Source organism: Triturus cristatus, chromosome 2_1 (assembly GCF_964204655.1).
Source record: "Triturus cristatus chromosome 2_1, aTriCri1.1, whole genome shotgun sequence".
NCBI lineage: Eukaryota > Metazoa > Chordata > Amphibia > Caudata > Salamandridae > Triturus > Triturus cristatus.
The window spans coordinates 894,528,825-894,673,003 of NC_140581.1; the positions used below are offsets into that span (position 1 = coordinate 894,528,825).

The 144,179-nt window shown below is 46.9% G+C and overlaps 1 protein-coding gene across 1 annotated transcript in view; it reads left to right on the top strand.

Annotated features, from left to right (window-relative positions):
• Positions 1-143,647: 143,647 nt before the first annotated feature.
• Positions 143,648-144,179, top strand: part of PCSK5 (proprotein convertase subtilisin/kexin type 5) — a 1,432,234-nt gene continuing 1,431,702 nt past the window's right edge. The window contains exon 1 of the mRNA XM_085633086.1: positions 143,648-144,179. This exon is cut by the window's right edge and continues 80 nt beyond it. Within this exon, the coding sequence (XP_085489212.1) occupies positions 144,074-144,179 (106 nt within the window). The 5' untranslated portion in view covers positions 143,648-144,073.

The window sequence follows — 144,179 nt, forward strand, 5'->3', positions numbered from 1 at the left end:
AATTAAAATGTTAGTTTATATTTTTTATATTTGTATAATTATATGTATGTGTGTGTAAATTTTTTAAAAGAAGTTTATTTGTTGTATTTGTTCAAATATACATTTAATTATATTTGTTTTATAAATTAAAGTTAATATTTAATTTATGTTTATTTTAATATTTTAAATTATATATATTTTAAATTCGATATTTAATACAACTACATTATTGTAAACTATATATTTTTTTATATTTTTTTTACTTGACTGTTTAAGTATAGGGAGTCGATATTTTTGCATTCTATATTTTTACCTTGATATTTTTTACATCTATATTGTTGTGGTCCATATTCTGTCAGAGAACCCACTTTTAGACAGTGCAAATTCACCATAAATTATGCTCACTAGTGCAAAGTGTTGATTTGTTATCTACTTTCCAATGCAAAACATTATTTGCACTAGAAAGTTGCCAAAAAGTAACACCAAGGTGCCAATTCCGATCCTGTAAAACCCGGGTACGAATGGTCGTACGGAGCGTATTCTCCATACGACTCGTACCCGGGAAATCCACCTTACAAAGCAGCAAGTACGATTCGTACAGGAATACCATTTCCATACGAATCGTACAAAACTACGTGCGGCGAAAAAATACCCACAATTCCGATCCGGGACATCGCGTACGTGACGTCCGGACGGAGTCAGGCAGCGTTTTACGGACCAGCAAGTACGATTCGTGCCTACGTCACTCCGCACGTAGCATTTTTTACGGGAGCCAAAAACTGCTGGGAAATTGAGGACGACGCGAACAAGGAGCACCGGTACGCGACAGACAGCCATGGACCCCATCCTACGTGTCATCCCGGCCCTCCTAGCCTACGACCTGGTGCACCAAAACTGACGCAGACGCCGCAGAAGGTCAGGACAACACCCAGGGGAAAAGGGGTGGAAACATAACCCCCCCAAGTTAAAACATATATATCCTGCACATAACTTACCCCCATGGTCTGGTCACTTTGGGGGGCGTGTCCACCAATCCCACGTACCGCCACAACGGAAGTGGACGTGGACGCGTACCCGCCACCACTACAATGGTGGTACGGGCCGTACCCACGCTCTGGGGGGTGTGAGTACGGGCCGTACCACCATTGGGGTGGTGATGGAGGGGTACGCGCCGTACCCACACCCTCACAGCGTGGGTACGGCGCGTACCCCTCCATCACCACTCCACTGGTGGTACGGGCCGTACCCACGTCCACCAGAGCATGGGTACGGCTCGTACCACCAGTGGAGTGGTGGTGGAGTTGTATGCGCCGTTACCACACTGTGGGGGAGTGGGTACGGGCCGGACCACCATTGGGGTGGTGATGGAGCTGTACGCGCCGTACCCACGCTGTGGGGGCGTGGGTACGGGCCGTACCACCATTGTTGTGGTGATGGAGGGGTACGCGCCGTACCCACGCCCTCACAGCATGGGTACGGCGAATACCCCTCCATCACCACTCCACTGGTGGTACAGCCCGTACCCACACCCCCCAGAGCATGGGTACAGCCCGTACCACCATTGTAGTGGTGATGGAGGTGTACGCGCCGTACCCACGCTGTGGGGGCGTGGGTATGTGCCGTACCACCATTGGGGTGGTGATGGAGGTGTACGTGCCGTACCCACGCTGTGGGGGCGTGGGTACAGCCCGTACCACCATTGCTGTGGTGATGGAGGGGCACGCGCCGTACCCACGCCCGCACAGCGTGGGTATGGTGCGTACCCCTCCATCACCACTCCACTGGTGGTACGGGCCGTACCCACGCCCCCCAGAGCGTGGGTACGGCCCGTACCACCAGTGGAGTGGTGATGGAGGTGTACGCACCGTACCCATGCTGTGGGGGCGTGGGTACGGGCCGTACCACCATTGGGGTGGTGATGGAGGGGTACGCGCTGTACCCACGCTGTGGGGGCGTGAGTACGACCCGTACCACCAGTGGAGTGGTGATGGATAATAAATAATATCTAAATAAAAATATTTATTTGATTGAAAATCATTTTTGTACTTTATTTATAATAATATTTGAAGGTATTTGTGATATGTATTAACATTATGATATGTTTTTATTTTTTTAAATGTTTAAATATATATATTTTTTACAACATAAAAATGTTACCCCTCTGCTATCCAACACTTTCCCTACGGTTGCCTTTACTGGAGTGGGAAAAGTACATTTTACCCCTCTGCAATCCAACAATTTCCCTACTGTTGTACTGACTGGAGTGGGGATAGTAAATTGTAATCCTCCACAACCCAACACTTTCTCTACTGTTGTACTGACTGAAGTGGGAATAGTAAATTGTACCCCTCTGCAATCCAACACTTTCCCTACTGTTTTACTGACTGGAGTATGAATAGTAAATTTTACCCCTCCGCAATCCAACGCTTTCCGTACTGTTGTACTGATTGGAATGGGAATAGCAAATTGTACCCCTCCGCAACCCAATACTTTCCCTACTGTTGTAATGACTGAAGTGGGAATAGTAAATTTTACCCCTCCGCCATCCAATGCTTTCCCTACAGTTGCACTGAATGGAGTGGGGATAGTATATTTTATCCCTCCGTAATTCAGCGCTTTCCCTACTGTTGCACTGACTGGAGTGGGAATAGTAAATTTGACCCTTCCACAATCCAACGCTTTCCCTATTGTTGCACTGACTGGAGTGGAAATACACAATTTTACGCCTACGCAACCAAGCATTTATCTACTGTTGCACTGACTGGAGTGGGAATAGTAAATTGTACCCCTCTGCATTGCAACACTTTCCCTATTTTTGTACTGACTGGAGTGGGAATAATAAATGTTATCTCTCCGCAATCCAACGGTTTCCCTACAATTGCACTGAATGGAGTGGGAATAGTAGATTTCACCCCTCCGTAATCCAGCGCTTTCCCTACAGTTGCACCGACTGGAGTGGGAATGGTAAATTTTACCCTTCTGCAATCCAACACTTTCCCTACTGTTGCACTGACTGGAGTTGGAAGAATACATTTTACCCCCCTCACCCCCCCCCCCCCCCTGCAATCCAGCACTTTCCCTACTGTTGCACTGACTGGAGTGGGAATATTAGATGTTACCCCTCCACAATCCAACACTTTCCCTATTGTTACACTGACTGGAGTGGAAATTGCATTTTTTTGTTTGTTAATTATACATTTTATTGTTGTGTTAAGTGTAGCAGGAATGGTAAATTGTAGTATTTTGTAATGTTATATTTAATTTAATTTATATTTATTCTAGTTAGAATAGTAAATCTTATTTTTGTGTGGTGTAAAATATTTTGTTACTGTTGTGTTGTTTTAGGTGGGAGTAATTATGTTTGTATTTATTTAGTAGAAACATGTTTTCTTTTTAATGTGGTGGGAAATGTATATATATTCATTTTGATTTGTAATAATTTACTTTATGTTGCAATTTATATAATTGTGTGTTTGATGTATTATGATAACAATATAATTTACAATATTTTTTGTTTGCAACTTATTTTGTTTTTAATTAAATTGTAGAATATGTGTGTTTTGTAATTTGTAATTTACATTAAATTGATTCCCTTCTTTAATATTTTATGTTTTTGGTATATATAATATTTTGGTTTTTGGTATTGATAATATTTTGCTATTTAAGATTTTTTAAATTGTATTGATAATTAAAATGTTAGTTTATATTTTTTATATTTTTATAATTATATGTATGTGTGTGTACATTTTTTAAAAAAAGTTTATTTGTTGTATTTGTTCAAATATACATTTAATTATATTTGTTTTATAAATTAAAGTTAATATTTAATTTATGTTTCTTTTAATATTTTAAATTATATATATTTTAAATTCGATATTTAATACAACTATATTATTGTAAACTATATATTTTTTGATATTTTTTTACTTGACTGTTTAAGTATAGGGAGTCGATATTTTTGCATTCTATATTTTTACCTTGATATTTTTTACATCTATATTGTTGCGGTCGATATTCTGTCAGAGAACCCACTTTTAGACAGTGCAAATTCACCATAAATTATGCTCACTAGTGCAAAGTGTTGATTTGTTATCTACTTTCCAATGCAAAACTTTATTTGCACTAGAAAGTTGCCAAAAAGTAACACCAAGGTGCCGATTCCGATCCTGTAAAACCCGGGTACGAATGGTCGTACGGAGCGTATTCTCCATACGACTCGTACCCGGGAAATCCACCTTACAAAGCAGCAAGTACGATTCGTACAGAAATACCATTTCCGTACGAATCATACAAAACTACGTGCGGTGAAAAAATACCCACAATTCCGATCCAGGACATCGCGTACGTGACGTCCGGACGGAGTCAGGCAGCGTTTTACGGACCAGCAAGTACGATTCGTGCCTACGTCACTCCGCACGTAGCATTTTTTACGGGAGCCAAAAACTGCTGGGAAATTGAGGACGACGCGAACAAGGAGCACCGGTACGCGACAGACAGCCATGGACCCCATCCTACGTGTCATCCCGGCCCTCCTAGCCTACGACCTGGTGCACCGAAACCGACGCAGACGCCGCAGAAGGTCAGAACAACACCCAGGGGCAAAGGGGTGGAAACATAACCCCCCCAAGTTAAAACATATATATCCTGCACATAACTTACCCCCATGGTCTGGTCACTTCGGGGGGCGTGTCCACCAATCCCACGTACCGCCACAACGGAAGTGGACGTGGACACGTACCCGTCACCACTACAATGGTGGTACAGGCCGTACCCACGCTCTGGGGGGTGTGGGTATGGGCCGTACCACCATTGGGGTGGTGATGGAGGGGTACGCGCCGTACCCACACCCTCACAGCGTGGGTACGGCGTGTACCCCTCCATCACCACTCCACTGGTGGTACGGGCTGTACCCACGTCCCCCAGAGCGTGGGTACGGCTCGTACCACCAGTGGAGTGGTGATGGAGGTGTACGCGCCGTACCCACACTGTGGGGGCATGGGTACGGGCCGTACCACCATTGGGGTGGTGATGGAGGTGTACGCGCCGTACCCACGCTGTGGGGGCGTGGGTACGGCCCGTACCACCATTGTTGTGGTGATGGAGGGGTACGCGCCGTACCCACACCCTCACAGCATGGGTACTGCGCGTACCCCTCCATCACCACTCCACTGGTGGTACGGGCCGTACCCACGCCCCCCAGAGCGTGGGTACAGCCTGTACACCTCCATCACCACCCCAATGGTGGTACGGCCCGTACCCACGCCCCCACAGCATGGGTACGGCACGTACACCCTATGAATGCGGGGTTAGGGTCCGTCCCACCTGTACCCCTACGGCACCAGTACAGAATGCATACAAGGCGTACACACGCCACGAATGTTGGCATAGGGCCTGTTGCAGCATATAAGCAGTATATTGGTGTGTGTGTATGCACAGGACAGCAGTGTACTGCACCAAGGGGGCGGGTGGGTGGGTGGGGGCTGCAGAGGACTCCCAGCAGTGGACAGAGACATGGGGGAGGGTGCATATCACTCCCAGCAGTGCCCAGACATATGAGGGGTGGGTGCAGAGGACTCCCAGCAGTGCCCAGACATATGAGGGGTGGGTGCATATCACTCCCAGCAGTGCCCAGACATATGAGAGGTGGGTGCATATCACTCCCAGCAGTGCCCAGACATATGAGGGGTGGGTGCAGAGGCCTCCCAGCAGTGCCCAGACATATGAGGGGTGGGTGCATATCACTCCCACTAGTGCCCAGACATATGAGGGGTGGGTGCATAGGACTCCCAGCATTGCCCAGACATATGAGGGGAGGGTGCAGAGGCCTCCCAGCAGTGCCCAGACATATGAGGGGTGGGTGAATATCACTCCCAGCAGTGCCCAGACATATGAGGGGTGGGTGCAGAGGCCTCCCAGCAGTGCCCAGACATATGAGGGGTGGGTGCATATCACTCCCAGCAGTGCCCAGACATATGAGGGGTGGGTGCAGAGGCCTCCCAGCAGTGCCCAGACATATGAGGGGTGGGTGCATATCACTCCCAGCAGTGCCTAGACATATGAGGGGTGGGTGCAGAGGCCTCCCAGCAGTGCCCAGACATATGAGGGGTGGGTACATATCACTCCCAGCAGTGCCCAGACATATGAGGGGTAGGTGCATATCACTCCCAGCAGTGCCCAGACATATGAGGGGTGGGTGCAGAGGACTCCCAGCAGTGCCCAGACATATGAGGGGTGGGTGCATATCACTCCCAACAGTGCCCAGACATATGAGGGGTGGGTGCAGAGGACTCCCAGCAGTGCCCAGACATATGAGGGGTGGGTGCAGAGGCCTCCCAGCAGTGCCCAGACATATGAGGGTGGGTGCATATCACTCCCAGCAGTGCCCAGACATAATAGGGGTGGGTGCAGAGGCCTCCCATCAGTGCCCAGACATATGAGGGGTGGGTGCATATCACTCCCAGCAGTGCCTAGACATATGAGGGGTGGGTGAAGAGGCCTCCCAGCAGTGCCCAGACATATGAGGGGTGGGTGCATATCACTCCCAGCAGTGCCCAGACATATGAGGGATGGGTGCATATCACTCCCAGCAGTGCCCAGACATATGAGGGGTGGGTGCAGAGGCCTCCCAGCAGTGCCCAGACATATGAGGTGTGGGTGCATATCACTCCCAGCAGTGCCCAGACATATGAGGGGTGGGTGCAGAGGCCTCCCAGCAGTGCCCAGACATATGAGGGGTGGGTGCATATCACTCCCAGCAGTGCCTAGACATATGAGGGGTGGGTGCAGAGGCCTCCCAGCAGTGCCCAGACATATGAGGGGTGGGTACATATCACTCCCAGCAGTGCCCAGATATATGAGGGGTAGGTGCATATCACTCCCAGCAGTGCCCAGACATATGAGGGGTGGGTGCAGAGGACTCCCAGCAGTGCCCAGACATATGAGGGGTGGGTGCATATCACTCCCAACAGTGCCCAGACATATGAGGGGTGGGTGCAGAGGACTCCCAGCAGTGCCCAGACATATGAGGGGTGGGTGCAGAGGCCTCCCAGCAGTGCCCAGACATATGAGGGTGGGTGCATATCACTCCCAGCAGTGCCCAGACATAATAGGGGTGGGTGCAGAGGCCTCCCATCAGTGCCCAGACATATGAGGGGTGGGTGCATATCACTCCCAGCAGTGCCTAGACATATGAGGGGTGGGTGAAGAGGCCTCCCAGCAGTGCCCAGACATATGAGGGGTGGGTGCGTATCACTCCCAGCAGTGCCCAGACATATGAGGGGTGGGTGCATATCACTCCCAGCAGTGCCCAGACATATGAGGGGTGTGTGCAGAGGCCTCCCAGCAGTACCCAGACATATGAGGGGTGGGTGCATATCATTCCCAGCAGTGCCCAGACATATGAGGGGTGGGTGCATAGGCCGCCCAGCAGTGCCCAGACACATGAGGGGTGGGTGCATCATCCTCAGATGACCACAACTCCATGGGTCCATGAACGCATCCCCAATGTGCGACTATGTTGAGAGTGCCATATCAACACATCACTGACAGCAGTGTCCCACTCCGATGAGGATGGATGTCATTCCCCCACTGCATGACACACCACATGTGGGTGCGATGACAAATGACACATGCATACCCACCCCTTGCGGAGGCTGCACAATACACACACTGAGATCATGTCACAAGACTGTATAGTCATGTGAAACCCACTAAACTAAGAGAGCCAAAGGGAACACACACTGTCACGCACATTCCAGGACTGATAGGAATGTACAGGTGCTGGCACAGCCACCAAGTTGTTGTCTCCCATGGAAGGAATAGGGTGGACTTCCCACAGATACAATGCCCACAATTGTCAGTCAGGTGACCAAATACCCTGCAGAACAAGTACCATATGTGTGCTAGGCTGGGAGTACACACATGCATTGTGCGGAAAAGGGACCATTTCCCCATGGAGGCATGGCAACATACTCTATACACAAGTACAGTGACTACCAAGGATGGCACAGACGATGCAGCCGGGCACATTGCTGAGCAGGCATGGACATAGTTGAAGGGATCCATCAGCCACCAAGGGAATGTAGACACAGGTCAGCACAACAATTGTGCAACTCCCTGCAGGGAAGATGGCAGGTGCCACAGAGGAAGGAACACTCCTTAGGACAATGTCTCAAAACACAAAGAGCATACACGACCAAAGAATCATTGCAGAGACCTTGTGATGCCATGCAGATACCAGGATCCACCCCATGAGCAGCAGACTACTGCATTTCCCAGATACCCAACACATGATCACCACCCCAACTCATGGAGCATCAGCACCAACATCAATACCTGAAAAGCAATTGTGTGCAAAGGAAAAACAAAATGCTTTATTCAGCATGAAAACAAAAAGTAGAAAAGGACACTATTTACAAAGGCCATAGGCCAGTCCAGACACGAAGTCCTGGGGGGAGACACATGGCCATGCGTCTTCCCTAGCTTGCCTGCACATTAGATACCTCTGGTTGATCGACTTGGGTGGGGGCATCATGTGGGGAAGGACCAGGCCCTGCACGGACAGGAGGGGGTAGGGCAGGTGTTGGGGGTGCAGGGACGGACGACTCCACCACAGGGGGTGGGGCAGCGATAAAGGTGGAGGTCAGTACTGCACTGCACACGTCCGCAAGATCTTGCAGCGTCTCCCCTGCACCCGAAGGAATCACAGGCCCCAAGGAGGGGGGGGGGGGGGTCGGAGGGATGGGTTGCAGCGCTACTGGGGGAGGTGGTGGACAGGGGGGACTCTACTCCCCTATCCGTGGAGTGCCTTGCCCGTTTGCGCGCAGGTGAAACAGTGGGGCTGAGGCCCAGCACAGCCAAGTAGGTCTCCTTCTCAGACTGTGGGGCAGGGGAGCCGAGGGGAGTGACATCGGAGGGACTGGGGAGTGAGGCATGTGGACTCCTACCGTGGCTGCGTGTCCGCCTGTGTGCCATAGACCCAGTGGGTGTGCCTTCTTCCCCCTGAGTGTGCGTGACAGGAGGTGTGCGCTTGCCCTTCCCTGTTGGTGTGCTGCCTGTGTCTGGTGTGGTGCCTGCCTGGGAAGGTGTGTGTGTGCTTGGGACAGGAATGGGAGTGGGAAGTGTGGATGGCGCAGGGGTAGGTGGGGGGACGAAGCGCTGCAGGAGACTCACTGCTGCCGTCAGTGACGAGTCCATGGACCTCAGCAACATCCGTTGGTCAGACATCGCTGATGACATGCCCTCCATGTACGACACCATCTGTGTCAGCAGTCTGGTGTGGCCATGGAGGACAGTCAGGATCGATGTCTGCCCAACCTGCAACTGCCGCTGAATGTCCACAGACTCGGCAGTGAGGGCAGCAGGGGAGACAGGGGCAGGGGGTGCGGTGCCTGGCACAAAGGAGACACGCTGTTGCCCTACACGGACAGAAGGGACCCGAGCAACTGGGAGGGAGGTGATGGGAATGGAGGGGGCGGTGACAGTTGTAGTGCTGCTGCCAGCTGTTGGAGCAACCTCCGCCCCCGCAGGGAGTTCAGCCTCGGACCCTTCTGCGTCGTAGTCGGTGGTGGTACTACCCAGGTCCTCCGCCGCACTCCCCACGCCCTCCGTGCCACTTGATGCTGCCAACTCGCCAGGTGTGGTGGCACTGGTGCTGGATCCCTCCTCCACGTCCGTGCAGGTGTCTCCCTCGGTATCCCTCGATGATGCTGTGGGCAAGGTGAAGAGACAGGAAATAATCAGTCACCTGTGTACATCTGACACATGAGTCCAAACTAAATAGGTCACAGTGCATATCATGAAAAGCATCATGAGGAACATCTAGAATACCCAGCACATATGTAAGCCCTGCACTCCCCAGTTGGTTCACCCAACATGCCCCCTGAAATAATGAAAATCAGGACACCACAGCAAATAACTGGATATCCATTTATACAGAGAAGCTAGTGTCTGTGAACAGTGGAGCACAGGCAGACCATGACGGCATGCCACCTCCTGGTCACTGTGAACGAAATAGTATTGGTGCACCCAATGCCAAATAACAGACGCCAATGCTGAAGGGGTCCCCACACTCATAGACCTGTGAGTACTGTAGAAAAGCAAATGTAATACTATCTGATCCATTGAGAAGCACAAAACTTTACACAATTGACATATTTGGAATGTGTGAATGTCCCACCTGTGGAACAGAACACACATGTGCATGAATCTCAGAAGTCACACAAGGAGGTGCACACAAAACTACATTTACACAGTCATAGTATGAGCTGCCCGCCTAATGCCAAGAAGCCAATGTTAAGAAGAAATGTGGTATCAGGAAGTACACATACATGGCACCATGGTGGTCGGGATGACTTGACACCGGTAAGTTGCCTTCAGCAACAACCAAGGACTAACCCAAATGCTAACACACTGTGGGAACATGGATATGTATAACTTTTGGCCTGAAATGTGCCCATGTTCTAATTGTGCCAGCGTGTTCCACAAAGTGTAAAAGTGGTACTTGTGCACTCCCTTGGGAGACATCTGTCATGCAGGCACATCATTGTTCTTCACAAAAATCAAAGTGAAGCATATAAACTATTGGGACATGTTGACAAGTGTAGTGAGTGCCAGGGCACATGCCTTCTTGAATAACAACTTAAAACATGCCACCTGTCACATTGCCATCCGTACCATGATGAGACAGTTGGCAACACATCTGACACACTGCCTGTCATGTGGAGTGGCACACATGTCCAGACACAGGACAATGCATTAGCAAATGGCCCTGAAATTGTGTTGGAATAAGGAGCACCTGCACTGAGGAGACACCCTGATGTGAACGAAGAATGTCCACACAGATGTCAGCACACACAGACCAAACCACATAGCATTTGGAGCACACACCCGTGCCAATAATGGATCAACAGGAAACATGTTTTTTAACTTGAGACACATGCTGCAAAGCACAAACATGACACCCTGCACAACATGCCTGGGTCACTGCACGTTGAGTGCCTATCCAGACAATCATCACACACTGGTCAGACCTGGCAAGGAGACATAAGGTATGGACATGTAGTCCTTGCCTGCAAAAACACCCCATACCTGAGACAATGTGATTGAGACAGCTCAAAAAGTGACACCTCTCAATCTGGGTTTACTAAAAAGTGCATCAGGAAATCCTAAATGTACTCCACATCACCTCGTGAGGCTGCCAAAACATATTTGTGACACAAAACCTCAACAGATTGTTGTACATAGACACACAGGCACTGGCCAGTGTGAGGATGCAGAAGCAAAATGGGATCAAACCGTACAATGGGCACATGTAGCACACTTTAGATAAATACAAATGAGGCCAGGGAACAATGCCACAGAGGGAAAACTATGCTGAACACATTGAGAATGGGCACAGTGTTGGATGACACCCAAGATACCGAGGCAAGGGTGTCTTAGGGTACTGAAGTGGGCACACTGCTCCATGGGCCTGGAATTATCTGACTGTAACATGAGCTACCGTCCTGGCACTATGCATATCTCCCACTCATGCACATCATGTCTGAGGCCACAACATCGGTCATGCATGCTGCAAGTCTGTTCATTTGAACACTCACACTCCTATGTTGAGACTCAGCACCAGTGCCAACTGATATGGACCCCAAATGACTGAACAGGACAGGGCACAGGCAAGGTAACAACACATGTCTCTGACCCCACCCCCACATGATGCAGACAGCAATGTGCACTTGGATTAACCGCCAGCCTAGACGACCATGTGCAATAGTGATTACACACAGACCAGGGAACACATGTCAAGGAGGGGAAAGGAGGAAGAACAGCAGCGGATGACCTTGGGGAACAGGAAATGCAATGCACATATTAACCCTGCCAGTGTATCGATGCGACAGGGCACTTCCCAAAGCTGGTGACACACAACAAACACACATGTACCTACCCCCCTGCTGCTGCTGCATCGCCTGTAACCGCCTATCCATGTCAGGGAAGACAACCGCCAGGACACGCTTCATTTGGTGGGTCAGGCACCGGCGCCCGCGGTTCTTGCCTTCTGGTGAGTCCCCCAGCAGGACCTGGGCGATCATCCTGGTCCAGCACCGGATGTCCTGCCAGCATTTCCTCACATGTGCCAGGTGCCGACTGCAACCCTCCACAGATCTCACGGCCCTGACGGCCCGCTTCCATATCTCCCTCTTGGCGTAGGCGGTTACCTGTGAGGATGACAAAGTGAGACAACATCACTACACCTGCTCCATGTCACAGAGACACACATTTGAACATCTTTGATATGTTGAACAGGGCATAGTATGCTGCCAACGAATAGCACCTTTGTCATAGGGAAATTAGGCTCTGTGGAAGCCCCAATGCACTACATGGCATTGAAAGTACACAGGTGGCATGAGGGGTGCGACACACTCCCTGATCATGGCACACACTGGACATCACAAGCAACACAAAGCTGATGGCCAGCACCTCCAAGCAGTAACATGCCCCAGGCCACTGACCCACCAACAACAGCAGACTACATAGACACACACAGGCACAGATCATTCACCTGCCAGTGGCAACAGCCGATACAAACCTCACTCTGCACATGTTCCACTTGCCTGGGGGGTGTCACAGGAGTGGGGCTAGCCCAGCATGTCAGACACACAGCACGGATCACTTCTCACATCAGATGGGTCAAGCTGTTGCCTCCTCCATGCAGCTGTGGTGCAACACTCCACATAGACACTCACCCACATGACAAGGAACATTCACACACATCAATGTCGAGATCATTTGGACACTCTCACCACAGCTCCACTCAACTCACACACATCTGTGGGTACAGTCACCTGTCACACGGGGGGAACACTGAATCATCTCAGGACTATAGAACAAGAAGGGCCAAGAGGATTAGCTATGCTGAATGTGCCATGCGGCATGCAGTGAATGTCACAGTAAGCACAATGCAAGTGAGGAGTGCACACATGAACCACATCATGCTCTGCATGACAGACATGAGTCATTCCCCCCCCCCGGGACCCACTCTAAACAACATTTCATGTCTGTTACACCTGGACACAATGCCAGAAGTGCCAGTCACAAAAAGAAGGGGCACAGTCAAAGGTAGCGGAGTCAGCACTCACCTGCTCCCCTGGTCTACCATACAGGCTGGGGAACTGTGGGAGGATGACGTCCAGCAACGCCTCATTCTCTTCCTGTGTGAATGGCTGGGCCCTCTCCACAGACCGCGACATGGTGCCAGAGGAATCACAAGCAGCAGCAGTGGTGTTGAATCAAAGGTTGTGCAGGCAAGTGCCCTCTCATGGGTTTAGCCTGACTTATATCTGCCTTGCTGGCCTATTTCAGTAACAGGAGTGGAGAGTGATTGGTCAGACTCCTTTGCATCCTACGTTTCCTCCAATCCCTTTAAACATACACCAGTGACAGCAATAGCATTTTTTCAAATTTCCAGCATCATGTCAAGTCAACAACCACTTTGCAACAATGTATAATGTGGCCAGCTGCTTTTTCCAGGCCACATGATGGAAAAATTTGAACTTCAAACTGGGTATCCATGACAACCAGCATGCATGTAGGTCCTAATACTTGTCCCTTATGTGTACCCATTGTAAATTTCAAATCCCCACACAGGTATGGTGCGTTTCACGTGTACCCCTAGGGCACCACTACTCTAGTGCTACGGGCCGTACACGCGTGTGTATGGCCCGTAGCACTATGGTAGTGTTGCCGTAGGCGTACGCCATAGTGCTACGGGCCGTACCCGCGTGTGTACGGCCCGTAGCACTATGGTAGTGTTGCCGTAGGCATACGCCATAGTGCTACGGGCCGTACATGCGTGTGTACGGCCCGTAGCACTATCGTAGTGTCGCCGTAGGCGTACGCCATAGTGCTACGGGCTGTACCCGCGTGTGTACGGCCCGTAGCACTATGGTAGTGTCGCCGTAGGCATACGCCATAGTGCTACGGGCCGTAAACGCGTGTGTACGGCCCGTAGCACTATGGTAGTGTCGCCGTAGGCGTACGCCATAGTGCTACAGGCCATACACGCGTGTGTAGGGCCCATAGCACTATGGTAGGTAGTGTTGCCGTAGGCGTACGCCATAGTGCTACGGGCCATACGCACACGGGTACGGCCCGTAGCACTATAGCGTACGTCTACGCCAACACTACCATAGTGCTACGGGCCCTACACACGCGTGTACGAGCCGTATCTCTATGGCGTACGCCTACGGCGACACTCCCATAGGGATAGGACCAGTGTGTACACGTACGTGTGTACGGTCCGTACACACATGCGTACTCCTACCCAAACCCCATATAGTGATACGACCGTACACACGCCCTCAGATCGTGTGTACGGTGCGTTTCACAGCTTTCACTGGTGATAGGAGGCGCACAGGAAAGGAATGGAGTTGTCTGACTCGCACAAGGATGGACATCAAGTCATTGTCAGTGCAGTGCTTCATGTGTAGGGCCTAGGTGTGTCAGGCAGTGAGCTGCCAAATGTCTCCTCATGTTTTAACCCAATAGTTGTGTGATGACCTGTGTACACATGTCATGTGTGATGGGGCACAATGTGGCGCACTTCCCCTTCACACCTTTTACATGTGTGCATGTAGTTCAAACTTGTCAAGCACTGCGTCACTGGCATGGCACAGTCACCAACACCCGCACCTGTCCCCTGATGCCAGGTACACGGATGATGACACCTGACATCTCACTACCAGCGTGCCCCGATGTGACTATGTCATGTGTGTGTCATGTGTTCCCATGATCTTGCTGTTGGTGTTCCGTCAAACGGCATCTGCTGTAGCTGCATCCAACATGTGTCTGTGTGTAGATGCCCATGTCACACTATTACGCACACCAGGACACATGTGGAATAACACGTAACGTGTGTCTGTATGCATCGAACAGGGACTTGCGAGCTTAGGACATATCTGCGTAGTCTCAATGTCTGTGTGATCATTTTTGACATGTACCCCTTCATGGCAAGTTGTGTGGTCAGTCCTTTTTCCATGACATGTGACCTGTGCGTCTAGCTTGCCGGCAGCTGCCTGTATGAGATGAGATCCTTCAAATGCACATATGTGGATGTATGCCACTCCTGTAATGTGTCTGGCTGTTCACTCACACTGGCCCACAGCTACTTTCATGGCATGTCATGTAGACCTTGACAATCCACGTTTGTAGCTGGCTCTTGGTAGGAGTATCACCTGGCTGGCATACATGTGCAGGATGTATTGCACAGACCAGACTCTGTATGTTGCATATGTGTATTAGCTGTTGAACATGTGCTCAGTTCATTGCCATTGGTGTAGTAATGTACTCAATCTTCGTTATTACTTCCACATTTCTGCAGGGCACCACCTCTCCTCCGACCAATGCCAGACTTGGCTGCCATGAGGGAACGTGACTGCATACGCCGCTACAGATTCCCCCAACGGTTAATTGTGAACCTGACAAACAGGCTGGCACCACATCTCCAACCGCGACACAGTTATCCGACTGCGCTGACCCCCAAGATGAAGGTGATGTCAGCCCTACATTTCTTTGCCACCGGTACGTTTCAATTGACCATAGCTGATGTGGGTGGCATGTCCCAGACCATGTTCAGCCGTGTCCTGCATGATGTTTTAGAAGCCATGTTGGAGCACCTGGATGAATTCATCCATTTTCCAACTCCTGAGCAGTTGACAGGTATCAAGGGTGAGTTCTATGCCCTGGGAGGGATGCCCCATGTAATTGGGTCCATTGATGGGACACATGTGGCTTTGGTACCACCACAGGCACAGGAGGTAGCCTTTCGTAACCATAAACATTACCACTCCATTAATGCCCTTGTGGTGTGTCTTGCTAACATGCTGATTTCCCATGTCTGTGCACGTTTTCCAGGGTCAGCACACAATGCCTACATCATGAGGCGTAGCAGGGTGCCAGAAATGATGCTGCAGCTGCACAACGAACGAGCATGTCTTGTTGGTGGGTAGACTCTGTTTGTCCAGTATTCAGCGGTATCTTAGTATGTGACGGCATCTCCTGACCCACTTCTTTACATGATGTTTCCATTCTGGCTATCCCAACATGCCATGGCTGGTGACGCCTCTCCGCAACCCGAGAACAGCTGCAGATCACCGTTACAACAACGCCCATGGGCAGACCAGACGAGTGATTGAGAGGACGTTTGGCCTCCTGAAGAGCCGATTCCGTTGCCTCCACAAGACCGGCGGGTCCCTCCCATATGCACCGGTGAAGGTCTGCAAAATCTTCCTTGTGTGCTGCATGCTGCACAACACGGCAGTGGAGAAAGCTGTGCCACTCATCCTGGATCCCGATGAGCAGGAACATCCACCCGTGGAGGATGACAGCCTTGGTCACGAGGCAAGTGAGGAGGAGGAGGAGGAGGAGGAGGAGGAGGAGGAGGACATCCGGAGTCAGCTCATACGCAACTTCTTCTCATAATGATGAGTCCCTGGGTCTGAGTGTGCACGCTTGGAGCCTTGTGTGGCATGTGTTGCAATGTGTGTGTCCAGCTGACTGTATGCTAAGTGACTTTGAGGTGTGTGCTGATGTGTCACTCGAGTGCTGATGTCATTCCACACATTTTAGCTGACACACTCAATTGACAACTAGCATGGTGTCAACCTTATTCATGTAGAGTCCATGACCATGCATGCGGATGACTATGTTTTTCCTGACTTCTTGTGTGTCTCTCACCCCCAGTTAGTTGCACATGCTGTCTGCTCGTGGCATCGTTGTGCTCCTGCTATTCCTCATGAGTAATGCAACGGGTGCTGAATCAGCGTTACATGCACGGACATGGTGAAAAGTCTCCTTTGGGTAAGGATTGCAGCAAGGCTTTTTGGGTATGGTAGTTGTTTGTAATGTGTGGGCACTGCTCCTGTGCAGGTTTTGTTACTATGCATACATGTCGACTTACCATGGGGCACATGACATGTAGCATGACTCACATGAATTGATAGTCACACTTCGTGACAGTCATCTGTTATGGGATTGTGGTTTGTGATGAAGGCATCAATGTGTGTACAACTTCCCTTGGAAACATACGGGAGGCTACGGGTGGACATATTGCGGGACATCCCCATAAGATGCTCAATGGGGAATTGCAGCCTCTCCGTGTGCAGCAGGGGATGTTTGGCTCATCCCCTTCACTTGTGTGCCACTCCCATGGATTTACAGCATCTGTGGTGCGAAGGGGGTGTCCAGTGTAGGTCCCACATGTTAATCCAAAAGACCTGTGAGTCTGTTAATATTGATGCATTTCCATAGGTGTGAGCCTGAGTAATAAAGGTGTTCTTCAGCCTCTTGCCACTGTGCATGCGCCATCTCTGGCATGGTTGTCAAGGATTGTGCATATGAGTCTATGTGTAGATTAGCAACCTGCATGCTGTTCTACATGTGTTTGATTCTCTATCGTGCATAAAGTCCATGGCTGTGTATGTGTTTTGGTATGTTGGTCCCCACAACGGGCTGTCAACACCTTCTGGGGTGTGTTTCCTGTGCGCAGCTTGGCCTTCAGTTTCATGATCCGGTGTCAGTCATATTTGGGGATTGTGCATCCTTTGTCTCTGGGTGTGCCATTGAAAACCGGTCACTCCTTCCTTGACATACACCTGTTGCAGTAGTCCTTTCTGACATCCTAGTCTTTGTGTGGAAATTGTGGCATAGTTCCCAGGACATGCCGCCTGCTGTTACAGCCACTGCAGCAAGGGCACACGAAGTTTCCTGATTTGGCAACACACACACATCAAAGATGCTCCTCCCTTCCTCCATCAACCCATTCATTTGGCTGTCATCAGCTTGTCTGTGCCACAGTTGCGGCCACGCGGTGCCAAATGCTGGACCGTCTGCACATGCAACGTGCACATTGCACGAGCCTCATGTCCTTGCATGACCCACATCACACTACAATCTGATGTTGCAGCCACCCTCCAAGCAATGTCCAGCCACACATCTGCCGCCAGCTCTCAGGCATACACTAAGCGCACACACAACACCTTTGCATGATGAGTGTGCAACTCCGACTGCCTACACAGCGCTTCCACGCCTTCCAGGCCCTGTCACACCCACCAGGTCATGTCCCTCCTACTCCCCACTGGCTCTGTACCCCGGCAAGGCCATGGGAGTGGGACTCAAGGCTTCTGCATGTAGTATGCTGTCGTTGTGAGGCACATGGCACAGGTATCATCTGTCAGCGTGTCAAACTACAGTGTGTCCAGGACCCCCCTCTCCACCATCACATGCGCACACAACCTCATCATCAACTCATATGCCATTGACAGCCAGGTGCTCCTCACCCTCACCAAGGACGCAGACATTGCCAGTTCCAATATTCTAGATTGCATGAGATCCATTAATGAATGGCAGAAAAGCAGCCACCTGAGGCTGGACTTGTACAGGACTGAGGTCAACATCTGAGGATTGTCCCCTTACAGCTGAGTCAACTGCTTGTGTCCCACCCGCAGAAGCCCCGCACAAGCACCCAGTGTCCATGCACACAAGATGGTGTGCATCATGGATTGCTTGCTCACATTTGCCATGGTAATCACCAGCATCTGTGCCTCAGACTGCAACACCCTCTGCATTATGCACATGATCTCCAGATAGATCCACTCCAAGGAAAGACGGACCATCCCCCAGGTCCACGACAACATCCGTGTCAAATACTTCCCTGCCCTCTACGGGGCAGCCACATCCAAACTCCCAGGACACTTGTCCACGTCCAGGCTGCATCTGCACACCTCAGCTGCAACATCCCGCGCCCCAGCCACATCACCGTCCAGCAGAGATGGCTGCAATAGATCACTGTGTGCTGCAGGATGACCTTCAGACTCCCCACCCACACTCAGGAGGCAGGCCATAACCCCGACCCAACACCAACCTTGTACCACTGTCATCCGAGAACCCGTAGTGCCATCTCCGTGCATCCAACCTTGACCTGGACACCATTCTTCAGATCCACCGTACTCCAGCATGCAGGTCATAGTTCTCCCACCTGGGAACACATACCTGGGACTCCCTCCCCGGGAACCTCCAAATGAGGCATGACCTCTACGCCTTAATGATACTCTTCCAAATAGATCTGTCCGCACAGTATTGCAAGCAACCCCTCAGCAGCTTGAGGCCATCACAGGTGAGTATTGTGCTCCATGTCTGCATTGACTGATAAATTGTGACCCATGTGTGTCCTGTACCAGACTCAGATCCCAGGGTATGGATGGCTGGAGTTAGTTCAACACTCAGGCATAGTTTAACATTTACACACACATATGTTGTGGACTAATGCCAAATGACAGCAACATCTCATGAAAATTTTTATTTTTTATTTTTGGTGGGGTAAGTCTTTTGGTAGATGTACTAAGGTGCTCTACCGGGTGCATAGAATCCAAAGTTCAGAGGGGGAGATGGCATCCTTGTCAGTTGGAGTCATCAGAGTCCAGACCACAGTGTTGGTCATCATTGGTCAGACTGTGACCAGCAAGTTCATGTGGCAGAGAATGTCATTGGGTGAGGTGCTGCTGTTGCGCCAGAGGGCCAGGTGCCAGGCCAGGTGACCTGGGAGATGTTGATGGTCCGCTGACTCTCACGGTCTTTTCCGTGGACGACCCGCCTTCCTGGGGGGACCCTCAGATGCAGGCCGTGACGATGCTTGTGATGCTCCGTCGGACGAATCCTCCTCCTCCTCCCTCCCTGTGGCTGGTGGTGGTCTTCGCCTGGTGGCACAGGGAGGGTTGCCCATGTTGTCGGCGATCCGACGGAGTGAACGGCTCATGTCCGTTTGCACCGCCAGGAGCTCAGCCAGTCTTGCCTCCATCCGTCCTTGGTGTTGTTGTTGACTGGCATGTTGCTCGGCCTGCAGTTTCTTCATCTTGTCGAAGGTCCCCTTCATCTCTGTGAGGCTCGACACTACCTGGCTGATGCCCCTGGTGTCACGCCGGTATGTGTCCAGGATGTGGCGTATGTGTGACATACCGGTTCCCTCAGCTGGCTGGTCAGGTTCGCGCCTCCACCTGCCTCCACTCCCACCACCCCTGCCCACACGAGCCTGGCCTGCCGTTGTGGGCACATCGGGTCTACGGGACCCCTGAGGGATGGCATTTGCGGGGTTGTCTGCCTCCTCCTGGGTGCCCGGAGAACCTTGTCCCTCCTGGTCAGACTGGCTGTGTTGTTCAGTGCGAGCAGGGCTCCTGGGTGTCTCCTGGGATGTGGCAGGAATGGGGGTAGGGGTTGGCACAGATGTACCTGACGCAGGTGCTGCAGGGGCTTGGGCACCAGAGGGGCCAGGTTGGTCGGGGTCATCCACGGAGTGGTGAGAGTCGTCGCTGCTGGTGGGATCATCTTCACTCTGAGCCTGGGACTGTGATTGTTCCCCCCATTGTTGGGGGGAGGTCGATGACGTTGCCCTGTGTGTGAGAGAGACACAATGTTAATGCTGTTTCATGCCACATCCATGTTTCATACATATTCAAGTTGTCACAGATCCGCCAGGTAGTTGGATGTGCCTAGCATTCCTCTCAATGTCCACTTGGGGATGGGTATGTTGAGGGGGACAGATTGGTATGTTCTCCTGAGTGTTTGACCAGTAGAATTTTGGCTCGGATGCTTATTTGGCGATGAATTGGTCTTGTTGTATCACATGTCCATTGTGAGAGTGGGTAAATCCGTTGACTGCCCCGGGGGTGTGTGCTTGTGTGAGGGGGGTGTGTGACCGGGCCTGCTGTTGGGTGTAGTGTGATTTGTCATTGGGTCTCCCAGGTGATGTGTCTGTCCCCTCATGGTACATGCTGGCATGACAGTGAGTTTGAGTGCCTGTGCTAGATATCCGAGCTTGTGTAGTTGGTGTTTGATTGTACAGTGGTCACAGAAGGGCCTTGTGCTGCATACAGCAGGGCCAAGTGTCAGCTACCTTGTCAGTACTTTGCCAGTCCCTGTGCATTGGGCATGGTGCATGGGTATGTACCTAGGCCATATGGGCTCAGGGCATTGGTGTCTGATTCGGAGTTGCACAATGTGTTGTGTGAGCCCCACCCTCCCAGCATCCCGGACATCCAGTCTTGGGTTTGTGGTTGGTGTGGCCCGGGACATGGCATTGCCTTTATTTGTGAATGGGGCATGGAGATGTTAGTGGCATGAGCGTGGTTTTTGAGTGTGGTTGTGTGAGGTGAGGACTTTGGGGAAGTTGTGTGCATTTTGTGTATTTGTCGCGTGGATGGCATTCCCCCATGTTACGTGAGTTGTTTGTGTACTCACCAGGCTCTGCGACTCCTTCGACTCCGTGTACTCCCACCGGCGGAAGCATGGCCATCACCTTCTCCTCCCAGGGATGGTAATGTACGGGTCTGCGGGGCAGCCCGCCTCCAGTGATGTTACTCTGGGCGTATTCCTCGTTCATTTTCCTCTTGACTGCCCTGAGCAGATCGTACCACCTGGCTTGGCATTCATGCCTGGTCCTTCGGATGGGCGCAACAGCATTCACCTTATCGACAATCCTCTGCCACAGGCTTGTTTTTTGGGCTATGCTGGTCTGTCTGACCAATGTTCCAAACAGCTGTGGCTCGACTCTGATGACTTCGTTGACGAAGAGGTCCAGCTCCGCCCTTGTGAACTTTGGATTCTTGTCTGTGGGCATGGTGTGGGGTGTGGGTGTGGATGGTTGTGGGTGTGTGAGTGTGAATGTGACAGTGTGTGTGTGAATGTGAAGAGGGGGTGTTTGTGAATGAGGTTGTGTGAAGGTGTGTAAGTTGAGGTGTAGTTAAGGTGTAAGTAAGGTGCAGTTGTTTGTCTGTGGGGTCTGTCAGCAGTGGGTCTGTTGCAAAGGCTAATGGGTTGTGTGTGTGGGCCCTTTTTATTGGTCCATTTGTGGGTGTGGCTGGGTTTGAATTTGTGGTGGGTGTGTTATAAGAGGTGGTTGTGATTTAGGGCCTCTGTTTGCCTGTTTGGATGTGCCAGGTCAGTCATAGAGATGTATTTTGTCATGTTGACGTGTTTTGTGGTGTTGTGCAAGTCGAATTGACCCTCCTTGTGCTGTTTTACAGTGTCGTGGTTCTGTACGAGTCTTTTTCGCGTAGGTAAGGTCCGTACATACGCGATGCTGGGTGAGGGTGCTGGGGTACGGTGTTGGGGTACGGTGCGTACAGGTACGGGGCTGGGGTACGAGCCTGGGGTGCGTCGCGTACAGGTGGGGGGCTGTGCTACGGTGTTGGGGTACGGTGCGTACAGGTGCGGGGCTGTGCTACGGTGTTGGGGTACGGTGCGTACTGGTGCGGGGCTGTGCTACGGTGTTGGGGTACGGTGCGTACAGGTGCAGGGCTGTGCTACGGTGTTGGGGTACGGTGCGTACTGGTGCAGGGCTGTGCTACGGTGTTGGGGTACGGTGCGTACAGGTACGGGGCTGTGCTATGGTGTTGGGGTACGGTGCGTACAGGTACGGGGCTGGGAGACGGGCCTGGGGTGCGGCGCATACAGGTGCGGGGCTGTGCTACGGTGTTGGGGTACGGTGCGTACAGGTGCGGGCTGTGCTACGGTTTTGGGGTACAGTGCGTACAGGTGCAGGGCTGTACTACGGTGTTGGGGTACGGTGCGTACAGGTGTGGGGATGTGCTAGGGTGTTGGGGTACGGTGCGTACAGGTGCAGGGCTGTGCTATGGTGTTGGGGTACGGTGCGTACAGGTACAGGGCTGGGCTACGGTGTTGGGGTACAGTGCGTACAGGTACGGGGCTGGGCTACGGTGTTGGGGTACGGTGCGTACAGGTACGGGGCTGGGAGACGGGCCTGGGGTGCGGCGCATACAGGTGCGGGGCTGTGATACGGTGTTGGGGTACGGTGCGGAGGGGGTGTACGGTGCTGACATACGGTGGTACTGTGCTGACATGTGCGGGGTGAGGGGGGGCTGTACGACTCGTATCTGGGCACAAGTTTACCCATGTACATGTGTGCTACAGCGTTCGCTCCGTACGGGGCCTTTTACATGCGGTTGTGTATTCGGACGGGCAGTACAGATCGTACTTGCGCGCTCGGACTTCTGTTTTACGATTTGCACGTAAAAATGTCCGGCTCCCTATCGGACACTTTTCCCGACGTTATTCGGACGTAAAAATTTACGGCTCCCTCTCGGACCATTTTCCCGACGCAATTCGTATGTATTTTTCACGTACGAATCGTACTTCGCAGTTTGTACGGTACTTGTGCGATTCGTACGTGAAAATATACGGATACGAGTCGTATGCAAATTTTTTTACCCGGATCGGAATCGGCACCAAAGTAGCATTGTGAATTACTTTGCATTACTTTGGTTTAAGGGGGCTTTCCACGAGTGGCATATGCGTATTCCCACTCCAATACCCATGGGTTTTGAAGCAAAGCTCCATCTATTTAAATTTGTAGACAGGGCTTTACCCCAAAATATATGCCTCCTTGAAGAAGGTGCAATCTATGAGAAATGTTTTTATCTTCAAACTTTTCATACTTTGCATATAAAATGCACCATATAACACACATACAAAGTGGGACAGTTGTACGTTTGCTTGGCATAGGCATTTGTACTGGAATGGTACCCTTCCCGTGCAAAATCTATGCTAGACATCACACATACAACTTTGCACTAAAGTGCAAAGGTATGTGCATGGTGCAAGGCAGCTCAATTGTGCCACATCGCATCAGAAGAGACCAGCGGCACCATATCTTAGTAGACATAGCGCTGTTCTACTATCTCCCAATCGCGAAATGTAGTACAGCAACTTTGGTTCCAGTGCGGCATCAAATATTACTAAATCTGCCCCCACATTCAGTTGTGGGCAGATAAAAAGTGTCTCCTTCGTATCAAAATGTCACATGTGTCTTCCTCTTTGAGTGGTCAATGAACAACACTAGCAAAATAAGAGAAGGACAAAATGAGTGAAAAGTGCCCAAAAGTGGCAACAAAAGTCCAATCATTTGCTCAAGTGGAGCAATTTGTGGCAGATCATGCACCAACAACACGCACCACCAACTTCTCAGACTTAGATTAATGAGTTAGGCAATATGCAATATCGATTTTCCATTCTAGGTAGAAAACCATCACAAGATCAATATGTGGAAAGAATAATGCCTATCTCAATCTCGGAGCTTGCAAGGATTGGGTCAACAGGCCTCTCTGCATAGTGAATGTGTGTGTATTTTTTAGCTGATATCGGTTCATTTCTAGCGTTTGTGTAACTACTTTCTGTGAAATTCATTTTAAGTGAATGGAAATTTGGGCGTCTTCCTGTGGCTAATAAGCTTTCTAGTTTTAGAAGCCTGAAATTATTTGCCCACTCTATAAGAGACCAATGAAACAATGGTAGAAATTGGAGAATCGAGAAAGAACTGAACTTCCCACACACAGTTGAGGGTTGGCTAAAGCTGTTCATGATTGCCCTTTCAGTGATTTGTAAGCTATCTGAGGAGACAATCAAGCAATACAGTTACGAGGTGGAGATGACAAAGAGCCATTTGCTACACTTGCCGAACAGAGGATACAGTTGAAATGCCTTCATCAATGTAATCACACACATGCTACATTCTCATATTCTGTCTCAAAGAAAACCAAAATATTGCCTATATAGACAAAAATCTGTCCACTTAGTCCCATTAAACAGTTTGAAGGAGAATAAGTTGTAGTGTATTTGCCCTGTTCATGTGTGGTCGTGGTTGGTAAAAGGTTCTCAATATCGAACTTGGAGGAAGCAGTAAACCAAGTCTGGTGATTTTGTGATGGAAATGTGATGAGGGTAGACTCTCACAGGTGGTGGGACCATTTCTAAATGAGGATCGTTTGAATGGGCAAGGTGACCACAAAGGTTTTTTTTCTAGGGGATGGTGATGGGTTATAAGTCACTAATGACTTATTGCTGATGTGTCATGTGATACTATAAGATGAATGGGTGGTGGTGGTGTTGGTGATGTACTGAGACGTTATGTCTCTTCTTACACTTCGAAAAGGACCACTTTCTCAGAGCCACTGAGAGCAAGGGGTTTCTGTCAGTAATGCCAATAGTGAACTAAGAGGCAAGTCAGTTGTCACGTGGACCTCTCTCAGTAGCATTTGGTCATTGTTATACATGGACAAAATCCTAGTTTGTTAAATAAAACACAAGGTAAAGTTTTGTACAGTGCACATCCAAAACTCATGTATTTCAAGGTGTTCTTATATTTGATAATAAAGAAAGAGGAGGCAAAGTGAAATAAAACAATTGCCCAGAATCACACAATTTGGTCAAGTGGGGAAGCAGGGATTGATCCCAGGTCTTCTGATTTCACATTGTGCAATTCTGTTTCATTAAAATGCAATAGACTAGTTAATTCCTTTTAAACTTGACTCCCCCAAGGAAGCGATAGGAAGCAGAGCGGACACACCCCAATGTGCTTTAGAAGAATGGCAATTCATGAACACCATAACACAGATTTGCCAAATCTATGACTCTTCTAGAGAGTAGGGGCTTCATTTAGAGGGCAGTATGGAATGAAACCCTCAAAATAACTGCATGACTGTCTGCCCACACCATGTAAATGCTTCACTTCCCATGCGCCCACCTTACAACTTTCCCCTTCCAAAGCCCCAATCTCACTCTGCTGGCATCAATGCGACCCTCTGGCACACCACAGACCATACGTTTTGAACCCTGGGAAAATGTTTGCATGTACCCATGCTCTATAAGATGCTTTGGGTTCAGGGGCTGTTAGACTTGAACCTCTGTCTTCAGATTTTTGGTGTCATGGTTTGAGACAGTTGATTAGAAGTGCATGTGCGCTTTGATGTGTCAGGTGCAGTATGTTCACTAAAATTCAGTGGGGATCAGTGCAAGACATTAGGGGGATTCAGCCGGATCTAGGACCTGGCAGCTATTATTAGGCTGAATCCTAGATCTCAGTGCACTATGGTGAAATTGTAACAGGATAGTTTACTGACACCAGGACACATTTAGCAGCCCCACATGTTGTCTGCTTTCCGTGCGGAACAGCAACTTGCAAGTAAGGAGGGAGCTTTCTTATTTTCACTTGGCCTAAAACAAAGGCATCATTTAAAAGGCCCTCGGCTGTTATTTTGGTTGAGTATAATTCTACACTGGAGGGAAAACAAGCACACAGCTAGTTATCACTTCGTAAGCAATTTAGAGAAACTATGATTTAGACTATGATTTGGAGGCAGGTGTTTGAGTTTGCTCAACTCCTGCATGCACCATAAGAATGTCACTAATAAATATATATGTCTGTATGAGAAAATATATGTTAAGAGTACATTATTGGGGAAAACACAAAGTAAGTATTTAAAATGTAACATAGTGGTTGGGGTTGGCCTTACTAATAAGACTCTATTATTACCCAAAGGAACCCTATTTAGCAACGTTAGAAATGATGGCAGATTGAGAAAATAAGCACTGGCGTATCCAATAGGTCTCGCTTTTGGGACCTAATAAGTGTTTAGCCTGAGCTATTGGCTTTGCCAATGTCTTTAAGCTATGTTGTAGAGCATTACGGCTGCTGTGCAGCATGTTGAAAAGTTATAATAAAAAGTGCTAGAAGCATTTTTGTTACCTTATATATAACAAAGAAGATATTATGTACAACTGAACAACCCTAATAAAAAATATTTACATAAAAAATGTCTTCTAGTTTTTTTGTCCTTCCAATGCTAGCAATTTCTTCTTTCCTGTTCTAATGCATATTTGTAATTGCTTTTTTTTGTTTTAAGGGAAGACATAAACAACAGGAGGGTGGGAGGTGGGAAATAGTACCTGAATTACAACATGAGCAGTGGACAAACACTAGGAGAGAATCAACAGATGCCAGATTCTGAGGACAGACTGAAGTGGTGCTGAGTAATGCTAAGGTGGTGGTGTGCTTGTGCAGAGCTGGTGTTCAGGTGATGCTGAATGATACTCAGGTGGTGGTGACTGATGCTGAGGTTGTAATGTGCTGGTGCAGAGGTGATACTGAGTGATACTGAGGCGGTGCTGAGTGATGCTGATGTGGTGCTGAGTGATGCTGAGTTGGTGTTGAGGTGGTGGTATTGCACTAATTGTGAAGTGGTGCTGTGTTGGTGCTGAGTGGCTGCTGAGTTGGTGATGCAATGGTACTGAGGTGATGCTGTGCTGATGCTGTTATGGGTCTGCGCTGTTGCTGAGTTAGTTCTGCACTGGTGGTGCTGCACTGATGCGGAGGTGGTGCCGTGCTGATGCTTACGGGGTGCAGTGGTGGTGTTGAGTGATGCGCAGGAGATGCTGCGCTGGTGCTGAGATGGTGCTGAAAGATGCTGTGGTGTTTCTGAGTAATGCTGTGCTGTTGCTGAGTGATGCTGTGGTGGTGCTGAGTGATGGTGTGCTGAGTTGGTGATGCTGTACTGATGCAGAGGTAGTGCTGCACTGGCAGTGAGGTGGCACTGCACTGGTGCAGAGGTGGTGCTGTGTTGGTGCTGAGGTGATGCGGTGGTGCTGCATATGTGCGGAAGTGGTGCTGCACTGGGGCTGAGTGATGCTCAGGTGGTCCTGTGCTGGTGTTGTGGTGGTGCTTATGTGCTGTTGAGTGATGCTCATGTGGTGCTGTGGTGGTGCTGCTGAAGTGGCGCTGACTGGTGCTGAAGTGGTTCTGCGCTGAAGCTGAAGTGGGGCTGAGGTGGTGTTGCACTGTCTACTTGCAGGATATATTGTTAAGTTACCTCACATTACATACCGCATTTGGAGGGCACAGGGAAGCATCCCTTGATGTTGGTTGTATCTCACCAATGACTGAAACCTAAAATACAGCTTCAAAAGTTGAGAGTGTGCAACTTAAAACTGCTTCCATTTTCATAAAATGGAACAATAAGAGCATGTTTACCTCTTTAATCAAATCCAAATAATCATGCTGTCAAAAGCACAATGTAAATAGGTTGATCCTACTCTCGGCTGTCTTCTTTAACTATACTTTCATTGCAGGTGAAAAAGCGCTCATGAAACCAAAGACAGGGGAAAGCAAGATAATGACATGAGTTGCTGACCTCGGCTGAGCACGTTCGCAAAGCCAAAACAAGCCCATGCAAAGGAAAAAATAGTGCGCCGACACTAAGATATGGCCGATAGCGAAATGATCCATGCAACAGGGCCTGTTTCCAGGGCGTGACCAAAATAGCTCAAGAAGGGACAAATGTACACTATTCACCAAGGAAAACAAAGGAATTTTGAAAGGCACATGAAGGAACGAATCAAAACTGAATCCTATATAGCAGATACAGCATGTCTCGAGAGACAGCGCATGTGTTGCCTAGGCGAGACCTAAAAAAGGCTCTAAAACAAAGTCTGCAGTTTGCATGCAGCTCCTTGATGCCAGTTTATAGCTCACTGTGATTGAAACTTATGAACTGCAAGCAAAAAAAGGATCTCGGTGTCAAAAGCACTAAGGGCCATATGTCGGTAACGGCCGATATTCGGTAAAAATCCCGTTACCGACCGGTATTCAGGCTTTTGGTATGTAGGGGGCACATTTCAGGATTCGGTAATTTACCGAATCGGTAAAATTACCTAATCGGTAATTTTACCGATTCGGTAAATACTGAATCCTGAAATGAGATGTAGGGGGAGTGTGTGGGTGTTGTGTGGATTCGTTATTTACCACCAACTAAAAGTTGGTGGTAAATGACGAATGGCTTTGAAAATCATTTTTTGGCACTTAGAAGTGTGCAATGTGGCAGACATACATGCCCTTAGGGCATGTATGTGTGCCACATGTGCACACATGCAGGAATCAGGGGTGCAACAGGGTGTCACTGTGACACCCTGCCACCCTTGATTGTGCTCCCCCCATTACCGAATCGGTATTTACCGATTCGGTAATGGTAACTGGCTTCCCATTGATTCCTATGGGCCTCCTGGCCCATAGGAATCAATGGGAAGCCAGTTACCATTACCGAATCGGTAAATACCGATTCTAAAATACCGACCCATTCCGAATCGGTAAATATTACCGATGGATTACCTACATAGCATTTACCACTTCATAAATACCGAATCGGTAAAATTCGGTATTTATGAAGTGGTAAATGTTAGGCCACCTACATATGGCCCTAAGCAACTTACCTATCTACTTGAAATTCAAATCTATGATCTGCATGTAACAAGATGTGCTGCTTTGCAGCAGACAAATAAAAAAAAACATTCATTGACATTTTGAAATTTATGAACAATTGAACTGAACAATTGAGCAACACACCATTCAAGTGGGTGCTGCATATCCATAAATATCTATACACATCCATTTTCATTCCACATCTCACTTGTTATCATGCACAATCGATTCTAATTCTAAGTCCATTTCTCTCAGGGTCACCACCCTTTCCATGAAGCAGGGACACATTAAACCTCTATGCTACTTTATGAGTCAAAACTGTAACTAGACAAAGCGCAGCCATCTCCAGCAAGTGCATGAACAAGCAGAGTTATCTTACCATTAATATTTTCAGCTGAAAATTGCTCTGCACACAAAGATGTCACAAACAGGGGTCCTAACCCTGTAAGATATTTTAAAATGTAACCTGTTTGGGACCAAATTAGTAAACCACAACAGATTGTCTTTCTTTGTTGTTTTTTTTTTAAGTCCTCATTTATCCACAATATGCTTGAAATTCAAAGAAAAAGTGCACAAACCAATCCAAATAGCAAGATATTGTTTATCCCTATTACTCCACAAGAGAGAGAGAGAGAACATTTATATCCGGGTCGACAAATTTAGCCTCTTGGTTGGAGAATGACACCTAATCTTGATTTTTCCTTTAAATAGGTGCTTTCTCTTTTTTGAGTTAACGGCGGCCCTGCCGCCAAGCAGCCTCTTTAGCAATTTCTTAATCATTGGACCAGGTAACACATATAAAAAAGAATATATCCTAAAAAGAGTGAAGAAAGAAGGAAAAGAAAAAGCAAAAAAAGAGCAAAATATGCAGTTTGTGTACGTAATACTCAGTGAGATACGTTTGGAACAGAATTCTCAACCCAGTTATCCCAAATTCCCTAATATTTGGTTTTATTGATCTGTTTACTAGATAGATCTAATGAGGATACCCTCTGAATTGAATAAATCCATTATTTTTCCATAGGGGAGCAGGGTAAAATCCACTTAATGCAGAGTTCTCTCCAAGCAAGCAGGATCAGTGTAAAGAAAAGAGCTTTATGATTTTTTGTTAGGGTTCGATAATCTAGGTCCCCCGGTGGTACCCCAAACATTATAGATGGTATAGTTAGTTTTATCTCTTGGTTCATAATACCTGATATGGTCTTACCCACTTTCTGCCAGAAGGAATGTATTGTGGGGCAGCACCAAAACATATGCATCTCATTTGCACTATCTTCTCCACATTTCGGGCATTTCTTGATCTACCGACTCCCCATTCTTGATAGTTTCTGTGGTGTCCAGTATGCTTTATGTACTATGAAGAGATGGTTATTTTTTAAAGGTGCAGAATACACGCAAGACCATAAAAGAGACATAGATACGTGCCCTAAGTTTCCAAGATCTTCATTCGGCAGGTCTTTCTTCCATAGCTCTGTAAATAAGGCTTGCGTATCTTCTCCGCTTTGAACTAACAGCCAATACCACTCTGCCACTTCTTTCAGCGTTGTTTGTCGTGTGCAGATCTTTGACGCCAAGTCCGTTTTCCCTTCTAACTCACTTCCTAAGGATTTTACCCAGCTTGACAATTGGTAATACTTAAATTTTTTCGAGACCAAATTCTCGCAGATCGCAGAGAAGTGTAGCCATGAGATTAATTTGGCGTCCACAATGAGTGCCCCCATGTACAAATACCACAAGATCGAAGGGGGACAGTGAGGACATCCTCCAAACAAGTGGGGGTGCCTGGAGAGTCCCAAATCGGTGCTGCATCATTGTAATACGGAATGTTTAGGAGTCGTCTCACCTGAGACCAGAGCTTAATTGCTGCCACCAGGATCTTCAATCTCACCTTCTTAAAACATTTTAGATGGCCAAATTTTTAAGAGGAAAAACCCTGCCTGCTGAGAGAAGCTAATTGTAAAGGCCTTGTATAACGGAGAGAAAGTTGAACTTTCCATCAACAATTGTTGAAAATTCTTTAAATGGAAGGCACAATAATATAAATATAGGTCAGGGGTAGCAATACCTCCATGGGCTTTTTTCCTTCTAAATTTCTTTAGGGCTATTCTTGGACTGTTGTTTCCCCAAATAAAACTGGAAAAGGCCTCTTGCACCTTCTTGAACCAGGTCTTTGGGAATTCTAACGGGATAGTATTGAACAGAAAGGTGTATTTGGGGAGAATTGACATTTTTAGGAGGTTCGACTTACCCAAAAAAGAGAATGAAATTGCATTTGTGATTTAACCAACTTTGTGACTTTTTCAAAGTTGACCTGAGCTATCTTGTCAATGTTATGGACTATTTGAACGCCAAGATATCTGATTTCCTTCTTTGTAAGATCACTCCTAAAATGGGTATTCCATTTAATCAAGTCTGTTTTTTGTTGGTTAATCAAATATCCAGACGCCCTCCCAAAGCTCTCTAATTCATCCCATATCACAGGAACTGATTGCTCTTGGTTGCCAGTGAGGATTATAAGATCATCGGCGTATAGTCCGATTTTCTTTTCCCATTCATTACATTTGAAAGAAATGATGTTCTGACGAGGTGACAGCCCTGTCTGGTCCTCCTACATATTTTTATTGATGATATGAGATTACCATTCATGAGGATTTTAGCAGATGGGTTTTTATATATGGCTTTGATTGCTGTTAAGAAGGTTCCCCCTAAATTGAGGCGTTGAATCAATAAGAAAGACCAGCTGACTCGATCAAATGCTTTAGCTGCGTCAAAAGTCATTACTGCAAGTGGGATCTTATAAGTTTGCGCCAATTAGGTCCCGATTAGGTTGTGCGTTAATTCACAGAGCTGCCTCCCTTTCATAAAACCTTTCTGGTCTGGATGTATTAGTGGTCCTATTACCTTATCCAGGCGTTTAGTTATAATCTGGGAATATAATTTATGATCGCAATTTAAAAGCGAAATAGGCCTGTAAGATTCACAGGATCTCGGGTTCTTCTTTGGTTTCAGTAAAATAGTTATGGTAGCTTCTTCCCATGACACAGGGAGGTCTTGACCCTCTATAAAAGCCGAATTAAACAATTGGAAAAAAAAGGGGCAAGTTCTTCCTTTAGAATAACATAAATCTCATTTAGAATAGAGTCTGGGCAGGCAGCTTTCCCATTTTTTAAAGAGCTGATAGTTTGAATGACCTCCTCCAAAGTTATGAGGCGGTTTAGTTGATTTTTTTCATTGCTTGGAAGAAGGGGGAGATCTAACTCTGAGAGGAAATCATCCATATAATCTTCGACTAATACCGTCTCTTCTGTATAAAGATTCTGAAAAAATTAAACAAAGGCCTCCTCGATCCCAGAATCATCCCTAATGATGTTACCAGTGTTTGAGCATCGGAGATCCTTTATCCAATTTCTAGACTGATCAGCTTTGGTTTTCCACGCAAGGAGCTTGCCGCCTCCCCTCCCCATATTCGTGGTGAGATAGCCTGCTGACTTCCTGTTTTCTTTTAATTATTACTTCTAGATAGCCTGCGAGCTTGTGTTTTGCAGCTGCTAAATTTCTTATAGTATTCTGATTCCCCAAAGCTTTTTCTAATTCCTCTTGATAGGTATGTACATCTGCTTCTAACTTTCTAATTTCCTCCCTTACTCTCTTGGTTTGGGCAATGGAAAGAGTTGTTAAAATACCTCTTAGAAATGCCTTATACGAGTCCCATACCACATGAAAGGAAGCTGAGTTGAGGTTGAATTAAAAAGATTCTTTGGTTGCTGTTTTTAATTTTTCGATTACTGTAGTTTCTAAAAGTAGTGCACGATTTATAGTCCACCTACGAGAGGGCAGACCCTTGGCCGTAGCAATTTCTAGGACCACTGCAGAGTGGTCTGAAATATGTTCCGGGACATGGCTAACCTTAATGGTATTTTTACATGCAGCAACATCGACCAGAAAGAAATCAATTCTGGAACGGTGACCGCACTTCTTGTTGTGGAAGGTAACATTTCCTCCAGTTGTCCTTGTCTTGTAACTCATCTCTCTCCAAATATCTAAAAGCCCTATATCTGACACAACTGCCTCAAGGCAACTCTCATATTTAGTATTTTTACCACTGCTCTGCTTGAGGTTGAGTCTTGGCTGGGATCCAAAACCAAGTTAAAATCACCCCCAAATATAATAGAGTCATTTATATTAGTTAATTGAAGGAGTAGAGTATATATTGAAGCCGGGTCATCTAAGTTTGGTCCATAACACCCTACAAAAGTCAGCCAAGAACCATTGATTTTGGCCCTGGCGATTGCCCGCCTGCCTAGGGGGTCAACCGTGCAATCCCCAAGCATAGCTTGGGTAGTTTTTTTAAACAGAAGAGCAACCCCTTTTATTGTACACGTTTGAGTTGTAAAAATACAGTGTTCTATCCATTTTTGATTTTTTTAAATTGATCTCCATTCCTCTTTAAGCAAATGTGATTTTGAATGAAGAACATATTGCTATCAGACAGTCTTAAGTATTCTAGGATTTTCTTTCTTCTAGAGGGAACCCTAAGACCGTTTACGTTCCATGACATAATTTTCATACTTTTTGCTTTTTCTATCCTATCTGTGTCTATCCTAGGAGACAAAATTATTAAAAGAGTACATTTTAAGTATGCTGCTTATATTTAAAGAGGAAATCACTGGTGTATCCGTACCGATTTGAAATACTTGGCTGTTGTTTATAAATGAGGACAATGTTTTTCTTTTTTCCCACATGCTCCCCCACCCCATGTAAGAACAAAAAATCTTAATTTTTTGCATTTTATTTGTGACCCTACCACCCCATCTTTCCTAACCCCCCTCCCTGGGGGACCCTCTCTTGATGCTAGAGGTATACCCGGAGTACCTCTAAATTCAGGCTCTGTCTCTAACCAGGCAGGGTTTTAACATTTCTCATTTGAATGTGCTTTTAATCTGGGCAATCAGGGCATTAACCTCTACGGGATCCTTAAACTTCAACATTTTGTTTTTCCACATCACCTTTGGAGAAGCCGGAAATCGTAGCTTTGCTGTAGCACCCAAACTTCTTAATTCTTGCATGGATTTCCCTAACTCCCACTGTTTGTCCTGTGTGGTACACGAAATGTCTGATCTGACACCAGTCCCCTTTGTTATACACTCCTACTATTAGACCCCACAGCGAGGATCTTTTCCTTTAATGCATAAGTTTTAAAGTTAATTAGGATCCTTCTCTGATTTTTTTTCCCAGGTCTTTCGGAGAATGGGTCCCGGTGAACTCTTTGTATGTCATCCTCTAGGGTCTGTCTGTCTATGTCAGAATGCAGCTCTTTAAGAAGATTAATAATTAAGGACCTCATATCACCTCCCTCCGCCTCTTCTGGTATATTCAGGAACCTGATGTTATTTCTTCGTGCGTTTTTTTCTAAACTTTCTAGTTTCTCCCTCAGATCTTTGTCGCTATCCTTTAATCTCGAAATTTCCGATGCGTTTTTTTCTACTTGTTTTGTGAGATCTCCCACTGCTGGTTCCATAACCCCTACTCTTTCCGTTATATCATTCATTTTTGTTCCTAACGTTTCACAAACTGCTTGAATTTTTGTTTGGTTACTTTCTGAAACTGCACATTTTTCTTTGATTTCCGCAAGTAGGGTAACTAGTAGTCCCTCTGTAGAGGACTGGGCCTCTGGATTGTGGTCTATAGAAGATGTCTTTAGCTCCTCCCTTAGCTCACTTCTCTGTTGACTAAACTGACTCCCTTGGGTCTCAGAGCTAGGAATTTGGCTAACACTTACAGTATTGTCTCTTTCAACCGAGGTTGCCAGGGGAGCAAATCCATTTTCAAGAAGCACTGGATCCCTGTCTATTACTGTTCTCCTGGTATTTGTTATCTTAGGTAGTTCTGAAGTAATCAGTTGTACCAAATCACTGCCGTTATTTGAGATTAACCCAGGAGTATATTCGGAACTTTGCTGGTTATCCTGAGGGAGTTGGGTAGATTGCGTAAATAGAGAGGATTGGGCTTGGACCTTAAAATACGATAGCAGTGATGGGGTAACTCGAATATTGGCTGATTTTGTTTTAGGTGGCTTTTTGAGGGGAAAATGGCGGCCGCTAGCTAGAAGCGGTCGCGGGCTCTCGCTCTACCTCGGCAGAATACTTGCAAATGTACGATGATTGGATGTGAAAACTAAGCGGAATTAAGTAGCGGCGTCAGGACAGTCTTTAGCGGTTTGTTTGCTTACTTTTCCCGGACGTCTCCTTTATTTTTTCCAGAGGTATTTCTCTCCGTGTTTGTTGTGAAGACTCAGAGAGTGACGGTGGCGGCCGGATGGGAGGAGTCGCCACAGACGAGCCGCTGGACCGAAGCGGCAGCACAGATTGCGCGTGGCAGGCACACCGCTGCTAGTGTCAGCCTCCGGGGCAGCGGGAGTCGAGTGGCTGACTTCGTGGCTCCCTGTCTACAAGCTCTGTCGACCCCTGGGGTTCCACAGTGGATTTTCCCGAAAACGGGAGTCGAGGCACAGTCGGGTCGAAGAACTGGCTGGCATCAAGGTAGGGAATCGGTGTATTTGGAGAATGCTGGATTTTGTTCATGGCACTCACCAATGACTCCGGTAAGGGGGAGAAGGGGGGACTGGGGGCCTAAATTAAACGTGGAACGGGGCACTATAAGTGAGGAACAGCAAACCTGTGGGGGTTCTGGTGAAACATACACAGGGACAAATAGATTAAACAGATAGACCCTTAGAATCAGGGATATCTGGGGCAAAAATCGGTCCCCCTCTGAGGCTCTTAACAAAGAAAGTGCCCTATCCACAGTGCAAATTAACCCTAAAAAAACCTCCAGAGCCCCACACAATAAAAGGACGCTGATAGAGAAGACCCCCTTCAACCAAGGAGAAAAAAAAGCAAACTAAAACAAAATCAGCCAATATTCGAGGCTAACTGTCTTTTTTGGCAATTTCTTTGTGGCACAGTTTTTAAACAATAAATGTATATGGTTGACTGTCAGACTCTGTTTTTCATGACTCCGCCCCTCATGACTCCACCTGTTTTCCGCTGCTGCACTTTGATACCCAATTTATGGATTTCTGGACAATTTGTTTCCACTTCCAGCACTGGTGTTGCCACATTAACATAAGACATCAACACATTAGCCTCAGAGATCTCAGCACTAATAAAATCTGAATTACCTTGAAGACTGTTTTTGAACAGATTTTTCTATGTAAGTGTCTTTGCTGTCTTTTTTATTATCATTATTTAGCAATTTGTTGCTTGCCTTGACTTCACATTCCTACTGATCTCCACATCCTTGCAAATGCTGGATAGGAAAGTTCAAAGGTTCAAAGCCATCCTTGCATGCCGCTAGATTTAATAAAATATGAATATTGTTCCATGACCTCCCTCTATTATAACCTACTTTACCTACGTGTGAACAAAGATTTGAATGGGATTGAAATGCGATGAACAATCACACAAAACAATACCTTTCAGCTTTTCATTGGAAGAACAGCTTTTCGCCTCTAAACGTGGTGGTTATAAACCTGAATCACCGCTTTGGTAGATAAAGAAATGCAGCAATGTTTGTGGATAAAGCAGTGCATTGCCACAGGGCGCTATTCGGTTTACAGAAGGCAACAATACAGGCATTGTACCCGAAAGTGGTTCAATAAAACAGACAAGAATGGTTCAACTCCGGATTTCAACAATGACGATACACACTTGTAAGAGTTGCAATTTTCTAATGATTTTATTGACAGGCGCATAATCATTTGGATTGAAGAGTTTTTTTGTTGTTTATCTTGGTCTTCTTTCATTTTAATTTCACCGCTCTGCGAAATCAATTATATTTGTTCGGGCCTTTGCTTGGGGTGCAGGCCACTTGTAGCACAACTTGATTGTGGCTCAATTGTCAGATGATCCAGCAGACACAAGAATTTCAGTTTACCAAGGTTAAGCATCTATCATCTCTCGGTATATGTAGCAGACTCAGCAGCCACTGCCAAGACCTGTGCACTCTTTTATGGTGCACAGGCACTGACTTTATAGTCCACATCTAACCAGGCGTTTTTCTAAAAACAAAATCTCCGGAAACATTTCAAAAGAAAGTAAAACGTTTGTAATCAAAACGAGTGCAACGTATGGCATAAATGAATGAACCTGTTAGGGGCTGGTTCAGAATTGCTCAGTTCAGGGAACAGTAATACCAGGCACATAATTAGCATTTCAAATGGTATTCACGCCCCGGTTACAGAATTTTTTGGTTTTCCTGAATTACAGACCTTTTTCTGCTGACAAATCACATCTGACTTAAGTAAGTGGACTATTTGACGGAAACAAAGGAGTGCTTACCGGGTGCAAGTCGTTGCTCTGCTGCATGGGCTGCCTGGTTAAGGGTTTCTACTGGTGAGCCAAGCTCCACCACAGAAACTCTGGTTGACCCACAATTACAAAAGGTGTGATGGAACAGAGACTTTGAAGTGGCAGGTGAACTGGCAATTCATGGTGTCTTAGCCAACTTGCTAAACTCTAAATGAGACCTTTATCTATTTATGGCCATTTTCGTTGATTTTGTTAAACCCCCATTAGAGGTTGCCCCGTATAACAAGGGTGACAGTTTCTTGCAACATGTCTTACAGATCCGAATACGAATTTGGAGGTCTTCCAATGGGTCAGCCACCGCGGCAGTCCTAGGAAGACCGCTAAGCCCTTGATGAGCCGCCCACCGCTTTAAGACTTGAATCCAGGGAAGATGGGTAGTGCAGCGGCGGTGGCACAGCGGCAGTCTGTTAGGCTCATAGATGAGCCTAACAAGCTGTCCACCACCGTGAGTGTGCCTACTGCACATTCTTGCATGGTGTGGCATGCACCACGTTGTGCATGCTACCCCGTGCAGGAACGAGAGTGCAATTCCAGGGGGGCACAACATGTGGCCCTCACACACAACCCCATGGCCAGATTTGGCTGGGGGCCCTGTTAGGGCCCCTTTGCCTGCATGTACGCCACCCTTTTCATAGCGGGGAACCCAGCATGAAAAGGGCGTTGGATATGCAGGGCGTAATATGCTCGGTGGTGCCGGCATCAGCAGCACCGAGCATATTCAGGCCATTTGCAGACTGCCATTGCAGTGGGATGCTTGATCCCACTAGAGGCAGTGGTTTTGTGGTGGTCATACCACCACACTCAGAATACGGTGGGCGGACCGCTGTGGTGGTCGGACCGCCACAGCGAGAACGTTGGTCCTAGAACCCCAATACTCAAAATAAGCCCCTTGGTCTCTTCTGAGGTTTGCCAGTTGACTTTAAATGTAGGACTGGGCAGTTTATGTCTTTTCAGCTTTCAATGTGTTTGTCCTCACAAATAGCTTCTATGTCTATAGGTTTGGGTGTTGTTTCTAGGTAAGTGGTCCCTCAGGACACTTACTTCTCCTGTTGACTTATCAAGATTTCCTTGAGGAGCCAGGTTTGAGTTATATCTTTGAAAAACCCGAAAGAGTGTGGTAAATTGTACTAGTTGGATTGGCTGAGGTGATGCATCGTGAGTAACTAGTGGTTACACTTCATTTCTACCGTGTCACAGTCTCTTGCATTGGAGTTTCATCAATCTATAATTACATACATCTTGCAGAGCTGATGGTTCGATGCCACCCAAACTCCCGTCTGATTTTGCCATTACTGCATTCTCCATGGTGGTTTTTCGGGCAGCTGTGCTTCACATTTGGTTTACGAGAGGAGGCCCCAGTAATTCGATATCCTTTGGGAGAATGGTCGGAGAGTTTTTGCCATGGAACCCATTGGATTCAAATGAAATGACAGCCAGAAAAGCCGGGTATCTAAGGAAGGGTTTCAGGGCCGACTGAGAACTTAAAACAGCTCTGGCATAAATGATAAAATCAGCCCCCGTTTGCAGACGTGCTAATGCCGGTTAGAACCAGAGCAACTCTTTCAAGTTGTCACCTGGATCGTGTAATGTTCCCCGCCAATCCTGGAGGGCGAAACCGGCCTCAAAGTATCGAAACTGGCCTTCTGGGACACCAGACTCCCAGGGGATGGCCTGCTTGCCTGTCTGGTCAGTCTGGCCTTGAAGGGTTTGTCTTCAAAATAGCTCTCGCTATGCACAACCAAGGCTGTTACTAATATTGGTTTCTGTGAGTTATCTTCCTTATTTGTAGTATTTTCTCGTTTCAGTTTTACTAGCTCAGCGAGTAAACTTGTGATTTTGTGTTTTGGTGAAAATAAACAGGTGCCAGGTTCATGTCTGGTAATATTATATGGAGATGTACTAGCTGTTTTGAACTGTTTGTGTTGCTTGTTGGCGAACAAAGTCTTCAAATTACACTTTAACTCTGTTATTAAGGATTGCAAAATGCTCGGCAATAAACTTAACTTGTCTACAAGGGGAGCATATGAACAGTCCGTGGAATCAACGTTGGCAGACCTCATAGACGAGAAAGGAATGTGCAGTAAGGTTTCTAGCTTAGCGTTGATTTCCATAACATATAGTGCCAACATGTTTAATAAATTTAACTAAATCGCTAGTTCCCAGAGTGGAATTTTAGGACCTCCACTGTGACTTGACTAGGATGGATAACCAAAGGTCCTCCTTTGCATCCTCATCGGCGTTGGTATTAAGAGTACTAATTAGTGTGACGTCCGAATCTATTTTTTGCCAGTGTGCTCCATCTTGCACCCGATTACACAGATCATCATTCATGAGCCTGGGTGTGTTTTAACAGGGATCTCACTTGCACTGTCCCACAGGGAAAAGCATAGTTTACGCTGATTTCCCCAAACCCATGCCGTAAAGTCCTTCCTGGTGATTCTGCATTTGCTAGGGCCCAGCTTTCCTTTTGTGGGCTGTCTGTGTTTTTAGCCCACAGATGGTAGGTTGTGTCGAAGTACTTTGCCTGTGCTCCCACTTTTCCACCGATGCTGGGAAGTTCCTCTGCCTTAGATTGTATGAATATTTGAAATCTAACTTTCTCCCTTTGAGTTCCTCCATTACCTTCGTCTGAGTTTTGAGGACTTGAGGGCTCGGAGTTACTAAAGGCCTAGAGGGTGATCGATGAGTGGTATGTTCCAAATTCTTGCTTGTTGTGGTTTTACATTAAATCAGCTGAGAGCACATGGGTGGGGAGTCTGATGGATCAATGCATGCGGGAGAAACCTTAGATGACTTTTCGTGCCTTTCATAATTAGTGAGATGCTGGGAAGATGTGTAATCTGACTTATCAATGTTTGCAGAGCTGAGTCTCCAGATGTGCCTGATGGCATGAGGAAACAGGACTCCTGAGATTCATTACTTAGCAAATCAACTTGGATTGGCTTGAGCCCCCTTTGGAATTTTTTTTAAATAAAATCTCTTGAATTTTGGTTTGGTTTACTTCACATTTACATTATCTATTGGTTGCAGTTTGGGACCTTGCCTTAGTTACCTTGGTTGCCTTATTTGTTTTGTCATGCATCATCAATAAATTCATACATACAATTGCGCCTGTCCACCTTTGTAGCCTCCAATATTTTTGTACTCTGAGAGGCATGTAGAACTCCCATAAACGTCTTGAAATTATTACAATTAATACTTTATGCGTTGTTCTTTTTGCAATGTACGCTGTATAATGTCTGATATGAAGGCTGTTAGCTTGACTTGGTCTCTCCACACTCGCTCACACTCTCACCTGCTGGCCTGGTAGCTCACCAGACTGACACAGTTTGATTCATCAGCAGATTCATCCGGGTGCAGTCCGTAACTCGGATGGAATCAGGTGAGGAGAAGGATTGGTGAAACTATCAGCTAACCAGATGTTAGGGCTACAAGGCAGGGTCAGAGCTGGGGAGTGAGGGTGGCAAAAACTGCGCCCACTACTAAGCAAACTGCTCACTCACTGCCCTACACTCCACTCATCCCACAAGTGTCTAATAACCCCAGCTCACCTGCGCCCATGCCTCGGGCTGTCAACATACAGCCACGACTCTGCTGCACAATAATACTGCATAATTTTCCTTAGGAGAGTCTAGCGCACCTCTAAAGGTTACTGGGCATCTTCAGTTGAGGAAACTGGTATGCTATGGAGGTCATTTAGATCCCGGCAGTTGGCAACCCTGTCTGTGAGGTCAGCAGAAGCCATGACCTTGGCTCTCCAGGTAGATTACTGCCTTCCCTTTTGCGACATCCCCACCTGCCTGGTGAGGGTCTTATTCCTTCAAAGCAGCAGTGATTGCACTGAAGGTAGTCAATTTGCCAAGTGGTTGCCAAGTTCTTTTAGTGGCTGTCGACAAATGTTCTAGTTTTTGTCATAAACTAAAGTTAATTTTTGAAAAACAATGGCAAAGAGTTTCCTCCCTGCATGTTGGGAGTCATTGTTTGATATCTTGCACATTGCGGTCCCAGGCAGGAAATTCTACTGATTTATCTGCTATCCAGGGTGGGGTTACCATCATCACGACCTGATGGTCCTGCAGTGGATGGACTGTCTGGTCGAGGGTTTCCACTGGTGGAGGCAAGCTCCACTAACAGAAACTCTGTGGTTCGCCCCACCTTTAAATGGTGTGATGGAATAGAGAATTCGGGGTTGCAGGTGAACTGCCTCTTGTATAGTCAATTCCTCTAAAATTGAGCACAGCGATCCATGAAGTCATACTTGGTGGCTCAGAGAACAGCTTATATGCAAAAACATGGAAAGCTGTGGACAATCCAACTGGCACTCATATGTAAAGTTGCACGTAAACCTCAGGGGGCTTCAATCACTGTCAAGTGCATGTTGTTGTAGGTGTTGCTTTGCTCCTATAGGGAAGTGTTGAAGTTCGTAGGGCTTAGATTTACTATTTCCACTCCCGTCTAAGCAACACTAGGGAAAGTGCTTGACTTCAGAAGGGTTCGATTCACTATTCCCACTCCAGTCTAAGCAACAGAATGGACGTTATAAATGCGACCCCTGACAGTGACCATGTGACCCCTGGCACTGCCTTTGCAACTCCTGGCCTCAGAGGTTGAAAAGGCATCAGCACCGGAAACAGAGCAACAGACAGTTTGCTGTTCTAAATGCTCTGCAGTTGCAGAAAACAGCCGCTGCTAGTGGCAGCACCATTTGAGATTGTTACAGTTACCAGATTGTAACAGTGACAGCTTGAAACTGTTACCACTCAGTCCGATCACCCAAGGTGTCCCCTAGCAACACAGTAACTATTAGGGCTCCCAGACCCTGGGCAGCTTAAAGAAAACATTAACTTGCCTTAACCTGAAGGCTTTCAGTATTGGTATGGGTATTCCTCTCTGGACTGCACAGGAGAAAGAGTTGTGGCATGAAGTGTTCCACTCCTGCCCAAACACTTGTTTCTCTTATGGGAAACCTGCTGCAATGCACGCATTCCTGCCCACAGTCACAGTATTTGTAGCACTTATAAAGTGCATTAGACCAGTCAGGCATTAAAGTGCTAAGTGAATTATTATTTGTGGTATATTTACTAATCTTTGTGCCATCTTTGCATTTCAAAAGTGACACAAATCAATGAAAAACGTTTATTTGAAATGTACTTTCCTGGCAAAATGCGTTTTGTGCAGGAGTGCTGTGCTTGAAAGTTGCTTGAAATTAATGCAAAGCAGTGCCTAGCGCTGCTTTGCTGTACTTTGTGCCGAGGGGATGTACCATGAGTGGTACGAGGGCATTCCCATGCAACCATACTTGTTTTATAATGCAAAACCCTATCTACTAAATATTTCAAGAATCTTTTCGTACTTTGAATAAGTGTTCCACTGTGCAGCACACAAATAATGTCAGAAAAGTTTGTCTAGGCATGGTATGTTGTCCTGGAAGGGCACCCTTCCAGTACAAAACCTATGCTAGACCTGAAACAGACACCAGTGTAAGTGTTGCTAGGCAGGCTGATTGTGCACCAGCTCAGGGGGAGAGCAGGACAGTGCCATATCTTAGTAGACATGGCACTTTCCTTCTCTTTGTCTTTCACACAACACGGAACTTTGCTTGCTGCACTGTGTTGCGAGAAATTTTAGTAACCATACCCCTATGTTCTTAACTTACCATATTTCAGATATTTTGTTGTCACTTTACTTTCATTCAAGGTGGTTCTCATTCTTGACATATAAGCCACAAAGAAAAAAAAGTTAGCCTTTTTTTCAAGTTTGAGTGAAAGGGAGAAGTGGAATTGTTAGAGACCCACAACATTGTTTAGGGGCCGTAGGTCAGCTTGGTGTGTGTGTATGGATTGCACACTCTGCTATAGGTTTTGATGAGGTGTCTGGCAGAGTTGCTTGTAGATTTTACTGATACTGTTAGTTGCTGCATGTTATGATTGAGCTACATAATAGAACTACATGTGGGTCCCATTAATGCAAGAACAGATGTTAATGGCTGCATGTCAGGATTGAAGTGTATGACATAGCTGCGTGTAGGTCCCAACATAGGAAGATCAATAGGTGAAAGCTGCTTGTCAGGACTGAGGTGTGTTGCAGCACTGCTGATGCAATCCAGTACCGGTTGCAGATTAGTAATGAAGAGTATGCGTGAGCTCACGTGTCTCCCAGTACTGGGACACCAATGTGTGGGTGTGCATGTCAGACTTAAGGTGTATGGAATATCTGCAGGTGTGTACCTGTACTGGAAAAGCAGTAGGTGGGGGATTCTACAGGTGATGATCTAGATGTTTGGCAGAGGCACATGCGGTTCTGGTACTCAGACATCAGTGCATGGGTGCTGTAGGTCAGTTCTGTAGTATATGGCAGAGCTGCATGTGGGCCCTAGTACATGTGTACAGTGGTGAGTGCTGAAGGTCAGGATTTAAGTGTGTGACAGAGCAGCATGTTGTTCCTAGTTTTGGAGTAGCAATACGGGTCCGTGTTGGAAATATCTTGCTCCGCCAAATGGGTCAGCTTTAAAGGGCCAATGTGTGGGCTGATTTTGTTTGGTCCTGTCACAGGGCAAAACACTGCCCACACACTAGCCCTTCTAAGCTGGCCTAACTGCCAGTGCCAGATAGCCTGAAAAGCTGTTCCAACTCTTGGAGTGTGGTGTATTACAAAAGCATTGGTAAGGTGCTACAGGTCAGGGTTGCAAAATATGTGTTTTTGGGTCCAAAAGGTGATGGCATAGGGTGGAGTACTGCAGGCCAGGATTGAGCGTGAGGGACACTATACACTTTCTAGTGCCCTCAAGCATTGGTGGAACAGTGAGTGGTTGTTGCATGACAATAATCTGGAGTATGGTAGAGCTATGTTTGTGTCTTAGTACTGAAAGAACAGTGAGAAGGTACTGCCATGGACATTATGTGGGGGTTGCCAGGGGTAGCACGGTGCCACCCTTGGCTTTCCCTTTGCAGCACGGCCCCTGGCCTCAAAGGTAACCACTGAGATAGCGAAATTTGGTAACCAAAGGCCCTAGCATGCTGCCCGGAGTTTAGCCTGTAACATATGTTTAAACTAAGGAATAGCTGTGTTGTCTGAAGTCTCCAAAATCTGCTTGCCTTTATTGATACACCAGCTTTTCAAAGTCTGCAAGATCTGAACTCTCTTCTCTTGCTGGAACACTCTGAGGTAGGCCTGGGCCTTAGTATTTGAAACTATGGGGCCGATTAGGATGGTGGAAGGCCTGCCACCGCCGGGCCAGAAGTGGCGGTCCTTCCGCCATCACACCGCAAATTACCCACCACCCAATTAGGATGGCGGGGGGTACCGCGGCGGACGCAAAGTCTGTCCGCCGCTTCACCGCCTAAGGCAATCATACCAATTGCCTGGCAGATGGTGCAGGGTGCCTAAAATGGTGGTGTTGCCTAGCAGGCACTGTCCACCAAATTGGGATGTGGGTAAAAGAAGGCCTTTCCATGGCAGCGATGCCGCCATGGAAAGTCTGGTGGGGATTGGGTTTGGGGGCCGGTTGCAGTCCCCCCTTGTTTGGGGGGGTGTTGCTGCACTGGGGGTGTACCCATGGTACCCCCCTGCATTTCCCTGCACTGTGTGGCAGACACCGCATGGTGCCTGCCACGTAGTGCAGGGAAATGCACAGCATCACATTTTAACATTGCGTTCAGTGCTGCAGCCCGCAAACTATGGGGCCGATTGGGATGGTGGAGGGCCCTCCTCCACCGGCCCGGTGGTGGCGGTCCTTCCGCCATCACACAGCGAATTGCCCGCCACCCAATTAGGATGGCGGTGGGTATCACGGCGGACGCAAAGTCCGTCCGCCGCTTCACCGCCAAAGGCAATCGTACTGATTGCCTGGCGGACGGTGCATGGTGCCTAAAATGGTGGCGGTGCGTAGCAGGCACCATCCACCAAATTAGGATGTGGGTAAAAAAAGGCTGGTGGGTATTGGGTTTGGGGGCCCGTTGCGGGCCCCCCTTGATTGGGGGGGTGTTGCTGCACTGGGGGGTACCCATGGCACCCCCCTGCATTTCCCTGCACTGCGTGGCAGACACCGCATGGTGCCTGCCACGTAGTGCAGGAAAATGCACAGCATCACATTTTAACATTGCGTTCGGTGCTGCTGCCAGCAGCACTGTCAGCAATGTTAAATGCCCTGGATAGCGGGCGCATCCGAATTGTAGTGGTGGGACCGCAGCATGTCTGGCGGGTGGTCTCAAACACCGCAACGATGGCGGGCAGACTCAGGTCCGCCCGCCATCGTAATGAGCCCCTAAGTTTGAACATTTAAACCAATGCATGAATATATGATGATTGTGCCTAGGCATTAGAGGCTACAATTCATTATATGTTGTTGTACTTATGCATGCAATTGCTGTACTGGTGTATATGATGGCTCACCCGGGCATAGTCTGGCATCCTATTAATTGATATGTGGTTGCAAACTAAAATACACTTTTACGAGCTTTCATAACATTCTAGTGATTTTATTGACATTGCACTTGTAATTTACTTTACTTGGGTGTCCGCAAGGGTAAGGTTATTTGACATAATTCCCTGTGGTAACAAGTGCGAAGTGAGACTTGTGATGTCACTTCCTGCGAAGTCATCGGGTGAAAGAGCATGTGATTTCACTTCCTCTACTCCTGGCAATCAACGCCCATGAGTAACAGTAGGGAAAGTGGGGAGAGGAGTTGGCCTAACGGCTAGGGCGCTCGACCTCGGACTTGGGGGAACTGGGTCCGAGTCTCGGTAACGACGCTAAAAAACATCCTGTGATTCTGGGTAAATCACTTAATCTCCCCGTGCCTAACAAAAACAAAAAAAAAAATGTGTGTCCTCATGTAACGTAACTGGTGCTATGTAAAGCGCTCAGGTACCTGATTGGATTCGGGTCAAGTTCGCGCTATATAAAGCTCTGCAAAAAAAGAAAGTGCTGGACTTTGGAGGAGCTACATTTACTATTCCCCCTCCAATGTATTCAACAGTAGAGAAAGTGTTGAACTTGGTACGAATTATATATACCATATCGAACTGACACTTATTTTGTAGAAAACCCTGAAATACCTAACAATACATTTCTAAATCATATTATATATATAAAATTGCATACAATATAAATTTAACAAAATAAAAAATTCTGAATTTAATATAAAATAATTCAATGAAAATATTACTTAAAGCATACAAATGAAATGAAAGATATAATACAGAAAAAAATACATTATTTAAATGAAAAACATGGAAAATTTCTAATCAAATAAAACAAATCATTTATATAATACACATTTAAATATACATAAATAAATAATAAATAAAAAAGAATTAGGAATAACAAATCATTTGAAAAGAATTATTGTCATTAGCTTCCCACTCTCTTCACCTACAAACCTAACACCCGCTACTAAAATATAAGTTAGAAACAAAGTTATAGAAATTAAAATATACATTAATATTTACAAATTAAAATTAAATAAATGAAATATTAAGGAAATATTTAAACTATTAAAAATAATCGATTAAATATTCGACTTACAATGAAAAATATTGAAATATAAATTGTATTTATCATACATTAATTAACATACGACTCCGCTTGCCCTAGAAACCCAACAACTCACTACTAAATTATAAATTAGTAACATATATTAAAAAATGTAAAATCAAAAAATTAACAAATTGGGGGAGGAGCCAAGATGGCGACCGGAGCAGACGCTTGAGCGCCCGGCTCCGTCGGTCCGTGGCCTCGGACTACTATCCTGATGCCCATCCTCGCCGATTCTCGAGGTGCACCGTGTGCGAAGACGCGCTGACCGCGCTGCTGCTTTCCCGGAGTCTCAACCCGCCCGGATGCCCGAGTTCTGGGTGCTTTTGTCCTCGGCACTGAAACCCTGCGCCCTTACGGCCTTTGCCGGCCTCCTGGAAGCTCCGCAGTTACCGGATCAGCTAGCGCTAACCTGAGCCCCGCGGTCCCGATCTCGCCTCGCACCATGGATCGTTGCCGGATGAGCCCGGGGAGAGACGGCCGGACACCTTCTGCACCCTGTGCCTGACGGGCTGGAGCGGTGGGGTGGGCCCCGGTGCGGTGAGTCTCCTGCCCCGCTCTGAGGACCGAGCAGTGGGGGGCTGCTGCCCCCTTTGCCTATTGCCTAGCCAGCGGCGAGGGGGACCGGCGAGAAGATAAGCGACTGTCGGCCTTTCCTGTTGCGGCGTAGACCTGAGGGGAATTGACCACTTGCCACGACCCCCCCCCCCTGGCCATTGCACCGTATAGCGGCAAAACATGGCGTTGAGTGCCTGCTCGCGGCTGGGGGGTGATACTCCGGTCTCGCCCGCTGCCCACTTCGCCCTCCCTCTTCCGGACACCAGCTCCACAGTGCCGTCCCGGATTGCTGCCGATGTTGGGGCCCAGCTTCCGCTGACATGCGGCTCCGTTCTGGCTGTCCTGCGGGACTTTCAACTACAGATGTGCGCTGGCCTGCAGGCGCTGAGTGAGAGGTTTGACCCCATACTGTCGGCTGCGGGCCGTGAGCGCACTGTTTGTCATCCACAGGGCGTGGGTCCTCCGGTGCTCTTGTCCTCTTGCGGGGACGCAGCGGCGGTGTATGATTGTGCTACACTGGTGCCTTCATCTAGCGCTCCCGGCGCCCAGGGTCCACCGCTCTCCACCTCAACTGCGGATACTTTGTCCCCCTGGTCATGGCTGCCTGCTTCATTGTTCCCTGCCTCATCGCGTCCGCGAGGCTATCCTGCTGAGCGATACTTAACGGCTTCGAGGGACCGTCCGCGGTGGCCCACTGCTGCCTTTTTGTGGAACTCCTGTACCTTACTTGCCAGGTTTGGATTTTATGTGGTGCAACAAGGGACCTCAATCGATGGTCGGCTGCCATTTCGTGATCCTACTTCCCCATCCTCTCACAAGCGGCCATCTTGTCTTTGTCTGCTCGGGACACGGGGCCTTCACGCAGGAGCTGGTTTAATCCCAAGCCCGCGATCGGGCCAGGGCTAGTCTGACTTCTATCGCTATGGTTTATGGACGGGCTGGCCTGGGACTGGGACTGTATGTATGTTTTGCGCGCACTTGTCGCGACTTGTATCCCTTGCTTAAACTGTGGTGCCATGGTATCTTTGCATGCCGTTTTTGGCGTAGAGGGCTCTCAGTGTGTGGGGGCCATAACTGGCTGATGGTTCGGGGCGCTCTGGTGTCTAGTGGGCTCCTCCCCACCTTCTTTTCTGTTTTCTTCCCTTCTTTACTCTGTTCCTACTTTCTCTCTTCTCTATATTTCGGGTTCCTTGGGCGACAGGCACTATGCTGGGGGGGGGGGGTAGGCCGTAGCCTCCGCATTGGTGTAGGGTGGGGGGGTAATACTCTGTTCTCAATTAGTTCTATGGGCCTTTCTTCTTTTATGTCTCTGTGCTCTACTTTCTTCGATTCGGGGTCCGGGTGTGGGGTGGATCGAGTGGGGGCGGCTCTGGAGGGGCGCGTACTTGCTCATGTGACTATCCTGATATATCTCTGCACCGCCTCACTGATTGAGATTTTACTCCCATTGTTGTTCTTACTGATGTTGCTGCTCGCCCGTGTGGTGAAGCTATCTTGCGGACTCGAATCTACTTTGCTCTTATCCTTCATTGACTTTTTTCTCTGATAAAATTATCAAAAAACTTAAAATTAACCTTCACTTCTCCTTCCCCGGGTTTCAAAGATATCTCCAGTATGTGACTCATAACCTGTTGTTAATCCTGACCGTTGATGCACGGGGGCTGTAATGTGGGTATCAGTGCTTTACTGTATCGTGGCCGGCCTGACGGTTGTAGGCCCGTATTTGTTCTTTTAAGATGCACGAATAAAGGTTTTTAAAAAAAAAAAAAAAAAAAAAATTAACAAATTAAACTTAAACAAATAGAATAACAATTAAGCTTTTTACATAATTAATATTGACGTAAACATTTAATTAAGTTTAAAAAAGAATTAACATTCAAATTAAATTAAGTATAATTACCTTTACACCCTATTCTCCTACAAACAATCCACAACTACATTAGAAAATTACTAAATACTGCTTAATTTTTTTTTTTTAAATTACAAACTATATTAAAAAAAATTAATAACAACTATGCTAATAATACTAGCACTATAAATCAATATACTAACTGATATGTAGAAAATGAATAAGAAAAACAATATTTATTACTCCTTTTTAACTGTAAATGATATTAAGTACAACAATATTCTTAAAAATGATATTATATTCCCCAAAAATATATTCTTACCATAGATATTCTGTTCCACCATATTTTGGTAGTCACAATATTTTTCACATGCTATTCATGTCACACATAATTTTCAATCTGATATTTAGGTCATTAATCGCGGACGTTTTCACTGTTCCCCCTGTGCTCTAGGAGGTGCTTAGGTGGGGGCCCACTGCCAGGGCTGGGATGTGCTTGGATACCAGTCATCCAGTTGTAATTGGGCAGGGGAGCTTCCCAGCCGGGGATAAAACTCCTCGCAACCCAAAATGTAAGCCATAATAGGCTACAAAGGCATTTTATAAAATAAATTCAGAGCAGCTTTAATATCTAAAGAACTCCAACTTTTTATAGATGTTCTTGTTTGAGGATGGTAAACTTGATCTCTGACAAGTAAAAAATTGTATGTGCTTCAATATCGCCTTCTGCGGTTTCTTAGTCCCCTGATATCCTCCTGTGAAGTGTATCTGGACTAGTTAAATCACCCAAGAAAAAAGGACTTACAGCCCTAAGAGTTGTTTTACATATTTCCCAGTTTCATTTAGTGCTGTCCTGTAAACCAGACCTCATTCCAAATGAAAATAGGAGCCCAATGATGTATTGTGCTCTTCATTTTGTTCCTTTGTTCTGGAAAGGGAAATTTTAAGGGTATAACTCTGAGCTTGTTTATGATCGAATAAGACATGGTTCCATGTTTTTCCTGAATTCCAACGTAGTGTAACTTGTTCCCTCTGAGCAATAAGGAGAACCATGGATGTTATCTCCATGCTTTCCTTCGAGTCTCTCTTTTCTTGAGATATGCTGGGGATATGGGTTCCTTATTGAAGGGAACTGAGAAATGTAGTTATTAGATGTAAATGATGCGAGTCCTTGGCAAATAATAACCACAACTTCTTCTTTACTGGGAACCAAGTACTCCATTCTTATCCTTGACTCTCTCAGGGTAGTGAAGCAGGGCAGTCCAAGGTTTGCTCAGGGTAGCTGGTGTGGGCTAGTACCCCAGTTCGCTGTTACACAACAGCAACATTCAAGAAATCATGGTCCAGTCAGTGACTTTTTTATAACCAGGAAAAGTTGTTTTATAACACACACATTACTAAATACTACACATTAATTTACAAACAAGAGGATGGAAATATCTTTGGTGGCACCCTCATAACGATTTGCACCCCCAGAAAGCCCTGAACCCATAATCACAATCCTCCCAACCTATACTAGATACAATATCACAATAGGAAGAGATGTCAGCATCAATACAGCAGACCTACTGGCTTTGTCAGAGTGCCACCACATCAGCAACAGCTGCCACAAGTTATATTTTACCATTTCATTACAATTTTCAATAACTCATCACAGTGAATAACGTGTCCCAGAGTTTAATTTCTACCTTTTTCATGTGTAACTGCCTGGTGCCTCTCACTAGCTGTGCAGCATCGGACTTATCTTAAAAGGCAGCCACCGGCAGTTAGCACTCTTATTCTATTTCTACAGAATTAACTGTGAGTGAGACTCATGTAGTGAGACTCACTCACAGAAAAAGCCCAAAAACCTGGTAGTGAGAAAGTAAAAAATCTAAGGGAATTAAATTGCTGGGATCTATTTGCTACAGGAACTACTTTCATCCAAACATGAAAGTTGCTTATTTGTTTTGTGAAAACTAGCTAGGAAGTTAAGCAAATCTGTGCCTAATACTACAGTTTATAGGGATCTGCTGGTTTTCAACCTGCAGAACTAGTTGGCAACTGAGTACGTGTTTGTGTTCCCATAGACACAAGTTATGGGTTCACATTTACTACTTTCTAGCGAAGGCTGCAGGGAGGGGCTGATGACAGTCTGTAAGCACCGACTATCGATTAGACTTGCTGTCTTCTGCTCATTGGCACTTACAGAGCATATATGAAGATTGCCCCCCTTCTTGTCATAGTTGATGCCCACCAGACTGGCTTCCGTGGTCTCAGGCTTTCCTTTTAGTGGACAATTCCTGGCCTATATGTCTCTATTCAAGTCAATCATAGAATTGAGGCTGAATAGAGGAAATCATTCCCCTTCCTGCTTTTTCAAGGGGTAACTCTCTCCCTCAAACATGCCCCTTGTATTCTGAGTCCTCTATACCATGCATTCGAGAAGTAAATCCTGGTACTAGGTGTTAGTTGGTATTCATCAAAGAAACATTTGTTTTATTTGTTGTCGCCAGCTCTTGGGTTGGTGCTAAGTCAGCGACTCTCTTCTCTATGAGATTGGGGTGCTGATTTGCCCATTTCTGCATGAGAGGAGGGATGACCTCTAGGAAGTGCTCCAATACAATTTCATAACAAATATCTTCTTTGGAGGTTGGAGCGATGCAGAGCCATTTGTATTTGGGACATTAAACAGCTTTCTCTGTGTATTGCCTCCCTTAAAATGATGAGCTCTAAATTGTAATCTGTTAGCTTCTTCATCAATGTCTATCCTCTCCAGTGTAGCCTGCTTGCTAACCACACTCACAGTGTTACTATCAGGCATAGTCACTTGGTAGGTTATTTGCATCTTACCCCAACTTTCTTAGGGCCAGGGAGCATTCTCTTAAATACTGTGACGAAAAATAATTCTGATAATCTCCTGGGCTACTTTGTTGTAATACGACGGATGGTATGTCGGGGTGTACTCTCGCTTAGGTGAAAGCATATGTTAGTTGGATGAGGACTTCTTACTGTATTTCATATGCAACCACCTCATTGGCTGCCTGTAAGTATGTCACCAGTTGGAAGTCTCAGTGTGCTTCTGCCTCTGTTCGAGGTGGCTTTGATTTGTGGAAATACATTTTCCACTGCATGTAGGCCTTGTAATCCTACTTCTAACACCACTGTAAATTATTCTTATGTTTCTAGAAGCTGTACGGACCGTAAACGAGCCCTTATTTGGCAACTCGGGTGTTACAGATAATCCCCAGGTTACTCACTCATAACCAATTGCACATACATGGATGTAAAGATGTCCCTTGTACTTCCTAGTAGTGCCCTGTTTTCATCATCTATTCTGGATTATGGTAAATAGGGCTGGATCTTTCATCTAGGGAAAAGGAGACCTCTGTCAATATTCTGTACTTACCCCTTCCATCTAGAATATGCCCTTCATAGAGTCCTGACTCAGGATGTATTGACACCCAACCCCGCCTTCCAGGTCCTCATCTGTTCCTTGCCTGCAATCCACTGATGGTAGAGATGTTCCTGGATCTCCAGACCCCACTACCTTTGAAGGGCACCCACTCCCCACTGTTGGCAATGTTAATGTCACAGCATCTCCAACTCTAACCTATGGGAAGACCTGCTCCTGCATTCAGGAACTGTTGGAAAAGGGCACCCTGTCGTTTAGTGGTTAACTCACAAAACCACCCATACATGCTACTGTCCCATCCTCGGGAGCTAATCAGTCCTGCAGCATTCCTCCTCTGGAAGTACTGGAGGTATGCCAATGATAAGTAGAATTTGGTGCGGTGTCACATCTGCCTTTTATAAAGGACTCTGTAGTATACCCCAGATTTAGGGAAGCATATGATTAATGGGCACATCCCTTTACTTGGTAGATATAAAGAAGGGGCACTGAAGAACTACAGGGTCCCGTCCACTTCAGATGAAATCTATGACAGTCAGACATTATGCCGAAGACATCTTTCTAATCTTATAAGAAAGTAATTCGACTAATATTGTCTTTATGGTAAAGAAATAGGGTTCTTTGAAAATTATATTTTCAGTTGCTTGCCTTCTCCAAAATTTAAGAGATTCTTCAAGAAGGATTTTGTGATCTTTGTATAAGATACTTAATACATATAATGAATGTGAGTCTTTCCAACCTAATATCTGTATGTGGATTTTTTGTAGTATTCTTCCTTTTCTAGTTGATTAAGGCAGTAATTTGTACGTAAAAACATCTCTAATTCGAAGATATTTAAACAGTGTTACTCGAGGTTGATTAAATTGTATTGCTTCTGTGAATATCCTTTCAGCTGGGACCAGCAAGATGGACATAAACCTGCCTTATAGAGCTAGTTTGCTATATTCAGCAACTCAATATCGTGAAAGATGTCAAGTGTTTCAGAGTGTCTATTGAGGAAAGTTGTATCACATGGAACACTCAATATTTCTTAACCCTAGCCCAATGAAGCGGGAAGTTTTGTATTTAATTTCCTTTAAAAGGCGTGCATTTCCAAATCAAAATAACAGGTCATCTCTCTCTCTCTCTGCCTCATAACAATAGAAAAAAGAGGATTGCTCACAGGATCACTTGAGAATAAGAGCATCAAGTTTTTGCTCCTGGCTGCTCCGTAGCATAACTGCCACTCAGGCAAACTCAATCTGCTCCTATGAAGAGCCCATTTTAGAACGTGACCCCAGTAAATTCTAAACTACTCAATCAATATGTTTTAATTAAAGAAAGGATTGTGTGTAAGTAAGGCCAATGCACTTAAAAAAGATTATTTTAAAACACTTTGGCAGAATTATCCTTCCAGTGATGTTAGCACATCCTAACAGAGAAACTATGAGATTTTCTCTAAAACTGACTGTAAAAAGCAACAACATTTCACATGCAGCAAGGTGTATAGCAGTTATAATCTGTCAGCACAGTTAGAACAGTCAGAGCCTGGATACCCTCACGGGTGACTATAGCCGCACTCAAATTCACATAACATAACATAACATGATAATATAAATATTACGAATAAACTGAGTGAAAGCAGGCCCCCTTGTCTTATGTCATGGCTAATGAATAGAGACTGAGAAATTCTACCATAAAAGAATGTTGGTCAGGGCGTGGTTTGGCGCCAGCCAAGATGGCGGCGTAACCTTTTCGCTCCGTCCAGGCCCCCGTTCCAGCCCGCATTATCCGCTCTTCATCCGGCAGCCGGACAGTGGAGACGGCAAGTGCTAAGCACCTGGTGGCGTGCTGAGGCAGCAGAGGTGTCTCTGACCCCAGACTAAGCTGTGCCCGGTGCGCTGCGACGGAGGGCCTGCCCTCAGCCTTATCGGAGATCCAGACGGCGAGTGGGCGGTGTCGCGTCTGGAGCACTGACTGCTCCTGACGTGCGAGGTCCGGGATATTGGCTATGCAAGGTTCGTTGCTTTGGGGCCTGTGGCACTGAGAAAGTGCGTGCTGGTGTGGGGCACCCCGGGGGCTGCATTGCCTGTGGGCTGCCAGCGTTGAGCTCCCCAGGGCCAGACATCGATCCGGGTGAGCCGCTGGTGGTCTCTTCATCGCACCGGTGTACACGAGGCAAAGAGAAATAGAGCTGAGGTGGCTTGGGGTGCGACCCTTCTTATATGCGAAGTGGAAGTTGTGGTCGTCTATGCGGGCCCCCCTTCCGCCCTGTCCAATGAAGATGCTGGCTTCAGGACTCCTGACCCCCTGTGAAGTGAGGTTTGGACTGGTGCATTGCTTGCCTTTTGCGTGGGACCTACAAACGTTGTTGCACTCAGGGGTGTGCCAGGCAGTGCCATCCGGATCACGCCAACCAATATACTGAGGTGAGGAGGGGCTGAGGGGGCGATTCAAGGGAACATTCCTCGGCTGCATGGTGGGTCCTGCTGAACTTTTTGCTCGACGGTGACACGGCGAGCTCGGCGGCTGGGTGGAGCGGCTGAGCTGCAGGGACTGTTGGGCGGCCCAGTCCAGCGTGTGGACGGACTTTAAGGCGTAGAGAGCGGCATCTCCCCATGCGTGCCACTTGGCCTAGTCCCATTTTTGATTGCATCGAAGGGATCCATGTCTGCTGCATGATTGAGGTGCGGAGCATACCGAAGCAGGTGACAAATGGTGAGTTTGTGCCTGGAGTGTTCGCCCACGGCCCTGGTATCCGGAGATTGGTCCAGGGGCGGCCCGCGGTTGGCCTTTGCAAGGGTGAGGAGGCCTTGTGCCCCCCACACAGTGAGGACTTGGTCATGACGAAACCGAAGGGTGCCCCGGCTGCAGTGCAGATGAAGAAACTGGACAAGTATGCAGTGCTGTGCCAACAAGAGCCCGAGGAAGGGGTGACTGGGGAGAAATCGGCCGGAGAGGAGCCGTCCCTGGGCTCTATTATGTCGGCGATCCAAGCCTTGGGAACTACTCTGGAGACCAAAATCGATAATGTCACAATTGAAATTAACCTGATGAGCGCCGATATGAAGAAAACCTCAGAGAGGGTCACGGAAACTGAGGAGAATGTGGGGGAGCTCCAATCTGCGACGCGCAAGCTAGAGGAGTGCGTGCAGAAACTTGCACATCAACACAAAGTGATGGCATTGCAGCTGGACGATTAGGAAGGGAGATCTCGCCGCAACAATCTTAGGGTGTTGGGGGTGCCTGAGGGGGCGGAAGGCCCCAGTATGGATCTCTTTATCGAGGACCTCATTCTGAACCACCTTAAGCCTGCCTTCTTTACTGTGGAGAGGGAACATAGGGCCCCGATTCCGAAGCCGAAGCCTGGGGCTCCTCCTCGGACAAATATTGTGCGTATTCTCAACTTCAGAGATCGGGATGCCATCTTGCAAGCAGCTAGGATGAGGGGAGACCTCCCCTTCGAGAACTTGAGTGCGGTTCTTCACAGACTTCACGCTGCTAGTATAGCAGGAGAGGCGCACGTTCGACGGGGTGAAAAGTGCCCTGTGAGAGAAGGGGGTAAAGTACATGTTGCTCTTTCTGGCCAAGCTCAAGGTCTTGGACAATAATAAGACCCTGTTCTTCACATCGCCTGCAGAGGTTTAACAGTGGCTGGATGGGGTTCCCATCGGCCGCCTCACCGTCACACTGAGGAGGATTGGCGCGGGAGCCGCTTCCGTGCTCTCGAGTCCCTGTCTCGACGCAGAGGAGGGGGTAGGTCGGCATCCAGATCTAGGAGCTCCTGGTCTGGAAGCCCTGGGAGTGCAGCACAGTCTCCCGTGAAGTGAGGGCTCCTTGCTGTGTATTGCTGTTGAACCTTTTTGGACCTTAAGGTATTGTCCTGGTGGCCTGATATCACTGCTCCTATTCCAGCGCAGTAAACGTTTGGGGCTCGTCCGGAGGAGACACTGTCTTGTATTTTCTGGCTTTCTGATGTGCTGAGGGGTGGTCTCTGGGGACACCGGGGGGGGGGGGCGTGAGTGTGTTGTGGTGCAAGACAGTCCTATCCAAGTTTCTTGTTCATGGGGGCCACAGGCGCTCTGCTCTTTGGGATGTGGGTAGTTTTAGACCTACGAGGCAGGGTTGCAGGGTGGGAGGTTGTTGTTATGAGTTTGTGCATTTTTAGTATGGTTCTTTGTTGGGTTCTCGCTTCAGATATCATGCATCACTTTTGGGGGTCAGATGGCATCCCTAGATGAGCTTTGTCTTGACGCATGTAAGGGGGGGTCTCTATTGAGTGGGGGGGAGGGGAGGGGGTGTGAGCTCATCCCATGGCCGCACAACCTAACAAAAAACTGACATTCCTTTCCTGGAATGAGAACGGTCTGGGGGACAGAATCAAGTGCACTATGGCCCTACAGTATCTGCACCGACACTCCCCAGACTTTGTCCTATTCCAGGAAACGCACCTTATGGGGAACAATTACTTGGCCCTCAATAGGTATGGATACACACTACAAGTTCATGCAGGTTTCACATCCGGATCCAGGGGCACGGCCATACTCGTTCAAAATGCGATACCTCTGGTGATACAGCGCACATGGTGCGACCAATTGGGGCGCTATGTGGCCTTGTCAGGTATTTGGGAGGGGCAGGCGGTAAATATATGCTCAGTATACATCCCCTCGCGGCTGCATGAGGTGACGTTTCCGGACCTTAGTCAGCTTCTATTGGACTTCCCGCCTGGTCTGTTGCTTCTGGTTGGTGACATGAACGACGCACTCGCGCCAGACATAGATAGGGAAACTCCCCCTTCGGGAGCCAAGGGACCTCGTCCCCTGTTCTCATACGCAAGGGCTCGGGGTCCGTCTGACTTCTGGCGATGCCATAATCCCAGGTCCAGACAATTTACTCATATCTCTGCGGCGCATGGCTGCGGGACTCGGATTGTCTACATTTTTACATTCACTGCATTGGTGGGCCTCTATCAGGGCGGGTGCCATAAGGCGCGAAGGGATATCTGCTCATTCGCCGGTGGAGGTACAGCTCCATGGGCCAGTTTGCGACTGGTCTCTCCCTCGGAGAGTGGATCCCTTTCTGTTTCGGGACCTGGACTTCCGGGAACGTTTTAAGGACCGCACAGAACTTTACTTTGCTGAAAATGTCGACTGCGCTAGGATCATCTGGGACGCATATAAGGTGGTAGCAAGGGATTTTGTTTAGGCGGCGGGTGGTGTTAAACGTAAAGAAACCCGACTCCGGTGTGAGGAGCTCAAGCAGGAGATACTCGCTCTGGAATGCACAGTGGCAGCGAACGCGGAGAAGGCTGAGAGAGCCCTCCGAGACCTCACCAACAATGCAGCTCGGGCCCACGCGCTTGCCAAGCAACGGAGAGTCTATGATCTGGGTGACAAAGCCAATATGCTAATCGTGTGGCAGGAACGAAGGGACAGAGTTCGCACCTGGGTGTCTGAGATTCGGTCCATAGAAGAGATACAGGGTGGTACAGGGGCGGACCTACCCGAGATCTTTGCCAAATACTACGAAAACATTTATCAGTCTCAATCCACAAGGGGGGAACTAGATTGCACTGACTTTCTGCGCAGCATTTCTCTGCCAACGCTTGAGTCGGAGGACAAGGAAATGCTCTAGTCTACTTTTCAGGTGGAAGAAGTAGAGAACGTCATGAGGGATTTACAGTCCGGGAAAGCGACGGGCCCGAATGGGCTACCCACTGAGTTGTTTAAATGTGTAGCGAGCAAGCTTGCTCCCTACGTGCTGGATATGTTTGAGGAAGCATTCGAGGTGGGGCAACTTCCAGAGGACACAAGAATGGCAACCATCGTTATACTCCTTAAAAAAGGGAAGCCGCACGATCAATGCAGGTCTTACAGGCCCATTTCCCTCCTTAATTTCTAGCCTATGGTTCTAGCTAAAATTATCGCGCATCGACTGGGCCCGGTCCTGCAGTCTCTGATTCACCCGGAAAAAATCGGTCTTTATGCCTCACAGGAGCACGAGGCTCAATTTGTGATGTTTATATGGAGTCATGTACATAAGTCGGGGCCAGCCCGACGTTCCAGCCGTTCTGCTCTCGTTAGACGCAAGGATGGCATTCAACAGTACCTCTATGCAGTTTTGGGAAAAGTGGGCATTGGTCCACAGCTGCAACGGTGAATCCGGTTACTATACACTGCTCTGATGGCCCGCGTTCGGGTCAAGGGGGTCGTCTCTTGAGCCTCCGCACTGTATAGGGGGACTTGTCAGGGGTGTCCTCTGTCTCCGATGCTATTTGCACTGGCCCTGGAGCCCTTGGCGGTGTGGATCAGGAGGGATCCGGTGGTGAGGGGGATTGACTTTGGCGGGGGCTGGGAAGAGCGCATCTCGTTGTATGCAGACGATATCCATCTTCACGTGCACCGGCCTAGACAAACGTTCTATCGCCTCATTCATATAATAAGGTCCTTCGGCTCCTATTCCGGATGCCGCATCAATTGGGACAAGTCCTTGTCTTTTCTCTAGCTGGGGACCTGCCGGCTCTAACATCAGCATGTTCAGAGTTGGTATTACAGGATAAATGTAAGTACTTGGGTATATGGATAACCAAGACAGAGGCTGAGTTTACGTGATTGAATTTGCAGGTGCAGCTCTCTAGGTTGCGGGAGGATGCACTACATTGGCGGGGCTCCCAATCTCTCTAATGGGGCAGGCAGTCCTCTTCACGATGATGGCCCTACCGCGCTTACTGTACGCTCTACAAAACACGCCTTATCACATTCCAGACTCTTTCTTCCGGACCATTGATTCCGAACAATGCCAATTACTGTTGGGGGGCAGCCCCAGTATTACACTCAAGAAATTGCAGAAGGGGATGTATGAGGGGGGCTGGCAGTCCCGGACCTCAAGAAATATTATTGGGCTGCCCATCTCATAAATGTTAATGGGTGGGCCTTCTCCCAAAAGACGAACCGGCCTACAGGGTGGACAGGATGGTTTTCGGTGAGCGCAGCTACTTGGGGGAGTGGTACCGCAGGGGTAGGGGCTAAGGTCATTTGCCACCACACACTAAAATCGTCATAGATATCTGGCATGCAGCGACTAGACTGACGGGGTGGGAGTTGAGGCTCACGAAACAAACCCCACTGTGGGAGGGTAATTTCCTGAAGGAGGTACAGAGACTGCAGGGCTTTTGGAAGTGGAGCCTCATAGGTATTAACGTGCTCGGGGACGTCTGGAAAAGTGGCAAAATTGTGACATTTGATAGTTTGATGGAGGGCTTTCAAATGGGGATTGGTGAATTTCTTCGGTACAGACAGTTGCAGTCGGCACTTCACTCCCAACTGCCAGAAGGGAGTGTGATTCCAGAATATTCACCTTAAGGGGACAGGCTTCTTTTGGACCCTATGATTCAGAAGGCAATGTGATTGATGTACAAAAAACTGGTGAACAATACACCGGACTGAGTGGGTCCCCTGCCGGAGGCTTAGTAATCGGACGTTGATTAGTTGGAAGATGATGATTGGTTGGAAGCCCTCCGGTGTCCCCGGGATATTGCTATCAGGGCACTCTTTTGACTTGTCCAGCTGCGTATCCTCCATAGGTCATATACTTCGAGACTGGTGCTGGCCTATATTAGGGGCGGTGGCTCCAAGTTATGTGCCATGGGGTGTGGCGAGAGGGGATCATTCTTTCATATTCTGTGGTCCTGCCCTAGGATTCAGCAGTATTGGAAGGGCATAACCCGTGTGATGGAGGCTGTGGTGGGGGCACAAGTACCGCTTGAACGTCGGTGGCATATTCTTGGTGTCACAGGAGAGATCACGTGGCCGAAGTGGGCTACGTTATAGTTGGCCCTGGCGGGGGTCGCAAAAAGGAATATTGCACATGCCTGTGGGGCGGCGGAATCTCTGACTGTGGCCGCTTGGTTCTGTGATTTGGACTGGTGCTGTGGGGCAGAGCAGGTGGTGAACCAAAGCCGCAGACTTTGTGCAGGGGTCTGTGATGGGTCCCGCGAGGGGTTGGGTATGGGTTTCCTGGGAGGGTTTAGAGACATACTCCAGTGGGTTGCGGGCGGTATTGCCTTCAATAAAAGTGTATTCTGTGATTTATAATGCGTGGCTTGGCCAGGATTGGCCATTGCTCTGTATGTATATCCTTGCACTGCTTGTATCTGAAGCTCATTTTGATTTACTAAAAAAATTATTCTTTAAAAAAGAAAAAAGAATGTTGGTGCTTGCGGTGTGAGTGGCAAAAACTTGTATAAGAGTAAAAAAGTGGGTGTTAAATTGCATAAATCTCATTACCTCCTATAAGAACCACCATGAGACTTGATCAAAGGATTTTTCTGTGTCAAGATGTAATATGACAAACAAAAGTTTGAAGGTTTGCGGGCAATCGATCAATTTCGCCACAAGCCCGGTATAAGAGTTAGTGCCCTCCCCTTGAATGTAACCAGACGCCATTTAAACATATTTATTTATTTATTTACTTTGGGCATTTTTAAAGCGCACTGTTACCCGGAGGTGTCCTTGCGCTGAATGATCACTAGGAGGCGTGGGAAAGAGAGTTAGTGTGAGAAAAGCCAGGTTTTAAGGGTCCTTCTGAATGTGAGCAAGTCGGGGATCTATCTAAGGTTAGAAGGCAGCGAGTTCCATGCCTTAGCGGCTCCCAGGGAGAGACTTCTGCCTCCCCAACAAGCTTTCCTAACTCTGGGGACTACTGCCAGGCCCTGTTCGGCAGATCTTAGAGCTCGGGCAGGTTTGTACCATTGGAAAAGAGGGGTCATACACTGGGGGCCTAGGCCGTGCAGAGCCTTAAAAATCACGCAGAGTGACTTAAAGGCGATTCTTTTCCTAACAGGCAGCCAGTGTAATTTTACAAGGTCCTGGGCTACTGAGGAGAACTTGGGGGTGCCTGTAATCAGGCGTGCCGCTGCATTCTGCAGGATTTGAAGTTTATTCAAGAGTCCCTGCTGAGCATTCAGCAGCAGACCATTACAATAATCCAGCCGGGACAGCACCAGACTGGTCACTACTGTCTTCTTGTGTTCTACTGGGAGAAAGGGCAGGACTTTCCGTATGGTTGTGAGAGCATAATGGGTAGTCGAGGCCAGTGCCTTGATATGTGGCCTGAAGGAGAGAGAGTCATCCATCAGGACCCCTAAATTTTTTACCTTCGAGACCGGAGCAGGGGGGGGGGCCCATTTCTTCTGGCCACCAGCGAGGGGACCAGAAGTTCTCACATGAACCAAACAGTAGCACCTCTGTTTTAGCCGAATTAAGCTTCAGGCAGTTTCCTGACATCCATTTGCTCACCTCCCGCATGCAGCATCTGAACCTGTCTGCTGTGCTATCCAATTCTCCCTGACGCAGTGACACCACAATCTGAGTGTCGTCCGCGTAGGATGTGAGATTAAATCCGAAGGATCTGATCACTGGTGCCAATGTCGAGACGTAGGCATTAAAAAGAGTCGGGCTCAGGGAAGACCCCTGGGGGACTCCGCAGGGGAGCACAAAAGGCTCGGATTCGAAGTCCCCCAAGGCCACCAACTGCGTCCTGCCGGATAAAAAGGCCTGCAAGATGTCAAGGGCCTTTCCCCGAATCCCACTGGCCCTCAGACGGTCCACCAAGATGTTATGGTGGACCGTATCGAAGGCCGCGGATAGGTCCAGCAGGATCAGGGCGGCTCTACCCCCCATGTCCAGCACCCTTCTGATATCTTCAGCTGATTTGATCAAGGCCGATTCAGTGCTGTGTCCAGCCCTGAATCCATGCTGTGAAGAGTCCAGTCTCTCTCCTGATCTCAGGAAGGAACTGAGCTGTCTATTTAGTAAGCCCTCCATGATTTTGGCTGGGAGGGGTCTTTTTTTAGGAGGGGTAGGATAGAGGCCTGTTTCCAGCGTAGGGGAAATTCTCCCCTGTCCAGCATGTTATTGAACAGGGGGGTTAGACCCGAGGCGATGGTGGAGGGAGCTAGTTTGGCAATTGCGGTTGGGCAGGGGTCATGTGGGGAGCCTGATTTTATTCTCATAAGTCCTTTGAATACCTCTTCCTCGCTAATGGGTGAGAAGTTCTCTAATATGTCCAATTTACTATTGGGCTCCTGATACATATCTGGAGTGAGTGAGTCTGAGGCATTAATCCTATTTTCATTGTTCAAAGGATGGAAAATCTTCTCTACTTTATTTAGGAAGAATTTGGCTAGATCTTCGCATAGTTGGCGACTAGGTGGTATTTCTACTGATTTGGGGGCTGCCAGGGAGGAGATTGTGGAGAATAATTTCTTAGGGGAGTTTTTCGCTTCCTTGATCCGTTTGGAAAAGAACTCACATTTAGCCATGCGAATTGTCTCCTTGTATGCTCTCAACTCTGCGTTAAGCCGTTTTTTATCCTCTACCTTGTAATTTTTTCACCATAGTCTTTCTAGTTTTTTGCAGCGGGTTTTATGGTCTCTGACTTGTGACATAGACTTAAGATTTAATGATTCCGGTAATAAAGGTTTCAATCATTTTACAGTATATCTCTGGTTCTGTAGTAAAGAAATTGGCCTATATGAACCACATTCAAACAGGTTTTATTATTCTTAAGGAACATCACAATTCATGACTGTAGCCATGTAGTAGGAATTTTACCAATTTTGTTGGCCTCACCGATGACCTCGGAAAATGGTGAATGACATAATGCTTTTATTAATTTTATCTGAGGAAATAGTGTTGTGATATGGAAAAATACATTCACAAATGTATTTGTGTAAGCTGATTGGATCAAGATCTTGGGGTATTTTCCCAGATATTCCTGATATTTTCCCTGGTCCTCACTGGAATCAAGTTTAGTATAGTATGAAAACAATTAGTTAAAACCTTCTGAGATATCTTTGAACACCCGTCCATCACTTTCCTGATAGTCATTTATAGCAGTAGCTTTTTTTTCTTTAGCCATTAGAGCCAAACAATTACCAGATGCCTGGCAGGTAAGTATGTAGTATGTATGTGGAATTTGTATAGTGTAAACCTCTTTGAACAGCAGCGATGTGAAGTACAATGTCAATGGCTGGGTTTTGAGAGTGCAAGCGGACTATTACTGCATAATGGTATTGCATTCTTTAAAGAGGTATACATGGGAACGGATTAAGGGGGGGTGGGGCACACAGGGCTAATGGTGCACTAATTGTGTGAATTGGGGCCTATTAATGCTGTTTTCCTAAGGCCTGCACTACTGATGGGCCCAAAACGAAATGCCAAGTACACCCCAGCTGATCCTCAGGATAGCAAAGTGGATTGATCCAAGGTTTACTCAGTGAGGGGTTGTGGGCTTATGGACTTAAAACATGATATAGCACAAACAGAATGCAATAAATCAATGTCAAACCTGTGGTTTATCTTTTTTTTTTAAGTTTTATATAGCGCAAACTTGACCTGAAGGTATCAGAGCGCTTTACATGAGCATCAGTTGCATTACAGAGGGACACATTCATTTTGTTAGGCAGGGTGAGATTAAATGATTTGCCCAGGACCACAGGAGGTTGAACGTCCCTGCCAAGGCTCGAACCCAGTTCCCCAGCTTCGAGGTCAACAGCTCTAGCCGGTAGGTCAGATCTTAAAAATAGAAATTACTTTATTCTACTAACAACACAATATCCTGCGTTGTGTGACAGATTTAGGCAGCTTCACATTTTTACAAGGTAATAAGAAGTTTGATTGATAGTGATTGAATCCCAATTCTGCACTAGGGCCCCTTATTGTGTAACAAGCCCACTCCCACAGTCTCAACTACCTCGTCTATGGAGATACTTCTGCATTCAGAACCCTACAGTACCTTTGGCCTACTCAGGTTACATTACTCAAGCACCCTTCCAGTACTTGAGTACCAGAGTTCCGATGGTTAGCAGTCTTTTGAATGTTTTGTTCATCCTGTTATCCAGTGCATGTCGCAGCACTCTCATACAGAAACTTGAGCTGCTATCTCTCTATCTCTTTGTGGTGCACATATGAGCAGACTGCAAACGTTTGCCCTGGTGGTCCACTCTGGAGAGCAGAAGCTGTAGTAGCATTGTTGCACTTGGTAAGGATGAAAGTCAGTTGCAGTTTGATGAGTCCTTGTAGGTTCCTGGCATTGGTATCAGTCCCCTTGGAATCAAGCAGGCCCAATATAAAACTGTAGAACCTATCCACTGTAGGTTGGAAGCCAGAGTATGTTCTACAGGAGCCACATGGGAGACTAATGATCATACTGGTGCTTGTACACCAGGGTCTCAGAGCAGGTGAGTTTCTAGACCATGCCTCAGTCTAAACACAGGTTCACGTGGAGTTGTTGACATTCCCTTTCAGACCCCAAAGCTACAACGATAGGCATGCCTCAGCCCATAGGAGTCAGCAGAATCTCCTTCTAACCTCGTTTGAAGGGGGCTCGCTCCTCAATGCAGGGAGGAGACATCGTAGCCTCACATAGGCATGGTCACTGCCCTGAGGATATACCTAGCAAAAGACACACAATTGCCACTGGATTCAAGCTAGCCTGGCTGTAGAAGGGTGACATAACCTGAAACAGGTCCCAGGATGCTTGTTTCCGGTCCAGAGAGGACCTGGCCTGGTAGTTGGTCTGAACTGTTCCCATGGGGCACAGGGTCAAGACTGATTTGCATATGGCTGGGTCCAAACTGGGGTGGCATAGTGGGCAAAAAAAACGATTGATTTAACCCAGATCTTTTGACAGGGGGAGAATGTTTGCATTGTCAGCATTCCGTCCATCATTTGTTTGCTGTAACACTTTTCGCCCTAAGTGGGATGGGTATGCCCTGACGTGGCTTCCATGCTCACTGTGCCACAGGATTCAAGATAGCCTGGCTGAAGAAGGGTGAGATACCCTAAAACCGGTCCCAGGATGCTTGTTTCCGGTCCAGGGAGAACCTGGCCTGGCAGTTCGGTCTGGAATGTTCCCATGTGGCACAGGGTCAAGACTGATTTGCTTATGGCTGGGTCCAAACTGGGGTGGCGTAGTGGGCAAAAAAAACGATTGATTTAACCCAGATCTTTTGACAGGGGGAGAATGTTTGCATTGTCAGCATTCCGTCCATCATTTGTTTGCTGTAACACTTTTCGCCCTAAGTGGGATGGGTATGCCCTGACGTGGCTTCCATGCTCACTGTGCCACAGGATTCAAGATAGCCTGGCTGAAGAAGGGTGAGATACCCTAAAACCGGTCCCAGGATGCTTGTTTCCGGTCCAGGGAGAACCTGGCCTGGCAGTTCGGTCTGGAATGTTCCCATGTGGCACAGGGTCAAGACTGATTTGCTTATGGCTGGGTCCAAACTGGGGTGGCGTAGTGGGCAAAAGAATGATGGATTTAACCCCGATCTTTTGACTGGGGGAGAATGTTTGCACTGTCAGCATTCCGTCCATCATTTGTTTTCTGTAACACTTTTCGCCCTAAGCGGGATGGGTATGCCCTGACGTGGGTCCCTTGCTCTCTGTGCCACAGGATTCAAGCTAGCCTGGCTGAAGAATGGTGACATACCTTGAAACCGGTCCCAGGATGCTTGTTTCCAGTCCAGGGAGGACCTGGCCTGGCAGCTCGGTCTGGACTGTTCCCATGGGGCACAGGGTCAAGACTGATTTGCATATGGCTAGGTCCAAACTGGGGTGGCGTAGTGGGACAAAAAGATGGATTTAACCCAGATCTTTTGACTGGGGGAGAATGTTTGCATTGTCAGCATTCTGTCCATCATTTGTTTGCTGTAACACTTTTCACCCTAAGCGGGATGGGTATGCCCAGATGTGGGTCCCTTGCTCTCTGTGCCACAGCATTCCGTCCATCATTTGTTTGTTGTAACACTGGGGATATACCTAACACACTGCTGCGGCCTGGGCAACCGACCGCGCACCCAGCAAATGGTGGCCCTATGAATACCAGGACAGTCGAGTGCACTGCCTTGCTTGCTTCAGCGGTGTTGCTGTCTCTATGGTCGGCATGTGATGTCGGGCTCCTCCGGGGACCAGACTGAAGCACGTCCTAGAGCCCTGGGGTGACTGACTGCCTCCACACTGCATGTGGACAAAGGGTCTATGTCTGGTGAGACAGTGCTGCTTTCGCGCTTAGGTCTGGATAGATCCGCGGGCCCATGCTGCAGATGAAAGAAGCTAATGTGGCAAGCTGAGGCAATGAGGAGGTGGTGTCCCCCGCCACCGCCTATAGATCATACATTGAGTCCCGAGGGGGATCCTCGGGTCTTTGTGGAGCTGAGTGAGACCTGGAGTGCTTCCTTGAGACTGCTGATCCTTGGGCTGATCACATTGGCAGAAAGCCGGGCCTGAGATCTGGTGACCAGTGGTCTGGGTGAGACCAGGCATGGCTGACATTACTTGTGGCTATATTAGGAGTGGATCCCTCACCTCTGCTCATAGAGGGGTCCCTCGCAGTGCCGGCGGTGGAGTTTGGTGGAGTCTGCTTCTCCCCCACTGTGTAGAAAAGCTGCGCAATGCAGAAGTACAATGCCTGGGGGTCCGGGTGATGTGCCTTGAAGTGTGACATTATGGGGGTGGGGCGGACAGCCCCGCTGAGCTCACTTTGCACCTTGTTGCTCCCCTGCTTCAGGTCTGGTTGCTTAGTGGACTAATGTGTCCACTGTAGGGGCCTGTATTCGACTTCATAGTCACAGGTGGGTCCACTCAGCCTTTCATCCTTCTGAGATTGATAAAACGAGTACCATTGAGTTAGGGAACAATAAACATCTGTTATTCAGCGCTAAGATACCTTTGGGGGAACGTGTGCTTTGCAAATACACATGTTATGTATGTACCCCCACCAGTGCCTTGCCCCTTAGGTGGCTCCTTCTGTCTGAGGTGATCATGGCCCCTTCTCCCTGGGGCACTCAAATCGCCCAAGGAATGACTGGGAGGCAGCCATGCCAACGGAGCATCACCTTTTGACATTCACCACACAAGACACTGTAACAAGACTTCGAGAGACTGCTGGTTCATACCTGACCTCCTAAACCATGGCAGCAGCTAAGGGTAGGCTTGACCAGTCAGTGCGGGATATGCTCACTTGCTCTACACTGGTTGCTTCCAGGGATATGGCCGCCGGCTTCACAGTGGCTTCAACAGCTGGAAGTGGAGGAGACTTCCGACTCAGAACAACAGCTGGTGACCCAGGCCTTCCTGGCTTCCCTGTTTGATTCCCATACAGCTGACATTCAAGACCTCAAAAGAGACCTTTTTAAAGATCTACGAGTAGTGCTGCAAGACCTCTCTGCCATGGGTGACCTCCTTGGAAGATAACAAACTGGCAAGAGGTTTCTGCCGTCCTAAACAACACGATAAACTCCAGGCCCAGGCAGAAGACCTTGAGAACCGATCCCAACATAACAAAGTCCACCTCAGGGGGATCCCCATAGGCTCTGAGGGATCCGACATCTCAAGATACATACAGGCCCTGTTCCACTCGATCGTAGTATGGGAGGAGGTCTCTGATCTAAGACTGGATAGCGTGCAGTCACCCGGGGCGACCCCAATCCAGACCTCTGGACATCCTGGTGTGTTTACAAGACTTTCAAATCAAGGAAGACATCTTGAATCCAGCCGCCTGTCTACTTTTGAGGGAATCAAGTCAGTCCCTTTGAAGACATCTCCCTGATGACTCTCCAAAGACACCAGGTCTTCAAGCCGATCACCATGTTCCTGCACGCCAAGCATGTGTCCTATTGCTGGGGGCACCCCTTTTAACTAGTCTTCCGATGGGAGGGTCGACTCTATCAGCACAAGACACTTAAGGAAGTCTGCTGTATACTCAGCCTATCTGGTGACTCATCCCCTCTCCCCAGGGCTCAGCCACACGACCACCACGAAGGGATTAATCTAGCAGGTGCATGAAATACTCACACCCCTGTCCTAAGAAGCTCCGCCAAGAACGCCAAGCATTTTTGGACAGCCTAGCCTTCAGTATGGGCAAGCCCACTGCATGACTGTTGACTGCCACCGCTTGCTGTACCTATATCAATAGATCCAGGCCTTTGACGACTTTCCTACCTATGACCTGTGGTGGTGGCGGGCTCATTGAATAACGACCTCCACTGAAGAATGGTACCGTTCGTCTGACTGGCACATGTCCACCTCACAATCTACTATTATTATTGGGCTTGTTACTGTTATTGTTCTGATAACTATGTTGTTGGAGAATTGTTTTTCCTTGTTTTCACTCCTTCACATCACTCAACTGTTTGGCACCTTTAAGCAGGCCCAAGGAAAAGGCTGCGTACGTTCAGCCCTGCCTTTCCCTTCTCTCACTGCAGGGAAAACCCTGGGTGACGGATTCCAGATCCCTATTCCCCAGACATTTATGGAATTTAAAGTGCTGAGCCTCAATGTAAGAGGCCTCAACAATCCGACTAAACAAGCTGCTATCGTGTCCCTCCTGGAGCATTTTGACAGTGACATATGCCTCTTCGAAGAGACTCGCCTCTTCTCAAAAAATTAGCACCGGATGAAAACCCAGAGGATTCCCTGCTAAAACTGGTCCTCTGCCTCAGCAAAGAAAGGGGGGTGGAAATTCTGCTCTCTAGGGGCTTCAGAGAAGAGGTCCTTACCAGGGTGGAAGACATCAAGGGGTGTCTTATTGCCTGCCAGTTATAAATAGGCAATCTATACTTTACACTTGCCTCCATCTATACACCCAACAAGCACCAGGAAATGTTCCTTATGGAAAACCTCTCATCTGTGCTACAATCCCCTGATGCAGTTGTACTGGTGGGAGGTGATCTGAATCTGGTTATGAACAGTGACCTGTACCGCCCCAGCCGATGCTACGGCAAATCGGGTGCCTTTTCAACACAGGGCCTTTTTTGGCTTGACAACTGTGGGCTATGAGACGTCTGGTGCCTTCTCCACACTAATAGATGAAACTTCACAAACTACTCAGCAGCTCACAAAACCTACGCCTGCATTGACCACTTCTTGGCATCCCCTCTGATGCAGGCCTTAGTCCATGAGGCCATATTGACCCCATGTCCCTATCAGATTTTGCCCCCTTCTCCCTAGTACTGCTGGTTGACCATTAGCAAGCAGGCTCTGAGATATGCTTCTCCAGTCCACGTCCACAGTCAGAGAGCTGCTTAAAGTGATCGCTGACTTCCTCCGCTGCAACGACAATGGAGAAACGTCATTGGCCTCATTGTGTGAGACCCTGAAGCTAGTGTTCAGAGGTGAAATAATTGCCATCTCAGCAGCTGACAATCGACATCGGAAGGAAAAGAGAATAAGTCTAGAGCAGAAAATGCTTACGTTCGAGGCCACATATAAATGTACCAGAACTCCATGAGTGTGGAGAGAGTTAGACAAGGCATGCCTTCTCCTCAAGCGATTGGACCTTGATAGGGAAGAATATGCGAAGGCACGACTAAAATATAAATTCTATTTAGGGAGCAATCGCTGAGGCTGTATGCTAGCACACTGATCTTCAAACCTTGTACAGTACCATGTAAAAAGTTACCGATTCTCCCACTACCGATCTTCCAAGATATCATGGGGTTGCCATGTTTACCCCTCTCCCATCTAGCGAATCCAAGAGCCTGGATCCGCCCATCTGGATCGAGGAGGTAATCTCGGCCATTGCACCCCTGAAACTGATTATGTCACCTGGTCCTGATGGCTACTCACCATAGTTTTATAAAGTCTTATGCCAAGACCTGACCCTTCAGCTCACCCACCTAGTTGCCTCCATCACTGACACTATACTGGAAATCTCAATCTCAGTCATTCCAAAACCAGGCAAGGACCCTACCCTCTGTGGGTCTTACAAACCTATATTGCTCCAGAATATTGATGCCAAACTCTTTAATGGCATTCTGGCCCATCGCCTCTACCCCCTAATGCCTGGCCTGGTTGACCATGATCAGTTTGGCTTAATACCCAACCGTCAGTGTGAGGAGAATACCAAATGTATAATCCACTTGATGGACATGATCCATCGCTCCCAGAAAGGGCCTTCTTCTTTCCATCAATGCTGGAAAGGCGTTCAATAGGATTCATTGGCCATGACAAAATTTGGTCTCGGGGACAGATTTAGACAATGAATCCACAGTGTCTAAAGTGCCCCACGGGCGTCAGTATGAGTAAATGTCATACTATTTCAACCCTTCCCCATCTCGAGAGGATCTCAAAAAGGGTGTCCCCTGTCCCAACTTCGCTCCTTGTTCCCCTTCATCTGGGCAGAAGAGCACATATCCTATCTTGGCGTTAAGCTGGCCTGATCTGTGGCTAAACAACAATGCCCAACTATTCAGCCCTCATCTCTGAAGTCTTATCAAACCTAACCAATTGGTGTCACCTGCAACTGTCATGGCTAGGCAGAATAGCGGCCAGCAAAATGACTGTCCTCCCTCAGATCTTCTACATCTTCGAGGCCCTTCCATTGACACCACCCAAAAATACACTACCAGGCCTTCCTGGTTGAGTGGAGCCATCTAGCCTCCGAGAAAAGTTTATGGACCAGTCGGTGGAGGGTTCCCATATTTGAAATAAGACATTGCTCCCCCGTAAGCACTGTACGTGGGGACTCTACTCCTCTCCAGTGACTGGGTCTGCATTCTGGGTTTGGGACACAGTAGTGACTAGAGCCAGTCTAATCTCCTTCCCTTCCCTTATGACTTCACTCCAGGGATGCATTGTGAGGAATTTTAGTGCTGGCAGGGGGGAGGCTGTAAGCGAACAGGCTGCCTGCGTGACACACAATGGATAATAATGTTTGACAAACTAAAGGCTGACTACACCCTGGAAGAGTACAGTTTTCAATACGTACAGAGAGACACTGGGTGCTGGAAACCTCAATTAGACCTCATGCGGAACGCCCAACTACTCCATTTGAAAAATGGGTCTTCCTTAAAAAGAACAATAGACATCTTCTTATTGAGATATATGCCTTATTGGGCGGGTGACACCCCCATCTAAGGTAGCAGGACAAAAGAGATGGGAGACAGAACTAGGCAGGGACCTATTCACCAAGGAGTTGGTGGACGTTTACTATCGGGCCCACCACACCGCCCATAATATGGCTTGTACGGAGACAACATACAACATTGTCTCCTACTGGTATTACACCCCTGCTTGGCTTCACAAATGGGACTCAAAGCGCTCAGAGGACTGTTGGAGGGGTAGTGGAGGACCGGGCCCCCGAGTCCACCTCATCTGGCCTTGTTCTAAGCTGGTCAGGCACTGGGAATGCATAGTAGATGATAATGATAAGGCCTGCGACACTACAATACCGAGGTTCCCGGCCTACGCTATTTTGGGGCTCCCTAATCCCCTAACGTACCCACAATGCTCACTGAGGGGAAGGCAGATGGCTTTGGCCCTGGGGGCAGCTCACCAAGTCATTCTCGCCACATGGGGCACTGACAGAGTTCCCGATTACACCACATGGCTCCACAAATTGTGGTTCGTTTTGAGTATGGAGAAACTCTGAAAATTGACTCCTATCCTATCCTGTGGGCTCTATTAATTTCCATTCTGTTGCACTTGATTCCCTCATCGGAGACCCCTGAAAGTGCGCCTTCGCACTAGATGTTTGACACCGCCATGTTCCCACTGAGACCTGCATTAGACGCCACCACACCACAGTCAAAGGTCACTACAATTTTCTTTCTTAAAGGAGTCAGGGGGGCACTTATATGGGATGATATTATTGTTATCATTTGACTTATGCCTCAACGTCGCTGCCAGTCCCAGGGTTGTAGGCGGACAGCTGTGTAAAGTTCTTGCTCTAGCTAAACCATATTGATGCTACTGGCCTCTGGTTTGTAGCTGTGTACGTGATTGTTCCTCTTTGCCAATAACATAAATAGAATTGATCCATAAAGAAACACACTCAGGTTACATATTAGGTGAGATGAGGGACAACTCCGCTTACTACAGCTACGTCAAACACTGCTCCTTTCCCAGTGCCTTGCTCAATGCCTGTGCTTTTGGTTTCTGTTCTTCTCCTCAGTTATAGCTCCTTCTGTCAAGCCTCACTCTAAAGTGTTTCTACTGAGACTGAAATAAGACAGCTGGTCTGGCCCTGGCCCGAGAGGAGGCTGGTTGCCCTGCGACACAAGCTCTAAAACTCAGAGATCTTCTTCAGCGCGCTACTGTGGCCTGCCTGGACAATGGTCAGTGAGAAATCCTGGCACACTGATCTGGGGAATACCAGACTATTTTTATACCAGACTAGTAGACAAAAAATGTATATTGCCTACTGTGATCTGTTGTAGGTTTTCTGGTTTCAGGAAAGTAGGTTTTACCTCGCACCCAGCTACCCAGCCACCAGTCATTGTTCTGTAAATGCAGGAAACAGGAAGGTCAGGCTGGGCCTCTATCAGGGGTCAGGCTAAGGCGCGAAACAGCAGATTACACACACCTCCACGACCCTGAAAGCATCACAAGATCCGTTACTCTCCCTACGCCCTCCACTCAACATTGCATTCAACTCATATAACCACTTAGACTAACAGGGCAAGGGCAGAAGCATGGAGACCGTGGAGAATAGGCCTGTTGCAGCTGGCCCACCAGAGGCCATAGGGTCGGACCTGTAGGGTCGCATGTTTCACTTCCTCCCCAAACTGGTCAGAGTCAGCATGAAAGTAAAGTTCATGCAGTATACCTTTGCCTGCCAAAGCCTCAGGATTTGCACTCTGCATTTCTCCCCTGCATAGTTAGGCATTCGGCCCTGCATTCCTTCACTTTTATTGCTTTCTTCCCTCCTAGTCACCCTCAGTGGTAGTTAGTAATTTTGTCTTTACCATTTTACCTTCTTTTGGTGTTCTCAGCTTCCCCTTGCATTACACTTTCATCCGGCTCTGAGGATTCCCGGGCTCCAAACCTATATTCTGGTCAGCAGTGACAATCTTGTAACAACATACCACCCCCCACCCCAGAGGCTGGTGAGTCAATCTGCTATAAATGTTACTTTACTTTACAAAGCAAGACAGTTCATTCGTACCACTTACTATGCATATTGTTTTCGTGGGTCTAAAAGTTCAGTGTGCCCAGTGCCCTGGATACCATGCAATCGAAGAGGCGGAGGAGCACCGTCGAATTGCAAGATGCAACAGTCCCTCTCTCGTTTTCTCCAAATTCCAGACTGGAGTGTTCCTTCATCATTCTAGATGGGGTAAAGGGATAGCCAGGGCTAATGATGGGTCAACACTTTAGTTATGGTGGTCCGACAACCTCCCACCTTTGGCTGATATAGAAATTCTGTCTGTGCATGCCCCTGAGGACGAATGAAGCAGGAGTAGGTAGGAGACTTTCAAATTGGCTCCTATCTCATTCCTTCCACTATAAAGGCCTTCATGCATGTTCCAACAATTGCTTGCAATATACAGCCTCTGTCTAGCAAGCTCAAGATGGGCGCTAGTGTACATGCAGTAACACACACTATGTTCATTCTGCCACACAACACAGCAAGAGCATACATGCACCCTTCATGCCATATAAGGATGGAACTAAGAACATGGCTAAAGAGACTGGCAGAGCCCTTATTTTTGCAGGATTTGCCAGTAATCCAATTTCAGTATGGATGTAATAGGAAAAGGCCTGTTCCCACTACTAGAATGATCTACTGTCCCCATTGTCAATATTTCCAAATCCCTAAAGAGGACAGTAGTAGTGGAAGGATGAACTTGGTGGGTCACTCCTAGATGACAGAGTCCCGCTCTAGGTCTCAAATAATATCAAAGGCTTTCAACATGCACACACAAAAAAAAAGGTTTAAAAAAGCTCTATGACACAGCCACAGCTTGTCGCATCATAATGTGTTTTAGCGTTATGGCGAGTGGGGGGAGAATAGACAAAGCAAGCAAAGCGAGGGTTCAGGTGGGAGGGATGAAGCAACATGGACATTAAAGTTTTGTACCAAAAAATAATATTGGAAAAAGAAAAGACGAAAATAAAGAAAAAGAAATTGCATTTCACCCTTTTGGATGTCTTCTTTCCTTCTTGCTGTCATTTGGACAATAAGGGCGTCTTGGCATTTATGTCCACATTTAGTGTACACTTTAGCACATTCAGAGCAGCATGTTCATTCATTTAGAACATGGTCTTCCCACCCAGGGCTGGACTGGTGATCCAAAATCTTCCCTTACTAAAAGTGCTCAAACCAATCCTGTTCCCTTCTGCTCCTTACTCTATCTCCTTCTTTCCATCAATCCATTCTCTTTCTCTCCCCTCACTGTCTGATCTATTAACCTCCACTTTCCTTCCTTCCACTCTCAGTTTCTATTTCTTCGAAGCACACCTGTGCAAGCTGCAGTTAGTCCCAGGGAGCTGTGTTAGAATTGAATATGTTATTGCTCCATTGCTCATGCTTTACACTGTATTATGTTAGCATTCATGTAGCTATTTTTGTAATGGCCGCTACTGCATATGTTGTGGCCGGTCCCTTCTAGCATTGTGCAAGTTAAGAGAGCATTTGCAACGCCATTTCTGTTGTCAGCCGCCATATTGCTCTATGATCGCAACTAAACTTCTGTTACCCTTCCTGCTTGCCTCAGCAGAAAGCTGCTGTTCAGTTACTTCTACAGATCATATTCAAGGCTGAAACCCTAATGTACCAATGAATAGCTTATTCTGCTTTCACATGCCTATCCCCGATCGCAGCTCTGCTCCCACACTAGAGAGAGTTGAGCCTGAACTAGACGTGCTTGGGAGTCCGATAACGTGTACCCATTCTGCAGGTGGTAGCTCATTCTTCTGTGCCTCCTTTGTTCAGCCACTGCCCAAGCTGTAGTTTTCCACCAGGAGCGGGACTTGGGAGGTGTTGGAAAAGCTTATTATGTGTTACCAATTGTTGGGGAGTCAGTTCCTTCGGCAGTCATCTCAAGAGACTGGTCAGACTAGCCACCGCTGCAGCTCAACATTAATAAATTCTTTGGTTTGTATTCTCTACTGTCTGATCGACTCTTCATTTCTTGGAAGGCAGAGGGACCCAGGCGGCCCGATTCTGGTCACTTCCTTCAGCTGGAGAAAGTGACTCGGGAACCAGTCCAGCCCTGTTCCTACAAAAGACTATCTTTAGTCTTGCTGGTTCCTGGAGCTTCATCTCAGTACCAACTTCCTTGAATTTGTCCTTCAGATATCTTCCTCTCTAGCTTTCTCCCATTGTTATTTTAGAAAGGTCATAATGGAAGAAAAGCGTGTCACCTTTGATGGATTTTAGACTTGTGAGTCCTGTTCCCCAAGCCAATCTGTCTCGTAAGGTGAAATTTAAGACACTGATCCGAAATTAAGTAGTCGGCTGGAAGATTTTATGGGTTGCACAGACAATCATTAAGCAAAATAAATTTCTTCAGCAAATTAGTTTAGGGAAGGCTATAGTCAGTAGTGCAGAAATAAATTCCAAAGCATTGCCAGAAAATTAAACTACCCTCCACTTCGACCCAAAGCTCTTATTGCACCTAGCAAATGAAGCAAGTCATCACGACTCTCATCTATTCCACCAAAGCATCTATCCAGTCATCATTCCATCTACTTGCTGATACCCATAATTTCTCCTTTATGTATGGTCATCCATCATTCTTTCATCTATCATTCATTCTTTCACCATTTCGTCCATCCACCCATCCATATCCAACCCTATGCATCCATCTCCATCCATCTAGCTATCCATGCGTCCATCCATTCTTTGACTCATCCATCTCTCCATCCACCCTTTCACTCATCTGGCCAACCTTTCAGTAATTCATCCATCCATCCACCCTTTCACTTCATCCATCCATCCATCCTCCCTTTCATTTATTCATTTATCCATCCATCCTTTCACTATCCTTCCACCCAACCAATCATCCAACCATCCACTCACTCATCCAGCCATGCTTTCACTCATCTGTCCATCCATCTGCCCTCCTTGTCACTCCTCGTTTTCACTCCTCCATCTATTCTTTTACTCATCCATCCATCCACCCTTTCATCCACCCACCCTCCTTTCACTCATCCATTCTTTCACTCATCCATCCACCCTCCCTTTCACTCATTCATCCAGTCTTTCATTAATCATCCGTTCTCTCATCCATCTCATCCATCCATCCATTTGCTCATTGATCCACACTTCCATGCCAACATACACCCTTTCACTCCACCCATCTGTCCATCTGTTTATCCTCCCTTTCACTCATTCCATCCATCAATCCACCCACCCACCCATCCTTTAACTCAGCCATCCATCCTTTCAGTCACTCATCCATCCATCCTTTCTCTCATCATCCACCCACCCTTTCACTCATCCCTCTATCTATCCGCCTTCTCTTTCACTCATCCATCCATTCATTCACTCAGTAATCCATCCTTTCATTCATCCATCCACCCTTTCACTCACCCCTCCATTCTTTTACTCACACATACTTACATCCATCTTTCAAGCCATCCATCCATCCAGCTACCCATCCATCCATACAGCCACCCTTTTGCTCACACATCCATCCACTCAGCCTTTCACTCTCTCACTCGTCTTTGTCTGCCAACTTCCTGAGATAGGAGGCTCATTAGGAATTCCACCCCATTGTAGCTTCTAAAACTGGTGGTTCAAGACGTCCCAGCATCCATCTTTTTACTTATCCATCCTTTCGCTCATCCATCTACCCACCCTTTTATTCCATCCATCTACCACCCTTTCTTTCGGCCCATTCATTCATCCACACTTTCAGTAATTCATCCATCCTTTCTCATCATCCATTCACCCTTTCACTCATCCTTCCATTCACCCTTTCATCCGTCCATCCAATTTCCCTTCCATTCATCCATCCATTTTTTCACTTATCCACGCATCATACTCTTATCCATCCACACTCCCTTTCACTCATCCATTCATTCTTTCACTCAACCAACCTTACATCCATCTTTTCACTCATTCTTTCATCCATCCACCCATCCACTCTTTCACCCACCCATCTATCTTTTCACCTACACCCCTACCCATCAGACTTTTTACTCAACCAACCTTTCTCCTTGTTTATGAGCCTTTTTCTGCCGTGTTGCAGATCGAAGAGGCCCATCAAGGACTCCATCCTCACTTTAGCTACTAAAGCGGGGAGTTCTCCTTCGTGTATATTGAGAATTGAGGTTGTTCCTTTGCTGACTGATTTCCATATCTTGCATTTTAACCTCAACTGTCACCTCCTAACTCTAGATTTCACCTGTGCACTTTGCAGTAAGTGAAGACAATTCTTCGATTTCTGCAAGGCATTTGTCAAGTTTGTTTATCCTCTTACTGACTGGGGCTTCATCGACTAGAGTAGCAAAACAGCACTGTCCAAATTCAAGGTGAAGGGCTTCAGTACCTACCATGCACGGCATTCAAATATGTTAAAATCACCTGGTGAACTTTGACGTAACCCAACCTTTGATTTCTCATAATAGTATTCAAGCAAACATCTTAGACAAGGTGTCAAGTAATGAAAAAAGCAGTATGCTGAGTGGTCTTTTGTGTTCCCTTTTGAAATATCTGGGTTATTAAGGAGTCATGCCAAGAGCTTTGAATCTTACCCGTTTTCTTCATGCAATTATGATATGTGCAGAAAAAATGCACAGGAGCTTTTTTATAAACCACATTTGGAGGCTGTCAGGGCTTAGGGCCTTACTTACCTTGTTCCTTTGAATTACCTTTCTAATTTCATCAGTGGTGATTGCAACCTATTCTGAAACACCAATGTGCATATTCACCATGTTGATACATTGGTCCAACACCACTGATGGCACATATAGTTTACCTAGGTATATTCCCCATTGAGTGTTTATTAACTGTGAGGAGTTACTATCTCCTTGTGTGTTAATGCCATCAACTAATCGGGCCCGATTCACAGAACTAACTAAAAACAAAATCCTAAACTTACTACCATTTTGGTATTCACAGAAGGCACTTACTCATTTTGGTATTCACAGAAGGCACTTACTCATTTCGGTATTCACAGAAGTTAGGAGTCCTAACTTTAGGACTCCTAAATGCCTTCTGTGAATACCGAAAGCCTTAAAATTAGGATTTTTCTCAGTTTAGTAGTAGTATAGTTAGGACTCCTAACTTTAGGACTCCTAAATGCCTTCTGTGAATACCGAAAGTCTTAAAATAAGGATTTTTCTCAATTTAGTAGTCCTAAAGTTAGGACTCCTAACTTTAGGACTCCTAAATGCCTTCTGTGACTCCCGAAAGCCTTAAAATTTGGATTTTTCTCAATTTAGTAGTAGTAAAGTTAGGAGTCCTAACTTTAGGACTCCTAAACTGAGAAAAATCCTAATTTTAAGACTTTCGGTATTCACAGAAGGCATTTAGGAGTCCTAAAGTTAGGACTCCTAACTTCTGTGAATACCGAAGTGAGTAAGTGTCTTCTGTGAATACCAAAATGAGTAAGTGCCTTCTGTGAATACGAAAATGGTAGTATGTTTACGATTTTGTCTTAAGTTAGTTCTGTGAATCGGGTCCCTAGTTTCCAGTATAGTTTTGATTGTTACTTTCATGAGATCGTTAATCTTTTGCTAGTTAACATGTATTGTGGCTTTCTTTTTTTCTTTTAAGCAGCTGCTTGTCTCTTCGTTTAGCAACCTGTATGCCTTTTTGAAAAACGTTTGGTCTTCCTCAGTTCTAACTTTACCACTGTCTTGAAAGTTACATATGAGCCTTGTTAATTCTTGGCATTTCTCTACATTCCTTATCGAACCAATAGTAAGTATTTTTAGTTTGATGCTCCCTGCATACTCCGGTCAGCGTTTAAACCATATCTTTGGTTAAGATTAATTTCTTGTTCGAAATTCAAGTTTTGTCCCTCTGCTTTTAGGGTGTGCAGACAGAATATCGAGTTTAAAATATCGAGTTGATGAAATATTGAGTCAAAAATATCGTGGTTGAGAAATATCGACAGCAAGAATATCATGGTCAAGAATATCGAATTAAGGTAAATTATATCGTTGTTAAAAATATTGAAGTGTTTAATATCATTTGCAAAAATATAGTTGTTAAAAAGATTTTTTATTAGTGTTATGTATATCAGTATATGTTTTAAATGTATGTGATGTATGTTTTTTGTATAAGATTTTTTTATATTTTTAATATATGTGTTACATTTTTAGTAGTTATTATTTATTTTTTAGAATTTTTGCGTTTTTAGTTCCGTAGCGGGTTGGTGGTTAATAGGGTAATGGGGGGGAAGTAATTTAATTATATTAAATTAATTGATTATTTTTTATTTATTAATATTTGTCTAATTGAGATGCTATAGTGTTAAATGAGTAAAGTAATTTACTATTAATTAATTTATTAATTAATAATTTGTTGTTAATTAATAATAATTATTTAATTTGTTATTGATTATGGTAATTCATTTTAGGTGTGTGTTTTGGTGTTTATAGGTGTAAAGGGTGGGAAGTAATTTATTTTCAATTGGTGAATTAATAATTGGTTGTTCATTAATTTTAATTAATTAATTGGTAATTAATTATGGCGATTGTGTAATTAATTTTAGGTGGGTGTTTTGGTGTTTATAGGTGTAAGGGTGGGAAGTAATTAAGGGGGTCATTATGATGGCGGAAGGACCGCCACCGCCGGGCCGGAGGTGGCGGCCCTTCCGCCATCACCAAGCTCATTACCCACTGCCAAATTAGGATGGCGGTGGGTATCACGGCAGACGCAAAGTCTGTCTGCCGCTTTTCCGCCGGAGGCAATTACACTGATTGCCTGGTGGATGGTGCAGGGCCCCTGAAATGGTGGCGGGGCCTAGCAGGTACAGTCCACCACATCAGGATGTGGGTTTAGGAAGGCCTTTCCATGGTGGCAATGCAGCCATGGAAAGGCTGGCGGGGATTGGGTTTGGGGGCCCGTTGCGGGTCCCCCTTGTGTGGGGGGTGTCGCTGCACTGGGGGTACCCATGGTACCCCCCTCATTTCTATGCACCAAGTGATAGGCACCGCGTGGTGCCTACCACGTAGTGCAGGGAAATGCTGTGCATTCACTTTTCACATTGTGTGCGGTGCTGCAGCCAGCAGCACCGCTCACAATGTGAAAAGCCCAGGATGCGCCCGCCAGTATGGCGGGACCCCGTACATCTGGCGGGCAGTGCCAGCACCGCTATGATGCCGCCCTCCATCGTAATGAGCCCCTGATGTTTAATTAATTAATTTATAATTGGTTGTTAATTAATTATAATTAATTGATTGGTAATTAATTATGGTAATTGTGTAATTAATTTTATGTGTCATTTTGGGGTTTATAGCGGTAAAAGGATGTTAAGTAGTTTATTTTTTATTAATTATTTGTTAATTGATATTAATTAAATTAATTAAATATTCATTATGGCATGTAATTAGTTTTAGGTGTGTGTTGTGGTGTTTATAGGTTTCATGGATGTGAAGTAATTTGTGTTTAATCAATTAATATATAGTTGTTAATTAATGTTAATTATTTGATATTTAATTTGGGTAATTGTTTATTTTGTGTGTGTTGTTTTTACTTTTAAAGGGGTAAAGGGTGAGTATTAAATAGATTTGTTGTGGACATTATCTTGTTAAAGTGTGTGTAGTTAATTAATGTTTATTAGTTTTTTTAATAATATTTTTTTAATTGATTATTAATTATGCTAATTATGGTAGTACATTTAATTTAAAATGTCGACATGTGTTGTTATTGGTGTGGTGTTGTAGGGTAAGAAATAAAATAAATACATTTATGTTTTAATACATTTGTTTGTTTGTAAATATTTTTTCGTTTAAAAGAAAACATTTTTTGAATGTATTTATTATTTAATTTTGTATAATATTTGTAGGTATTTGATATATGTAATTAATGTTATAATATGTTTTAATATGTTATATTTTTTTGTATTTTTAAAATATTTTATTTGTATATGTTTTCATTTATTTTTATAATATAAATATTTTATTTTTTACTGTTGGAGTGTGAATAGTAAATTTTGCCTTTCTGCTATCTAACACTTTCCCTACTGGGAATAGTATTTTTTTTTACCCCTCCACTATCCAACACTTTCCCTACTGTTGCACTCACTGGAGTGGGAATAGTAAATTTTACTCCTCTGCTCTCCAACACTTTCCCTACTGTTGCACTCACTGGAGTGCGAATAATTATTTTTACCCCTCCTCTATCCAGCACTTTCCCTACTGTTGCACTGACTGGAGTGGGAATAGTAATTTTCACCCCTCTGCTATCGAGCACTTTCCCTACTGTTGCACTCACTGGAGTGGGAATAATTATTTTTACCCCTCCTCTATCCAACACTTTCCCTACTGTTGCACTGACTGTAATGTGAAATTTAAATTCAAATATTTTTAATAGTTTAATTTATTAAAGATTTGTGTTTTTTAAAATATTTTAAATCATTGATATATATAAACATTTTTTATAGAATGTTAAACTTTTAACATAAATTAAAATTAATAGTTTATTAATTGTGGTAAAGTAAATATATAATTTTTGTGTGTTTATCTTTTTTTTATTAACTTTATTTGTTATATTTCATTAAAATGTATTTTACATTTATTTTACTGTGTTAAAATTACATTAAGGGGCTGATTCCATTACCGCCCGTAAAACGTACCGACCGACATGGACCAGGAACGGAGACTGACCGACACGGACCGGCACCGTACGACCCGTGCAGTACGATGCAACGTGTGTGAATTACAACCAACACTTACGGAATACAAGCCGTACGACGAGCCGTAGGGAAACCAGTGATTCGCCCGGAAACCGGACGCGATTCGCACCGACCGTCACGCACCACGAATGAACCCGACCGACATGTACCCGCGATGTCCGATCCGCGCAGTACGATGCAATGCGTGTAAAACGAGACCGACTCGCACGGAGCCCAAGCCGCATGACCGACACGCACAGAAAACGGGGACCTGAAGCAATAGAGATCTCCGTGACCGACGCGTATGAAACACAGAAGAAAGTCAGCGTGAAAGACCCGGAGAAGCCCGCACGAGCCAACATCAGCGTTCGTCTCGGACAGAAGAACGTCTCCTTCATGCCTAGAAAACCCAAAGGAAAGATATTCAAAAAAAGGACCAAACAAGCAATGACAAAGTCAATAAATATCAAAGAAAAAAAGTTGTAACAAAGACACACCCACAACTCCACCTATATAAAGGACACCAATCACTGCCATGATCCTTTGCACATTTAAGAGAACAGCCAGCAGAGAACACCATCAGACAGCAACCACAGACACACTCACAACTCACCCATCACACAACTTTCACACCATTAGCACCTCACCAAAATCACTCACACATACACCTAGCAAAACTGACAATCACCCACCCTCACTTGCACCCTCACACACACATCACTCACCACCACCACCCATCACCATGCCCCCAAAGAAGAATCCAAAGTTCATAAATAGTGAGTTAGAAGTGCTGGTAGATGAAATCATCGGAGTAGAGCCACATTTGTTTGGTACATTGGTCCAAAGGACCCCCATGTCACAGAAAACAAAGATGTGGGCGAGGATTGTGGACAAGGTGAACGCACAAGCACCAATGTTGTGCACAAAGGATGATATCCAGAACAGGTGGTATGACGTGCGCAGGAGGGTCAAGAAACTCATCGAGAAGGATCACGCCTTGAGTCAGGTCCTGGGAGGAGAAGGTGAAGGACATCCTACCACCAGAGAGCGTCCATGGTCTATCAGACATACCAGAGCCTGGTGAGTACACAACCAATATACTCAATATTGTGTGGCAAGGGGACAGTGAAACCATGCACCGTTAGCAAAGCCACAGTAACCAATAGATAATCATCCCAAGATGTGTATGCTAGTCAGACACACACAATACCTGCCATCTCATAGTGACTTGTAACTGTTTCATGACATGTACAAACCTACCAACAAATAGAGCAAGGCAGTGGCATAAATCTAAATAAACACTGTCAGACAGTTTGCCACCACAAACTCACTACCTCACAGTGCAGCAGACTGACAGGAAGGAATAGTGGGTATGCAGGTGAAGTGAGTGTATCCAAAAGCGTGATGGGGTTTGTAGTCACAGATAATGCTCCCCCTCCCAATTGTCCCATCAAGACCTCTATGAACCATGCCCACATCACAGGGAGTGGAAAATAACTGACAAGATGGCTGACACTGGGTCCTGCTGTGGGGAGCACAAGGCCATGGTAGGGGTTGTGCGCACATCAGAAGCAGGACACCCCTGCCTGACATCCTGAAAGCCAACTTGCACGCCCTCCAATGGAAGCACGTTTCATGGTGGGATGTCTGGCTGGGTGGGAAGGAGGACTGACAGCTCTGACCATACTTACCAGCATGTGTAGACACACACACCTCTCAACACAAACTCCACACGACTCACCGGGTATAATGCATTGACTCACACTGTAGTGAAATATCACCCAAAGAAACACTGCACTGGGTTCTGCCGTGTGAAGCACAGGGGCTCTCTTTGGACTTGTAGCCAAACAAACACCAGGACTGCACAGTCAGCCATCTTGCCATTGCTGTCACACTCGCTCACAGGGAAGCAGAGTGAAAAGGAAGGAAGTATGGACATGCTGGGAAGGGGGGTGTAGCCAAAAGAATGATGGGAATTGCAGTCACAGACAATCCCCACCCACCCACATGGCCTAGCAAGCTCACACTGAACCATGCTCACCTCACAGGGAGTGGAAATGGACTGACAAGATGTCTGACACTGGGCTCTGTTGTGGGGAGCACAAGGCCCTGCTGGGAACTGGGCACCAACAAACACCAGGACTGCACTGACTGACATCCTGAAAGTTAACCTGCACCCACTGCAATAGTTTCACGCTTCATGATGGGATAACTGGCCAGGGGGAGAAGGAGGTCCTGACTTGAAAACAAATAACACCGATGCTGGCCATACACACACCTTCTATGCTAAAACACATTGCACACGTGGTACCAGTCACTCACAAAGATAATACCCGGGCAAGATGTCTGACACGTGGGCCTGATAAATGATGTGGCTGAAAATCACACATAACCACTGGCCAACCCAAACATGGTCGCACACACAGCCATTGCAACCGTATGTTCAAACTCACTGTCTGGGGATGCAGTGTCCAGGGGTGCCCCCTGGCCTGGCTGTGGAGGTGTGTCTTGCAGATGACAAGTGTGGAGATCCATATGTAGTACATTGCACAAAAAACACACAGGAACTCACATATACATCATTGACAGGGGACATCTGACAGTGAATGGAATAGACACACCAATATAGCCGACACCGTAGCATGGTCTCATTCACACTCGGTGCTGTTGTGAGCTGCATTCCACTCCTACATCATTCTGCAACATATGCATCCTTCACACAACACACCACTCACTGTCATAGACACTGTAGACACAAGGTCTAACCTGGACTGCATTGGAGGAGACATGCTATTCACAGCAGCCAAACTGCAACACACACAACACCGGCTCTCACTGTCATGAGCATTGAAAAGCCAGAGAGCTGCCTTGCTCAATCCATGTCACCATGGTGAACATTGACAAGTCAAATCACATATGCACGTATAAAACTCAGCACCAGACTCATTAACAATGGTGACATCATCACTTGTATGAATGAGATGGGAACTAGGAACACAGGAAAAAAACACTTTCTCCCAAGAGATCACAGGCATATCGAACTGTGACCATGTCGTACCAATACACCAATGTGACACACAAAGACTAGCAAAATCTGCTACCACACATGCCCCAATCTTACAACATATCCTCAGTGGAATTGCACGTATGTCCTTGTTAAAGGTCAAATGTGTACAGGGATGTGTCAGCAACGTGATGGGCCTTGAGTAGTAATGGCCATGTACAGTAAAATCTATACATGAGCTGGTCATACACACACTTCGACATGCACATTGAAATGCTTCATGTTGGCTGGACAATGTGCTACAACAATATCAATCTCTGTCCGTGGCTGCTTTGAACAAAGCAGTGTACAGGCATGCATCCTGACTTAGAGTAGCAAATTTCATGTATGTGAACCATTGATGCCTGTAGAAACATAGCTTACATTGTGTGTCTCTTCCAAACACAGGTGGTGCTGGGGACACAGCAGCAAATGAAGAGGAGTCCCTGTCCCAGACTCCGGTGGACCCTCAGCTCTCTGGTGTGGATCAGTCTCGGTCCTCTTAGGATGACGAAGAACAACCTGGCACCTTCATGTGAGTCATCATGCAGCTCCAGCAGTACAAACATGTGCACCCCCTGCACCCACGCCTCCAACATCTGGCAACAGACAGGGCACCCCCGCCAACACGGACAGAACAAGGACACAGAATACCGAGAGCACAGGGACACAGGCCCCCTAGGAAGCTACGGACAACACCACCAATAACAACACCCAAGGGGGCCCAGTGTCACCTGTGCGTGCTGCCGCAGGTCCTGCACGTGTGGCTAGGGGTGGTGGGAGGGGTGATAGGCAGAGGTCGCGGCTTGCAGAGGGGTCTGGACTGCATGATGACCCCCAACTGGCACGCATCATAGATGCGTACCAGGATAGCACCGGAGGATTCGGCCAGGTAGTGGGGATCCTCAAGGACATTCAACAGGAGCAGGCTGCCGATCAAACTCGCGTGGAGTCCAAGTGGGATGCACTTAATGCGGTGCATAGGGACATACTCATATGCCTCTGCCAGATAAGCACCAACATGTCCACCCCTCCCTGTGTGGCCACAACATCTGTTGCCGCAAGATCTGCCAGTGCCACAGGGAGGGAGGATGACTCTGGCGGAGAGTCTTCTGCAACGCAGACACCTGCACCTGAGGATCTCCCCCCAAAGAAGAAGAGGGGTTGTCCGAAGAAGGACAAGTGAGACGCAGATGGCCATGCACATCCCCCAGGGCCTCAAAACCTGTTCTGGAAAATGTTCTTTGTGTGCAAACCGTTCACCTTGTCGTATCTAACCCAACTCGCCTACATGACATGGAGGGTTCATGTTGGTCTAATGTAGCAGATGGCTGTGGACTTTACTCTGGACATTTCAGCTACCAACACTTCCAACTCTTCTGTGAACTTTGGATTCAAAACCCAATGTACAGCACCCACCATCCTGTGCACTATCCTCACACATGTTTGTAAATAAACTCACCAGTACACTATACTTGCCTCTGTTGTGATTCCAACTTACTTGCTATGTGTCATGGAGATGGTGATCTGCTAAAGAACACAGTGCATGCCAAATACTACAGCAATGTGATCACCGTTATGTGACACATGTAAGGGAGACACACCACTATGGCACCACAACACATACTCACCATGGCCATGTTACTCATCCCATACAATGCTGTTGACCTGAAATACAGTGGAATGCACAGACACCACACCTATCCACAGTCAGTGGTAACAAGCCCACAGGTGAGGTAAGCAAATGGCAGTCAGATGTGGGAAGACAAACAATGCACCTAACAAAGCATAGCACAGGTTCATTACACATCAGCAACATGTTTATTCCACAATAGTTGTAAGGTAATTGTACGTTACAGTGGACACATGGTCACAAAGTGTCGGAGAATTGAAGTCCAGGGGTGTGAGGTACATCACTTGATGGGAATTGACAACTCCCACACTGGTGCTGGATTCTGGGTGGTGGGGGTCAGTGTTGACCAAACAACAGGCAAAGTACCCTGGGAAGGACAGACACAAGACACAGTCAAAAGCACAGCAGAACAGGAGAGGAATGCAATACACATGAACAAAACATGTCACAAGAAACCTACACAGAAACAAGTTAGCAGTTCTACACTATTGTGGAGTACAGACCACCTGAATGGACACATCACTGCACGCATCCAGTCAAGTGGTACACAGGCACACTCAAACAGCAACAGAGCAGCCACAACACATTTCAGGCTAACTCCATACATTGACATAACAACCCTGTAAACTCACATTCAGGTGAAGAAGTTGTTGATGAGCTGTGTGCGGACGTCACCCTCATCATCATCCTCACTGGCATCGTGTCCCAGGCCTGGATCCTCCACAGGTGGCGGAGGTAGGACATCGTCATCCTGGATGAGAGGCAACTTCTTCCGCACTGCCATGTTTTGTAGCATGCAGCATACAAGGATAATTTTAAACACCTTTGCAGGCTCATATGGGAGGGCCCCTCCGGTCTTGTCCAGGCAGCGGAAGCGGCTTTTCAGGAGACCAAATGTCCGCTCAATCACCCTCCTGCTCCGGCCATGTGTCTCATTGTAGCGCATCTCGGCTGGTGTCACAGGGTTCCTGAGGGGTGTCAGCAACCACGGCATGTTGGGGTATCCGGAGTCACCTACACACAAACAATTGAACAATTAGCAGAGTTTTGAAAGAGGGTGGAATACAATATTGCCAAACGCACACAATGGTAAACAGTCAGTACACACCGACAAGCCAGGCACGCTCATCTGGCGTCTGTGACATCAGCGTTGCAATGCGACAACTCATGATGTAGGCATCGTGCGCAGAACCGGGGAAACGTGCACACACATGTGTGATACACATGTCAGCAAGACATACCACCAGAGCATTGATGGAGTGGAAATGTTTCCTGTTACGGTATGTCTGCTCATGTGCCTGTGGTGGTATCAGGGCCACATGTGTACCATAAATAGATCCGATGACGTTCTGCATCCTCCCCAGTGTATAAAAGGCATTCTTTATTTCAGTGAGTTGACCTGGGCTAGGAAACTTGATGTACAGGTCAAGGAAATGCAACATCCCCTCCAAGACATCGCTTAGCACACGACTAAACATAGTTTGCGACATACCAACAGCAGTAGCCACAGTGTACTGGAAGGTACCAGTGGCAAAGAAGTGCAGGGTTGCCATGACCTTCACCTGACCAAGCAAAATATCACATGATACATCATGACAATACACAATGTACTGAGGTGTGTGCTGTTGCGCATGGACACATATGTCACCTACATGCCCATCACCTCACATCTCAAGTCGACATGTCCACATAAGTCCCATGTAGTGCAATGGCCAATCATTGGGCTGTGTCACCCTACCTATGTACTGCTGTGACGTTACAAACACACACCACAGTGACAAGTGAGGCCTGATGTCTCCCAGGCATCACAGATCTTTGCCATGCAGATACCCAGGGTCCCTGTATTGCCACATGGACACTGGCATGACATGGCGTATCATGTACATGCTACAAGGCAACCGTGAGTTCCACAGGTAGTGGCCACTGTTGTCTCTGCAGGCCCTACATGTACATCTCTTAGACACACACACAACATCAATGTTCATGCACAAACCACCTGGATGTGGAGACTGTCTCCCATTGGGCACATTTGATCAGCCAAATCTGAGACACAACATGCGCACAGACTGTGGGTGTACATCAAAATTGTGGCTACAGGTCACACTGTGACGTACATGCCATCACCCCCAGGACTCAGGGTGTATGTGACATGTCCTAAACATATCCAACATGAAACTGTGTCCATGATCATGCCCATAACTATACAGTTGCACATCACAGTGGTAATGTGCACAGCACACAAAGGATTCTGTCCCCATGAACACGTGCACAGCCTGGGAGTGGCTGCACAAAAGTGCGACACAACAAACCAAATGTTGCCCCCCCAAACACACAGGAAATGCAGCCTTACATGCCATGGGACACTGTGTGGCCAATGCTGTAGTGTGGTAGGTGTGCACCTGACTCCCTGGCAAGTAATTGTGTGTTGAAGCCGTCAAATAGTCACACCAATGAGGCCCAACGCAGATGACAATGCGTATGTATTGCACAGTTCAGGACCGAGCCGTGCGTACGCTTAGCCATTGACTGCAATGAGGTCCAACGCAGGTGACAATGCGTACGCATTGCACAGTTCAGGACCGAGCCGTGCGTACGCTTAGCCATTGACTGCAATGAGGTCCGACGCGGTGACTATGCGTACGCATTGCACAGTTCAGGACCGAGCCGTATGTATGCTTAGCCATTGACTACAATGAGTTCCGACGCGGGTGACTATGCGTACGCATTGCACAGTTCAGGACCGAGCCGTGCGAACGCTTAGCCATTGACTGCAATGAGGTCCGACGCAGGCGACAATGCGTACGCAGTGCACAGTTCAGGACCGAGCCGTGCGTACGGTTAGCCATTGACTGCAATGAGGTCTGACGCGGGTGACTATGCGCACGCATTGCACAGTTTAGGACCGAGTCGTGCATACGCTTAGCCATTGACTGCAATGAGGTCCGACGCAGGTGACAATGCGTACGCATTGCACAGTTCAGGACCGAGTCATGTGTACGCTTAGCCATTGACTGCAATGAGGTCCGACGCGGGTGACAATGCGTACGCATTGCACAGTTCAGGACCGAGCCGTGCGTACGCTTAGCCATTGACTGCAATGAGGTCCGACGCGGATGACTATCATGCACACGCATCAGGCAGGCATGGTCGGAGACCGGCGTACGCCTTGGCCATTGAATCGTATGGAGACGGGTGCATGTGTATTTTCAAACTACGCGTTGTACAGTCAGTTGACCGAGCCGGGTGCACCCATTGGCTCTGGACTGTCATGGAGACGGATGCAGATTCAAAACTTGTACGAGTCGTGCGCTGGAAATTCAGTTCGATGCCTACAACAATGTTTCAATTCCTAGGGTTTTATGAAGGTGAAGATTTGAACAATGCGGAAGACGTGTACGAGTCGTACATTTCCATGGATTGGCCAGATTCATAGAATGCAACCGTGTTGGACCTATCACTTGGGAAACATGGCACAGATTCTGCCTCTGCAGCACAGATATAAGGCTGGCTGGCCCCCAGGGAGCTCACTTGCCTGCACTACATGCGGCTGGACCACATCCCTGCTACCACTGCTACTATCTCTGCATCCTCTGGCTACTGCTATGTCACATACTCTGGAGAGGGCCCCAGCCTTTACTGAGGAGGAGAACCAGGCTCTGCTGGACGGGCTCCTTCCACAGTACAGCAAGCTGTATGGGAAACCAGGGGAGCAGGTGAGTGTGCAGTCCACTGCCTTCCTAATTGTGCATGTTGTCTGACTAGCAGTACTGGCAGTGTGTACACCAGTGTCAAGCATACTCACTGAGTACTTTCATCCCCCAAAGTGTGTAGGTACATGTAATGAACAGGTGTTCTGCAGCTAAAGTGCATTTGTGCAAGCTTCAATTTCCCAGGCATTGTTAACATGTCAGACACACAGGGCATTTGTCCTTTTCCATGGGTGCACTACCTGTGTAACTCATTTTCCTTTGTGATGACGACATGTATATCCAACTGTGTGCAGCACAAATATGGGCCATGTGTGTAAATGGATTTTTAACTTTGTCATCCTCACAGGTTGATGCCCACCCGAAGCAGGAGATATGGCTGACCATCGCTCGGGCAGTTCGATCGGTGGGGGTCTACAAGCGCCAGATCCGCAACTGCCAGAGGAGTTGGCAGGACCTTCAGGGCTGGACCCGGATGATCGCAAGGGTCCAGCTGAAGCTGTCGCCTCCTCGCAGGAGGGGCAGACACTGGACCCTGACCCCCCACATGCACAGGATCCTGGCGGTGGTCTTCCCGGACCTGGGTGGGCAGTCGAAGGCCAGACAGCAGCAAGGAGGGGGTAAATCCATGCCTAATCTGTGTACTATGTCTGACATGCTAATTGCAGTCTTTTGGCCTGGTCACACTTCCACATTACATAGGTCTTGTAGTCCAATACTCATGTCCCTCGATTGTGTGATGCACCCTCCTCATCTGACCCACAGGTGTGGACCCTACAGTCTGTTGCTTGTGTCACTAGGGCACTGTGTCCCTGCAGTCAGCTATGCTTCAGCTTCCGGACAGCATCTGTTACTGTGACTCTGTTGTGTGTTTTATGGGTGGGTCAATTGTTTACACAATGCCTGAGATCTGACATGTGATCCTGTGTGTGCCCTTGATATGAGTTACAACTGCTGGTCTGACTCACCACATGTGGCTGGGGTATTTCAAACAAACACATGCAGCTGGGGACTCCAATTATTGTGCCTCAGGAGTATGTATATCAAGTGTGTCACACTTGCTTAGCCACCTGACTACTGTCCGGGGCTAAACACTGTTTCAAGTAGACCTGGGCAGTCATGCCTACTCAAGGGCATTTAGAAACACTCTGTAATCCCACTCCTATGCGTCAACTTACAGGTTGTGCTTAGTGACAGATCACTCGCAAAGACCGTACCAGCCACACAGGAGGAGGAATCGCTATCGTCCATAAGAAATCAATCCGCATCTCAACCAGCTCTGACGCCAACCTCGCCAACTCCGAACACCTTCACTTCCAGATCCACATCGACCCCAAGACCACACTCAGAGGCACCCTCCTCTACAGACCACCAGGACCCCGCGCAAAATTCAGTGAAGACATCACGGACTTCATCACTCCACACGCGATCCCCTCCAAAGAATACATCCTTCTGGGAGACCTCAACTTTCACCTTGAAAAGATCAACGACCGCAACACCACCACCCTCCTGGACAACCTCGCCAACCTCGGACTTAAACAACTGGTCACTTCCCCCACCCACATCGCAGGTCACACACTCGACCCCATCTTCTCCTCCAGCAATCATGTCTCCTTCAGCCACACTACGGATCTCCTCTGGACTGACCACAGCTGCGTTCACTTCACCTACAACAAGCCCAAACCCACCAACCACCTCCAACCGACTCTGCAAAGAAACTGGAACAAAATCACCACCGACCAGATCTCCTCATCGCTCCTTCTAAACACCCCAGCCCACTCCTCGGACCCAAACCTAGCCGCCGCCAACTTCACCCTATGGCTATCCAACACCGCCGACACCTTAGCACCACTGAAAAAACGTCAAAGCAAACCTGGCAACAAGAAGGCCTCATGGTTCAACGATGATCTTAAGAAGTCCAAGAAACTCTGCCGCACCCTTGAAAAAGCGTGGAAAAAAGACCCAACCACCAGCACCAAGGACGCCTTCAAAAACGCCACCCGCACTCACCACCAACTAATCCGAAAGGCCAAGAAAACAGCATTCAAGGATCGACTTGACAACAACGCCCACAACAGCAAGGAACTTTTCAACATCGTCAAGGAGTTTTCCAATCCCTCGGCCAACTCCAACGACATCACCCCCTCTCAAGCCCTCTGCGACTCCCTAGCCTCATTCTTCCATAACAAGATTGCAGACATCCACAACAGCTTCGACAACCAACCCGGAGCCCAACCCACCCAACCACATGCTGAACACTCTCCCCCCGCGAACACCCTTAACGACTGGAACCCAATCTCCACTGAGGACACCATCCGCCTAATGAACTCCATCCACTCAGGATCCCCCACAGACCCATGCCCTCACCACATCTTCAACAAAGCAGACTCCGTCATAGCACCGCACCTCCGAGACGTCATCAACTGCTCCTTCAACTCCGCCACCTTTCCGGAAACCTGGAAACATGCTGAACTCACCGCCCTTCTGAAAAAACCCACAGCGGACCCCACCGAACTCAAAAATTACCGCCCCATCTCGCTCCTTCCATTCCCGGCCAAAGTAATCGAGAAAGCTGTCAACAACCAGCTCGCCGCTTTCCTCGAAGCCAACAAATCCCTCGACTCCTCACAATCTGGCTTCCGAGCAAAACACAGCACTGAGACCGCCCTCATCGCAGCAACAGACGACATTCGAACTCTACTGGACAATGGAGACACAGTCGCCCTCATCCTCCTCGACCTCTCTGCTGCATTCGACACAGTCTGCCACAGCACCCTTTTACAACGCCTCACCAACATCGGAATACATGGAAAAACACTTGAATGGATCACTTTGTTCCTCACCGGAAGAACCCAGAGAGTCCGCCTTCCACCATTCAAGTCCGAGGCCACCGAAGTCATCTGTGGCGTACCACAAGGATCCTCTCTCAGCCCCACCCTCTTCAACGTATACATGAGCCCCCTCGCGACCATCGCCCGCCAACACAACCTCAACATCATCTCTTACGCGGACGACACTCAACTGATCCTTTCTCTCACCAAGGACCCCAGCACCGCCAAAACTAACCTACACGAAGGAATGAAAGAAGTTGCTGAATGGATGAAACACAGCCGTCTGAAACTGAACTCAGATAAAACAGAAGTCCTCATCCTAGGTACATCCCCCTCTGCATGGGACGACTCTTGGTGGCCGGAAGCCCTTGGAAAAGCACCCATCCCGACAGACCACGCACGGAACCTAGGCGTTATCCTGGATTCTTCACTTTCAATGAACAGACAAGTCAGCGCCGTATCCTCATCTTGCTTCAACATTCTTCGCATGCTCAAAAAAACATTTCGATGGATCCCCACCGAAACCAGGAAAACAGTCACCCATGCTCTAGTCACGAGCCGACTGGACTACGGAAACACCCTCTACGCAGGCACTACCGCTAAACTCCAAAAGAAACTCCAACGAATCCAAAACGCCTCAGCCAGAATCATATTAGACATCCCACGCAACGAACACATCTCTGGTCACCTGAAAGACCTCCACTGGCTACCCGTCAATAAGAGAATCACTTTCCGACTGCTAACCCACGCACACAAATCACTCTACGACATCGGACCAGAATGCCTCAACTCAAGACTGTCCTTCTACACCCCCTCCCGCCAACTACGTTCCTCCAGCCAAGCCCTCGCCACCGTACCTCGCATCAACAAGACCACCATGGGAGGCAGATCCTTCTCTTACCTGGCTGCTAAAACATGGAACTCACTCCCCACTCACCTTCGCCTTACCCAGAACCACCTAGCTTTCAGAAAGCAACTTAAAACGTGGATATTTGACAAGTAATCCTCCCCCCCCTCCTTAGCGCCTTGAGACCCTCTGGGTATGTAGTGCGCTATATAAATTCTCTGACTTGACTTGACTTGACTTGACATGTGCCTTCAGGTGTCTGCCTCTGTGTCGTTGTGGTGTGGCTTCCTTGTCCGTACAACTGTGGTGTTCATGAGTTTGAGGGTCAGCAGGACATCTGAGATGTGACTATGAGAGACAAGACCAGCGTGACATATAGGTGTGTGATCACTTGACAGTGCACAATGGTGTATGCAACTGTGCACTTCAGGCAGCTGTGTTACATGCGCAGCAGACTGTGATGTGCTAATGTACAGGGAGTTGTGTTCGCAGAGACTCATATGTCTGTTTTGTATGATGTGGGGTCTTCTGGGTCCGGGATATGTTGTTTGCAGGGGATGGGCAAGTGCACTTGTCAGCTGCAGAGTTTGCTTTACCCATGAGCTATGATTGTGACACAGTGCATACTGTTGTTGTCTGGAGGCCCTGCCCCTGTGACAGGAGACAGTGTTGACTGACTTTCCAGGCATGCCAGTGCCATGGCATTTAACTTGCTATGAGTGATCCTGCACTGTGTTCAAATGCGCTCCATGCCCCCCATTGTGGCATTGACTATCAGGACATGAGAACATCATAGTGTGTGTTGCTGGCATGCATCACAAGCATGTGAAATGAGACTCTGCCCCTCCCTTCATCCTGACACCTGTACTGAGTCAGTGGCAAGAGATGTGATGTAGTGACATACTCCTACATGTTCACTTGCATGTCCAACAAATGTGTAGGTGGTGCATGTCGGCACATTGGGGTATTAGCATCCAACATGCAACAGACATATGGGTGCAAGTCCAGGAGGGATATGAGTGCCATGGTTGATGGTGAGACTGACAATTGGCTTATTCTAAACAGTGTGAGCACTTTGAGCAGTGTTCAGCTGATGATGCCAGGGCTTGCCCTGTGATGTGATGTACTCACTGTGGTGTGTGCAGTCAGTGCAGGTGACTGATGTTGTTCTCTTTTTTCCTAATTCTATCCAGATACATCCACGGCCACAAGAGGGAACAGCTCCACGGTCCAGGAGGAGCCACAGAGCCTGACTGGGAGAGAAGGCGAGGAGTCGGAGGGACCCAGTGGCACGGAGGGCGAGTGGAGCCACACCGAGGAGTCCTCAGCACCATCCACCCCAGCTGAGGGCCACAGCAGCTCAAAGGATGACTCCCTTGTGGAGGCGGGTGTCAGCAGCCACCAAACCCCAGCTAGTAAGGCTGTCCGCGCCACTGCCCCACCACCACCATCACCACCCTCCCATCGGCTCCCATCCCAGAGGTCCGTGGAGGCTCCCATGTTCTGGAGCATGTCTCCTTTGTGCCAGGCAGCGCACCCCCTGCCCCTGTGACCCCTGCTGCCCTGAGTGAGGAGTCTGTGGACTTGCTTTGACAGATCCATGTAGGGCAGACTTCAATGCTGAGTGTCCTCCATGCACACACCAGTCTGTTGACACAACTGGTGTCGTTCATGGAGGGCATTTCATCGGGCATGTCTGCAATTACAGAGGACCAATCAGTTTGTGGCCTCCTCCCTGACGGCAGCAGTGTCCCTCCTCCAACAGTGCCGCACCCCTCCTACCCCTGCACCACCCACGATTCCTAGCACCCTACCTGTCCCAAGCACACACACACCTGCACATACTCACAAACCCACAGACACGGGCAGCACACAAACACCCAAACCAAGGGCTAGACATGCACACAAGCAAGCGCAGGGGACTGATACCACACTCACAGGGGATGGTTTGCAGACACAAACACAGTCATCCACAACCACTCTGCAGTCCTACGATACTTCTCCCTCCCAGTCCCCTTCCCTTGCCTCACCTGCAACCCCATCTCCCCAGAAGCTCTTCCTCTGTGACCTTGGCCTCTTCCCCACCGACCCAGCAGATCCATCTTACAAGGGGAAGAGGAAGTCCCCACACACAGAGGGAAGTGCCCCTCATACCCGGAAACCCTCCCCCTGGTGCAGTCAGACTGAGGCCCCACCCGCAAGTCCCCACGGAGCCGGAAGAGCAAGACCCCACCCCCGCCCCACAGCACCGCGACAAAGTCTCCATCCTCCATCCCACAGGCAACCACTCCAGAGGTTACCCCACCACACCCTGCCCCAGGTTCCCCCACCCACAGATACACCATCCCCAAAATGCTGAGAACCTCCCCCCACCACTTACTCTTCCACCCCCAGTCTGACAGTTTGTGCCACTGATGTGGGAACCGTGTCCCCCCCTCTGTCCTGCCGACCTCACCTGAATCCCATTCCGCTCCCATTGAGTTAGGCACTGCAGTGGAGTCCACGACCACCCTGTCTGACTTGGGCACTGCAGTGGGGACCCAGTCCACTCCATCTGACCTGCCCACTGCAGTTGTGCCGGCACACACCCCATCTGACTTGTGCCTCACAGTTGTGACTGCACCCACTACTTCAGTCAGCTCCACTGCAGTTGCCAGTGACTCTCCTGCATCCACCACCCCTTCACTGCCTCCTTCTGCTGCGCCCTGATCCTGTCCCTGCGGTGCCTTGCCTGCCCCCATGTATGCCCCTCCGAGGGGATGTCCCCTGTCCTTACCAGTGCAGGCAAGCAACGTGTGACAGTTGTCACTCAAGTTAACTTTTTGTCATTTGGATATGGACTGGCCCTTGGCCTTTGTTTTGAAAGGACTTTGCATTTTAAAATTGCTGAATAAAGCTTTTTTCTTTCTCCTTGTGAATTTGATTTAGCTGTACATTATGTTGATGATGTTTAGCATGACCTTGCAGTTGTAATGCTGGATTTCAAATGTTGAATACTGAGGTGTTGATGTGAGGTACTCCATGTAGTCCATGAGCTATGTATCCTATTCTGGTCGTTATCCATATCATCCTTTGCAGCTAAATGGGTGTGTCATGATTCACAATTTGTGGGCATCTCTGTAAACATTTCATTTGCATGGTCAGATCTGTGGCTTGCACACATGCACATATGATGTGCTTCCCATTGTCCAATTTGTCTATTTCCCGGACTGTGGGTGCATTTCCACTGGACATGTAAGTGTGGGCATCATTGGTGTAGGAGCAACTGGGTCCTCTGTGCAACTTGATGGACATATGTATTGAGTATGGGCAGATGACTTAAGGGAGACTCCCGTACCCAGGCGGGTTGTGACCAGATCCTTAATTGTGTGGTAACTGATGGCTGACTGACCAAGTGTTCTGCTGACATGACTGAGACCTGCTGTGACTATGATTGGCATAGCTGAGCTTCCACAGGGGTTGAGTCCCCTCAAGTAAGTGTGTTGTTCCGTGACATTGCCTGGGCCCACATTGTGTGTTGTGTGGGCATGTGTGTCCACATCCATTTTCATACACAGGCAGTGTTCCCTTGATATGTTCCTGTTGTTGTTGCTTGCTGAGTGGTACTGTGTTCATCCCACAACTTTGCCGTGGGCTACCAGATGTGTGGGTGCATGACATACTACTGTTAATTGGTGTTTCATCATTGGGATTTGTCTGTTCTGAGTGGTGATGATGTGGTCAGACGCAGATGGGACACAGTCAGGGGTCCCCAAGGCACTTGTTTGTTCGCAATATCATGTAGTTGTCCCTAGGTGGTACCTTTCAGTGATTGAGACATGTGTATGTGTGTGTGAGTGATCCCACTTGTTCGGTTCAGGGCTGCAATGTTTGCAGGTGTCAGCATGTGTGACTTGTGGTTCTCCTTGGCTTCTGCAGTGTCCTGGGACTGTGGCAGGTATTCAGAAGGTTACGTGAGCTTTGGCGTCATGGCCATGTACCGCATTCTGTGCAGTATGTCTGTCATTCACCAGGGTTGTAAACTGTCCTTGTGTGATGAGTCTGTGCACCTTAGTTCCTCCCAACATTACTGTGTTTGTCATGGGTGCATGTGCAATGTCGCCTGTCCATGTGGGCTTCACAAATGCACATTGGTGCAGTTCAGGGTGTGTGGTGTTGAGGGTGGACTGATGTAAATGTTTGCATGGATGGGCCCCTAGCTCCCGCTTGTCCATGGATGACGGGCCATGCTGAGTGATTTGTGTTTGTGTAGGTGTGATGTACGTTTGTGGCACAGGACACATGTCTGGGTTTCACAGTTTGTACGACTTCTACCTTTGTCAGCACAGTGGACGTGTCATGCATGCTTGTATCACCCCAATGTCTGGTCCTTGGAGATATTGCTGTTGTGTGTCAGTCTCTTGCTGTGTTAGTTGCTGTTCATTCCAGCTTGTGTCACATGTGTCTGTTGTGCTCCCTCTCATCTCACAATGCCTGATTGCCCACTAAGGGGGGCCCATTGATGGTTTACTTTTGTATGGCACTGTGTCCACATCTGTCTCACTGTGGTTCAGCCCCCCTCATGTGTTGTGTAGTTGCCTGGGGATACTGAGACACACACACACATGTTGTGTCAGATTTGCAGTGTGAGGTTGCCTGTTTGTGTTTGTGCATCTGCACCAGTGCATTGGTATTGCTTTTGTGGGCCATTGTCTGGATGTTGTTTTTGTGATTTACCCTGCTGTCCCTGTGAGTCATATCACATCATTCTGCACATTCATCCTGGTTGTTAGGTCCCATTGCTGGCATGGAATGGGAGTTTGTGACCTGACACCTACAGTCTACACAGGTTGTTTTGATTTGTGTGTCTATTTTCGAGATGTGTGTATGCTTTGTGATGGTCACTTCTGCTTTTGTGTCATTGTACACTGTATGCATTGTCAGCCCCCATGGGTGGTGCTTGTCTGCACATGGCCGAGAGTATGTTAGGTTTTCACAGCACTGTTAGCCTCACCACATCTCTGTGGGTATGGGACACAACCACTACTTTGCCCCAAAAGTGTTTCATGTGTTGGGACCAGAAATCATACATGCTGTTTGGCATTTGCAGCTTTGACCATGATGACACTTACCTTTTGGTCACTGTGATGAGGGGGGTTTTTGACCCCATCACCACAATGCTCAACATTTGCTGCAGTTTGGAACCACACACTTAACTTTTGTTCTACACAGTGAGGGAGTGTTATTTTTACATTGACACAGTGCTAGTGATGCTTGCCTTGTTTAGGCCACACTCAGTTTTTGGTCACACATGTGATGGTAGTTACATTGTATGCTCGAAGTAATAATCACTGTTGTGGACATTTGTCATGATGTTAGGGGGGATGTATTTTGCTGACATACCTAATGTTGGTGTATGATGGATGTGTGGCGCATCACCCATCCTATGAGTGGGGCTGGCAGTAGTGATGGCCAACAGGTCCCCTATGGGTGGGGGTGACAGTAGTGATGGGCAACATAAGCCCTATGGGTGGGGGTGGCAGGAGTGCTGGGCAACAGGTCCCCTATGGGTGGGGGTGGCAGTGGTGATGGGCAACATAAGCCCTATGGGTGGGGGAGGGGGTGGCAGTAGTGATGGGCAACAGGTCCCCTATGGGTGGGGGTGGCAGTAGTGATGGGCAACAGGTCCCCTATGGGTGGGGATGGCAGTAGTGATTGGCAACATGAGCCCTATGGGTGGGGGTGGCAGTAGTGATGGGCAACAGGTCCCCTGTGGGTGGGGGTGGCAGGAGTGATGGGCAACAGGTCCCCTATGGGTGGGGGTGGCAGTAGTGATGGGCAACATAAGCCCTATGGGTGGGGTGGCAGGAGTGCTGGGAAACAAAGGGCTTATGAGTGGGGGTGGTAGTGGTGCTGGTCATGCAACCCCTATGGTGGCCTGTTGCTAGTGGCCAGGATATGAATCCCCTGTGTGTGTGTGTGACATTTGGCGGGTACGTGTTGTTTGTTTGTGTGGTGGGTGTCTGACTTACCGTCTGCGCCGTCCGCGCCGGTTCCTGATCCGGGCATAGATGTACAGTACTGGTATGACCTGCGCGATTGGATTCATGATGTGTTCGTCTCATACACGCTGCTTGTTGCTCCGTCTCGTACCCATTGCAAGCTGATCCGTCTCGTAACCGTGGATTGAGTTCTGGGGCGAATCGTACCTGATATGCTTCTTTTCAGGATGCTGTGATATGTCGTACGTGGCGACCCGTCCGGCGCGTATGATGTGCGCATGGTACTTGTCCGGCCGGCAACTGCTATGGATACTGCTTCCGGGCGACTTGGTTCAGCATTGGGAGTTACGGCTCGGACGGAGAATGAAGATTGAATCACAGCCTACGTGTCGGTCGGATTTTTGTCAGTTATTCGCATCGAACTTCATCACCAGGACGGACCGGCTCAGGGTATGAGTCGATCGCAAGGTAAGGCTACGAACAGCTCTCGGATAGCTGTCCGACCTGGATCGGAATCGACCCCTTAATGTTGCACATTAAGGCAGAACCTGAAGTGGTATAAAATCTCAAACTGCTTTTCGGCACTCATTTAGTGACTTTCCCCACTTCTCTTGAACCTCATTTTCTCATGTGGGCTAGCCGTAGTATTGATGCAACCCAACTACTGGTGTGACCACTCGCTGATGACTGTGGTTTTGGGCGTGTGTACGATTCCACAACGTCCTATAAAGTTTAGGACCCTATATGCTCTGTACAGTAAATTTTCTTTCCATCACCATCAGAGACATTCTCTGAAGCTATCCTAGAGACACTGCACCAGACTCGCGACAAGGATGCCCTGCGCCAGCAGCTGAGGAAACTGAGACCAAGCAACTGTCAACAAGAGGTTCAGCCTACACCTCCCTGTGCCTAACAAAAACAAGCATTGGCATTTCCAATAGGTCTCGCCTTTGGGACCTTATAAGTGTTTAGCCATGCAACAGTTTGCTGTTGCACCAAGGATATTATGCTACATAACTAAATACTTATAAGGTCCCAAAAGCGAGACCTATTGGCTATGCCAATGCTTGTTTCTTGTTACTTTTAGCCTTGAAGCACGCCATTGAGCGTCTCTTTCTATATTCTGTGGATCGTTGCGGTCATGATCGGATGCAAGTTAAGAACTTTTAGGGGCCTAGTACGATGTCAAGTGGACTTGCGTCCACCCGACACCATCTCGGAAACAGGAACGACGACCTCCTGTCGGCAGTCCCGACCGCCTGATTCGGGTGCAACCGAACACTGTTCGGTCGCATTCCGACATTTCCCTATGGGAGCATATGTTACGGCAGTAAACTCGGAGCATGTGTTATGGCCGGCTGTAGTACATGCTCCCATCGGGAAATGGGAGGTGCTGTTAATCCCTGCACCCCATGACAGGCACCTAAAGGTGCCTGTAACAGGGTGCCGGGATAAACAGGGGGCCCCCTCAGCCACCAATTGGAGGCTGCCAAGGAAAGGGGGCCCTGCTAGGGGCCCCCACACTCACTCTCTGACAGCCTTTCCATGTCGGAAAGCCCGGTATGGAAAGCTTCCCGTAGACCGAGTATCATTATCCCAAGGGCTGAAAGGCCACCCTTTGGGATTACGGGGCAGCCTCCGACTGGCCGACAGGCTCCTTGAGCCCGTCGGAAGCCAGCCGGAATGATTGGTGGTTCAAAAGCCTCCGATGAAGGCTTTCCGACCGCCATCATAATAAGCCCCTTAACATTTTAAATTTAGAGTTGTAGGTGACCAACTTTTTTTGTAAGGAGAGAGGAGTGAGGTAGTTGCAAGGTAGTTAGTGTAAAAATCGATGGACCCGATTCACAAAACTAACTTAAGACAAAATCCTAAATTTACTACCATTTTCGTATTCACAGAAGGCACTTACTCATTTTGGTATTCACAGAAGACACTTACTCACTTCGGTATTCACAGAAGTTAGGAGTCCTAACTTTAGGACTCCTAAATGCCTTCTGTGAATACCGAAAGTCTTAAAATTAGGATTTTTCTCAGTTTAGGAGTCCTAAAGTTAGGACTCCTAACTTTACTACTACTACACTGAGAAAAATCCAAATTTTAAGGCTTTCGGGAGTCACAGAAGGCATTTAGGAGTCCTAAAGTTAGGAGTCCTAACTTTAGGACTACTAAATTGAGAAAAATCCTTATTTTAAGACTTTCGGTATTCACAGAAGGCATTTAGGAGTCTTAAAGTTAGGAGTCCTAACTATACTACTACTAAACTGAGAAAAATCCTAATTTTAAGGCTTTCGGTATTCACAGAAGGCATTTAGGAGTCGTAAAGTTAGGACTCCTAACTTCTGTGAATACCGAAATGAGTAAGTGCCTTCTGTGAATACCAAAATGAGTAAGTGCCTTCTGTGAATACCAAAATGGTAGTAAGTTTAGGATTTTGTTTTTAGTTAGTTCTGTGAATCGGGCCCGATGTTATGTATATTTTAACCCATTTTTCATCCTACACAGGTAGCTGTTGTAGGTTACGTTGCGACGATTGCGGTTATTGCAAGGTTTAAAAAGTATTTCTAAGTAGCAGTAGAATACTTTTCTAACTTATTTTTAATAATAGCAATATTTTCTATACTGATATTTTGTGATGTGTGTTTTTTTGCACTATTCTGTGTTTTCTCACGATACATGTCACATGTTTAAAAGAAAGAAAAGGATTAGTGGGATCGGATGCAGGTCTTTCAAATGGGCGAAGATTTTTTGGGGGAACAGATTTTTGTAAGGATTACTGCATATTGGAACTGGGAGAACAAGGAGGGTGCAGACAATATTTTTCCAACCTGGAACGTAGATCAGAATTATGGATTAGTTTTGCATTTTTTTAGGGATGATTGTATGCTATTCGTTTTTGTTTTATTTGGTTTGAGTTTCCATTTTTTACTTAGAACACAGATTTTTTAACCAACTAATATGTTGTTGGTACTGGTGTTTACGCCACTCTGTGTTTCAATTTTTTGATCACGAAATTTGGAAATTCATGGATTTATGGTGAAACCCTGTGGATTATTGGAGTGCATAAGACTTTTGGTGACAGGATGATTTGAAGCATCACCAAAAGTTGTAGAAAGAAGACATCTGCAAGTAGGATTTCTGACATTCCTAAACATTTGTAAAAAATAATTTCAAAAATGCCAATTTAATTGTAAAAAAAACAATCAAGTAAGTTAGGAGAAAGGGCTAGTTTGTATTAGAAATGTAGTATGCTTGCAATATTTTCCAAGTAGTCTGAAGCCACTGACAACATAAACTGTTCCATTTGTGCCAATAGTTGTTCTGACATTTCTTTACTTTTTTGGGAGATACATGGATTCAGACTAGCTGTTAAAGATTGCACTATTCTCATTTCTTGGTAACTTTGCTCTTTGAGACGTGGCCTGCCAAGATGGCTGAGTAGACATTCCTGATGGCACTCCCACCGACATAGCTGGAATCCGGCAGTATCCTGAGTGTTTTCGCAGCATAACCCCTGCAATTTCAGCTGCAGGCACTGCTGCTTTTTCTCCAAACTTGTGGAAAGCAAGAGGGAGCCATTTGGAGCAGAGTGCAAGGCACGATGATGTTGCAAAAGAGGGGTGTCATCTTTCCTTTCCCCTGGGAAGACTGGAAAGAGAGGCCTCCGGGATCTGCCTACCAGGAGGTGCCCGAAAGCTGAGTGACTGCCAGTCTGCTAGACTCTGCCACAGAAGGAGACCAGCTGCCTGATTACCTGCTTGCACCTTTTGAGGGATGTAGACAAGGCGGCAGCACCGAAGGGAGGTTGCCCTCGACGAGCCGATCCAGATTAGCCTGTAACCGCAGGGAGCCACGTTCCTGCAGATGGAGGAGGATCGGCGCTGACGGCCTTCCCTGTATGTGCTGCGGTGGCGAGACCTGGAACCTGGGGGTGAAGTGAGGTGTGGGCATACCTAGGATGGAGGGCTCTTTCATGGCCGATGCTGAATGCTAGGGCAGCAGGTCCACGTTGCTCCATATAACGGCACCCTGCAGAGCGAGGAGGTGAATGTGGCCTCCCAGGACTGTGGAGGCTCCTATGTAGATGTGACGGGTTGAGGTGGTGCGAGAAGAGCTTGCAGCTGGGGCCCACTAAGAGGCCTAGACAGAAACTGCACCGGGCAGAGGCAGGGCAGGTTGGGTCCCTGGAGCGGACACATAGATCGGGCTGTGGTAGTAAGAGATCGGCTGTGCAACCCTGATTGGCGATGGAACCGGGACAACGTGGGGACTAGGCGGGGGCCTGAACCTTTAGTGGTCTGAGAAAGAAACGGCCAAGTTCTGGGAGATTGTAGTGAGGGACTGTTTGAAGGCCCGAGGAACCTGGGATGGCCCCCGGCCCATGAACCTCTCGCGCCTCGACCGGAGAGGCATACGGAAGAGGGAGGGCCCAACCCTGGAGGTGGTGGCCCCCAACTGTTGCGGGCCTATTTTTAAAAATGCAGACTGCTTTCTCGGGCCAGGCACTGTATTAATAAAGGTGCATTGAGCAGCCTCCCTGGAAAATTATTGTGAGGCTTGGATCACGCCCGATAATATCGAAGGAACTCCAGTATAAACCGTGAGGTGCAGGGGAGTCCGTGGGTGACTGACTGTCTGTGGCTGTGGAGGGTGCTGCCCTTGGGAGGCTGACTGATACGCTCGCACTCTTTTCCCCCAGGTGTCTCCGGTGGGACTTTGAACTGTCCAATCTCCAACAGGGAGCCATGATGGTGAAGGCCAAAGGAAACAGATTGGCACAGACCAATAAAATATTAAATTACGCGCAGCCTATGCCTGTGGTGCCTGGGCCACAGGAGGCAGGTATCGCTGACTGTGACAAGGAGACACCGAGGGTGGCAGAGATGACCTCTTCATTGATAGATGTGCTGGCGGCGATCAGGACCACCCGGAACAAAATGGTACATAAAATTTACTCTGTTGCTATTGAGATAAATTTATTGTGCTGTAACCTGTGTAAAGTGTCAGATCGGGTGACCACCACAGAACATAACATGGACACGTTGCAGACAGAGGTCCGCTCTCTCAAGGACATGGTCCTTTATCTCCAAAAGCGTGTGGTGAGACTAGACGACCGGGCGGAGGACTCTGAATGAAGATCACGCAGGAATAACCAGCGCTTTGTAGGTTTCTCTGAGAAGGCAGAGGGACCGTCAGTTGAGTTGTTTTTGGAGGATTGGATTGTCGCCACCCTGGCCCTAAGAGACTCTCAAAATTCTTTAACATCGAGAGAGCGCATAGGGCATTTGTACCCCCGCCTAAACCTGGACAGCCGCCAAGAGCGATTATAGCCCGGCTCTTCAATTATATGGATTTGGATGCTATCCTGCCGGCCACCCGCACTAGGGGAGCCTTGATTCACCCTATTTTCATCTAACTAGACTACACACAACATGTGCAAGACCAGCAAAAAACGTTCCTGGAGGTCAAACAACAGTTACGAGACCTTAACCTCAAATACAGCCTCCTCTCCCTAGCCAAACTGCGGGTTGAATGAAAAGGAAGAGCTTTCTTTTTTTTCAGCTGCGGAGGTGAGCGATTGGCTGGACTCTCGTGGACATCCGAGTGCCTGTTTGGTGCCCTCAGACACACAATTGATTGACGGAATGCAGAACAAATTAAAACATTCACCCCAGTCAAGAGATCTGGGTTAAATCCATCATTCTTTTGCTCACCATGCCACCCCAGTTTAGACCGGGCCATGTGAAAATCAGTCTTGACCCTGTGCCTCATGGGAACGGTCCAGCCCGAACTGCCAAGCCAGTTGTTCCCTGGACTGGAAATATGCATCCTAGGACCGCTTTCGGGGTTTCACCCCTCATCAGCCAGGATAGCTTGATTCCTTATACAGAACCTCCTGACATCTGTGACATTGCTCAGACTGAAGCCAGAAATGGCGGCGGTGCTGGATCCTCCAATCACAAAAGAAGAACTCTTGGAGTTCATTCAGTGTCTTAAGCCAGTGAAAGAGCCTCAGGACTGCCGACCTTCCGGCAGAGTTCTGTCAGAGGTATGCCCCTCTGCTAGCCGATCGTCTCTTAGAGGTGTACAGAGAGGCACTGGAGGATGGGTCCCTTCTGGTATCCATGTGGGAGGCAGTGGTGGTGATGATACTGAAGCCTGACAGGGACCCCTCATTTGCCAGCTCCTACAGACCGATCTAGCTTTTGAATTTGGATGTGAAAATCATTAGCAGGATCCTGGCGACCCGTCTTCTCCTACATATACCTCACTTGATACACACAGACCAGTCCAGGTCTGTCCCGAGGCGTAGCACAAGTCATAATTTGCAACGCCTAGCGCATGTTTGGCATGCTCCATGCATTATGGAGGAGGATTACTCCCTGGCATTGCTCGACATAGAGCAAGCCTTTGGCTCAATGGATTGGTCATATATTTGGCAGGTTTTACGGCATGTCGGGCTGGGCCCCAGCCTCCTTCGGTGGGTTCAATTGCTTTATACTGGCCCTGAGGGCTGAATATGGCAGGGGGACTGGTATCTCACTTATTTGTATTGGGCCGGGGAACCCGACAGGGCTGTCCTTTATCGCCGCTCAGTTTTGCGATTGTGATGGAGCCTCTAGTGGCAGCCCAGCAGGGAGAGATGGATGGCTTGGGAATATCACTTGGGGAGACAAAACTTGTGCTGTTGATACGTTGGTTTATCTGCACCTGCTGACACATTCAGTGTCAATTCTATTTGCAGTTCTGCAGAGGTTTGGGAACATTTCGGGTCTTCGAATAAGCCAGGGGAAGTCCAAACTGGTACCACTGGGAGATTGGCAGTGTGGGTGGTAGATCAGTTAACCGCAATAGAGCTCCTGTGGGTCACAGAAGGCACTATGGGCCCGATTCACAGAACTAACTTAAGACAAAATCCTAAACTTACTACCATTTTCATATTCACAGAAGGCACTTACTCATTTTGGTATTCACAGAAGACACTTACTCACTTCGGTATTCACAGAAGTTAGGAGTCCTAAGTTTAGGACTCCTAAATGCCTTCTGTGAATACCGAAAGTCTTAAAATTAGGATTTTTCTCAGTTTAGGAGTCCTAAAGTTAGGACTCCTAACTTTACTACTACTAAACTGAGAAAAATCCAAATTTTAAGGCTTTCGGGAGTCACTGAAGGCATTTAGGAGTCCTAAAGTTAGGAGTCCTAACTTTAGGACTACTAAATTGAGAAAAATCCTTATTTAAAGACTTTCGGTATTCACAGAAGGCATTTAGGAGTCCTAAAGTTAGGAGTCCTAACTATACTACTACTAAACTGAGAAAAATCCTAATTTTAAGGCTTTCGGTATTCACAGAAGGCATTTAGGAGTCCTAAAGTTAGGACTCCTAACTTCTGTGAATACCGAAATGAGTAAGTGCCTTCTGTGAATACCAAAATGAGTAAGTGCCTTCTGTGAATACCAAAATGGTAGTAAGTTTAGGATTTTGTTTTTAGTTAGTTCTGTGAATCGGGCCCGATGTTATGTATATTTTAACCCATTTTTCATCCTACACAGGTAGCTGTTGTAGGTTACGTTGCGACGATTGCGGTTATTGCAAGGTTTAAAAAGTATTTCTAAGTAGCAGTAGAATACTTTTCTAACTTATTTTTAATAATAGCAATATTTTCTATACTGATATTTTGTGATGTGTGTTTTTTTGCACTATTCTGTGTTTTCTCACGATACATGTCACATGTTTAAAAGAAAGAAAAGGATTAGTGGGATCGGATGCATGTCTTTCAAATGGGCGAAGATTTTTTGGGGGGTACAGATTTTTGTAAGGATTACTGCATATTGGAACTGGGAGAACAAGGAGGGTGCAGACAATATTTTTTCAACCTGGAACGTAGATCAGAATTATGGATTAGTTTTGCATTTTTTTAGGGATGATTGTATGCTATTCGTTTTTGTTTTATTTGGTTTGAGTTTCCATTTTTTACTTAGAACACAGATTTTTTAACCCACTAATATGTTGTTGGTACTGGTGTTTACGCCACTCTGTGTTTCAATTTTTTGATCACGAAATTTGGAAATTCATGGATTTATGGTGAAACCCTGTGGATTATTGGAGTGCATAAGACTTTTGGTGACAGGATGATTTGAAGCATCACCAAAAGTTGTAGAAAGAAGACATCTGCAAGTAGGATTTCTGACATTCCTAAACATTTGTAAAAAATAATTTCAAAAATGCCAATTTAATTGTAAAAAAAACAATCAAGTAAGTTAGGAGAAAGGGCTAGTTTGTATTAGAAATGTAGTATGCTTGCAATATTTTCGAAGTAGTCTGAAGCCACTGACAACATAAACTGTTCCATTTGTGCCAATAGTTGTTCTGACGTTTCTTTACTTTTTTGGGAGATACATGGATTCAGACTAGCTGTTAAAGATTGCACTATTCTCATTTCTTGGTAACTTTGCTCTTTGAGACGTGGCCTGCCAAGATGGCTGAGTAGACATTCCTGATGGCACTCCCACCGACATAGCTGGAATCCGGCAGTATCCTGAGTGTTTTCGCAGCATAACCCCTGCAATTTCAGCTGCAGGCACTGCTGCTTTTTCTCCAAACTTGTGGAAAGCAAGAGGGAGCCATTTGGAGCAGAGTGCAAGGCACGATGATGTTGCAAAAGAGGGGTGTCATCTTTCCTTTCCCCTGGGAAGACTGGAAAGAGAGGCCTCCGGGATCTGCCTACCAGGAGGTGCCCGAAAGCTGAGTGACTGCCAGTCTGCTGGACTCTGCCACAGAAGGGGACCAGCTGCCTGATTACCTGCTTGCACCTTTTGAGGGATGTAGACAAGGCGGCAGCGCCGAAGGGAGGTTGCCCTCGACGAGCCGATCCAGATTAGCCTGTAACCGCAGGGAGCCACGTTCCTGCAGATGGAGGAGGATCGGCGCTGACGGCCTCCCCTGTATGTGCTGCGGTGGCGAGACCTGGAACCTGGGGGTGAAGTGAGGTGTGGGCATACCTAGGATGGAGGGCTCTTTCATGGCCGATGCTGAATGCTAGGGCAGCAGGTCCACGTTGCTCCGTATAACGGCACCCTGCAGAGCGAGGAGGTGAATGTGGCCTCCCAGGACTGTGGAGGCTCCTATGTAGATGTGACGGGTTGAGGTGGTGCGAGAAGAGCTTGCAGCTGGGGCCCACTAAGAGGCCTAGACAGAAACTGCACCGGGCAGAGGCAGGGCAGGTTGGGTCCCTGGAGCGGACACATAGATCGGGCTGTGGTAGTAAGAGATCGGCTGTGCAACCCTGATTGGCGATGGAACCGGGACAACGTGGGGACTAGGCGGGGGCCTGAACCTTTAGTGGTCTGAGAAAGAAACGGCCAAGTTCTGGGAGATTGTAGTGAGGGACTGTTTGAAGGCCCGAGGAACCTGGGATGGCCCCTGGCCCATAAACCTCTCGCGCCTCGACCAGAGAGGCATACGGAAGAGGAAGGGCCCAACCCTGGAGGTGGTGGCCCCCAACTGTTGCGGGCCTATTTTTAAAAATGCAGACTGCTTTCTCGGGCCAGACACTGTATTAATAAAGGTGCATTGAGCAGCCTCCCTGGAAAATTATTGTGAGGCTTGGATCACGCCCGATAATATCGAAGGAACTCCAGTATAAACCGTGAGGTGCAGGGGAGTCCGTGGGTGAATGACTGTCTGTGGCTGTGGAGGGTGCTGCCCTTGGGAGGCTGACTGATACGCTCGCACTCTTTTCCCCCAGGTGTCTCCGGTGGGACTTTGAACTGTCCAAACTCCAACAGGGAGCCATGATGGTGAAGGCCAAAGGAAACAGATTGGCACAGACCAATAAAATATTAAATTTCGCGCAGCCTATGCCTGTGGTGCCTGGGCCACAGGAGGCAGGTATCGCTGACTGTGACAAGGAGACACCGAGGGTGGCAGAGATGACCTCTTCATTGATAGATGTGCTGGCGGCGATCAGGACCACCCGGAACAAAATGGTACATAAAATTTACTCTGTTGCTATTGAGATAAATTTATTGTGCTGTAACCTGTGTAAAGTGTCAGATCGGGTGACCACCACAGAACATAACATGGACACGTTGCAGACAGAGGTCCGCTCTCTCAAGGACATGGTCCTTTATCTCCAAAAGCGTGTGGTGAGACTAGACGACCGGGCGGAGGACTCTGAATGAAGATCACGCAGGAATAACCAGCGCTTTGTAGGTTTCTCTGAGAAGGCAGAGGGACCGTCAGTTGAGTTGTTTTTGGAGGATTGGATTGTCGCCACCCTAGCCCTAAGAGACTCTCAAAATTCTTTAACATCGAGAGAGCGCATAGGGATTTTGTACCCTGCCTAAACCTGGACAGCCGCCAAGAGCAGTTATAGCCCGGCTCTTCAATTATATGGATTTGGATGCTATCCTGCCGGCCACCCGCACTAGGGGAGCCTTGATTCACCCTATTTTCATCTAACTAGACTACACACAACATGTGCAAGACCAGCAAAAAACGTTCCTGGAGGTCAAACAACAGTTACGAGACCTTAACCTCAAATACAGCCTCCTCTCCCTAGCCAAACTGCGGGTTGAATGAAAAGGAAGAGCTTTCTTTTTTTTCAGCTGCGGAGGTGAGCGATTGGCTGGACTCTCGTGGACATCCGAGTGCCTGTTTGGTGCCCTCAGACACACAATTGATTGACGGAATGCAGAACAAATTAAAACATTCACCCCAGTCAAGAGATCTGGGTTAAATCCATCATTCTTTTGCTCACCATGCCACCCCAGTTTAGACCGGGCCATGTGAAAATCAGTCTTGACCCTGTGCCTCATGGGAACGGTCCAGCCCGAACTGCCAAGCCAGTTGTTCCCTGGATTGGAAATATGCATCCTAGGACCGCTTTCGGGGTTTCACCCCTCATCAGCCAGGATAGCTTGATTCCTTATACAGAACCTCCTGACATCTGTGACATTGCTCAGACTGAAGCCAGAAATGGCGGCGGTGCTGGATCCTCCAATCACAAAAGAAGAACTCTTGGAGTTCATTCAGTGTCTTAAGCCAGCGAAAGTGCCTCAGGACTGCCGGCCTGCCGGCAGAGTTCTGTCAGAGGTATGCCCCTCTGCTAGCCAATCGTCTCTTAGAGGTGTACAGAGAGGCACTGGAGGATGGGTCCCTTCTGGTATCCATGTGGGAGGCAGTGGTGGTGATGATACTGAAGCCTGACAGGGACCCCTCATTTGCCAGCTCCTACAGACCGATCTAGCTTTTGAATTTGGATGTGAAAATCATTAGCAGGATCCTGGTGACCCGTCTTCTCCTACATATACCTCACTTGATACACACAGACCAGTCCAGGTCTGTCCCGAGGCGTAGCACAAGTCATAATTTGCAACGCCTAGCGCATGTTTGGCATGCTCCATGCATTATGGAGGAGGATTACTCCCTGGCATTGCTCGACATAGAGCAAGCCTTTGGCTCAGTGGATTGGTCACATATTTGGCAGGTTTTACGGCATGTCGGGCTGGGCCCCAGCCTCCTTCGGTGGGTTCAATTGCTTTATACTGGCCCTGAGGGCTGAATATGGCAGGGGGACTGGTATCTCACTTATTTGTATTGGGCCGGGGCACCCGACAGGGCTGTCCTTTATCGCCGCTCAGTTTTGCGATTGTGATGGAGCCTCTAGTGGCTGCCCAGCAGGGAGAGATGGATGGCTTGGGAATATCACTTGGGGAGACAAAACTTGTGCTGTTGATACGTTGGTTTATCTGCACCTGCTGACACATTCAGTGTCAATTCTATTTGCAGTTCTGCAGAGGTTTGGGAACATTTCGGGTCTTCGAATAAGCCAGGGGAAGTCCAAACTGGTACCACTGGGAGATTGGCAGTGTGGGTGGTAGATCAGTTAACCGCAATAGAGCTCCTGTTGGTCACAGAAGGCACTATGGGCCCGATTCACAGAACTAACTTAAGACAAAATCCTAAACTTACTACCATTTTCATATTCACAGAAGGCACTTACTCATTTTGGTATTCACAGAAGACAGTTACTCACTTCGGTATTCACAGAAGTTAGGAGTCCTAAGTTTAGGACTCCTAAATGCCTTCTGTGAATACCGAAAGTCTTAAAATTAGGATTTTTCTCAGTTTAGGAGTCCTAAAGTTAGGACTCCTAACTTTACTACTACTAAACTGAGAAAAATCCTAATTTTAAGGTTTTCGGTATTCACAGAAGGCATTTAGGAGTCCTAAAGTTAGGGGTCCTAACTTTACTATTACTAAATTGAGAAAAATCCTTTTTTTAAGACTTTCGGTATTCACAGAAGGCATTTAGGAGTCCTAAAATTAGGAGTCCTAACTATACTACTACTAAACTGAGAAAAATCCAAATTTTAAGGCTTTCGGTATTCACAGAAGGCATTTAGGAGTCCTAAAGTTAGGAGTCCTAACTTTACTACTATTAAATTGAGAAAAATCCTAATTTTAAGACTTTTGGTATTCACTGAAGGCATTTAGGAGTCCTAAAGTTAGGAGTCCTAACTATACTACTACTAAACTGAGAAAAATCGTAATTTTAAGACTTTCGGTATTCACAGAAGGCATTTAGGAGTCCTAAAGTTAGGACTCCTAACTTCTGTGAATACCGAAATGAGTAAGTGCCTTCTGTGAATACCAAAATCAGTAAGTGCCTTCTGTGAATACCAAAATGGTAGTAAGTTTAGGATTTTGTCTTAAGTTAGTTCTGTGAATCGGGCCCTAGATATCTAGGGATCTGCCTGCCGAATACGGCCTTCCTAGATTTAGATCTCAACATGGGCAGAGTTGTGGAAGGTCCACGTGGATCTATACCATTGTGGAGAGATCTGCCTTTATCCCTTATGCGTCGAGTAACTATTGTAAAAATTATTATTTTACCCCAGTGTCTCTATTTATTACAACATTCCTTGTATACAGTCCCCAGGCATTACTTAGAGGTGTTGGATAGGTTGCTGGTGGATCTCTTGTGGGGTACAGGACACACACAGGTGAGTTTGAAGATGTAACAGAGAACATGGGACTGGGGGGTCTTGAGGTTCCCTGCCTGAAATTCTAATACATGGCCTCTCACCTTCAACATGTAGTCCACTGGTTGGATGAGGATGACAATTGGGAAAAGCAACTCGTAGCTGGTACATATGGAGCCCACACATTGCCAGAATTACTGATTCTTGGATCGGGAGATCATACCCACCTCCCATACTTCATACGTTCAGTGGCTGCCGTGTGGGAATCCACGGTCCGGAGAGTGGTGGGACATTTGCCCTATGCCCCGGACATGCCATTGAGGGTGATGAGGCCCTCCGTCTGCATTGCTGAATCAATGTTGGTGAAAAGATGGAGGGAGGGTGAATGCCTGCTGATGGGGGCTTATACAGAAATGGGCGCGACCCCCTTTTCTTTTGGAACAGGGCAGTTCTTGCAATATGAAAAGATTTCAAGAGTGGCCCTGGAGGTGTGGCTGTCCTTCTCTGAGAACCCCCCCTGCACGAATGTCCTGACAGTAATGCTTTATATGGCCTAGGGAAGGCGACTAGTCTCACATCTATACCGTGTACTTTGAGACGATTAACCAGGTGGCACTATGCGGGTGCAGAGGAAGTAGGATGCTATGATAGGGGACCCATTAACAGATCGGGATTGGCTGGGTGTGCATAATGGTGTGCGAGTGGTGAGCTCAAATGCACGCTTAAAACTTACCAATTACAATCTTATACCGCAAATACTTCTTACCCCATGGACGTTTCATATGATTTACCCGGGCCTCTCTGGAGCATGCCCCCGGTGTGGAACAATGGAAGCAGAATTCTTACAAGTGATATGGACTTGTCTGCCCCTGGCCCTGTATTGGGACACTATAATGGCCCACATGAAAAGAGCTATGGGATGGGCGGTTCCCATAGAAATTCAGGAGGTGGTTCTGGGCCTTCTCCCTGATCTCAAAAACAAGAAATTAAGCAGAAGGTTCATCCTTCTGGGACTAGTACTAGCCAAAAGACATCTTGCGATAGCGTGGTTGGGCCCTAAACCCCTATTACCTGACACCTGGTTGAAAGATATGTGTGAATGGATGACATTAATATATGGGAAACTATGCTAGCTGATCTCCACAAAGTTCTGGGACCGGGTGATCTGGAAAAAGAGAATGGGGGGGAGACACTGATACAACACAGCACTGATTGAGGGCTAGAGGTTGACAGAAACTAATCAGGGACATCTTGGACCATCCCGGATGTTCATAGATAACCTGTCTTGCTTAGAATGTGAGATGATTGATACAGAGACAGGGGATGGAGTGGGAGAATGGGGAGGGTTAATACATTCAATGTTGGCATGAGATATTGTAAGAAATCAAAAACAATGGTTCACTGTTATGTGGCAATCTGGAGACAGGGATCAGGGAGGGGGGGTGGACTTATCCTTGATTATTTCCTGTACTGAAATGGCCTGTTTATGATCTCAAATGCGAATAAAGTTATTTCGTAAAAAAGCTTTGCTCCTTCTTTAAGGTTTCCAAAAAATGATAGACGCTGGGTTGAGTTTGCCGATGCTAACACAATTGGGAACCTTGGCTTCCTCCTGCATCCCAATCTGATTAAATTGCCAATCCATGTGTCTTCAAAATAATTTAGTAAGAGGCCCAATTTCTCATTGTTTCATGTAAAGTGGTCAGATTCAGTAATTGATGTGTAGTATTCATCTACACTGTTAGGTGACATGAAGCACAAGGCTGTTAGTTTCTTCAATTGATATTACATTTCACTGTCTGATGTGTAGTCTTCAACTAAGGATGTTTTTGTATTTTTGGCTAATGTGCTTGTGAAAGTGGAAAAACATCCTTGAATTTGGGTTTATGGGTATAATTTAGTAATGGTATTAATCGTATATAATTCAAAATCAATAATCACTTTTCTCGGACTTTTATTTAGAGTTTTAGGTTTTATCACTGACAAAATTTTCATGTAGGTTTAGGCTTGCTTATCAGGCAGTAGACTGTGCACTAAAGGAAGAGTGGTGTTGGCATAAATAGTGTATATTTGGCTGATGGGATGGGGGTGGACTTAAAGGTCCAATCCATTATCCAAATTTCACTATTCTCCAGTTCAGCAAGGTTATGGGGGGTGCTAAAACTTAGGGTTCCATTAGGATGGCGGGCGGACTTCAGTCCGCCTGCCACACTAACAGTGCTGGGACCGACCGCCAGTAGTGCAGTGGTCCCGCACCGCCAATTAGGTTGCAACCGCCACTGTGGTATACACAAGGTGGCAGGCACCTTGTGTGCAAGGTGCCTGCCACCTTGTGTATACCAATGTTGGGGGTACCATGGGTACCCCCAAGTGCAGACCCCAACCCCACACCCCTGTGGCCCACAACAGGCCCCCAAAGTGATTCCTGCATGCCTTTCCAAAGGCATGACACCGCCCACATCATAATATGGATATTATAGGCCTTTTCCGGCCAGTAGGCAATCATGACGATTGCCTACCGGCAGAAAAGCAGCGGACGGTCTTTCCGTCTGCTGCGGTACCCCCCACCATGCTAATGTGACGGGGGATTAAAGGCCGTCCGGTGGGGTATTTTGGCGGGCAGATCGCCACCGCCGGTTGGGTGGTGGCAATCCGCCCTCCATGCTAATAGGCCCCTTAGTATTTGATTTAGATGGTTTTTGTTGTCATGCATAAGGAAAGATTTGTTAGTAAAAGTTACTGTCGATTCTTTAGGGATGCTGATATCTGAGTAGATTTGAGGTGTTACACGCTGAGGGTTACTTGCCGTTTTTTTGACTCTGTGTAATACGACGTAGATTATAGATAGCAGGCATAGAACTAGCTACATGCATAGGTATATTTTGGGAAACCTCCTTCAAAACTGAGCCACAAGGGTAATTGGAGGTGGATGCAAGGGTTTTAATTTGTTCAATATTTTGTTGAACTTCAATCTCCATTGTAGAGGCAGAGTGATTATGATCGGATGTTTTTTCAACAGTGTCATCAAGAGTAACGGCTCTGCCTGTGCAATAGGATGCATTTATTGCACATACCTCCAATGACTCCTGGGCTCAGTTAATCTCTCTGTACAATAGCAGTAGCCACCGTAAAACAGTAGTCTATTTCCCCTGCTTGATTTGATATAGTTTGCTTGATTTCTTGTTGCTCTTCCTTATCTGCAGGTAGAAAGAAAAAAAAAGAGACACATTTTTTTAGTGATTTGGTATATGAATATATTTTATTAAATTTAACCTGCAAGGGAAAAATGTTTTTAGATTACTTATTTCACAGGCTACATTTCTTTTTGATAACAATGGTTACATTTCTTACGCTTTGCTATATTTGCTTCGAATTGTTTTTTTGGTTGCTACCTGTGAAAAGAAAGTTATTTTTGGAGACAAATGGTTTTTTGTCATATGTTAGCTTAAATGTTTTTTTCTGTTGTGTGAATAGTAACTTTCGAAGGTGGTGTTGTGGGTTTTCTGATTTGTTGAGATTGCGTTCATCCAGATAGGTGGTGTGCTATGACTTGATCTCTACAGAAAGGAAACACAGAAAAATGTGTTCATGATTTGGTTTACAAATGTGCTTTTAAAATTATCCTGCAAGGGAAAATGTTTAGAAATTATTTATTTGACTTTCTACATTTTTTATTGATTATAAAGGTTATATTCGTTAGGCAATTGTATGTTTGCATTCAGATGTTTTTTTTGTTGTTTTTTTTCAACTGTGAAAACAAAGTTATTATTGTTGTTTTCCTCCAGACTGGTGGTGTGATATGGGTTGATCTGTAGATCAATGTAAAGAAGACATGGCTGTATATTATTTTTTTATTTTTTTCTACGGATGGATGGTTTGCATTACACTTGTAAAAGACACTATGGGGGTCATTAGGATGGCGGGCGGATCGCCACCGCCGCCAACTAGATTTACCCCCTGCCATAATATTATGGCGGGGGGTATCGTGGCGGACGGGCGGAGCTGGGGCATAATATGGTGGAGGTGCCTAGAAGGCATCGCCATCCATATTATGACGGTGGGTTTCACAGGCCTTTCCATGGCGGATTCTCTGCCATGGAACGGCTGGCGGGCATTGCTTTGGGGGCCCGTTGCTGGACCCCGTGGGGGTGAGGGAATGGGGGGCTGCACTTGGGGGGTACCTATGGTACCCCCCTTCATTGCCATGCACAAGGTGGCAGGCACCGCTTGGTGCCAGCCACGTAGCGCATGGTAATGCACAACATCCCTCTTTGGCACTGTAGTGGGTGCTGCTTACAGCAGCACCCGCCACAATGTCAAAGATACGGAATGCGACCGCCAGGATGGCGGTCGCATCCTAATTGGCGGTGCGGGATCACCGCACTGCTGGTGGCCGGTCCCAACACCGCTAGGGTGGCGGGCGGAATAAAGTCCGCCCGCCATCCTAATGGCCCCTATGTCTTTTTCTGTGGTTAGTTTTTACATACACATTTTACTCAGATATATGTTTTTATTTTGTTTAGTGAGATTGGTTTAGGAGTGTTTTTACAATTACCTTCAAATACTGATGCAGATTTTAATATTTTATGGAATTAAACAGTTTCTTTTATACATTTTTTACCTGTTGAGCTATTTCAATATTCATAAACTCTTTGGATCATTTTTTTTCTGATGTGCTGTGGTGTTAGAGCCTTTTATTTCAAAGGTAAAAATTCACAGTTCTGGTAAAGAAAGGATGATGTGAGTATTATTTACTGTTCATGCTTTCTTTTTTTAATATTTAAATATAGTCGCACATTTTCTTTCAGGACAGCACCCATAGGGTTCCTTGTACTTCCCTTTGGCAAACACCTGACAGAGTAGGATTGGAAATTTACCTCGCCCCCTCCACCACCATCTAGTGCCTTCCCTGAGGCAAGCAACTGTCGGAGGAGGAATAGTAATTTTGCCCTCTATCACCATCCAGCCCCTTCCCTGAGGCAAACACCTGTTGGAGTAGGAATAATAATTTTTCACCCACCACCATCCAGCACTTTCCCTGAGGCAAACACCTGTCGGAGTAGAAATAGTAATTTTACCCCCGACCACAATCCAGCACCTTCCCTGAGGCAAACACATGTTGGAGTAGGAATACTAATATTACCCCCCTCAAACACCATCCAGCACCTTCCCTGAGGCAAACACCTGTCAGAGTAGGAATAGTAATTTTGCCCCCCACCACCATCCAGCCCTTTCCCTCAGGCAAACACCTGTTGGAGTAGGAATATTAATTTTCCCTCCACCACCATCCAGTACTTTCCCTGAGGCAAACACCTGTCGGAGTAGAAATAGTAATTTTACCCCCCACCACCATCCAGCACCTTCCCTGAAGCAAACACATGTCGGAGTAGGAATAGTAATGTTACCCCCCTCAAACACCATCCAGCACCTTCCCTGAGGTAAACACCTGTCAGAGTAGGAATAGTAATTTTTCCCCGCACCACCATCCAGCACCTTCCCTGAGGCAAACACGTGTCAGAGTAGAAATATTAATTTTGCCCTCCGCCACCATTGAGCAGCTTCCTGAGGCAAACACCTGTTAGAGTAGGAATAGTAATTATGGCCCCCTCCACCATCCAGCACATTCCCTGAAGCAAAAACCTGTTGGAGTAGGAATAGTATTTTTATCCCTCCCCGCCACCACTATCCTACACCATCCCTGAGGTAAACACTTGTCAAAGTTAGATTAGTAATGTTGTCCCTCTTCACTTTCCAGTATTTGCCTTGAGGTTAATCCTGAGCACTAACTTTCTAAATGACAGTCCCCTGATATACTCCTATTAGTAATTTTAAATATCACCTCAGTAATTTAGTTTATGTATTTTTTAAATAAATGAAAATGTTTTTTTAATACCAATCGATTTAACATAGCCTTACTTTTGTGAGTGTTCTGTAGACAGTCAGGAAAAAATCTGTGGATAAAATAAAATATTATTACCAAATGTTTATGGGTTTTAGTGCATTATCTGTGTGCATGTTTCTTGTTTTACTTACTGGATCTGTAGGTGGCAGTGTTGAAAAGCAAACTGTCTTTTTCTTTTCCTCCGTGCTCTAATGCGTGTGTACACCAGGGAAGTCAATGTTCCACTGAGCGCAAAATGGTGGACGGCCCAATATATACAATGTTGTGTAGTGAATGGTAATTAAAATAAAATATGATTTGATTGTATTTTTAATTGTAATCCTAATTCTGACAGAAACTATATTAAATACAAAATGTTTAAAAACAAGTTTTTTTCTTTCATGTTTAGAATGGCAGCCATTTTGGTAGGTCACTGAATACAGAGATTTAATCAAAATAGAGAAAGGTCACCTGATTTTTTGTAATGCATCTGCTTCTTTTTCTATCAGTGTTATATTGTTTATGTTTTTTGAACGTTGTTAAATACAGGAAATGTCCATTCTCAAATTCGTTTTCTTACTGCTATCTCATAATGAAGTGTTACAGTTTTTTACAAACATTTATGGGGGCTAAAAAACACTATTTTTTATGTTCACTATAGTTGCATTGTAATGGTATGGTTTGTAATGGTATGCGTTGTAATGGTATGCGTTGTAATGGTATGCGTTGTAATGGAAGGTATAATGTTGCTCTATGGGACTGCGGTGTAATTGTATTCGTTGTAAAATCGTACGTATTTACGTTGTAATACCCACATTGTAAAAGCATGCGCTGTAACAGTATGTGTTGTAACATCATACAACCATCCTCAGTAAAAGACATTTTGGTGGTTCTGCTCAAGAGGAACTTTCTCTTCTTGGACGTATTATTCTGACAAGATGCACTGGAGTTCCTCTGGAGTAGTACCTCCAAAAGGCCCACCTTCCGGCAGCACCAACTCCACTACTTAAAGATTGAGAGTTTTGGAGAGGCCAGACTAGGATAAAGGAACCAGGGAGGGGCCTGAGGGGAAGGAGATCTGGAATGAGACATTGATAGCTGGTTAAAATCATCTGCTGCTTCTCCAGTTGAAAGCACCACCACTCTCTACTATTAATTAAACTTTATGAGAGCATGGGTTTTTACCTATAAGGAAAAATACTGTTGTCACATCACGTCCATACTTCCTGGGAAGGATTCGTACTTTTAGGATTTGAGTGCTTCTTTACAATCTCTTGGACTTTTCAACTCAACAGTTTTTGGTAACACCACAGATTAATCTGAAGTTGACTTTGTTATTCCTCATAATTGATAGCAGGTGCTCTTAATCAGTGGTGGCCCCTCCATTAGGGCGTAGGAGCGCTGCCCCCCCAACCATTACCCGCAAAGAAAACCATAATAAAACAGGTTTTAAACCTGTTTCATTAATGTTTTATTTTAATCCTCCGGGACCCGCCCCCTGGTATCTGACGAGTCTTGGTTGTCGGTCCATGGAGATGCCGCTGTGATGAGGGAGAGGTGGGCACTCCATTCACTGCACATGAGGGTTTGGCCTGCAGCTCAGGCCGGCCAAACCCTCATGTGCAGTGAAGATTTTTCCAGCCCCAGCTGCATTGCTGGAGAAAGCAGGCGCAGTCTGCCTGGGAACGCAAAGTCCTAGTGCTCAGGCCAATCCTGAAGCTGCTTCCATGCAACGTCATGATTGGCTGCAGTGCAGTCTGGGAGCCTGCCCCAGAAGCAGGAAAAGCGGGATGGAGAGGCCAGCAGAGGCGGTGGCGATCAGGTAAGTTATTTTATTTTTATTCTTATTTTGTCTCCCGAACCCCACCACCCCCCAGCTCCCTCCTTTGGCCTGTCCCACCATGTTGGCAGGGGACGGGATGCTGCTGCTCTTAATACACTTAGCTTCAGAGTATTGTTCCCCATATAGAGTTCAAGCTTTATACAAAGACAATCATTTTAGTCAGTTTCAAACAATGTCCCAAACTATGAGTGCTTATTTTGATTAATCCTTTGCCAGCAATAAACACTAAATTGCGCAAAGAAAAGACCCAAAAACTGACACAATAACTCAATCGATTCTCCAAGAACCTTTTCTTAAAGATGCAATGCTGCACAAAGGTGCTAGATCCTCCAAAAATGCAACATACTCTACTCACCAAACTAATAGCTAATGTTTGGAAGAAAGGCAACTATGTTCCTTCAGGGCCACTGGCATAACAAGCAACATAATCAAGGTAGGCCCCTTTATGCAGAGTCGAAAATCCAAGATGGCCAACTTTCTTTTTTTTGGAGATATTACTGTAGTCTTGCAAGATCTCACTACTAAGAGTGCATCAAAATGCAAAAGTAAGACTTTGTGTGGCAGAGTTTTTTCTCATGTGTGGCTCGCCAACATTAAGTTGCCAAGTGCGAGTGAGAATCTGCATGCCCGAGCGCTACTGTCAAAAGCTAGAATGCCTCCTGCGTAATTTCTTAATGTGGGCGGTAGCGTCAGGTCGTGACCATTCGCGTTGAGAAAGCTGCCACTCAAGTAGACAATATACTTGAGTGGCAGAAAGAAGCAGTGCCCTCTAATGCACCGTGTGGTGCCCTTCGCACTGATTTTACAGCTTGCAACAAGGTCTCTGTGCTAAAAATTAGCACAAGCAGTGCAATTTGCCAAATTCTGCATGCTCACCGAACTCCACGGAACCTCGCTGAGTTTTCATGCAACTCTGTCGCCTTCCACAGAGTGAAACTCTTTGAGTTCTGCCCACCCTTAGTCACAATACATTTTCACCCTTATAACTAATAGTCAAATATATCAATAAACCAACAGAAATCACACAGTGTTTTTATCATTGCAACGTTTGGTACATCATAGTAAAAAGCAGTTGCACCTATTTGAAGTGTCAGAAAGTGTGCAAAGTTACATAGTTTAAACCAGTAGGTTTTGTTTCTGAGCAGCGAAAGAGTGCGATGAACCATCCTTTTATGGAGTTTCTCGACATTCTAACTGTCACCCAGGAGCAGAATAGTCCTCCTATTAAGATGTGAAATTGCTTCCAGAGCTCAGACAAGGGTCTTGTGTGTGGGAGGTGTTTTCTTTCTCTAGCAAGCTGAATATCTGGGCTGTGGCCAGGAACTTAATTACCTTCAAAGGGGCCTTCCCTGTCACAGGCAGATGTAGCTATCACCTGGGCCTGCCCCTTCCTTTGTCCCCCTCGACAGTCAGGCACCAGGCCCAGTGGGAGAGGTGCTGCCCCCAGAACCGGTTTTGAGTGACCATAGAGGAGGAGTTGCTCATTTCGCTGGCCACGCCTCGTGGGTGGGCACAAGACCTCAGCGCAGGGGAAGAAAGGTTCTGCTTTGTTGGCTTTGGGCAGAGAGTAGCACTGTGGGATTATTTGCAGGAAAACGTACAAGAAGTGCTGTAGAAATGGGTAGGCCCACCCCTGGGAACTTTTACCCCATTGATTAGGGAGTGGCCAGGGGTTTTCCCTACTTACAGGCTGGCACTGGACATAAATGTGGCATCCCCAGTATGCTCTTCAGATCCCTTCTGGGCCTGTGGAAGAACGAAAGAGTACTGGACCTGCTGTCTGTGACCTGAGAAGACTGAACTTTTCCATCCTTTTGTGGGAATGACCACACGCAGCATGAATACAGAGTGGATGAACCAAGCAGGAACGAGCAACCACCCAGTCTAATTGTGAACCTTCAGAAAGGGATCTAACAAATCCAAATGGCAGTACTAGAAAAATGACTGCTTTTTGTCCCTACAGCTAGCCTAGATAAATGAGACTTTGCAGTGAAGTCAATGAATTCATCAGGAAATTCAAACTAAGGACTTTTTTCGAAGGGAAACCAACGCAAGAAGAGCATAATGGTGAAACTGGACTTCGAGTGAAATCATACTTCACTCCGTCCCCCAATTCCATTGCGGTTGAGAATCTAGCCTTTGAAAAGGCGTTTTGGAAAGACATTGAGGTTATTGACCCTAGAACCATATGGGTTTTTCATAACACCACGTGAGAAGAGGAGAAGGCTATACAGGGTCTGTCCAGAGATAACAGCATAGTGATCAAGCCGGCAGATAAAGGGGATGCAACAGTCATACAAACAACAGAAGCATACAGGAAAGAATGCCTAAGACTACTTGGGGACAGGAGAAATTACACACCCCTCACCGTTGACCCAACAGAATTCCTTAGGGTCAGAATCAGGGCCGGACTGGCAATAGCGGGCACCAGGCGTTTCCCCGGTGGGCCGCCAGGTTGGGGGCTGGTTTTGGGCCCCTGTGGGCTGTGTTTTTGGTACTGGGGGCGCAATAATGGCCCCCTATAACAAAATCGGCCGAAACCAGCCCTAGCAAACAGCTCGGCCACACCCCCGTCCCACATGGGGGTCAGCCGAGCAGTTTTGGTTCCCTGTCTGGCCATGGTCAGAATCACCAGCATGATAGAGAAAGCATTGGCTCATGACTGGATTACAGTCAAGGAAGGGGAGTTTCTGAACAACTGGAACCCTGTTACTCCCTATTTCTACTCTATTCAAAAGATCCATGAAACCCTGCAAAATCCCCCGGGACGCCCTATTGTGTCAGGGTTCGGCTCTGTCTTGGAACCACTATCAAGATTTGTATACGCTTTCCTCAGACCCATTGTGCAGAAGACCGGGACTTATTTGAAAGACACCAAGGCAATGCTGAACCTGCTAAAGGATGTACAGTATGACCCAGGCATACACCTTTTGATGGTTTTTGACGTCTAGAGCCTCTATACCAGTCTCCCGCATACAGAAACACTCATTATAATAGAGGAAGTACTGTTTGAGGAGGATTGGACCTCCCAAACACCAAGGAACCTGGTCATGAAATGTTGTAAGTGGGCACTCACTCAGAACTTTTTTCTAATTCAAGGCCACTTTACACCTTCAACAACACAGGACCAGTATGGGCAGTACTTTTGTCCCAAGTATAGCCGGACTTTATGTGCGCCACCTGGAAACACACAAGATATTTGGACCTCCCAACCCTTTTCGGAACCACAGTAAATTATGAAAAAGATATATTGACAACGTCGAGGTGGTTTGGGAGGGTAACGAAGATACGGCAACAAATTTACTGTACTGGCTCAACACACAGAATGAGTTCTTTAAATTCACCAGCACCATGAGTAAACAAGAACTAGTTTTCTTGGATCTTAACATTATAGTGGAGCAGCACAGAGGCATGAAAACTACCAAGCATGAGAAAGCCACGGCGAAGAACTGTCTCCTACTCTACGAGAGTTTCCACCCTTGACACCCTAAGGAGAACCTGCTATTTGGACAGTTCTTAAGGCTCATAAGGCACTGCTCTGAACTAAGAGACTATAAAACTCAAGCAAACCATTTGGCGGACAAACTAATAGCAAGAAAGTAGCCAAGGAAAATGGAGTCACAAGCAAAGAAGAGGGCACAGAATAATAACAGAGAGTCCCTCCTGGAGCCACCGTTTGTGTAAGAGAAGGATGACGGACCCATCTGCATAACAACCTACAACATAGCAGCTAATGCAGTATCCAAAATCGTCAATAAGCATTGGCGCATTCTCAACAGTGGCTCACTATCAATACCGCACGTAATGTTCTCTCACAGGAAAGGCAAAAACCTCAAAGACATACTAGTACATACACGTCCTCACAAGAATCTGAACACTAGGTTGACCACCCAAGGAACTTTGGCATCAGTCATGGGTCATTATCCCTTTGGTAATTGCACTGTCTGCCATTTGGCGAAACCAACCAAGACACTGACATTTAGAGACAAAATGTCCTTGCAGCTGAGGAAATTTACAAATTGCAACACCGAAAGAGTAGTGTATATGATTACATGTCCCTGTGGTCTCAAATACGTTGGGATGATAACAAGAAAGGTAAAACCCTAAATTTGCGAGCATCGCAGCAATCTACGATGTGAACATGCAACAACAAAAATCTCAGTACACTATATTGAAAAGAAGCACACAGGCCAGGATTTTAAATGGGGCATTTTAGAATCCATGGAGGGTCAGGATGCGGTTGAGACCAAATTGTTTGAGAAAGAGCAATGGTGGGTGTTTAAACTTAATACACATATTGAGGGTTTGAATGATAATATCCCATGGGGCAGTGTTGTAAGATGACCTACAAGTCAGCCCCATCCCATGCAGCTCATCATTTCAACCCCAAAGACATGAACAGCCCTTCCACATCAGACACATGAAGGCGTATACACAGGGGGTTTATGTTTACTTTTATTTTTATTTTTACAGAAAGATGGTTTTAAAGAACCACCTCACATATAATGAATTAATCTGATAAAGAATAGGTAGAGCTGACATCTGGCAAGACTATACCTACACTAGTTACAAATGTGCCTAATAAGGGGTTTTGGGACCTATTTGGGACCGTGTTGGATGATCTTCGTCTGCGTGCAGACAAGGGTCATCATGCCATCTTGATCCTATTAGATCTGTCTGCCGCATTCAACACGGTCAATCATAGGGTCCCCCTGGAGCGGCTGAATGGAGTGGGGGTGACCGGTCTGGCTCTGAAATGGTTCCAGTCATATCTTTCGGATAGAAGCCAGGCCGTAGCTCTCCCCCCCTTTCAGTCCAAATTCACCAAAAGTCAGCATGGTGTACCGCAGGGGTCTGCAATAAGCCTCATCCTGTTCAATGTTTACATGCGTCCTCTGGTGGATATTATAAAATCCTATGGCATAGGTTTAGTAAACTATGCAGACGACACCCAGTTGATTTTATCACTGGAGGGTGAGCAGTCGTCCTGCCTGGAGAATTTTCACACATGTATGCAGAATGTGGCTTGTTGGTTAAGATCTAACTCACTCCAATTCAATGCAGACAAAACTGAAATTCTCTGTACTTTGGGCGGGAAAGTCTCCCCCTCCCTCCCGGTCAATTTCTGGCCTCTTCCCGCAGATCCCCCACTACAACCTGTTGGGGAAATCCGCAACTTGGGAGTTATATTTAATGAAAAGCTGTCCTTGGAGTCACATGTTAATAAGACTCTGGGGACTTGTTTCTCTCTTGCAAGATCTTTGAGGAAAATTCTCCCCCTGCTACCAGTTCATGTGCGTCCCCTGATAGTCAGGAGTGTGATCCTGAGCAGATTGGACTACTGTAACTCATTGCTGTTGGAATCCCCTCGATTTTTGATCGGGAAATTGCAGCGAGTTGAGAATATGGCAACTAAGCTGGCTCTGATGTGCCCCCATCATTCTTCCTCCACTCTGGCCCTTGCGGAGCTACATTGGCTCCCCATAACACAGAGGATTTATTTTAAGTCCCTCTGTGTTGTGTTCAAGGCACTGCATGGTATGGGTCCCCTACCTTTGCAGATTAAATTTCGCTTGTATATACCCTCTCGTTGCCTTCGATCCTCCACGGCCTGCCGGGTGGGAGTACCTCGAATTAGAAGAGCTAGGTTTGGGGGACAAGCTTTTAGTGTCGCAGCTGCGAGACTATGGAATGCTTTGCCCCTGGAGTTGCGCCAGATAAAAGACCTTCTGGTCTTTCGTAAACAACTTAAAACCTGGCTTTTTCCAAAAATGTAATATTTTTCCATCTGAGTCCTTTATTCTTCCCCCTGGGGCTGCGCCAGCTGAATGACCTTAGGGTCTCTTGTTTACTTTTAAAACTTGGCTCTCTCCTAGAATTTAATATCTCTATATTTGTCTCTAATTCCCTGCTTTTCCCTCTTTTAGCGCCAGGATGCTCGTCGAGTTGCAGTGCGCTTTATAAGATTCTATTACATTACATTACATGGAAGGATAACTCTATATTGTGGAACACAAGGTGCTCCATAATGGTATCAGCGGGCCCACACATAAGGAATATCAGGAATATATTCCTTCTCTAGGAACCCCCATAATAGTGCAAATAGAACACACACGATGATATGGATATCAACACATTGTTAGTAAAAGTGCCCTATGATGGTGTAAGTTGTCCACACGTAAGGAATATAAGATTGTGTTCCTTCTCTAAGAACCCTCCATTATGGTGCAAATGGAATCCGCACATGGGTATGTTTATCAGAATACACCAGATACATAATTTTTCCTGATTATTAATCTCTAAACAATTCAAACTAATTTTGAAAACATAGACATCCCCTGAAATGACGCGGTTGATACGATGTGCTGAATACCCTTATGGAGACTGAACTGCTCCATTACGCGACCACCATTTTGTCTCTTTACCGGTCTAGTCTTTACGAAGCGAGGACGCTACGTGTGCACGTCCTCGCTCTGCTTTAATCGGCAGGAGCCCCAGGTACCAGCAAGATCCGGTTCCCGAGCGGTTCCCAAGTAGCTGTGATAAGAGTGAAGTCTTGACCATTTAACAAGCAACCATTAACGAAGGGTGCTTAAAGTACCCCGCGCTGAGGCACAATACGCACCCAGCACTCAGCTTTATCCAGCATTATGCTATATTCTTGATAAACCTAATATGCTCTTCTCAACAGAGTGTGACTACAGACTTCACTTTCCACAGGATGAACCATGAAGCAATGGCTGAAAATTATATATGTACGGGGTGTGTGTATGTCCCTGTGTGTTTATACAATTGTTATAACATTTTGACCACTCGTTTTTCCCATTTGGGTGCTCACTAGGTGTGCCACTGATAGCCACTAGTTTGTAGATAACAAGTCACAGTAAGTTTTGTTTTCACCCTAAATGTGCACACCGAAGACACAGGGTATAAAAGATATTGGGGGCACTCATTTACAGCTGTGACCCTGGAACCAGGAAAGTTTAATTATTTTCCCCATTTGTATTTTACAGAATCGATAAGTGCGAACAAAAGGTAGGTGGTATAAGTATGTATGCACCTGCCTAATGAGTATGCAGTTTTAAAAGTTGTGCAAACAGCAGGAGTGGAACAAGGCATTATGAAGAGAAAAGTACACAACTAAATACGCTAGCTCCTGTAGAATAGATGAGAGGGGTAGGCTAGAAACATGTCGACCATTAGGAGATAGGAACATCATTTCCCTATAGCCTAATATTTCCCCTGTTTTTTAACCATACCGATTAGGGGTCGGAATAAAATAGTCATTACCCACTAGCCAGGTATTTTTAGAGATTCCCTTCCTTTCACTCCACTCCTCCCTCAGGGACCATCTTGTCTCTCATAGTCAACAAAAAGTGCTCTAGCGTAGCTCTTGTGGTCACAGCATGCCCTGTTCCACAGGAGAACGGGAAGGACCCTATGATGAAGCATGCCACCAAGGGGCAACCCTGGTGGGTGAGGGTTTCACAGAAATCGTTATGTTTTCTCCTGGGCACGAACTAAGCTTTACTATTAATTTGGTTGGGTGCCTTTTTTCTATGTCATGAACTGTGTTTGGAGGGTGGCCCCAGCTCCTATCCTCTAACTCCCTCTGTATTTATGTTTTCATTATTCTTTAAAATAGATACCAGGTAATTTTCAAGGAAGAATCAAAAAAAGAAATAAAAACAAAGGAAGAACAGAGACATCTCAACGATTGCAACTTAACCAATCACAGAAAGAGGTAACAAAGACCATTTATCTAATAGCTTTCTTGTTTCAATGAGGGTTACAGCATAATTCAAATAAAATTATGTGAAAAATAATTTGTAATGTAAATCCCTAAGTACCTGATTGGGCGCTGCGGAACCATATGTAAGCCGACTGGGAGCTCAAAGCGAGATGAACTGAACAGTAGAAGTTCTGTCTTTGCCTGATTCACTTTATAGCCCCCAATTTGCGTGAAACTATTAATTTAATTTATAACATTCTGAAAGTTTAGACTATCAACCCTTAGATATAAATCACATCATTGGTGAATTACTTGATTTTCACCATCCCCTCTATAGGTGGAAGTATGGATGGATTATTTTAATCCTGGCGGCTAAAGATTTGATTTTAAAAAAAGTAAAGCGTAACGGAGACGGGGGAATGTGTGCTCTAAATTATCTTCCCTATCCCACCCTCTTTAGAGTTAATGATAATCCTAGCCTCAGCCCCCTTTTAAAGTCTCTTGAGCATGTCTAAGCTTGAGGGTGGAAAGACAAATTTATCCATAATAAAAAAACAATGCTTTCCAGTTAACAAGGTTGAACACCTTTTCAGCATCCATCATAAGAACTGCTGCCTTTTCATTGCTGACTGTAAAGTAATCAATGATTTGTATCAACAAGTAGGTGTTTTCAGCTAATGATCTTTTAGTCAAAAACCCATTTTGTTACAGATGGATCGTTGATTGAGCCCATGGTGCAAAACAATCTGCCCAGACATACATAAATAGTTTAAAGTCCACATTTAGTAAGCTTGTAGGGTGGTATGAGTTTGTATTTAAAACTTTTATATACTTCTGTAGGAATCCCATCACTCCCACTGGCCTTAGCGTTGGCCATGTTTTTAAGGGCTGTGGCAACATCACAAGGCTCTATTCACCTAATCAAGGTAGTTGTTTGAGTAGAAGAGATTTTCAGGAGCTGTATCATATTAAAGTGCTGCTCTAACTCATGCCCTATGACCTGCTCCGTTTCTTCATATATGAGCCTATAACGATGAAGAAACACTTCCACTATCTCTTTATTTTCAGTCTCAGTTGCACGTGTCCGGATTTTTCATTTTATTGATTGACAGTGATTGTGCCGGATTCTTATCTTATCTTATCTTACCATCATTAAGAATCCTCGGCCGACTGGACCTTTTTACCTGCTGAAAAGTGTAAAGGGGAGAAACCCAATTCATTCAAAGTTGAACTGGTAAACCAATCAATCCGTACTCGGAAGGATCACTGACACTAAATAAAGTTTTAAGGATTTATTACAAAGCCAAAAATAACTGGACATACAGGCACCTCATGACGAGGTTAAAGAAATACATGGGCACTAATACAAAACTCATCCTGCGTACTAAACGAATTCGATTAAGCATAAAAAGAATAAGAAATTCTAAAAATATAAGGCAAAGCAAAGACTGCTCCAATATCCAAATCAGCCTTCATTAGTAAGAAAAAGAAATCAGTTAATCTGTCCCTACACTACCACTAAAGTGACATCCCTACTTAGCATTTCCCAGGCAAGATCAAGGAAAAGGTGTCAGCTCGTGAAGACTTCCTAAGAAATACACTCACGTTGTATGAGTCAGTAGCCAAAGCTACAGAGTTCGATCTAAGAACTCTTCAGCTGGAATCGATCTCCTCCTTCAGCCTTTCTCTCCACTCCTTCTGACTGACTCCCTCAGGGCACTGTCCCTAATACAAAATGTACAATACGGAGGACACGCCTATTGTACACCTCCTTTGGCTAAGCACCTCTCGTAGGTGATTTTCCACAAACTCGTGCTTCGTCCAGGAATTCCAGGACACTTTGTTTTGAGCCACCTCCATACCTAAAACAAAAGGCATCTGTCTAACTAACGAAGACGGTGTCCTTGCACCTGCAACAGAAGCATGAGAACGAGAAATTCCTTACACTCACTGAAATCTGCTGACTACCACTAAACGAGAACCTTCCCAAAGAGAAAATACATTTCGGGCCTACAATATTCCGCTAAAATAAGAATCGAATAGGCCTTTACTCATTTTGAATCACACGTTAATAAACATTACATCTATAAGCACTATTTTCATTACATTCAATACATGAGTAATCATGTCTACACGTGCAGACTTTAATATGGTACACGTTTAAATCTAATGCATTACATTACACACAAACTAATTCATTAGGCATTTGCATTAAACATTGAGAAGTACAGAATTCCTTCTAAACGCCACGTTACTCTCTTCAAGTGGCGCAAACTAAATTTCAATCATCACACTTGCACGTCATTAATACTGCATTTCTAAAGATCACATTTTAATAAAACACAAAGATATATGCGGGTGCGGACTATCCATGGTTATGATGCACCCTACAATTTTCAGGATAACATGACGCTCTATCAGTTGTCTATTTCTCTGAGTTTTGGTTGACCATGCCAGAACTTTTCCTACATGTTGGCTCTCCTCATATAATTTCTGTTGGAAGGCTCTATTACCTGCAATTTCCTCTAACAAGAAAAAAATATTTAAGTCCTTGTTCTGCCCTTAATAGTTGATCTTGCATGAGTTGACGAGTCTCTTTTGAAAGAGAACCTCCCAATAACCTGTACGTTGGCTACAGGTGTTGTCTACCCCTAGCTGTAAATTCATAACTCTACCATGCCGGACCCTAGTTAATTTCATTTTATACTGTAGGAAAGTGGGGTCTACTTTCATGGTTACCCCCACTTTTTGCCTGGTGTTATGCTGTTTCTGACTAGTCTGACTGGGATCCTGCTTATCATAGACCCCAGTCTCTGTGCTTTCTCCCCTTAATTGGTATGGTGAGTACTTAGGTACATCCCAGATTGGCTACTGGTGTACCCTTATAAGTCCCTAGTGTATGGTACTGAAGTACCCAGGGCATAGGTACATCTGGGACACCCCTTGGGCTGAAGCATGTATTATGCCACCCATGGGAGACCACTCAAAATGTGACTACAGGCCTGCCGTTGCAGCCTGTGTAAGCTGGTGCTGGCACCACTTACGACAGATATAGGTTTCACTATATCTGAGGTCACTGCCTTTAAAACCTATATCACCCCCTAAGTCAGGCCTTTTAATTCTGAAGGCAGGGTGCACGGTTCTAAGTGTGAGGGTGCCCCTGCATGAGAGTCCATTCTCCCGGGTTGTAAGTGCAATGGCCATTATAACATATAGAGGGGCCATGCAGCATTACCCGATGACCATCTCTAAACTGGCTGTAACAAACCCTTTCATGTTTGGTATCAAACATGTTGAAATCAAACCCCCACACTGTAAACGGTGTGCGAGGTATAATTCCGTGAACTGTAAATGCTCCTCCGGGAGGCCCTCAGTGCTCCCGGTACCAGTCTTGCAGAGTCAGACAGCAAGCTACAGCTGCTGCCGACAAGAGACATGTTTCTGCCCTCCTGCTGCTGAACCAATCTTCAACAGGGGAAGGCAGAACAAGAGATATCCAGTCAGAGGGAGGTGTGACCCCCTCCCAGACAGGGTTTAGAATATTGGGGCAGGGTGAAGGCGCTTGCCAGCGCCACTGAGACTGCTTGCAGGGTACAATTGGTGCCCTCATTGCATAGTCCAGTTCAAACCAGTTCAGGGAGCCGTTGGCTCTCACTCTGGCATGAAACTGGACAAAGGACATAGGAGGATCCTCCCCACTGTCCAGCCTCTCCTCTGGGAGGGACCCCTGAATCGCCCCAACCCTTTCCTTAGGGTGCTTAAGGGCTTACCTCTGGGTTGGTCCCTAGATTCATTGTGGGACAAGATTCAGATCAAGAAACCACTTCATCTTCGACCGTCTGGGCACTCTGGACTTCGCTGGACTTTGCTCTGGGCACCAAGACTGCAACTGGGAAGACTCCTGCTGCTCCTGGTCTTGACGTCATGCTTGTCTGCTGCAGCATCTGTGCTTGTGGTCCATACAGGATCCTTCCAAGGCCTAAGGGCATTCAAGACACCTGAAGGAATATCCCTTGAAGAGAAGGAGTCACTTCCCTGCATCTGAGGACACCGCAACGAAGAGGCTGGTCTACTGATTCCGGGCTCCCACGGACTCCGAAAGGCTCAGCAAAACAAGTGGTAGGTCAGCATTGCCTGGTCCACACAGCTGCAACTCCAAGGTCACCGTCAGCTTTCCTGCAACACTCGAGATCGATGGGCATTCGTCTTCCATGCCTCCTGGTCACTCTTGAGTGGCATAGACTCTGTCCCCTCTGCTTGCAGGTACTTCTCAACTTGGAGCCACCTTTGAGTTCCACTGGACACTTTTACCTTCTCCGGCAGCGGCATCTTCCTGAAGATCTCCATTAAGTTTGACAGCAGTTTCCAATGTCACTTTACACCTATGCACCCGGCTTCCCAGGTGTAGGTATCCTGGTTCCTAGGGTATCACGGGTGGGGTTGGCTCTCCAACCTTATGTCTTCCACAGGGTATCCTCAGGATCCACTGGAACGGGTCCTTATTCTTTAAAATTGCAACTGCAACTTACCCATTGACTTGAATTGAGTGGGCGGTTGTGTTCCCGCTCTGCACACAGCCTCTGTGGGGCTCCTAGGTACTTACCTTGGGTAGTTCCTTGGGTCCCCAGCATTTCTACGTCTTCTGGGTATAGTTTTGACTTGAGTCATGGTTTGCATACAACTATTTTAATATATGGTTTGGTCTCCTCCTGGCGACCACTGTGTATTTGTGCTACTTACCAGTTTTTATAGCAAAGTAGTGTGTGTATTGGGTATCTCTGGGTAGGAGATATTTGTACGTGCAAGTGAGTGTCTTATAATAAATGCCTATTTTTATAAATATACTGTGTGGTTCTTTTTCACTTAATCTATACCAATAATATTATGTTCTGGTGAAACACGCTGCTTTACACTCCTTCTGGACTAAGCCTGAAGGCTGCTCTCCACGGCTACCACTTAGAAAGCTTCCTATTGTTGTCTAAGACCACTAAAATCGCAATAAGGATTGTCTGGATTAGTGCAGGGTGTCCACTTACATAAGTGTACACCATATACTAAGCCAGCCTCCCACATATACAAAATCACTTGCCCCCTAAAAGAAGCCTGAAATGCCTCCCATACCATAAAAATAGGAGTTGTGTTGGAATTAATAAAAAGACTCCTGAATAAAAAGCTTTGTGTCATTCACCCAAGTTTGGTCCGTGAGTAATGATTTATTGAATTGCCATCTTGGTCTTTTCCTTTGAGTCGTTTCTAAAATTACGACATAGAGACTATTGAGAAACCTGAAAAGGGGTTAGCCCTTACCTCAACAATGCCTCTTTCCAATGAATTTGTCACAAGAAAAAAATCTAATTGTGAAGCTGATCCAAATCTGGAGCAATTGTATGTATATTGCGAGGAATTGGGATAGTCTATGTGCCAGCGGTCCACCAAAGCTAGATCCTGCTTAGTTATGCTAAGAAAGCAAACACAAGGAGATGAGGGATGGAGACTGAAACTTTTCAGACACTCACCCACAGTCACAGATCTGGGCTGAATCCTTCATCATTCTTCAGCTCACTTCGCCACCCCAGGGCAGCTATATGCAAATCAGTCTTGACTCTGTGCCTCATGGAAACAGTCCAGCCCGAACTGCCAAGCCAGGTCTTACCTGGACCGGAAACAAGCATCCTGGGACCAGTTTCGGGGTAACACCCCATATCAGCCAGGCTAGCTTGAATCCAGTGGCAAAGTGAGCAAGGGACCCATGTCTCGGCATACCCTGCCAACTTAGGGCAAACAAAGCAAACACAAGGAGATGATGGACGGAGAGCTGAAACTTTTCAAACACTCAACCCAGTCACAGATCCGGGTTGAATCCATCATCGTTCTTTAGCTCATTTTGCCACCCCAGTTCAGACCCAGCTATATGCAAATCAGTCTTGACCCTGTGCCTCATGGGAACAGTCTAGCCCGAACTGCCAAGCCAGGTCTTCCGTGGACCGGAAACAAGCATCCTGTGACCGGTTTCGGGGAAACACCCCCATATCAGCCAGACTAGCTTGAATCCAGTGGCAAAGTGAGCAAGGGCTCCACATCTGGGCATACTCTCCCAACTTAGGGCGAACAAAGCAAACACAAGAAGATGATGGACGGAGAGCTGAAAATTTTCAGACACTCACCCCCCTCACAGATCTGTGTTGAATTCATCATCGTTCTTTAGCTCACTTCGCCACCCCAGTTCTGACCCATCTATATGCCCATCAGTCTTGACCTTGTGCCTCATGGGAACAGTCCAGCCTGAACTTCCAGGCCTGGTCTTCCCTGGAACGGAACAAGCATCCTGAAACTGTTCGCAGGGTAACACCCCTCATCAGCCAGGCTAGTTTGAATCCAGTGGCAAAGTGAGCAAGGGACATACGTCTGAGCATACCCTGACAACTTAGGGCGAACAAAGAAAACACAAGGAGATGATGGACGGAGAGCTGAAACTTTTCAGACACTCACCCCCCTCACAGATCTGTGTTGAATTCATCATCGTTCTTAAGCTCACTTTGCTACCCCAGTACAGACCCAGCTATTTACAAATCAGTCTTGAGCCTGTGCCTCATAGGAACAGTCCAACCCGAACGGCTTGTTTCTGGTCCAGGTAAGACCTGGCCTGGCAGTTCGGGCTGCACTGTTCCCACAGGGAGCAGGGTCTAGACTGATTTGCATATGGCTGGGTTCAAACTGGAATGGCATGGGGAGCATAAAAACAATAAATTTAGGCCCAGATCTCTGTACTGGGGTGAATGTATGACATTGTTATGCATTCTGTCCATCAATTGTTTTTTTTTGCATTTGTCACCCCGAGTGTGACAGTATGCCCAGACGTGGGTCCCGTGCTCCCCATGCCATTGGAGTCAAGCTAGCCTGGCTAATTGGGGGGTGTTACCCCAAAACCGGTCCCAGGATGCTTCTTTCCAGTCCAGGGAGGACCTTGCCTGGCAGTTCAGGCTGGACTGTTCTCATAGAGAGCAGGGTCAAGACTGATTTGCATATGGCTGGGCGGAAACTGGAATGGTATGGGGAGCAAAAAAATGATGGGTTTAGGCCCAGGTCTCTGCACTGGGATGAATGAATGACATTGTTCTGCATTCTGTTAATCAATTGTTCTTTTTGCATTTGTCACCCCGGGTGGGACAGGTATGCCCAGACGTGGGTCCCGTGCTCTTTATGCCACTGGAGTCAAGCTGGCCTGGAAGATGAGTGGTGTAACGTTGAAACCGGTCCCAGGATGCTTGTTTCCAGTCCAGGGAGGACCTGGCTTGGTAGTTTGTGCTGGACTGTTCCCATAGGGAGCCAGGTCAAGACTGATTTACATATGGCTGGATTTAAACTGGAATGGCATGGGGACCAACAAAACGATGGATTTAGGCCCAGATCCCTGCACTTGGGTGAATGTATGACATTGTTCTGCATTGTATCCATCAATTGTTCTTTTTGCATTTGTCACCCCGAGTGGGACGGGTATGCCCAGACGTGGGTCCCATGCTCTTCATGCCACTGGAGTCAAGCTAGCCTGGATGATATGGTGTGTTGCCCCGAAACCGGTTCCAGGATGCTTGTTTCCAGTCCAGGGAGGACCTGGCCTGGTAGTTCGTGCTGGACTGTTCCTATAAGGAGCAGGATCAAGACTGAATTGCATATGGCTGGATTTAAACTGGAATGACATGGGAAGCAAAAAAAATATGGATTTACGCCCAGATCTCGGTACTTGGGTGACTGTATGACATTGTTCTGCATTCTGTCCATCAATTGTTCATTTTGCATTAATTATGCTAAGAAGTTTTGTGGTTGCTTCATCTGTCTCCGATCCATACTGGAGGTATCATGATTCAGATCTTGCATGAAATTAAAATCCCCCCATCGCTAATGATCCCTCTGCTTGTATTGCAATATTATAGGTTTGTTCTGGAGCTTCCGTTTCTTCCGAAATAGGGCCATAATAGTTGAGAAAGTTCAGCACATTATCAGCCACACTAACCTTAATCCAGATCTACCTGCCTCTTTAATTTGCCATACTAGGAGCTAAAAATATTATGGCTAACCCTTGCATCGCCACTCCTACTGAGGAATAATAAGCCATTGAATTTGTCCCAGGAACACATATTTTAGGAGTATTGCTCTTAAGATTGGTTTCCTGGAGGAAAATCACCTCAGGATTGAATTAAATTAACCATTTTAGCAAGACCCCACACTTTTGCTTATTCGACCCATTCACATTACAGGTAATAGTTTAATCCATTGAACCATTATACCTTAGTCCATATAATATTGCACCGTTAAAAAAATGTTTTACCTCTGCATCTTCTGATATCCAAACAAAAACAATTACTTCCCTCCTGTTGTTTTCTAATCAAAATTGCATTTAAGCAATACATCCTCTCCTGCATCCTACTCTTCCACTACTTGTATCCGACCCACATAACACCCATCTCCCTCACTGGCCTTGGACCCGGGAATTACTCACCTTTTCCCCATGTTGCCCTGGTGCTGCACCCATCATCCCTTGTGTGATCTCCATCTTACTACGCACTACAACAGATGGGTAAATCATAATTGGTAATGGTAACAACTACCACAGTGCTCTACTCCCATACATCATGTATCTACTTCACAAACACATTTTAAGATTTCGACATCTTGGAGAGAAGAGCATGGGCCTCCTCAACCGCCATAAATACTTGAAATTGGCTATTGACCAGGACCTTCAACTTAGACTACTGAACTAACGAGGCTCGCACCCTGAAAAGTTTAAATTCTCAAACCAGTCCTTGAAAGGATTTTTGACGTGGGTGACTGTGAAAGATAAATCTGAGAACAACTTTATATGGACATTGTCCACCAGAAAAAATGACTTTTTGTGAATTGTAGCAGTTAGGATCCGCTCTTTAATCCTTCAACCTGAAAAATTAACCAAGATTGTTTGTGGATATTTCATGTCCGCTGGTTGGTGCGCTGGAACCATATGTGCCCTCATGATTCCTGCTGAAAGCTCACACATTTATTGTATGTGCTAATTATGGGGGTGATTAGGATGGCAGTGCCTGCCACATGGTGCAGGGATATGTAGGGGGGGCACCTAAACCCAAAATCAAGGGTCTAGGGGGGAAGGCGGGCCTGATACGGGCCCCCAATGTCCCTTTCCGGCAGCCTTTCCATGTCGGGTGATGGGCCATGAAATGGCTGGCGGGTAGGGACATCGTAACCTTTACGCTGGTGCCGGGTAGGCACCGCCACCAGTGCAGGGATTGCAAGGCCCTCCGCCACACCGGAGGGCTCAAAGAGCATGTCGGATGCCTGGCAGTCGGTGTTTCCGACCACCATCCCACCGCTTGCCATTGTAATATGGTGTGCGGGAAACCGGTCTACGATGGCGGGGCTGTTGGTGGTGGTCTCACCGCCATCGTAATAGGCACCTATGTTATTTGGCACTGGAATCCTGTCAAAATGTCACAGTACGGTGCTACCATTAAGAAATGTGCCAACGATTCTGCTGTTGATGGTCTTAATAAATCAAAGTACAGTTTTGGTGTCTTCAAAGTGTTCTTTAGTGACAACTGGGCTATTGTTATTAGGAGTAAGTGGTGTAATTTCAGTGTTATTTACTTGGTCGTGTAAGGCTATTTCCTGAGCAGTTGTGACATTGAGAAGAACTATTTGTTTGTTATGAGTTCATATAGAGTTATGGGCCAGATGTGCAACCATTAAGTTTAGCGAGTTGCAAATTGCGCAAAATTGTGACTCGCAATTTGCAACTCGCTAAACTTGATTTTTGCGATTCTCAATGGTGTCGCAATTTGCATGACTCATGAATTTTTATGAGGCTGTCGCAATTTGCGACCCCATTAGGAATGGCTAGCACTCCCAGGGATGGTGGCCTGCTGGTCAGCAGATCACCATGTCTGTGACTGCTTTTTGAATAAAGCAGTTTTTTTAATGCAGCCCGTTTTTCTTAAAGGAAAACGGGATATATTTAAAAAATAAAAATAAAACTTTTCTGTTTCATTTTTAAAGGGCAGGCAGCGTAAAAAATATTTGCAAACCCATTCACAAAGAAGAAGGGGTCCCCATGGGGACCCTTTCGCGTTTCCGAGTGGCTTACCACCCTTTTGTAAAGGGTGGTAAACTGCGAGTGTTTTTCAACTGCAAATGCGGTTGCAAAACAATCATACATAGGTTTGAAACTCGCTATTAGGAAGGGACGCCCTTGGCATGCCCCTTCCTAATAGCGAGTCGCTAACCATATTTTGCAAGTCTCTAATATGTTAGCGACTCGCAAAATAGGGTTAGTACATTGGGCAGACGTTTTGTGTGGTCGCAAAAGGGCCAAATTCCCCTTTGCAACCGCAAAAATTAGTCATACATCTGCCCCTATGTGTTGTGGATTGCAGAAAAGTTTCTATCATAACCAAGTTCTTACATCTTCTATGAAGTCTCATTCTTTGCTCGGCTTTTAGTACAGGTGTTGTTGTTTTCAAGCTGTAGACAGTTGAGTCATCATTGGTGGCTTTTTGGTCAGATGAGTTCATTTTGTTAGTTGGTACTTTAGTACTCGCCATCATGGACCCTGCTAGTCATATACATACCCCAAAATTAGTTTGTTCTGTTCATGCAAGAAACCCAGCAAAACCGCAAACTGCTGTATGACCTTCGGGGCAACTGTCAAGTCCTGCCCTACATGCAGTCAAGACCTAGCACATATGTGAGGAGACTGTGACAAGATGCCCTGACATCTTGAACTAGACCACTCTGATGACCCGCTTGTAAAGAGGCTCTCGGCAATGTTAAGACCAAACTTGTTTCCAAAAGTACCCCCAGGAATATGCCCCAAGTTATGGCCACAAAAAAATCAGTGGTGTACCCTAACGACCCTCTTAAATCTTGTGTTCAAATTTCCTAAGAGTGCATACTTTTGAAAACTGTTGCCTTTTCAGACGGGAAACAGCCTTTACCACGAAGGCTTTTCTACGCGTTACGTTTACAACGGTACACTTACCACGTAAACGTCTTCACAACGCGTATTGCTTCCACGACCGTCTTTACCACGCAAGCAAGGTCATCACGGAACGGCTTCTTCCTCATCCGAAAAAATGCGTCCATCCTTTTTTAGTGTCGGCGAAGACGTGAGAAAAAGGCAAAAAAAAAGAAAGGGGGCTTGGGGGGTCTCCCCCCCCCCAAAAAAAGCGGGGTAAAGGAAAAATCGAGGTAAAGGCAATGCGTAGAAAAAACATTCCGTTGTAACGCATGCGTGGTAAAGGCATGCGTTGCAACGGAATGCGTAGTAACGACATATATTCTGCCTTTTTCAGACGTGCTCCACACAAGCAAGATTACAAGCCATCTTTGAACATGGGTGTGGTCTCTTTAAACCACTCCCAATGCATTCACGGACGCTTTGCTTCTGTTCCTGCTAAGAGGAGGTGGCAACTTGTAGTCCTGAATCTGACTTACCTGCAGATCCTAACTGTGTGTGGGGTGAGTCATTGGTAGCGAACCACGCTTTTCTAAAGTAGACATTGTTCCCAGTCCATGATAGCCCTTGAAACTGAAAGAAAAGAAAGACAGTTACAGTCTAAAACCTGTTTTAATGCAACAGACAATTGCAATCACAACTTGGAATAATTCATCTGAATCTTTTGTTTCTTGATAATTTATTGCAACCACATTTCAATACATGTGTTAGGAATGGGCAACGGGTAAAAGCTGATTCTGAAGTCAGATGAATAATGTGTTTCCTGAAAAGGCTTTCAATTAATGAGCACAAGTGAGTGAGGCAGTGTCTCTTTTTAAGCACTTAGTTTCCTTTGCAGAATCTTGAGGAAAAAAAATACTGAAGAAAGATTTTTTCATCGGAAGAAAAGAGTGTATAGAGCTACGTTTTTTGAATAGCTGAGTAAGATAGTGCCAAGAGCTGCCGTACAAATGTGCTGTTAAACACTTTATATGTAGAATAAGTTGCTTTACCTTAGTGAAGGATTGTTTCTATGACATGTCCACATATTTACCCTGAGAAGGTAGACAAGTAGAAATGTTACGTTTCTAAAGACGCAAAATAAGAAGGAAAACTTCCAGTCTCTCTTCTTTTCCAGTCCCCTCTCCCCTGTTGGGTGGTAGGCACGAGTGGTATGCACGAATGAAGTTCAGAACTGGTTGGTGTTTACTACCAGCCCAGGTGTGGGAGTGCTGGGATCTACGTCACTCCTGAAGTAGTGTTGAATGCAAAGGTGAGTGATTCCTCAATCTGCCTTCCTTCATCCCCAATCCTACATATGCCTGATACTTAAAGGGATTTGGGAATCTACTTGATAAGGACAGCAGAGTTTTGCTGCCCTGATTTGCTGTTTGTGAATTTAGGTCCATCAAGGAAGGGCAGATGGGTCAGAGTTGTGATTTCTCTTGCTTATGTAGTTGTTGGTATGGTGATTGCTTTAGGTGTTGATTGGGGTATAAGAGGGGGGTGTCTGCCTTTTAGTGTCCATATTTGGTACCTAAAAGGCAGCCACCTTAGCAGTGTCCTGCCATTTCATCCTCCATTCCAGCTGCAAGTGGAAGGAGACAATGAGTTGGATTTTGGTAGGTTTTAGTCGTGTTTAATTAATTCCAATCCCTATCTTTTGATGCCATAAAATATGTTCTTACATTTGTTTTACCGTGCACTGTGTCACATGTTTTTCTTTATAAATATTTGAGGACTGTCTAGTGGAAGAGCTAGGGCTTGATACATCCTCATGACAAAAGAAGGGGGACTAGAACGTGTCCTAGAAGGTAATTACTTGATGACTTACAGATCTTCATTACTATAGGGGTGCTTCATTTAAAAAAGAAAATAAGGACAGGACTCCAAAGTTTTTATATCAGTCCATTGCCATCGCTGCTAAATGCTGGGGTTGCTGAATACCAAGGTTGTCTACTCTTGATTCTACATCATGCGTCTTTCTTCCACCACTCTGCACTTCCTTTTCACCCTCACTCTTGCCTGTTCTTTTGTACTATTTGTTTACCTTAGTCACTGTTTCCTTTATTCCTCTTCCTATTTTGTCTTTTTCTCTGAGTCAAAGACTGATTATGAAAAATATAAATTACACTGGCAATCACCAGAACATATTGAGCACTGGCTCTGGTTAAAACCCCTTTCCTCCTCTCCTCTCTGGGAGTTTCTTTACATGGAAGCAGTTAGCTTGGTAGGTACAGGAAGGGGAGTAGGTGATGGACCGATTTAGATCCCCCAATTGTTTGTGGATGGAATTAAAGAAAATTGAGCGAGGACTTTCATAGAAAGCAGAATAGAAGCAAAGCTTTAGGTGGGCCGGGTCCTGCCGGTGCTCAGTTCTGAAAACCAGGTGCTAAGATGGGTCCCTCCGGGCACTCCAGTTTTGCCCTCAGCGTGAAAAGCACTCTTAACTCGGGCGGCAGTATCACCCATCACAGGCCTTCATGACACTTTAAAGAGACTCCTTTGTTGTTCAGGAGCTAATTGAAAGATGTGGTCACCTGATGGTGATCTGCAAGCTGACCCCCCCCCCCCTCCCCACCCCCTGGAACCCACCGAGGGACAGGAGGGGGTGAAGGGCAGAACTCGAGCTCCAAACGTAAGGGGGTCTAAAACCGCTGCATGGGCATGCTGCCCCCTAGAATTGGCAGCTTCAAGACATTTTTTAAGCCCTCAACAAATAAAACTACTAATTTTACGAGTTTGATTTGACGTTCCTAATGGAACGTTACTTTTTTTCACCCACTCCATAATTCCAGAATTGAAGCATGTTCAATATTATTTACAACAATGTCATTGTTACTCGTTTATTTTATGAAGCTAGCAATCATTGACAAAGGCAATTTTCTGGCTTGTTTTAGGTGTCATTTCAGTTGTTCTATTATATATCTGAATTCAATGACCGAAAGAGGTAGCAAAATACCAGGCATTTAAACCAGGGTCTGAACTACATAGGCTGCTCCCGTTTGAGAGCCGCCCCCCCCCCCACACACACACACACACACACTCCCCAGTGTTTACATCCCACTTCAAACCCTGGCTGAAAGGTACTTCTATAGGAGGTGGATCAGTTTATGATGTGCGAAATTAGAAGAAGGAGAAGTAAGTACTAGCAAGACCAAATTGAGCTGTGCACATCATGGTCATTTAGTGATTCGTGCATGCAGGGTGGGGTTAATCCCTCGGTAGGCTGAGGACCTGTGGGGCGCTGTAGTGGTGGAGGGGTCAGAAAACACGCACAATGTTATTGTTGTCACGTTAATTTGAATTCCTTCCCTACTCAGACCTTCCAGATACATTCGAACTCAGTCAGTACCCTCACTCGGTACACTCATTCGTCATCATCAAAGTCATTAGGGATGCTTTGCAGATTAACTTTTCAGAGAAAAGTGGCGCTGTCTTCTTACTGCTGGAAAAACAACGGTGTAAAGATTGGTTTAATACCTGCACATGTATCTTAATTCATGGGGATACCTAAAGAAGAAACGCACACACACTCCCGCCAACAGTAACGCAACTGGTGCTCACATGAAAAGCGCTCCCTCTGATACCTTAGGGCCGAGTTCGCGCTATATAAACCCCCCCCCCCCCAAAAAAAAACATGAAGGTGAATGAAAGAAGTGATAAGCGGATGAACGAATGCAGGAATAAACGAGGCGAGGATGCTCGCGCTGCGCACACATGTGCTTACAGCGGGGCCGAGCGCGTGCGTTTGTTTAGTGAGGGAGGCGGGAGAGTAAGGGGCCGCTGGACGCCAGGGGGAGGAGTTCGCCCTTTTTGCCCCTCTCCCCGCCTCCCTCGCGAGCCGAGGGCTCTAGGACCGCCTCCGCTGCTCTCCGGTGCCTCTGGACTCGGACTGAGGAGGAGGAGAGGGCCAGACATCATCCTCCGTGCAGGCAAGGCGCTGTTGTCATTTACATTCGTGCTCCCGCTGCACACAAACAACGAGCAGAGCGCGAGGAGCCAGGGCAGTCCGCGGAACCTCGCTGCAGCGGAGAGGGGGCGTCGGACCCGCAGGAAGGCAGCAGCGGTGCTACCACCGGGGAGGGAAGTAAAAGTGCCAGCCAAGTTACTGCGTCCCAGCTTGTGCTGCAGTGGGACTCCATGCACCGCGCCGGGCTACTTCTGAAGTGCTGTGGGTCGGCTGGGGAGCGGTGTGCGGCACCCCCGTCCTGAGAGGCCCCCTGTGCTGGTGCTACCTGCAGAAGAAGCTGTGCTTCGCGAATTCTTCTGAACTCGGACTATGGGCGCGGAGGGTCCCTGCGCGCGGCGAGGGGTGCTGCCCCTGCTCGCCTTGTGCCTGGGGGTGCTCTTGCTACCCCCCTGTGCGCCCAGGACCTACACCAACC